This window comes from Apium graveolens, chromosome 1 (genome assembly GCF_009905375.1).
Source record: "Apium graveolens cultivar Ventura chromosome 1, ASM990537v1, whole genome shotgun sequence".
Lineage (NCBI taxonomy): Eukaryota > Viridiplantae > Streptophyta > Magnoliopsida > Apiales > Apiaceae > Apium > Apium graveolens.
The window spans coordinates 201,915,490-202,022,320 of record NC_133647.1 but is presented as its reverse complement, the minus strand read 5'-3'; the positions used below and the strand labels follow the sequence as shown (position 1 = coordinate 202,022,320).

The following is a 106,831-nucleotide window of genomic DNA, read 5'->3' as shown; positions in this document are numbered from 1 at the left end:
CTGATTTATGGAAACTTGCAATGGGCATAAACATCAAAGATCTTAAGCCTGGGATCTTCTTGTTTCAGTTCTACCATAAGGATGACATGAATTGGGTGCTGAATAATGGACCATGGACTTTTGATGGAGCGCTCTTGGTGATGAACATCGTAAAGGTGGGAGAAGATCCTGTTAAGGTCTCATTGAATGAGGTGGATTTTTGGATTCAGATACATGATCTCCCGGTTGGCAATATGACGGAGATGGTGGGTAAACAACTGGGAAACTTTTTTGGAACGTTCTTACAATATGATGCAAAGAACAACTCGAGTAAATGGCGTGAATTCATGCGACTAAGAATCCGAGTAGATGTTCGTAAGCCTCTAAAAAGAAAGAAGAAGATAGTCAAAAAAGATAAAACAGAGATTGTGGTTAACTGCAAGTACGAGAAGCTGGGGGATTTTTGTTTTATCTGCGGTCTACTGTCACATACAGAACGCTTCTGTAGAAAGAAACTAGAGACCAATGATGGAGAGATTACCAAGGAATGGGGACATTGGCTAAGGGCTCCACCACGTAGAATGGCTGGCGGCAGTAAAAGCAAATGGCTCCGGGAGGAAGGTGACGGCGACTGGGGGCGGCGGAAAGGGATGGATAATTACAGTGCTGAAAATCAGGGATTTCAAAAAACTGATTGGACGCGCTCACCAACTGATTTGCGTGATCAAAGGGATAAGGGGGATAATTCGGATAAAAATCAGGGATATAGCGAGATGTACGAAAGTAATGTATCAGCTAAGGCGGGGAATTCAAATTTAAGTAACGATAATGGGCTGGACGCAGATGAGTTATATGGGCTAAATCTGGAGGAAAGAAAAAGGCAGAGAATTGAAGCCCAATTCACTACAGTGCAGACACAACAAAAAGATACAACAACTAAGGACCCTACTCTTTCTAATGTTGATTGTGCAGGGACTTCTTCAATCTTATTGGCTCAGCTTGCTATGCAAGCTAGCCAGCAGCAATGAGTCACATTAGTTGGAATTATCGAGGCCTTGGGAAGCCTTGTACAGTTCGAGCACTTGGTGATCTGATAAGAGATCACAAATCCATCTTTGTATTTTTAAGTAAGACGATTTCTTTTGCTAATAAAATAGAGGACCTTAGAGTTAAGTTTGGTTTCGATCACTGTTTTGCAGTAGATAGAGTTGGACGTAGTGGAGGTTTGGCTGTTCTATGGAAGCAGATTGCAAACTGTCAAGTGGCTGGTTACTCTAATCACCATATTAATATGCTGTTCATGGAAAATAGCACTGTGTCATGGCGTCTCTCATGCTATTATGGGTATCCGGAACGTACAAGGCGTAGAGAGTCATGGAGTTTAATTCGTAGACTGGCGGATATATCAAATGTACCTTGGTGTATCTGGGGAGATTTTAATGATCTCCTTTTTGCTTCTGATAAAAAAGGCACGATTGCACACCCTCAATATCTTCTTGATGACTTTCGTAAAGTGATTGAGGAGTGTCAACTGGATGAAATAAATCTAAGAGGTGGTAAATTCACGTGGGAAAGAGGTCGAGGTACTAATGCTTGGGTAAGAGAAAACTGGATCGTGGTTTTGCTAATGCAGGCTGGTTGGCTAAATTCCCAGCAAATAATCTGAAAGTGGTTCATGCGCCAGTTTCCGATCATGAACCGATTGTGTTGGATCTTTTAAGCACGGAGATATCAAAGAAGGAGTGGCGTTTCCGATTTGAGAATATTTGGTTAAAAGAACCAGACTTTGTTAAGGAAGTTTCTGAAATTTGGGTTTCGACTCCAATATTACACCTTCTCCCAAAAATTGTTGAAATCACCTCGTTCATGGCCAGGTGGGGAAGATCGTTCTTTCATAAATTCAGAGAAAAAATAAGAAAGCATAAGGCAAACTTAGAAGAGCTCGTAGACTGTGAGGATGCTGAGAATGTTAAGAAGTATCTAAGTGAGAAAGAATAGTTGAATACACTTTTACTTCAGGAAGAAATTTATTGGAAACAGCGTGCTAAACTATTTTGGCTACGAGAAGGAGATGATAATACGAGGTTCTTTCATGCCTCTGCCTCTGCAAAGAAAAAGGCAAATAAAATTGCTTTTCTGACAAATGATGCTGGAGAAAGAGTTGAGGACCACGATGGAATGTCTGAAATTGTTCGGGAGTATTTTGCCAAGTTGTTTACTGAAGAGAAAGGGATAAATAATATGACAATGCCTGATAGTCATAGGATGTTATCTGCAGAGCAAAATCGAAAGCTGACAGAGGAGTTCACATTTGATGAGTTTACTACAGCATTAAAGCAAATGCACCCTGATAAAGCTGGGGGCCCTGACGGACTCAATCCAGCGTTTTTTCAAAATTTTTGGAAAGTGATGGGACATGAGGTGTTTAAGCAATGTACGCAGTGGATTAAAAGAAAGGAATTTCCAGGGGACCTCAACAGTACAAATGTGGTCTTGATCCCAAAGAAGGAGCATGCTTCTAATATGAGAGACTTAAGACCCATTGCTCTGTGCAATGTACTCTATCAGATTATGGCAAAGGTGTTGGCTAATAGATTGCAAGAGGTGCTTCCGTCTCTGATTTCGGAAAACCAATCTGCGTTTATAAAAAACAGAGGTATTACAGATAATGTACTCATAGCTTTTGAGGTGATTCACCATATATCTCGCAAAAAGAAGGGAAGGGTAGGAGAAGTTGCTCTGAAGTTGGACATCAGCAAGGCATATGACAAGGTAAATTGGTCCTTTCTGCAAAGACGAATGAAAGCTATGGGATTCTGTGATAAATGGATTGAGTGGACAATGCTATGTGTCAAAACAGTCACGTATAATTTCACTCTAAATGGCTCTCTTATTGGACCAGTTCTCCCTAAGAAAGGATTGAGACAGGGCGACCCGCTCTCCCCTTACCTATTCTTGTTGTGTGTTGAAGGCTTGTCAAATGCAATTGATGATGCTTCTGCCAATGATATGATTCATGGTTGTCGAATTAGCCCAGCAGCACCAACGATCTCCCACCTCTTGTTTGCTGACGACAGCTTTCTATTCTTTAGAGCTACTACTGAGGAAGCAAGAAACATAAAAAACCTCCTTGTCAGTTATGAGAAATATTCAGGCCAATCTATAAACTTCCAGAAGTCGGGAGTTTATTTTAGTGCGAATGTTAATCAAGCTAAGCAAACTGAAATATCACAGATTCTGCAGGTGCATAATGGGATCACAAATACAATGTATCTTGGGTTGCCATCTTTGGTAGGACGATCGAAGAGAAGGGTGTTTAGTTACATAAAGGAGAAGGCCAGTAAGAAGATTCAGCAGTGGCAAACTAAACCAATGTCTCAAGGTGGGAAAACGGTGCTAATAAGGAATGTAGCCCAGGCAATTCCGTCATACAGTATGTCATGCTTTCTGCTCCCTACGACCCTTTGTCATGAACTTGAACAGATGTATAACAATTACTGGTGGAGATCGGGAAGAGGCGACAGTCAAAAAGGAATGAATTGGCTTTCTTGGAATAATATGAGTTATGCAAAGAGTAAGGGAGGCTTGGGTTTTCATAATTTACACGGTTTTAATATTGCTCTACTGGGTAAGCACATATGGAATTTTATGCAGAATCTGAATTCTCTTGTTGCAAGATTATTTAAAGGTCGATATTTTCCGAATACTCATGTGCTAAAAGCAGTTAAAGGACAAGGAGCAAGCTTTATATGGGCAGGGATATGGACGGCAAATGAGGAACTAGCTAAAGGGTTTAGGTGGGTATTGGGAGATGGCGAAGAGATTGTAGCAGCTCGAGACCCATGACTGAGAAACAAAATTAATTTCCAAGTGGAGCAGAACCAGTTTTATACAGGAAGAGAGGAGAAGGTCTGTAGCTTATTTCTGCCAGGAGAGAAGAAGTGGAACATGGCCTTGATCCAGCGAAATTTTCTTAAAGATGATGCAGAGGCAATCTTATCAATACCCATTCCTCAACGTGCAGTAACTGACAGAGTAGTATGGACTCACTCGACTGATGGTGCCTACACAGCTAAGCATGCGTATCGATTCTGGTATGATGCTCACTTTGGTGATAATGGTGTTCCGCAAAGCACAGGATGGAAAAGTATCTGGCATCTGCAGTTACCTCATAAAATCAAGGTGTTTGTGTGGCGTTTTTGTCGAAATGTCGTTCCAGTACGATGGAGACTGAGCTCCAAGGGAGTCAGAATTCCCATTACATGTCCCATGTGTACAGGGGATGTCGAGCATATGTTACATCTGTTCTTTGATTGTAGTTTTGCTACTGGATGCTGGAACCGTGTTGGATTGGTTTATGACTGGAGCCAAACGGAATCTGCCCCGGAATGGTTACTACACAAGCTTAGCTCTGCAACAAGTGAGGAGAAGGTGAAAATTTGTGTGACTTTATGGGGTATTTGGTACTGGCGAAACAAGAAGGTATGGGAAGGGAAGATAGTCACACCAGATTTTGCCATGGACAGCAGCCTTCGAATACAGTCAGACTGGTTTCAAGCACGGAAAAAACATGAAGATAATGCTCCAGGAAGAGCAGATGGTCGAGAAACAATGCCACGGGTCAGTGCAAAATGGAAACTCCCTGCAACTGGAACTTTTAAACTTAATGTTGATGCATCTGTCTACCTAGGTACAAATGCCTTCGCAGTAGGAATGGTGCTGAGGAATGATACAGGCAACTTCATGGCAGCCAGAACCTACAAATGCAGTGGTGAAGTATCAGTAGTAGAGGCCGAGACTATTGGTGTCCGCGAAGCTTTGTCGTGGATTAAAGAACTAAGGATGCAAGATTAAGAGATAACAGTGGAATCAGATTCACAGATCACTGTTAATGCAATTCAAAAGGTTTGTACGAACTACTTGGAGGTTGGCGAAATAGTGGAAGAGTGCAAGCAGATCCTCATTAGCTTAAATAGAGTTTCGGTTGTTTTTATCAGGAAAAATGCTAACAGGGTAGCGCATGAGGTAGCTAGAATCCCGTGTTTAGTAAATTCCTATAAGGTATTCACTTCTCCTCCTACGTGTTTGTTGGAGGCCCTTGCATATGACGTGTTGATTTGAATGAATTGAGCTAGCAAGTTTCAAAAAAAAAGAAAATTTGATAATAATTCATGAATTTTACAAGATTTTCGTTGAATTTAAAAGTTTGCGGATTTTTACGTAGTTGATAAAAAAATCTTGCACAGACTTTATAATTTTGTGAATTTTTTTAAAATACCTTTAAAATCTCAAGTATTTTCGTGAGATTTTAAAATATTAAAAAATGTACCGCTAAATCCATCAAAATCCACATATTTTTCAAATAAAACAAAATTCATGGACTTTTGAATACGATCATATTTCATTGGAATTTTTAAAATCTAAATTAAACAACCTAAGATTTTAATAGATTTTTTTTTAAATCTAAATTGAGTACACTGAGATCTTAATGGATTTTTTACAATCCAAATTGAATAACTGCAGATTTTGAAAGATTTTTCAAAATCTAAATTGAATATCCATGTATTTTGAAAATTCTTAAAAATCTTGATTGAATACACCCTTATTAATAAGGATTTAGAAAAATTCATTAATTTTGAATGATTGTTGTTATTTTAGCTGATTTTAATTATAAGCGGATTTTAGCGAAATTGTTGATAAATCTAGTAGAATCTTGCTGATTTGAGTATTAATTTTTACAAATCCATTAAAATTTCTTAGATTTTGCTAAGATTTCTAAAAATATAAAAAACACTAGTAAATCCATCAAAATCTACAATTTTATAAATACAAAAAATTCCATGAGCTTTTGAATACTAACAGATTTTAATGGATTTTTAAAAATCCAAGTTGAATACCACCATATTTTAATGAACTTTTTAAAATTTAAATTGAATACCCCAGATTTTAAAATACTTTTTTCAATCCATATTGAATACCATCAGATTTTAAATAATTTTTTAGAATTCAAATTAAATACCCTGGGATTTTCAAAATCCAAAAAAAAACCCTTTAAAATCTTAATTGAACCTCAAAATCTAGACGATAAATATAATTTTGATGCAATTTATTATCGAAAATGATTGGATTTATGAAAAAATATTATATTTTCTTTTGTCAAGATAAAGAACATCTTTAATTTATATATTTTGGATTTTTTTTGTTGGTTTGATTAAATTAATTACTTAATGCTAAATCTTAATGAAATGATTATCATTTAATTATTAATAAATTATATAAATAATTTAAAATTTAAAATTATATATCATTTATTATAAATATTATAGATGTTAACAAGTGCTACAGAACAAACATCTTTACATTTTATGAAGATGTTTTAAAAAATCAATATTTATAATAAGCGCAATATTTATATATATTCAAATGATATAAAATAATGTGGCTTGTAATAGAAAAATATGCGATTAGAACATACTCACAAGCATACACATTTAAGTAAAAGAAATATAGTATTTGAAAAGTAATAAAATAATATCTAATCCTTTTTTATGAATCTATAGATGCACAAAACTACAAATTTATAAATATTTTTCAATTCATTTTTACCCTAATATCAAACCAAAACATACAACAATTTGGGTTTGGGGGCTGGGGCCCAAAATTTGAGACATGAACTGGAGTCTGGAGTTCAACTGTAGTTACAATTTTACAAACACAACCTAACCCTCAATCTCTCTCTCTCTCTCTCTCCCTCTCTCGTGTATTCACTATCCAGATACTCGTATCACACACACACACACACAAAATACTCTCTCTCTCTCTCTCTCTCTCTCTCTCGGGTATTCACTATCCATATACTCGTATCACACACAAACACATAAATAAAAATTCATTTATACACACACATATATATCTGTTTTGTGGTAGATCGATTTTGCAAGGCCAGATCTAGAGCCAAGAATGCAAAACACCATGTTGGGTGTTACACAAACTGAACAAACTCCTCAGATTACACCTCAAGATGAAGCTCTTAAACGCAACACTGATTGTGTCTACTTTCTTGCTTCTCCCTTGACTTGTAAAAAGGTATAATCTTGATTACCCATTTGTCAAATTCACTTTTAAATGTGTTTTTATTAGAATTGTATGTGTTTTTTATGTTTGGTGAATTGGGTTCTTGAAATCAGATCTTTGCATTGGTTAGGGATCTGGTAGTCTATAAATCTGTGTTTGTAATTTCTGTGTGTATATTTTGTATATCTGTTTGCTCAGTGTGATGTGCTGTATGTATAAGGTGTTTTTGTGATGTTTGTTTTGTGATGACATATTGGTTTCTGTGCTTTAGTTGGGATTGGAATCATAGAATGTGGTGATTGTTTTTTCATGAAAAAATGGAATTATGGGTGGTTAGTAGTTAGAGAATGTTTTTTGATTCGGGAAATCTTCGTTGTGTTGGATGGTTCCTGTCGGAGGAAATTGTCTTGGATGGTTCTAGTTGGAGAATGTTGTACGGTTATCGAATTAATGCTAATCATCAGAATATTTTGTCGCATTCGGTTTTAATATATGAAAGTGGTAACAGTAATTATATATGTTTTTGAATGCATTTGGTTTTGACTAGATTCCTAGAATTTGAAAGTAACGTAATGACAAATTTTGTTACTGCTTTGTCGTTGAATTTGCATATTTAATGAATTTTTTGTGTTTTCGTGATTTAATAAAAGTCACCGTCCGGGTTATTGTTGCTTGTGTTATCATCCTTATGAGTTATGACCATACGTGTAACGCTAGTTTGTTATGTGTATCCAATATGGGCAGCTTTATGTGTTGTAAAATTCAGCTTTCTGCATTACCTTTCACCTTTTTTGGCTAAAGTAAGTGCCATTGACTTTATTGTCAACTTCTCTTTCTTGCTTATAAGGTATACAACTTGGTTTTGATCTCTGCGCCCTTGAAGTTTATTTCTTGTGCAACTAACTTTAAGTGTTCAATTGTATCTAATCTTCTTTATGTTTTCCTTGCCATCAGGGAATTGAATGTGAGTATCGTCACAGTGACATTGCTCGGCTGAACCCCCAGGATTGCTGGTTCTGGTTGAATGGTAACTGCTTGAATCCAAAGTGTGCTTTCCGGCATCCGGTAAGTCTTCTTTAAATGTTTATTTCTACCCTGTCATTTTTAAATACTGAATATTGTGTGATTGGAACATAGAAGTAGATTGTATTTTTATCTTTTAAGATTTGTACGTAATACCAGTAAGTCTAAGTATACCTATATTGTTCACTTTTCAGCCTCTAGATGGATTACTTGGAACTCAGGCGACTACTGCTGTAAATTCTTTACCTCCATCCCAGACTATGGTACCAGTTTCATCTCAGGGGCCCAATGTCCCTGATAAACAAGCAGTCCCCTGCATTTTTTTCCAGAAAGGCTACTGTTTAAAAGGTGTTATGTGCCCCTTTATGCATGCCCCTTACTCTCTGAACAATAAAGCAACTCAGTCTGCAGGAGCTACACCTGTTTCTGAATCTCAACCTACTAAAAAGACATTTGGAGGTCTTGGAAAGCATACTCAGGTTCAGAAGTTTTCACAGGGTAGTGCCCTGAAATCTGCTATTTTACCACCACAAGAAAAATCAGCTGATGCTGCGGAAAAGGCTCCATTTAGAAATGAAGTTTCAATCAGCAGAAATGCGTCCATTGCTGCAGGCTTGGATGATGAGATTCCTCAGTACAGGCCAGTAAATGTTCATTCATATAGCAATGGGAATTCAGTCATCAGGTCAAACCGCAACCATCAGGTGGATCAGAGTGTTTCAAATGTTAAAGATGCTGATGAAGTCTCGAGGGAGCTTTCACCTGGTTTCGATGTTCTTGTGGACGATGAGCTTATGGATTCCGAATATTATCTTGACGGAGATGCTGTATATGCAGGGCATGATGGAATGACTTTGGGCTCAGCTAATGAATATGGTATTAGACGACGTTCTTCTGATTATGGTCCTGTTGCTGATGTTGATGGGGACATGTACCCTGACAAGCGTAATTATGATGAGCGCCTGCAAGGGAATTATAGGAGGGAGGTGCAAAGATCTTCATCTGAGAGGGTTTCAGGTGGATCTGCTTATTTAGAAAGGAGGCGGTACCCCAGAGCTGATAGCCCAGGTCAGATTAATGGGTCAGACTTGAGGCATCATCTTTCAAAGCAGAAGAGGAATAGTGGTTTGAGATCAATCATTAGCCGAGATCGTGCTCATGAAGGCTATGCTGATGATCGTAGTTACCGAGCTCCTGGAAGGGACCATTTACCCACACATGATAATTTGGTTAGCAGTCGACTTCGTGGGAGAATAAAAATTCCAGGAAGATTAGTGTCTCCTATTCCTCCTCTTTCAGAGAAAGAAACTGACAGGGCGAGGCATCGAAGTAGATTATCCTCAGAAAGGCCCCTGGGAAGGTTCAGGGACAGAATTAAGGGAAGAGTTCAAGAAGATTTTATTAATGAGAGAAACATTAGGGGGTCTCGCATAAGAAGAGATATCGTAGATGACAATAATGCTGATTTTAGTGGTCCTAAAAGCCTATCAGAGCTGAAGGTTACCAAGACTTCTGAGATTTATGAACAGCCCATGGACGATCTAATGACACATGGAAAAAGGAAATATCAAAAGCTGGAGGAAAGCCAACAAGGTGAAGAAGATATCTCATTTGAAGGGCCGAAGCCTTTAAGTGAAATTTTGAAGCGAAAAAGAGGTAATGTTGCTATCCATGAGAGTGGCTCTACATATGGTGAAGAACATGCTCAAAAGGAAGGAAAGGAACACTTGACGAAACCTACTGAGGCGAAAGAATCAGATAATGCCTTTCCCTCAGCAGTCAAGAATGAGGGATCAATATCTTTACAACGTAATACTAGTGAGCTACAGCTTGAAGAAGGTATGATTGGTGATGAAGCCTATGATCAAAAGGGAGATGGCTTTGACTATGGTGAGCAGGCTGACGGCAAAGACTATAACTTAGACGAAGGTGAGAATGCTGATCCCGAAGATGACTACTTCGAGGAAGATGATGACGCAGATGACTTTGCAAAGAAAATGGGTGTCCTGTTTTAATGAAGTAGTGACATTTGTCTTACTCGGCTGCTTGAAGCAGAACCTGCAGATTGTTGTTTTGATGGTGTGGTGCTGGTTAGCAAGGGTTCTTTGTAGTTCATAGATTAATTAAATCTGGTTTTAGACTTTTAATGTAATTTTAGAATCAATTACCTTTGTATTTAAGTTATGAATGTGTCAGAAAATTTTCCTGATTGTGGCTATAGCCATTTTATTTAGTCAAATATACCTGAAAAGACTGTAGCTGGTCTGTTTAGAAAATTTTAATAAGAGACAATTTAGTATATGGTATGCTTCTTCCTTGCTACATTTTTTCCTTTATGATATTGTTACTTTGTATTCACTAGTAATTTACTTAATAGATTAAGATGCAATGCTTCTTACCACTATTGGCAAGGCAGTGTACAATATGTCAAACTCTATTGTATCGACTTAAATTTGGTCTCTGTATCTTTTTGTTAATGGCTGATACCCTATGGGGAGCTGAATTCACAGGAAACAGTAAACTTCCCACATATATACTGTTTGACAACGCAGGAGAGGTTGCACGCTTTCCTGATTTAACTCGGAAGCAAAAGCCTCCATTCCTGTTATTACTAATATATATATATATATATATATATATAGTTTATGAAATGTAAAAAAATTAAACAAAAAAAGTAAGAGTTACATTTCAAATGAGTATATTGATGATTGTCGAGTAAAGTACAAATTTTATTTAAGTAACTGAAATTGTTACTATGTATTTGCTACTTCTCGAAACTTAACTTGTAACTAGAACGGACTTAATGCCTTGCTCCAGATATTTTCTAGGAAAGAAGAGAAGAGAGAGACGGGAGGATAAAAGAAAAGAAGAGAAATAGTAGAAGAAAATAAATTAGTCGTGTGCTCTAGAGTTTTTATAAAAAGGAGAGAAAATGACCATGAAAAATAAGATAATGTGAGAGGATCTTTCCAAATCTTCCCATTTTTGGGAAGAAAGTTAGGGGGGAAATTATTGAAAATTTTCTCTTCTTATCACTTCTTTTCTCTCGCCAAAAAAGTTGGGAGCACGCCTAGGAAGGAAAATTTTAAAATTATCTTTTCTCTTCTCTTCTCTCCATTTTCAAATTCTGGAGCACAGCGTAAAAGTTAGGTTCCAACTTAAAAGTGAGTAATAAGTTGCTTACCTTGTGATGTATGGAATACAGTTGGGTTTTAAAGGAGTGTGTTCACTGTCACCTCATCATTGCATCAGCTGTGACACAATTAAGTTATTTTTCCTTTTTCAGTATTATTGAATAAATAGCTATTTGAGGAGATTGTATTGCTGTCACAAATGATTAGTCTACTGGTCTCAAGTTGGTTAGATAAGAATATTCCCTTTGTAGCTAGCTATTAAATGGAATATGTATGCCCATTACCAATAACTTTGTATTGAGATATTTTCCATTTTCCTCCTGATAAGCATTACTGCATTATCATTCTCTCTGCATTCATCTAGTATGTGTGAGTGTTGTTTCTTATAAGTCAATATGGTATCAGAGCTTGACATACAACATTAGTTGAATCGTTTTTTCTTGAGAGTTATTTGTGGAATATACAAGTTCATATTTAATGCCACTGGAGGAAGGTATACGTTTGCTGATATGCAGAATCCCTTGTTCCTTCATCCCTCAGATGGTCCTCTGTCCGTAAGCATTCCGAAGCTCCAAGGATCTGGTGATTATCGTTCTTGGAAGAGATTGTTCGAGATCCAACTCTCTTCTAAGCGTAAACTTGGCTTTGTCAACGGAACAGTTACTCGAAGCACAACGAGTGAAGTTGAAGCTATACAATGGGATACGTGTAATAATCGGGTAATTTCCTGGCTTCGTAACAATCTATCTGAAAATATTAAGCAGTGTGTGTTATTTGTCAACTCTGCTCATGATATTTGGTGTCAGTTATAAAGGCGTTTTTCTATAACTAACAGATCTAGAAAATACAAGTTAATTAAGGATTTGTTTTCCCTGAAACAAAGTAACTTGTCTATTTTTGAGTATTATACAGCCTTGAGTAGCCTATGGGAGGAAATTGTATCCATGAATAGATTGCCTACATTTACTACTATCACCCCTGAGGTTGCTAATTTTTTAGCTGTTATTAATACCATGAAAGAGGAAGCAAAATTGTTTCAATTTCTAAATGGTCTTGACGATAAGTACGGGGCTCAACGTAGTCAGTTGTTGATGATGACTCCCCTTCCAACTGTTGAAATGGCATGTTCATCTATTCAACAAGAGGATGTCCAAAGGGATGTTTTGCGTAACACTGATAATTATGTTGTTGAAGCTTCTGCTATGTATAGCAGTAGATCTGGGGATAGATTTGTTATTAATGAGTGTGCACGGTGTGTGGAGCAAAGGGTCAATCTGGAGAAAAGTGTTGGACTATTGTGGGTTACCCCAAGTGGCACCACAAGCACAAAAAATTAGCTGCTAAAGGGACATCAAAACCCAATGCTTATAGAACCAACTATGCACGAATGAGTAACAATGCTCAGAGCTCATTTGGGAGAGATGATGTTCACATCACTTCACAGCAATTAGAGCAGCTATTAATATTGCTACCTGGCAAACATGGTAAATCTGAAAGAGGGTCGGAAACTGATGAAGAATTGGAGTGTGAATTTTCTGGCATGGTGTCAAGTTGTATGCTGGCGAAAGGGCGTGGAGATTGGATCATGGATTCTGGAGCAAGTGACCATATGACAACTGATCTGAGTCAACTGAATAATGTCAAGCCAGCACCACCTCATTACACAATCAACTTGCCTACAGGAGCAGCCACAGTCATTTCACATGTTGGTGATTTGCAGTTGTCAAATGGCTTGAAGTTGTTGAATGTCCTGTATGTTCCTCAGTTTCTACACAATCTTATGTCTATACACAAGCTGGCTAGGGATAACAACTGTGAAGTACTATTTCATCCTTCCACATATACTATCCAAACTGCTATCACAAAGAAGCTCGAGCCCTTGGACAGTTCATAGATGGTTTGTATTATCTGGTGACCGTGCCAACATCCCAAAAAAGTTGCAACTCCAGCCCTGTAACTTCTTATTGCCTTGTTGTTGATTCAACTAAAACCAAAGGTTACAATCTTTGGCATCAGAGATTGGGGCATGCTTCAGTGTCTACTCTGCAAAGGATAAATCACGTTAAACCCCTCACTGTTGGTGCTACTGAGGTATGTGTAACTTGTCCTCTGTCAAAATTCACAAAATTGCCCTATCTTGTTAGTAGTTCTCATACTAGCAATGTGTTTGATCTGATAGACATAGACATTGGGGTCCCTATAAAGTCTGTACTAGGTCCAAATATAAGTATTTTTTGACTATAGTAGATGATCATAACAGAAAGTCTTGGTTGTTTCTTATGATACTTAAGTCTGACTTTCTGCAAACATTTGAGAAGTTCTGTATTCATGTCTGTAACCACTTCAGCATGGCTGTTAAGATTTTAAGAACAGATAATGCACCAGAATTTGCTGACAGCAAGTGCAGGCAATTCTATGGCACAAAGGGCATTGTCCATCAAACCTCATGTGTACACATGCCTCAACAGAATGCCCGAGTGGAGAGAAGACACAGGAAAATATGGGAAATTGCAAGAGCCTTAAGATTTCAAGCAGGGCTTGAGCTCTCTTATTGGGGAGATTGTGTCATGACAACAACTCATATCATGAATAGACTGCCTTGCTCTGTAATTAATTTCAAAACACCATATGAAATGATGTTTGACAAAGAAACGCCATATGAACATCTCAAAGTGTTTGGATGTTTGGCCTTTGTTGCAATTGAGTCAGCTGCTTCTGATAAATTTGCTGCAAAAGGCGTGCCATGTGTGTTTATGGGTTATCCCCCATCACAGAAAGGCTATAAGTTTTTAAACTTGCTGAATAAACAAGAATTTACTTCAAGAGATGCGGTCTTCCATGAAGAAATATTTCCTCTGAACAGCAGCTCCTCTAAACCTTATATGCATCATTTGCCAGTGTCTCTACCACACACATCAGTCTCGGCTGTTGACTTAGATGAGTTTATTGATCATGATATGGACTCTCGTGATAATATCTCTGATTCTACACAGACTGATGCTGATGAAACCTCACAATTACTCAGACGAAGCTCCAGGACTAAGAAATCACCCGTATGGTTGGCCAGCTATGCTCATCTTGCGTCTACTTCTTTGATTGACTCTGTGACTTCACATGCAGTCTCTCCTACCTTCAACTATTTTCAAGCTTCTCTAGCTAACACTAAAGATCCACTCAACTTCAGTCAAGCCGTCCTGCATAAGCACCGGATTGCTGCTATGAATATCGAATTAGATGCACTTGAAAGGAACAATACTTGGGAGATAATTGAACTTCCTCCAGGCAAAAAGGCAATTGGTTCAAAATGGTTGTACAAAAGTATATACAAACCAGATGGTTCGGTTGACAAGTATAAGTCCAGACTTGTTATTCTTGGTTGCATACAAATCTATGGTGAGGATTTTACTGAAACATTTGCACCTGTGTGTAAAATGACATTAGTTAGGGCCATTTGGCCATTGCTGCTATGCATAATTGGATGACGGTACAGATGGATGTTACCAATGCATTCCTGCATAGTGACCTCCAGACTTGTTATTCTTGGTTGCATACAAATCTATGGTGAGGATTTTACTGAAACATTTGCACCTGTATGTAAAATGACATTAGTTAGGGCCATGTTGGCCATTGCTGCTATGCATAATTGGATGACGGTACAGATGGATGTCACCAATGCATTCCTGCATGGTGACCTCCATGAAGAAATATACATGAAATTCCCACTGGGTTACACAGGACTTGGTAGCAGAATCATACTTGCGTCTGTAGCCTGTGCTTCTGGTAATTTGGTTTGCAAACTCAAGAAGTCGCTATACAGTCTCGGAAAAGCACCTCGGTTATGGTTGCACAAGTTGTCTGTCACTCTAAAATCGCTTGATTATGTCCAGTCCAAAGCTGATTACAGCTTGTTTACTCTTCAGGATACATCGAACATCACACTGATATTGGTGTATGTAGATGATCTTCTTATATGTGGTAACAATCAGACAATCATAGCAGGGCCAACTCAACAGTAAAGCCAACTAAGCAGTCACTTAGGGCCCCCACATATACAAGCGCCCCTAATATTTTTTGTCATTTATATATATATATATATATATATATACACATAAATATTAATTATTTTTATAAGAAAATTATTTTAGGTAAAAAATGTAAAATAGAAAAATTCTCCAAAAAAATATCAAATTGGTATTAGAAAATATAACCTAGATTTCCTTTTACCAACTTGAAAAAATAAATGACATTAATACTATTGTGATACGCGTGTAATTTAGTTTTTCAAAACTATTACTTAACTGTTGTTACATTTGTTCGGGCTTATCAGTTTATCAAAAAAGTGCTCTTTAATACTAATAGCAAACATGTTATTTTTTAAGAAATCTAAGGATAAATAATTTAAACCTACATAAATTTTAATTTTTTTTGCAATGTATTCACTTTTTCAAAATAATTATTTAAAGTAAAGAAAATTGAGTTATCATTTTATTTTTAAATAATAAGAATAGCCAAGTAATTTATCATTTTATTGAAAGATTTATGAAATATAAAATATTGTTATTATGTTATCATAAATATTATATATCATATTTGTAAAATATGTGTTCAAAATTCTAAAAATATACATTATGATCATAATTGTAATAAAAATATATATTAAGAGAGTTTACTATGATATGTACCATGTATTATGGAATCAAAAATAAAAATATGTAAATGCCTAAAGAAGTTTGAAAGACAAATACGTGTTGCATGTGATATTGATGGTTATGATTTTTTCTCTGAGTTAAAAGTTTTAAGAGTTGTTTTAGAAATAGATGTCAAGTCTCCTTTAAAGATATTATCATTTATTAGTAAAATTGACTCATTTCCAAATTGTTTTATTATTTATCGAATTTCGCTAACAATCCATGTAACAGCTGCATCTGCAGAGAGAAATTTTTTAAAATTGAAATTGATAAAAAATTATTTACGTTCCACCATGTCTCAAGAAAGATTAAATGGGTTAGCTATTTTATCCATTGAAAATGATTTGTTAAAAGATATTAAATACAAAAAAATCATTAGTGATTTTGCTTCTAAAAAAGCATGAGAAATATTTAAATAATATAATTTGTGTTTTATTAATTTTTAAATGTGCCATTGATGTATGTGTTATTGCAGATTGCAGTGAACTCTATTTCAGGATTTATGAGGCAGTGCTAGTTGGCAGTGGACTACTCTTCATTCTGGATTTTTTAATATATCAAGTTGAAAATAGAACATAGATCTTTTGTTAATATACTATTTTTGTAAAAGTTTTCTTTATTATGTAAGGATGTTTTTATTAATTAATTTGATATATATTAAAAAATAATGGCCTCATTTCTCAGATTCGTTTAGGGCTTCAGACTTGGTTGATACGACCCTGAATCATAGATCAACTAAAGGTGATGTTGTCTTAGTCTTTCCACATGAAGGATCTTGGTCCGGTAAGCTAATTTCTGGGTCTTGAAATATAAAGATCTCCTGCTGGCTTCTTTGTATCTCAGAAAAAGTATGTCTTGGATCTTCTCGCTGAGTTTCACATGATGAAATCGTTTCCTTTGAAGTTACCCCTTGATTCTCATGTCAAGTTACTATCAGATTCTGGTGATGTATTGCCAAACCCACAGAGTTATCAAAGGTTGCTAGGGAAATTAATTTACCTTACCGTGACAAGGCCAGACATCAACTTTGTTGTTCATACACTCACTCAATTCATGCAAAAACCAACTACAACTCTAATGCAAACAACAAAGAGAGTGTTGAGGTATCTTGTTGGAACAACTAGTCAATGCATACTTCTTGCTTCGAATTCTGCAGCCCAAATCACAGCATTCTGTGATAGTGATTGGGGGAGTTGTCCTAACTCCAGAAGATCTACAACTGGATATTGCTTGATGCTTGGAACATCGCATGTTTCTTGGAAATCAAAGAAGTAGTCTATGGTCACTCGTTCAACTGCAGAGGCCGAATATCGTTCAATGGCTATTACCTGTTATGAAATCACTTGGATGACAAGTCTACTAGCTGATATGGGTCTGACTAACCTCCCCCTACAGTTCTCAATTGTGACAACAAGGTTGCCTTATCCATTGCTGCGAATCTCGTCTTGCCCGAGAGGACAAAACATATCGAGGTGGACTGTCATTATATTCGTGATAAAATCAATGATGGCTCTGTCACCACTCAATACGTCCCTTCATATGCTCAGCTCGCAGACATATTCACCAAGTCCCTTCCGGTCCAGCAGCATCGCAAACTCCTTTCAAAACTGGGATCTACTTTATATGCAGTACAACTTGAGGGGGAGTATATGAGTGTGTTCACTGTGTCACCTCATCATTGCATCAGCTGTGACATAATTAAGTTATTTTTTCTTTTTCAGTATTATTGAATAAATAGCTATTTGAGGAGATTGTATTGTTGTCACCAATGATTGGTCTACTGGTCCCAAGTTGGTTAGATAGGAATATTTCCTTTGTAGCTAGCTGTTAAAATGGGATGTGTATGCCCCATTACCAACAACTTTGTATTGAGATATTTTTCATTTTCCTCCTGATAAGCATTACTGCATTATCATTCTCTCTGCATTCATCTGGTGTGTGTGAGTGTTGTTTCTTATAAGTCAATAGGTTTCTTTTGTTAACACCTTGTGTGGTCTTTGTATGCAGAAACTTTTTTGTCGGCACTTTGAGCTTGACAAACGACTGCTTAATTACGTGAATGGTAAATAGGTAATACAATATTTTGAATAATTTGCTCAAATATTAGAAAAAAAATAAAATCAGCATGGTAAAATAGGTGCAGACAGATAGTTCAACCTGATTATATTATGCATTGATCAGACATTTTAAATCAAAAATTATCAGAACACATTCTTAGAACTGAAATTGTTATCTATTTATGTTTTTTCGTGTTCGTGTACCAAATTTTCGAACCCAAACACAAACTGTTCGTGTCGTTTCGTACCGTATTCATGTGTCGTATACAAGTATTGTTAGGTCTGATGTCACGTACTACTCTCAACGGATTTATAAATTTTGCTAAGGATTGTTATCTTTTTTTTGGAGAGACAAGTGCTTAGTTAAGAGAAAAGTGTTATGATAATTCCTCCTAGAAGTAGATACCGAACATGCTTATAAAGAAATTTAAATATATTGTTAGATTTATGATTCCATCATCGATTACTATTGACTTTATATTTTTACTTGGACCAACTTATTTATCTAGGGATTTTGAAATAATTATCTTCGAAGATAGGATAATAAAAAATTTCAAACGAACAACAAAACTATTGTCATAGTTCACCTATAATGCCCATGACAGTAAAAATTGGGAATCATCAAGAATCAAAACTAAATGGTTAGATATCGATTATGATTTAATTGATAAATTGGAACATATATTTTAACAATTTAAAAATATTAGATTTATTTATTAATAATATATATTTTAAAACTAATTTACGAAGATTAATCACATTTTAAAAGTCAAATGGTTAAATATTTTGAAAACAATTAAGAACTTTTTAAAAAATCGGGAATTTTTAGAATAAGCATGATTAAACATTCCCAAAAAGAGTTTCATCCTTCATTCTTTTTTTTTGCACTACTAATTGTTCATTCTGTTGTTATCAATAATCATTATACTCTACATGAGAAAATTCTATGAAGACTACATTTTATCGGAGATCTTGGTGAACATCTAAGTTTTGCATTCAAAACATTATGAAATATAGTGTTTTTGAAATATTTTCTACGAATATCACAAATTCATTAGAATTGTTGAAGATCATTTAAGTTTAATAAGTATAATGTATATATTCTATAATTTGAACAAATGTTATGCAAACTAAACATGTTTTTGTAGAATAACCATTTTGTAATTTTCTACATGCAGTACATGTATGATGTTCAAGATTCTGAAAAAAATAATGATCCTTGTAGAACATAATTTATAAATTAATATATTTTGCAATATTTTTATGCAAGATTTTAGTTGCAGAATATAAGTGATCTCCAAGATTGCCAACAAAAACGTGATATCCATAGAATTTGACTCGAATACTCTATATTTAAATTATGGGGCGTTTGGAAACTTACATTTCATTTCAAATAAGGGATTTCAAATGACAGAATTTGAGTTGTCATTTCAAATTCTCATGTTTATACTAATATTTGAATGTCCTGAATTTCAAATGAAATCCAAATTCAAATTTCCAAACAACTTATTTGATCAAATCCAGAATTTTAAATGAAATCCAGTTTCCAAATGTCCCGTTATATAATTTGAAAGCAGTTGCAGAATAATTTATCAACTAGCATAATAACCCGTGCGAGGCATGGGTCATTTTCTAGAGTTTTTTTATGCATGCAATTATAATATTTTTAGTTATAAATGTTGTATAATGTCTAATGTATTTATCTGTGTATCATTTTCATACAAGACATTGCTAAATTACACAACGTTTTCAATATAGCTTATTAAGAAAAATATATGTATTCTTGTTTGTGTTGTATAATTGTATTTAATGAATGAATATAAACATGGTAGTCAGTGTACGTTTAAAATGAAACAAATAAACTTAATACGTAGAATGTCGTTGGTATGTTTACAAAGAAAAAGTTAAAAAATAACATATATGTTGAATACAGAGTTGACCAAAAATTTTGAATTTCATTTAAATAAACTATATAACTGGTCTATATTATTACTGAGTTCTCTACTAACTTACAATTAACTTACTCAATTTAAAAAGATAAAAAAATGAATAACTGAATTCAGAATTACTTGCAATCATAATATAAAATAATATAAAATTTACACTACTGTTAATATAAAAGTCGATTTTAATGAAAAATGTTAGTTTTTGAAATTTAACGTATGTATGTTTGGAAAATGTTAGTTTTTTTACACTACTCTTAATAAAATAAGATTAAGTTATATGTGTCTATGTTAGCATGTGAATTATCGTATGTTACATTTCTTAGAAAATTACGATGGTTTCAATTATTTATATGCTAAATAGCTGATTTATGTACATGTATAATCATTATTAATATCTAGTGAGACAGTTGATTAATTAAATAACATGTATTTATAATTATTCAAAAATAAAAATTATGTAATAAATAAATTGCAATAATTTATATATGGTATTCACATTATCACTGACAAACAATCCATATCTGTTTTTTACGCGACCGAGTATCAATCATTTAACATAAAAATAAATTATATATTGTAAACTTATTATTGATGTTCGTGATTTTTTTCAATAATTTGAAGGAAAAATTGTAATTATATTATTATTTAAACTATTTTTAAGTTTCTTTCATTACAACTCTAATATTTCATCATATAATAATTTGATAATATTGTATACTATTTTCCTACAATTCGATAAAGTTTTATAAATATTAGTTGAACTGGTTAATTCCTTCAAATTATTGAACAATATATATTTTTTAAATAATATAAAATGTATTGAATCAAATGCTACAAAATTGTATAGATATAACTTTTATTTGAATAATTCAAAATATTAAAATAATTCAAAATATTTGTACAATATTATCTTGATTAATAAATATTGTTTATCTAAAATAATTCTTTTTAAAATGCTAGTTTTTTTAAAGTGAAAAATGAAAAATAAATAGATTTAATATATCATCGTAGTTTTAACAAATCTCGTGAGATCTCATATCAAATTTCAAATATTTTTAAAAACGGGACAAGTCCCAAAACACTATTGCGCTATCAGTGAAGTTAGTAATTTTAATATAAATAATCAATTGACTTGATCCTATAAATACCTCAAACACATTAATTTATATTAATATAAGATATCAAAAAATTTCACATTATTGGTAAGATATTCTCGTCGAACTTGTAATTTAAATTTACTAAACGTAGAATGTGACAATGTTTTTCGGCTAATCATGTAGTCAAATTTCGAGTATTTTTTGAACAATTAGCCAAATTCTGATTTCAAATTTAAAATAAACTAAAATTCATTGACTCATTATAATTCGAACTTATCTAAATATTTAATATCAATCTAGATTATTTATATATAGGCGATTCTATTTTCAATATTTTCTTTAAAAGTTATATATATACATGTTAATTACTTTTTATAATAAAAAATTGTTAAAAATATATGAAATATATTTTCAAACTAAAAAATAATAATAAATAAAATAATAATTCATTTATGTATTATGCCTAACTTTATATCTGGAATTCAATTCTTTAAAATTAATTGTACAAATATTCAAGTAACTATCATTTTTTTTGCGGAATTCAAGTAGCTATCTTTAAAGTTAAATATAATATTATTTTAGCACACTTACATATTATGTGTATGATAAAAAACCCATGTGACAATATGGTGTGGTGGTACGAGGTTGTATAGAAAAATGAAGCAACCGAGTTCGATTCCCACAAAACACAACTTTTATATAAATATTAAAAATAGAGGTAATTTAGTCTTTTCAATGAGACTTTTTAATCTCAAAATATTATCCCTTTATTGTATTATATATAGAAGAGATTTCTTTAATTTAAACCGGGTTCAAGAAACCCGCCAAAAAAACCCGGTTCAAATATCAATTGGGAAAAGAATCTAGAACAGACCCTTGATTCTTCGCATGACACACACTGACACAACTGTTCTTGAATTTAACCCATGAAACAACTAAACCCAACTCTCTCCCTCAGACAACTCAAACAACTCCGAGCTCATCTCATTACAACCACAAAACCCAACACTTTAAACATCTTACTGTCTTTTTTCACACACTCACACACTCCCCAAAATACCCTTTTTCTCTACAACCAAATGCTCAAAAACCCAAATTCACACAACCATTTCACATTCACTCTTGCCCTAAAGGCCTGTTCTTTACTCCATTCATACCCAAAAGGCCAAGAAATTCATGCCCATGTCATCAAAACATCACATTTTTCTGACATTTTTATTCAGAATTCTTTGATTCATTTTTATTTGCAGCAGAATGATATTGTCTCGTCTTGTCGGGTTTTCGATTGTGTTATTAACCCTGATGTTGTTTCTTGGACTTAGATTATTTCAGGGCTTTCAAAATGTGGGATGGAAGAGGAGGCTTTGCTGAAGTTTTCGAATATGAATGTGAGGCCTAATTGTACTACTGTTGTTACTGTTTTATCTGCTTGTATTAGTATTAGAGCTGTTAAGATTGGTAAATCTGTTTGTTGTTATGGTTTAAAGAATTTTGAATATGATAATGGGGTTTTAGGGAATGTGGTTTTGGATTTTTTTGTTAAGTTTGGGGGTTTAGAGTGTGTGTGGTATTTGTTTGGTAGATTGCGTAGGAGAGATGTGGTTTCTTGGACTACGATGGTGGGGGGTTTTGTGCAGAGAGGATTTTTTGAGGGTTCAGTTAGGATGTTTCAGGAAATGGTGAGAGAGGGTGAGGTTGAGCCTAATGAGGCTACGGTTGTTAGTGTGTTGTCAGCTTGCTCTTCAGTTGGGGATTTGAGTTTGGGTCGGTGGGTTCATTCTTATGTGAGTAGTAGGGATGATCTTGTGATCAATAGGAATGTGGGGAATGCTTTGGTGAATTTGTATGTGAAATGTGGGAATATGGATTTGGCTATTAGGGTGTTCCACGGGCTTAAACTCAAGGATATAGTGTCGTGGAGTACTATGATTAGCGGTTTGGCAATGAATGGGTATGGCAAGCATGTGTTGCCGCTCGTCTCCCTTATGCTAATTCATGGGAATACCCCTGATGATGTAACATTTATCGGTTTGTTATCTGCTTGCAGTCATGCGGGTTTGGTGAATCAAGGGTTAATGCTCTTTAAAGCCATGGATGGTGTGTATGGCATTTCACCCCACATGAAGCATTATGCTTGTATTGTTGATATGTATGGTCGAGCAGGCCTCTTAGAAGAAGCCGAGCGCTTTATTGAGGATATGCCTGTGGAAGCTGATGGTTCCATTTGGGGAGCATTACTTAATGCTTGCAATATTTATGGGAGCGAGGAGATGATTCTGCGAACCAGACAGTCTCTTTCTAAGACCAAAGATGTAACAGTAGGAACTTTTGCTTTGTTATCAAACACATATGCTAGTTCCAACAGATGGGATGATGCAAATAAGGTCCGAGACTCAATGAGGCGCATGGGTTTGAAAAAGACTGCTGGATGCAGCTGGATTGAGGTTGACTAGAGTCATGGATAAATAGAAAGTGGTCAGAAAGTGAGTATATAGGCACAAAGATAGGGAGTTGTAAAAAGATAATGGATGCTCTTAGAGATTGGGAGTTGCATTAAGGGTGAGCAACAATCTTTGCTGCTCCTTAAGAAAAGTCTCGTCGACGACTCAAATTACTTGTCATCATGGGTTGGAGATGATTGCTGTGCATGGCATGGAATTGCTTGCAACAACAAAACCGGCCATGTCATTCAACTTGATCTTGGACATGGTAATTTAAGAGGTGATCAGATACTTCCTTCTTTGCTTCATCTGAAATACTTGACTTACTTAGACTTGAGTTTTAACCGTCTCGATGAAAGCCTTTTTCCAGAGTTTTTTGGATCCTTCAAGGATCTAACATATCTTGACCTCTCTTCCGCAAATTTTAGAGGTTTAGTTCCGCAGCATCTAGGAAACCTTTCAAAGTTGCAGTACCTTGATTTAAGTTATAATGATATGTCAAGTATCGAAAGCATGAGGTGGTTATCTAAGCTTCCGTTGTTAGAACACTTGGATCTCTCCTACGTTAATCTTTCAACTGCAACTGATTGGTTTGAAGCTATCAACATGTTTCATAATTCCCTATCAGTGCTTAAATTGTTCCGTTGTTACCTACCTAACGATGTCCCTCTTAATCTCCCCTCTGTTAATTTAACATCACTTGTTTCCCTTGATCTCGGTGACAATAGACTTAAAGGTTCTTTTCCTGAATGGATTTTTAACAATAGTGGTCTTTCACATCTTAATCTTGCGCATAACAATCTTAATGGTTCGATTCCTGAATCTATTGGAAGTTTGACACGTTTAGTTGTACTTGATCTTTCTTCAAATAATTTCCATGGTTCAATTCCAGATGAGATGATCAATCTTACCAATCTTTCATCCCTCTCTATAAGCTCCAACGAATTGAAGGGTCGTGTAGGGGAAACAATTTGTCAACTGTCAAAGTTAGAACTATTGGTTATTGGTCGTAATCAATTCAGTGGAAGCATTCCTACATGCATTGAGGAACTATCAAATCTAAACTTTTTGGGTCTTGATTATAACTCATGGGAGGGTTTTGTATCGGAGCATCACTTTGTTAACCTCGCGAGACTGACAGACTTGTATATTTCTTCAAATTCTAACTTGGGGTTAAATATTAGTTCCAAATGGGTTCCTCCGTTTCAGTTACATGTTATATACATGAATGATATGATAGTGGGACCAAAATTTCCCCAGTGGCTACTAACACAAAGACAGATTTGGCATTTTATGATGTCAAATGTGAGCATATCAGATACCATTCCAGTCGATTGGTTTGTGAGTCTCCTGTCTAAAGCCTCCGAGATTGATCTATCTAACAATGACATCCACGGGGAACAACTGTCCTTAATTTCAGCAGATCCAACTGGTTTGGATGAATTACAGCTTTCAAATAATCGTTTTTCAGGTGAATTTCCTGCAATTTTATGCAATCTAACGTCCTTGCGTTATTTATTTCTCTCCAGTAATAACTTTTCTGGAGTGCTTCCCCTGTGCTTAGGAAACTTGACACAGTTGATGGATTTTGATGTGATGAATAACAGTCTTTCTGGTAATATTCCTGTTTCTTTGGGTTATCTAGAGAATCTCGCATTTTTAAACTTGCATGACAACAAATTTCAAGGGAAACTACCTTTGTCCTTCCAAAATCTGACAAAGTTGGTCGTACTTGATGTGGGTTAGAACAGATTGAGTGACAATCTTCCCCGTTGGAGACTTGGAGTGGAGGGAAATTACCTTTTCTCAAGTATTTAATACTCCGGTCTAACAATTTTTATGGGAAAATCCCAATACAGCTTTGCCACCGTGCATCAATTCAAGTTTTAAACTTGGCACAAAATCAAATCATGGGAAACATTCCTCCTTGTTTCGGCAACTTCACTGCCATGATTACTAGTCGCAGCAGTGATCCTTATACAGGCTTCTCCACTCGAACTGGGGAAACAGTAAAATATGATGCAAAAGGATATGAGCAAACATATACCTCGACACTCAAGTTTATGTTTTCGGTTGATTTATCAAACAACCAAATCAGTGGAAAGATTCCAGAAGAGTTAATGGATCTCCATGGTTTATCAAATCTGAACTTAGCAGGTAACCATCTAGATGGAAGAATCCCTGACAGGATAGGGAATTTGGATAGACCGGAATCTCTTGATTTCTCTAGAAATGAACTTTATGGTCCTATTCCACAGAGTCTATCGGATTTAAACTTTTTAAGCCACTTGAACCTCTCCTTCAATGATTTATCAGGAAGATTACCCACCGGAAACCAACTTCAGACCCTCAACGAACCTTCGATCTATGTGGGCAACGATCAGCTCTGTGGCCGACCTATCCTGAAGCCTTGCGTTGGTGACACAGATTCACATAATGTTCCTGACTATGTTGGAACACATTCCGATTCTGATTCAGATGATGACCGCAGGTGGTTTTATGCAGGGATAGGACCTGGCCTTTTGGTTGGATTTTTTGGATTTTGCTCTTCTTCGTACTTTATCAAGTCTTGGAGGGATTTCCTAAAGCGGTAACCTTGTGTAAAGTTGTGCATCTCATAACAGAGCTTTGGTTCCAGCTGAATTTTATATGTTACAAGTCAAGAAGGTACATATAATAATGTTCCTCTGTTATGTATTTGCTCGTTAATTGGTATCTTAATGTCTTATCTTTCATACTTTGTCATTGCTTATCAATTCAGAAATAGTATCTTTAATCATCATTACAGGTAAAGGAAAAATCATATCTACTTTTAGTATCTTTAATCATCTAAAAATACAGATAGAAAAAGGAAGTAAAATTCACTGAGTTGCAGAGCAAGTACTGTTGCCTCGCAGACTAGTCATTTAAAAGTCTAAATATGCATCTCTATAAGACCAATCGATATAAGTTAATTACCACCCTCTTTAAACAGCTCTCCAAGCATTTTCTCAGTAAGTGCTCGCAACAGTTCTCTACGTACTTCCATTATTCGTTATTTGTTGCCACATTATAACTCATAATTTGATGTTAATATTTATTCTGTTTAAAATTACAACACTGTATCAATGAATTTTCGAACAGAACATGTACAGTACTACACACATAGTTATCTCATTGTATTGTGTCAATACCTGCAATTGCAGAACCAATGTCATATCCGATGCTAAAGTTCCATCTCAACTTAAAAATTGAAGGAAAATTTTAGTTTGTTGGAAGTGATGACAACAATGATCTAGATACTATGCTCACAGTCACAAACCACATTAGGACCACCAAGACTCACTGATCGCGAACCACCAGGCAAAGTAATCCGTGAGTTCACTATTAGGTAAGCACACAAAGGGGCACACACCCTTCCACTAACATTTTGCTACTGGGAGGGGAGTTCAACCCTCAAAACATGCAGCAAATTGAGGAGAAACCTTGAGCTTTCCAATAATTTTTTCTGGGATTATCTACCATTGGAACTTTTCAGCTTGGTGTTTCTTGAGGTTCTTGACTTGTGCTCCAACGATTTTAAGGGAAATTTAACTATGGAAATTAGCCTACGTTCTCTTAAGTTCCTGGATTTGTCCCACAACTTGCTACAGGGTTTATTTGATGACGACATATGTAAAGTTGCAAGTAGGTTGAAAGTTTTGGATTTGTCGATGAACTATTTCACATACAAAATTTCTTCGACCATTGGAAAGTGTAGCTTTCTAGAGGTTCTCTCCCTTGCTTCAAACCTCTTTGATGGAAACTTGCCCGAAGAACTCTTTCAGTTGCCAAAGTTGAGACAATTGACTGTTCAGAGTAACAGGTTTACTGGACTTTTGAGTCCGATCATTGGTAAACTCTCCAACATTGTCGAATTTGACATCTCTGCGAATGGCTTTTTTGGAACTTTTCCTGATGCTTTCTACAACCTTCGAAAGCTCAAGAGATGCTCGGCCAATTCAAATAGATTTTAGCGGTTCTTTACCACCTTTATCCGGCTCTCCTAGCATCTTCTCACTCAATGTTCGTAACAATCCTCTGAATGGTTCCATTGCACTCAACTGTTCTTCCATGCTTAGTTTAACCTCCCTTGCCCTCAGTTCCAATTCATTCAGTGGCCCCTTTCCCGAAAATCTCTCTTCCTGCAACCAGTTAACTTCTATGGATCTTTCGAGGAACAATTTTAGCGGTCAGTTAGCTGAAAGCTTTACTAATCTTACATCCCTCTCTTATCTAATCATTATCCAACTGTAGCCTGCAGAACTTCAGCAACTCTGGAAATTCTGCAGCACTGTAGGAACTTTAAAGTTTTATTTCTTACCCTCAATTTCCACAATGAAGTAATGCCGGCTGATAATTTTCTGCAATTCAACAGCCTCACAACTCTTGTAATAGCAAATTGCCAACTTTCTGGTTCTTTACCTAACTGGTTGCAAAGTTGTTCCAACTTGCAACTCTTGGATCTCTCATGGAACCAGCTGACCGGACCTATTCCAAACTTTTTGAGCAAGATGAAACTTCTTTTTACTTGGATTTATCAAGGAACATGCTTTCTGAAGAGATTCCTAGAGGCTTGACTAAGCTTGAAAGCCTAGTTAATAAGAATGTCAAATTAGAAGATCTTTCGAAAGACTTTTATTTTTTCAAGAGGAGCAACACTGCAAGAGGGCTACGATACAATCAGATTCAAAGATTTCCCCCGACTATAGACCTGAGCTCCAATTTTCTAATAGGAACAATCATGGAGGAATTTGGAAATCTCAAACAGCGTCATGTTTTGAATCTAAAAAGTAACCATTAATCATGTCATATTCCTGAATCTTTGTCCAACATTATCAGCTTGGAGACATTGGACTTGTCAAATAACAGTCTGTTCGAAACAATACCCCCCATCACTGGAAAGTCTCAGCTTTCTATCAAAATTTAGTGTTGCTTTCAATAAGTTGTCAGGACACATCCCCACAGGAGGTCAGTTTTCTACATTCCCAGAGTCCAGTTTTACAGGGAATGAAGGTCTTTCTGTGTACAAATCAAATCTTTGTTCGTTCACCCCTGAAGGAAAACCAGAAAATGCACCAATCAAATCAGAAGATGGAAAGATCTCGTTTATATGCATAAATGTTTTGCAACTTGATTATCAGTTGCGCTACCAGCCATCGTGGCCTGAGATCGCATTTTTATCCACTTCTGGCAAGTTCGGACTTGGTAAGATTCCCAAAAGAATTTTATTTTACAAGATGTGGATTGAGTTTTTAAAGAGATATCAGGACACTTGGATACTAGTAGATGTACCACATATAAGTTGCATTTAGAATTAATATACTGGTAGTCCAGATGATTAGAAGCACAACTCCTGTGGACAAGTTATTGAAGAATGTAGGGAGTTAATAAGAGAGACAAACAACTATAAGTTGTATTTTATAAAACGGTCTGCAAATTTGCTAGCACACGAACTTGCTCATGTGTCGCATATGTACCCTGATCGTACTTTTGACCGGAGTTCTGTTCCAGTTAATGTTAGAAATTGTATTCAGCATGATTTTTGGAGTATGAAATTGCATTTGGAGTAAGGTCTAGTTATCTAAGCCTATTTGAAGAGATTACATTCGATATCTAACTACTATAAAGAATCATCTTATCAAACAGCAAAGATTAAAATGAACCTATTATAATTCACAAAAAAGCCCAAAAACCCTTCTAATTGCTGCATCATTATCCTGATACATTAGTTTCATGGCCAAATCTATTTAGAAAGATCTTCTTCAATATCTAACTATGACAAAGAATTTCATAATAATGAAATATAGCTCTCCATCCCATTTATTTTGTTCCACATTTTATCCAAGTAAAATAAATAAACCAATATTTCCAAAATGTGTATTTCTTTTCATAACATTAACAAAATTAACATTATACTTACCATAATAAAATTAATATGTTTTGAATAAAGATAAGCATATTTATTCTTATTCAAAAATAAAGACTCAAAAAATATGCATTTTAGCTCTTGGTTGGAAATGCATTCAGAAGTCAAACCATTTGTATAATAATGGAGGGGAGTATTCCACACCTCATTTTTGGTCAACTATTTGCACATCTAAGATCATAACCTCTGAAATTTGAAATATTTCAGCACTCGGCCTAATGTTGCTCAAGAATAGAAGCAGCTGGCACCAGTTGGAGATATCCTTTTTTCTATGTCTATGTTTTCTAGCAGAAACTACATCTTCTAACAATCTAACCTGCCATGCACAGGACTTCACAGCACTCCTTGGATTCTTAGATGACTTGGAGTCCGGGATAGAAGGCTGGGGAAGCAATTCAGATGCTGATTGTTGTGCATGGGATGGTGTCACTTGTGAATTTGTCTCACAAGTTTCAAATTTCACGAGGGTAGTCGGTCTGGTACTCCCAGGTAAAAAACTGAAAGGTACGCTTAACAAATCCCTGGCTGCTCTGAATTACTTGAGAGTCCTTAATCTTTCCAATAATTTTTTCTCGGATTATCTACCACGTGAACTTTTCAGACTTGAGTTTCTAGAGGTTCTCGACCTGAGTTCCAATAATTTAGAGGGAAACCTAACTATGGAAATAAGCTCGCCTTCCCTCAAGTTCCTAGATTTATCCCACAACTTGCTACAAGGTTTATTTAAGATGGACATATGTGGAGTTGCAAATAGGTTGCAAGTTTTGGATTTGTCAATGAATTCATTCACAGACAAGATTCCTCCGATCATTGCAAACTGTAGCTTTCTAGAGGTTCTTTCCCTTGGTTCAAACCTTTTTGAAGGAAACTTGCCAAATGATCTGTTCCAGTTGTCAAATTTGAGACAACTGACTCTTCAGGACAACCTGTTTGCTGGATTGTTAAGTCCTTCTGTTGGTAACCTCTCTAGTATAGTCGAATTTGACATCTCCTCAAATGGCTTTTTTGGGACGTTGCCAGATGCTTTCTACAACCTTCGGAAGCTCAAACGATTTTCAGCAAGTTCCAATAGATTTAGCGGTTCTTTACCACCATCATTATCCAACTCCCCAAGTATCTCTTCACTTAGTATTCGCAACAATTCTCTCAGCGGTTCTATTGTACTTAACTGTTCTGCCATGGTTAGTTTAACCTCCCTCGCACTTGCTTCCAATTCATTCAATAGCCCGATTCCTGGGAATCTCTCTTCCTGCAAACGTCTAACTTTTTTAAACCTTTCAAGAAACAAATTTAGTGGTGAGATACCTGAAAGCTTTAAGGATTTTGCCTCCCTCTCTCATCTATCACTATCCAATTGCAGCCTAGTAAACTTAAGAGCAAGTCTAGATATCCTGCAGCATTGTAAGAACTTGAGCTTTGTAGTTCTTACACTCAATTTCCATGGTGAAAAAATTCCCACTAATATTGATCGGAATTTTAACAGCCTCAGCACTCTTGTACTAGCAAACTGCGAACTCAGTGGTTTGATACCGAACTGGCTGCAAAGTTGCACCAACTTGCAACTCTTAGATCTTTCGTGGAACCGGTTAACTGGACCTATTCCAAATATATTCAGCGAGATGAAACTTCTTTTTTACTTGGATTTGTCAAGAAACATGCTTTCCGAAGGGATTCCGAAAGGCTTGACAACACTAGAAAGCCTTATTCATCAGAATAACATCCTAGAACTAGGTGAAAACTCAGAAGACCTATCCCTTTTTCGTCATGACAGAAGGTCAAGAGCACTTCAATACAATCAGATTCATAGATTTCCTTCATGTTTAGACCTGAGCTCCAATTATCTCACTGGACCAATTCTAGCAGAATTTGGAAGTCTCAAACAGCTACAGATGTTGATTCTAAATAATAACAGTCTGTCAGGGCAAATTCCAGAAACTTTGTCCAACATAACCAGCCTTGAGAAATTAGACTTGTCTTATAATTTACTCATTGGAGAAATCCCACCATCATTAGCAAAGCTAAGCTTTCTTTCGGTTTTCAGTGTTGCTTTCAACAAGTTGTCAGGCCATATCCCTAATGGAGGTCAGTTTCAAACATTCCTCAACTCGAGCTTTGCAGGAAATGAAAATCTTTTCGGCTACGAACCATCATCACATTCATCTGTACCCGAAGAAAAACCGAGAGAGAATCAAGCTAAGTTAGGTGATGGAGAGGACAGCGTTATTGGCCTTCCATTTGCAATAGGAAGTGTTACAGCATTTGTGATAGTTGTCTATATCAGCTATCTCTCTGGATGGCTATTTCCTAAAGAAAGGTCAAAAAAATACGTAGAGATTGCATGGAGGAGGATAAGGTAGCTCGCACTTTGGTATTTTGACTACACAGCAAATAGATTATCAAAAAGTTAATGATGTTGTAATCTCAATTTGTTCCTTCATATTGTAATCATTATAGTATTGTCTGACAATAATTAAACGCTATTGGTAATTCCTTAATAATACAAACATTGGTGAACGAGTGACCAATGAGTTGCTTAAAACCCTCCACTTTTTATGGATTCTTGCACGCTGATATTGACCTAGATTTCAATAGCCTAAAGGAGATCTATTTTGGCATGCAATGTAGATGATTCTATTCATGCAATAAATTAGGGCTAGTAGTGCCATTTACTTGCTAGAATTCAGATCATGTCAAAGCCAAAAGATATGTGCATTCATCACAATTCTGTGCATCACATCTTTTATTCAATTGCTCTACTGGCAACATAGCAACCAAGAAGGGGTGGACTCGATAAGATGCCAAAAAAAAATTATTTTTTATTTTAAGATGTGGGTTGAGTTTCTACAGAAATATTACGACACTTGGATACGAGTACATTGACAATAAATAAATACATGCATACAGAGTTATTACTGGCTAGCCTGAAGGTGATAATAAAAAAATTATGAGCGCCACCAACCACAGCAAGAAAACGAGGAAGGTATGCGACCTGTTCTGCGAATATAATCTGCTTGTTTTTCAGTTTTTGCAGCTTGGCGGTTTCTCTTGGATTCTGCTGCTGCCCGCTTCTCTTCAGCTTTAAGCCTTGCAGCAGCTAGCTTGTTCATAAGCTTATCATGTGCTTGACTACTCATTCTTTCCACCTCTACCTGAAAGAAATGAAGGAATTTTATCACCCGGAAGCATCCGGTTAGTGTAGTTTTTCTTGAATAGAAAGAGCTGACGGTAGACGTAGCATTTCAATCACACTAGAACTACTAAAACAAGAAAAGTAACTGAGCAAAAAACACGTAAGTGATTTGAGAGCAGATCTACGTAAGTAAAATATCTTTCATGTTGCCGCGCAATAAAATACTTGTAAACATGGATAGCACAACCGTTGCATGGAAATAGTAATCTCTTCCAAATTTTTTCTTATTATTGTGCATAAAAAAATCAGCGGCCAACTTCTCCAACTTCTCATTATACGAGGAAAGTGGCAGTTATGAAATCTACACAAAATGTAGACAATTCAGACAGATCAGTATTCAAACTCCACATGCAAGTTCTTCCGCAATTCAACATTTAAGACTAATAGTCTTAATTAGAACATTAAAGTTTGACCACAATCATACAGAGTTTAGTATCGAAGAATGCACCTCACCTCGATTTTTCTCATCTCAGCTTCAGTCTTTGCCTTTTCATGGTTTTCCCATGCATGTATCTTGATCTCCTCCTGCTTGAACCTGAAAGTGAAAGTAATATGAACATCAGCAACTTCCCAACACTGAAATGTCAAGCAGGTATAACTATGCATGTATATGTCTGTTTCCAAGGGATAGGAATATAGTATTAAGAGTTTTGCAAAAGTAATTTGGTGATAAGGTCAATAGTATTTGGCTGAAACGAATAGAACCCTTGAATGATTTTTACGGTAATCCAAGACCAGAAGTTGGAAGAATTTGCGATATCAAGGAATGCCGTAGGCTGAGGTATGAAAAAGTAATCCCTGCTTTGTAATAAAGAATTATGGACCGGTAGTCTGAAATTATGTCACGAAAGAGATCTCATATGTACAAAAGCCAATAAAGGATTACAATAAACAACCTGGCCATACACTTGGCTTTCTCCGCCTCCTCCCAAGCAGCTGCACGCGTCTCAATCAAACTTTTAGCTTGCTCCTGTCCAAGAGTTTCTAGTGAAGTAGAAGCAGCATTATCTTCCTCTTCTTTGCTAGCCCAGGCCGCAATATTCATCTTACCCAGCTGAGTTCCAAGAAGCATAATCTCCCTCCTCGTTTTCATCTGCATCTCCTTCACGGACAATTCCCTTCTATTGCAATCTGACACACTATTGGGATGATGGGGACTTAATGAAGCTCTACTTGGACTTGAAGGTTGTGAAGAGGTTGGACTACGTATAGGTGTTGTTGCCCTTAATGGAGTTCCGGTCCTTGAAGGCTCTTGGCTTGCAATAGGAGTCATTTCTGTACCCATATCTCTCATTGATACTGACCTAGCACTTGAAGGGGGTGGAATAATTGCTGTTGCGCTATTAATAGACATAGATGGAGCATGCTGGCTCAGATTAACTGCATAAATTACAAGTTAAACTTCAATTTTATGAACGTCAGCAAGTATTTTCATATATCTAAAGCCACAACGAAAATTACTCCTCTGACACAAAAGTGAACACAGCCATTCACAAGTGAAAATGCAAGAATTGAGATATCTTATACTCTATTACATAGCATCTATCACACCACTAATATAGCCTATAAAAGTCAAGTTTTAAGTCGATGCATATGGGAGATTGTTACCCAACTATCTATGTTACTTTATAAGCCTTTTTAATTATATACTTCCTCTAGATATTGTAGGCTCAAAGTTTATACAATAAGGATGAAGTCTAGTAGTAATCCACTGAACTGATATAACAGAATACTCATGTAAAGAAGAAGAATAAATTTATACAGAACAGTCTGCATATTAAAAAATTTAACATTTTTTCCTACAATAATCAAGTTTGTTTGACCAGGCATGTTTAGTGATGACTGCATGAAATGTGCCCTGCTGTGTCAAACTAACTATATTTGTGTTTCAGTTCTCCGTGCCATACATTACACAACTTTACAATGACCGTAGATTTTGTTATAAGTAGTTTTGAAAAACAGTTACCAAGACTAAGAATCACCGTTCAAAGTAATTTAATCTCCTTCTTGCCTAAAAAAATAAAATACCAAGACAACAGTTTAATATTGCCATCGTAAAACACTAACTATAGTCTTACTTGCTGATTCTTTGACACAATTTTCAATTGTGTTCTTATAGGAGTTGGTACTTGAATATGGATCACCCTCCCACGGGACAAGCTTTGGCCCTCCAGTTTCCCTGCTTCCCTGGCTCAGTTCCATCTTCTTGGTATCTGCTTCTTCGCAAGAAATCAATGTCTGGTCCGGAACTTCAACAACAACTTTCATCGATGTTTGTCTGCTTCCATAGCCGAACTGATTATTTTTCCTCAATCCTACTCCACCCTGCAGCCCATGAGGCTGCCCATTCTTAGTCCGGTTGGATGTTGGGCTTGCTATCCATTTCTGGGCATCATCCCATTTTGAAGGTGCTGGTTTGGAAAAAGGTGCAAGACCCGCTCTTTGTAGTCCTCGCTCTGCCTTCTGAAACTCAAAAACTGACGATGGTGTAGTTACACTGTCAATGCCACTGTCATAATCTAAGGAGATGTCGTCTTGAGACTTAATTCTTGAATTAGAAAAAGGTCGATTCTTCAATGTATGTTCGCTGACCATTTCCATAGCCAATGGGTCAGCTGTACTAGAAGTTGAACATTGAGGAAGAACACACACAACATCTACATCTTTGAAATTCTCCGAACAGCAATCACCTGGTCATATAAACACGACAATCACTACTAGTATGCAAAACATATAACAAATAAAACCAACCAGTTCATGTCTTTGAATGCTTTATTCTGGCATCTCAAGACTTTCAGAATTTTAGATAACTTCTCAACATCCTTCATAGCTAGCCTAGTCATTCTTTTTAAAAGTTGGGGTCTTTACAGGAACAGCTCGGGTACAGTATGCATAATCTGAGGCCCTACTTTCGAGAATATATTGGGTCTGTTCGGTATGATTTCTAAACAACAAACTAACCTTTTAAAGGTTACAAAAAAATATCTCTCTGATTTTTTTTATCAAGGCACATTTTTGTTCTGAGAAAATATCAGATATGAACTACTATCTTCAAATCAAACAAACACCATTATCAAATAAATTTCTAATTTTAACTAACCTAACTAATCAAGCAAGAAAATTCAACTTAAGGTACCTAGCTCCCTAAACACAAAAAAGTAACTCTATTTTGTTTATTAATCCCAAACTCGAAAATAACTTTACTTCATTCTTCTCAATTTCATTCGCATTTTCTAGCTCTCCTTAGTCAAACAACTAACATTATCTCAACTTACTTTCACCTTTCTCCCAACAGCCAACCAAAGAAACAAAAATCTCATTGACACCAACACACTTTCCACTTATATCAAGCCATATACATCAAACAAAAACACTTAATTACCATTATTTCACAAAGTTAACAATCCAGAAATCACAAAAACATAATATTTATGTGTGTGTACTTGTGTGTGTAAATACCATTGTCATGGATCTCAAAATCTTGAGATCTCAAGTCAAAAGTAGAATCCATTTCTTCATCTTCTTGAGGCCTTCCTTGTTTTCTCATCTTCTCAACTCCCATCAACATACTCCTCAACTTCCCAGGAGACAATCCCCCTCCACTTCCCTGAAAATTACTTATCAAATCTTTTTCAAGAAAATTTAAAACCCCAACAAAATAAAATGAGATATAACCTAAAAGATAGCTCAAAACAGCATTTCAGTGAAAAAGGTCATTCTAAAAAACATCAAGTTTTGATATTTTGCAGAAAAGAACAATAAAAATCTAGTCTTGAAGCAATATCTTAAATAAAAAATGAAAAAACAAATGTTATTATAAGTTTCTTGATAATGGCATTGGGAAAAGTGAAGGGTCAAGACAAAACCTACTTGCTGATGATGATGCAGAGGTTTCTTGTAGATTCTTTCATAATCCATGTATATTTGCCCTATATCAGCAATAATCTTGTTCTGTATTTTTTTGGCTCTGACAGTAAAGAAAGGTGATAGTACATTACAATGCTTTGATAAATTCAGACATGTCTCTCTCTCACACAGAAGTGCACATAGTACTGGTGGGTTGAACTGAATTATTGAAAGTGATGAGTGTAACTGTACTAGGCTAGTTTACAGGCATCCGGTGTGTAACAGAGTGTTAAAAAAATTAATTTGCAAATTGCAATACACCATTGGCAATTTACTTTTGTTTTAGTACTACAATTACATTTAAATATTTATTGTTTGAGAGCTGGTAGAGCATATGCACCGCGGGTTTTTTTAGTTGATTCAGCTGCATTATTAATGGGCAGGAAAAAAAAAAGCATGCACCGGTCCATTTTTAAGGCCATTAATTATTAAAGTTTCAGCAGTTCAGCGACTTAAAGTTTGATTTTCAAATGAGTTGATAACGGGCATCAATTTGATAGGGCCCACAATTTTATTATTTTCCATGCATTGCAACAGCTTATGTACTGTATAACAGTCTAATTTATATGTACTGTATAAGAGCTATAATATATAAAACGGTCATATTTCTATTTATAAATATCAGTTTTTTGTGTTCATTTCTTACATAAAATTTTACAATACCTACATTCTTACCTTCTCAATCTCATTTTTTTTCTTTCATATATATATATATATAATGAGTACTAATTGGCTCCCTTCCGAAGAATTACAATTATGTGTTTCGTGGGCTCGACAATCTGTTGATCCGATCACCGGTCGATATTCGAACAAAAATAATTTATGGGGACGAATTCACGACGATTATGCAAAAAATTGGTGTGGCACTCCAGAGAATCCTCATGCCGAACCTCGTTCAAAAGTTGTTCTTGACTCGCATTGGACACCATTGAAGAGAGTACTAAAAAAATGGCAATGTGCAAAAAATCAAGCTAGTAGATATAGTGCAAGCGGAACCAATTTGGTAGATGAGGTAAATTATAATTATATATATATTAAATACGCTTTTATATTATTTATGTGATAACTTAGTATCCAAAATTTGTTATTTTTTTAGATAACTCGGGCTCAAGGACTATATTTTAAGGAAATGAATAAGACATTTGACAAATGGGAATGTTATGAAGCAGTTGCGGCACATCCTCAATTTATAGACGTTCCCACTACTTCTCCTCCATTTCAACGAAATTTTCCAACACAAATGGATTCACCACCAATCAATTTGAATAGTGATGATTGCGTTGATGAAGAAGGTTTCACGACTCCAGAGTTTAATCGAGAAACAGAAAGTCCTTCTAGTCCAGTTAGACCGATGGGAGTAAAGGCGTCCAAACATGCAAAAAAGAAAGGAAAGCAACGTATGACCGAAAAAGAAGAGATGTCTATAGCTATTTTCAATAATATGCAATGTCACCAAAAACAACTAGTGGAGGCCAGCATCAAAAAAGACGAGGAAACCCTTCAAATGTCGAGAGAGATGTTAGAACTTGAGAAACGAAAAGAAGCAAGGCAGGCAAGACTTGATGCACTTGAGGAACGGAAAGAAGCAAGATTGGCAAAACACGAGGCTATTGAAGAATTAAGGGAGCAAACAAAGATCATGACAATGGATACTAGCCAAATGACCCCTAATACGAAAAAATGGTTTAAAAGAAAGAAGGCTGAGATCATGGAACAAGTGAATGAGACTACTAATGGCAGTGCTTATGTTCCTCGCTTTGATGATGATTTTTATGATTAGATTTAGCTATTATGTTTTTAATTCATTTATGTTCTATGTTTTTTAATTTTAATTTTGTTTGCTACTTTTGAATTCAATAAAATAAATTTATTTAAATTATCAAGTCGTACATTTTAAGAGATAATAAATTGAAAACTATTAATTAGCTTCTATTGCCCAGTTGTGCTCCACCAAATCATTTTGAAGCATTGTATGGATATAAGCTGATTCCAAGTTCTCAATACGATCCCAAAATGCTTGTTGATTTCTTCCATTTCTTTGTACTGGTGCAAAAGGAATTCGAACTCCATTACTATCTACTGGCCCATCATAAACTTGTGATGCTACTGGATTCATTAAATCTTCTTCTACCGGCTCTACAAAATCTTCTTCCACGAATTCATCCTCGACTATCATGTTATGCAATATGATGCAAGTCATCATGATGCTTCTAAGTGTGGAACGCTTATGCATCCGAGCACCATGACGAAGAATAGCCCATCGAGATTGCAAGATACCAAAACACCTCTCCACATCTTTGCGATATGCCTCCTGTTTCTTAGCAAATAATTTTTGTGATTGAGTGGCAGGATTTGATATAGTTTTTACAAATGTTGAATACCTCGGATAAATTCCATCAGCAAGATAATACGCATTGTTGTATCTTTTTCCATTGACGTGAAACACCACCGTTGGACTATTTCCTGCGATGACTTTATCAAATACATGAGACTGACCTAGAACATTAATATCATTTTGAGCTCCAGGCACACCAAAAAAAGCGTGCCAGATCCAAGTGTCATAAGAAGCGACTGCCTCTATAATAATAGTAGGTCGTCCTTTTCGACCACTATAAGCCCCTCCCCACCCGCTTGGACAATTCTTCCACTCCCAGTGCATACAATCGATACTTCCAATCATACCTGGAAATCCTCTTTGTTCGCCCCTTGTTAGAAGCCTTCGTAAATCTGTTGGTGTCGGAGCACGAAGGTACTCTTGACCAAAGAGCCCTTCCACTTGTTGACAGAATTTTTTCATACACTCAAGTGTGGTTGATCCTCCCATTCGACATATTTCGGCACACTGATCAGCTGCTGCACCGTAAGCTAGCATTCGTAGTGCAGCAGTCATTTTTTGTTGTGGTAGCAACCTCAATAATCCAATTGCATCTGTTTTTTGATGTCAATAGGAATCTTGAGTGCAAAGAGCTGTCATGATGCGATTAAAAACATGAGGGCGCATTCTATACCTTCGACGAAAATCATCTTCATTGAATATTGGACGATCAACGAAATAATCTTCCATGAGATTTTTTCCTCTCGATAGCCTTTCTCTGGGATGATTAGAAGATTTTCCAGGTCGTGAGCTCCGTCCTTGTTGTTCATCTGGAGTATTGATGAACTCCATCATCATCGCCGATTCAGTCACCATGGTATTCATAATTTCAGTCTCTTCTTGACTGTGTTGTTGTCTTTGACTCAATAATCTTTTTAATGAATTCATTATTGCAAAGATTTGTAGTGATTTTGAGATGACTATAATATGAAGATCATGATATTATTTATAGACAATTTTCAATCTATAAATCTAGATCAAGACACGTGTCATAATGTGATTCAACGAAAATCTTATCAAAAATTTAAATTTATCCACAATCTTATCAAAAATCTAAAATTATCCAACAATATATTATTGGATATTATTTGTGGGACCATTAAATAATAGAGATGAAATTAAATTTATGATATATAGTATAATTATTTATTTAATGAATAGTAATTGATGAATTGATGGAGTTATGTGGGTGTATAAAAACTAAGGAAAAAAGTGAATTTAGTATGAATAGTAACCAACTCCATCGATTCAATTGATGAATTGATGCCCCCGATGGGTGCATATGCTCTTATATTCGATATGACTTGTGAGTAGCACCAATTATCTCCCGTCTATTCTTAATTTTTTTTTTACAAGACATGATATATGTTACGTTTTAATTTATAAACAACATGTATATATACACGAATTATCAAAAAATTACCAATATTATTAGAAAATTACCAAATACAATTTATACATTGACGTTTGAAAACAATAGTGAGAACCATTTTGGTAGCTTATACAAGTAGCTCGATCTCGAAGGTGCATACATTTCCGGTACCTAATTTTTTTGGTTGTAAATACATAACCATTAATTACTACCATACTTAGAGGTAAAATCACAAAAAAAAATCATTTATCTCCATATAATAATGCATGAAGCATTTATAAAAATATGTATGTTTGTATGTGAGTTAATAATGTGAAATCGAAAGGGACAAAAGTGAGACCAGAAAGTAGTTCGGTTGTCTAGTTCAAGCCCCACCCCTCTCTTTAAACCCAGCCGGACTCATGGGTCTCCATAATCTATTTATAATTTCCCAAGTAGGGAACTGATTCCAGCCATCGTTGTATAGGATACAGCAGCCGCATTATTTTATTGCGGGTGCACTCATCCGTCGCAATAAAATATTGCGGCCGGTGTATCTCGTCTATATATATCTCAAACATGGTTTGCTTCCTCATATTATTCAGCCACATGTATGTTTGTCTAGTAAGTTTGACTGTTTGATTACGATACTCTCCTCCTCCAGATAACGGAGTGTTTAGATTGAGACTCCACTCAAGTGCTGCACGTAAGAGAAGGGGCCATTTTTATAGTACCAACAAATTGTTTACAACGGTCATCCAGCATATTTAAATCATCATTTTTAATTGATGTTTACAGATGCGGCCGAAAGTCATTGTCTCATCGATAAATTGGTCAAAAATATTTAATTAATTTAATAAATTGTTAGGACAAATTCAACAGTGATTCAAAGATTTAAATTTGGGATAAATTACCCCAAATTTCATTCTAACAGTTATCCAAATAGTTATCCAAATTTGATCACTACTGTTTACTGATCCAAATTTGGATCACTTGATTTAATATAAAATAATGGTTTGTTATTTGTAGTTTACAAAATTTTAAATTGATTTTTGATTATTTAATTATATAATTAATAATAGAATATAATTAATAGTTAACAAAATTTATTTTTAAAATAAAACTTAAAATAATGAGAAAACATAATTTCATTAAAATTTAAAAATAAAAAATAAAGAGACATATATTGTACTTAGAGATGCATTATTTGAGCATTTGTGAGAAGAATATACTAATTTGGAAAATTAGTTTGTTACAATGATATTTTGTATGTTAATTATTGCAATAAATGTGTTTTTCGTGAATTAAGTGCATAATTTTAATATTTTTATGTGTATTAATTTTTTTGATTTAATTAATTTATGAAATGTTAAATAAATTGTTAATAATGATTAAATGATAAATTTAAGATAAAATTGCTTAATATGATATTTATATATTATTATATGTAAAAAGTAATTTAGATCAAATATTTGAATCACACTGTTAGAGCTGGTCAGAAATTTGGATCAGTTGGTCATCCAAATTTACATTTTTGGATCACTATTGATAAATTATTAGTTCAATTTTTCAAAAATTGCCAACAAATTACTTATCTATAACTCAACCCATTTATTCCGATTTTTACGAAATTTGTAATCATAATTTAGATACACTATAATCTTTGTCCTTCCTTATTACACTTTTTATAGGCAGTTTACCCTTTTGCATGGAAAAACATTTGTAAATTAAAATTTTAACGAATTTTAACAAAAAATTCAAAATAATCTATTATTGTCAAATATCGTGTTTTAATTGGTGGTATATACGAATACCCCCGCCATTTGTAAAACGCAAATCGGTCTTATGTCAATTATAAAGTAGAATCAAAATTCAAATGAAGCACAGTTTCAAGAATGTAGCATATGCTCAAAATTTGCTACTAAACATTGTACATGGTGCGGGTTCTGGTGGTGCTTGTTTCTACTTCAACCACATGTTTCGAAAACATTTTTAAAGGAACTAGTTAAGATACTGATGGACTCGCTCTAAGCCAGAAGTTAGCTTCATCCTCCACTTACTAAGAAAACTCGAAAAGAATAGTTCAAGTCTCTTGAGAGCTGGGATGTGGTGTGTGTGCCTCTAATGCCTCTATTTATATTCTCTATGCGAACACTCGATTTAAATCATGATTACGATTTATGCTAATCATGATTATGCTAAAAGCAACAACAAAAGAAGGAAAAGCAAACTACAATACTATTGAGAGGAGATTTCATCATAAACAAAAACTTTATAAATGCTCCACAACTGCAAAACTACTAATGAAAATTAGAATAAGATCACTTTTTACATGTATGAGAGAGTCACAGGCATAATTTGAATGTAATGAGATACCTGTTTGCTGTTTACACTTCAGTCTTTCTGCTGTAGATATATACATCACTATGGCCAAGATTTTCTAGTAATTTACAACTTGTGCAAGATAATGCAGCATAAAGTAGATTACTAAACATACTGGATGTAGTGATTTAGGTGATCTCGCGTTATTCACAGAGTTAAGCTCAAGCTAGACGTTGACATCAAAGTTGTCGAGCCAGGAAACTAATTGCTGAGTAGAAGGCCTTGATTTAGGGTTTTCGCTTAAGCATAAGCAAGCTATCTCAAGGACTACCAATAACTCATCTGCATGTTCTTTATCATAAATTAATGGATCAAAAACCTCACTTTCCCTTCTATCCCTTTTCATTTGAAAAACCCAGGAAATCAGGTCCCGTCTTCCTCTCGGTTTACACATATCCATGGGTCGCCTACCAGTAAGGAGCTCTAGAAGAACTACCCCAAAACTGTACACATCCCCTTTGTATGTTGCAACTGAAGCTTGGCCATATTCTGGAGGAATATAGCCTAGAGTCCCGACAAGATCCGTGGACACATGACTGTCATAATTAAGTACAAGCCTTGCAAGGCCAAAATCAGCCAAGTGAGCTACAAACTTCTCATCTAGAAGAATGTTACTGGACTTAATATCACGATGGAGGATGTGAGGCTCGCAAGATTGGTGCAAGTAAGCAAGCCCTTTTGCTGCTCCCTGAGCAATTTGAAGCCTGGCATCCCATTCTAGTAAAGAAGGTCCATCCACTTTCTCATGCAACCAGTAATCCAAGCTACTGTTCTCCATGTAAGTGTATATTAAGAGTCTATCATTATGATAATTGCAATAACCCTCAAGCTGGACAAGGTTTGGATGCCGAGCTCTTGAAAGTGTTTCAACTTCAGCCTGAAATTCTCTATCCATCTGACCAGTATCACCAGATAGCCGTTTTATTGCAATCTTTTTACCATTGGGAAAGGTGCCCTTGTATACCAGACCAAAACCTCCACAACCTATGATGTTCGATTGATCAAAACTGTTGGTTGATTTCAGAATGTCATTTAGTGATATCTCTTTATTATTATCCTGAATTTGGAAAAGTACAAGTAATCTCGACTCAACTTCTTTCGAGCGATCTCTGTTCTCAGTAACCTCAGCATCGATATCTTCTGAAATGGTTTTCCTCAGAACAATCAAGTAAATGAAATAAACAAGAAAAATTGTTCCAAAACCAACACCAACAGCCATTGCAATAATAGTTCCGTTCCTTCTCTTTGATTTCATACCTGATCTACTAGGAACATTAACAGCAATTTGACAGGGGGAAACATGTTCCCCGCATAACCATTGGTTTCCCTCAAAACTCGAGTTCGGAAAGGTTGGGAACTGGCCTTCAGTTGGTATTCTGCCACTCAGATTATTGTTTGCGACGTTAAAATTTGACAGAAAACAGAGACGCACCAAAGAAGATGGTATTTCACCCGACAGACTGTTGTATGACAGATCCAAGGTCTCCAAGCTAGTCATACCTGACAAAGTAACAGGAATGCCTCCTGACAAGTTGTTATATTTTAAGTCCAATACATGTAGCTTCTTCAGATTCCCAAACTCCGGCCATATGTGTCCCTGGAGAAAATTATTACTAAGGTCCAGCTTTGGTGGAAAGCTCCAAATTTTATTATACTGCAATACCCTGGCACTTAAATTTCTTTTCATGAAGAAGGGAAAATCTGGCGAAGGCTCTTCCAATGAGATATTCCGGAAACTAAGACTTTCTAACGAAGTAAGGTTTTGAGGAAGCTCCCCAGATAAAGAATTATTTGATAAGTCCAAGTAAAAGAGAAACTGGAAGCTACCAAACCAAGATGGAATCGTTCCTTCTAATTGATTCCAGGACAGATCCAACAATTGCAATTGTGTGGAACGAATCAACCACTGCGGGATGGTTCCAGTAAGTTTACAATTGGCAATAACCAGAGCATTAAGCGATTTAAAGTGTAGACTAGGAACAGATGGCAATTTCTCTTTATGAAAATTCAAGGTAAGGACCAAAATTTTCAAGTTCCTGCAATTCTGTAGAATTCGGAGAGCAGCTGATATGTTATGGATGCTAGAATTTGAAAGTGAAAGATAGGATAGGCTAGTAAAGTTCTTAAAACTTTCTGGGACTTGGCTTCTGAAATTTATTTTAGACAAGTTTATAGTTGTCAACTTTGGACAGGAGGGTAAGTTATCAGGAATGGATCCGTGAAACTGGTTAGAACCCAAATCAAGTGATACAAGCTTAAGCATTGCAGAACAATTAATCTCAATCCGACCATTCAATGAATTATTTCTTAAACTGAGAGAAACAACACTATGAGAATTCGTCAAAGAGTAAGGTATTTTACCAGTAAAATTGTTTGATCTAGCCAAAAGATTTTCTAGCTTGTTTAATGTATGGAAAACATCTGGTATACTTCCTGATAACTGATTGTAAGAAACATCTAACCGAACAAGATTAGAAAGATTGCCAATGTTGTTGCTCAGCTGGCCGGAGAGCCTATTTTCTTGAAGATTCAAGAGAGACAAATTCTGTAACCTAAATAAATCTTCGAGTATTGTCCCTGAGAGAGTGTTTGAAGCCAGGCTAAGATGCTCCAGTGAACTACAGTTCCCAAGTTCTAGTGGAATACTACCATTAAAATAGTTCACTGCTAGATTAATTCTCCGAACTAAAGGTGAGTTGTTACAAATACCAGCTGGAACCAAACCTCGAAAGCCATTTTCAGAAACGTCAAAAACATTAATTTTAGGTAGGTTTACACTAACTGAAAACACCCCAGAAAATCCATTCTTGCTCAAGTCCAAAATTTCCAAATTTGACAAAAGTAATAATGACACTGGTATCGAGTCCCGGAAGAAATTATGAGACAGATTAAGGGTTTTTAGCTGGTCTAAACTCCCTACTGATTCAGACAGATTACCTCTCAATCTTCTATTACTTAAATCCAACTTAACAACTCTACCAGACTCAAACTCATCACTTAATCCAAGAGACAATGAAGACATACAAGTAATACCTACCCAATCACAACAATTTGAGTAAACAGATGAATTTTTACCCAATTTCCACTCATCAATTCTAGAATCTAAATGATCAAGAAAACTTGCCAATGCCTTGAAATCATTAGAATCACAAGTAAGCTTTTGAGCATTCAAAACCTGAGCTTCTAAAGAAATCCCACCAAGAATCAAGATTACCAAAATTTCAAGCCTCCCCATCTCATCAAACAAACTAAAATGTATAGAAAACTACAAAAACTGATCAAATAGTACCAAGATCAAACAAAAATTACACACAAAAGTGGCCTAATATAATCAAATGAACAAAAAGATTGCAACTTTAGAGTAAATAAACATAAAGATTGCACCTTTAGAGTAAATGATCAAATGTGGCTTGTAAAAATATGAAAGCAAAACTGACCTGAAAAAAGGAGAGAAAGATGGGTAAAATTAGCTGAAAAGTTGGTTATGTAGGCTCGGAAGTTTAGGGGTGACAATGACTTGTATGACTCTTGATCACATAATGTGCTACAGCATTTGTTTATCTATGTGTGTGTATAAAAAGGGTAATGGTGATGACATAAGACATCAAGTATTTATTCCTTATAGTCAAAACAAGGCTTTAGTTAAGTTGAGTTTAATGAGGAGAGATGTAAGAACAGGAAATCTAGGATTGGTCTTTCCAAAGAAAGTACAGTATACGACATTTATGGAAAATTTAGGCTAGTCTTTTTAAAGAAAGTACATGTATGAAATTTATGGAAAATTTAGGCAAGTGCAAGCAACTATAGTCAAAGGAGTGGGTATTAACGTGTACGTGAGAGTCTTTGACTAGGAAAGTTATTTTTTACTACCGCCACATTTTTTTTTTGTTTTTTTATTATTTTTTTATAAATTTGAACGTAAATTAAATATCAATTTTTATTAATTAAAAATTTAAATATTCGATTTTATAATTAATCACACGCGCATTTTTTAGGAGTCAAACTCATAACTTTTCATAAGGGGGCAACGAACTCAACTACTGCACCAAATATTTTGTTGATTAAAAAAAATTAAAAAGTTGATATTAAATTAAAATACATGTCTTTTTCGTGATATAATTTTATAATTATTTTTGAATATTTTTTTATATAATTTTTCAATTATAATTGGGTCAAGTTGACGAAAAAACGATGAAAAATTGGGACAAAATAAATACTATATATTTATTTTGCTTAATACTTTGACTAAAGGGTTAAAACCAAGTTTCAAACCTGAAAATGCTGAAACTTTCTGACAATTTATTATTTTTTAAGATGAGATGTTCGTAGAGACGTAGAGTACGTTACTCACGGATACGGATATGATAATACTTTCCTTGTTCACGGATTCATGATACCATCATTAACCGGAACTAATTTTTATTTATTTTAAATATAAATATTAATATATGTAATTTTTTTATTTTATTATATATAATTATTATATATATATAAACAAATAAATTTAAAATATATAATATTGTTAAAGTAAATATAAATTTTAAGATCTAACTTATGAATTGAGGTCAATTTGATATAAAAAATTAAGAAAGTTTATTATTTAACCATTTAAAATAGTTATTATACATACACGAATAATTTTTTTTAAAATTTTTTTTAACAAATATATACTTTTCAAATTTATTTTTATATATTTTTAATTTTTTTATCAATGAGGCTGATTTTTGATAGATTAGCCCAATTTGATTAGTCTGATTATTGACCAATTTTTATTAAAATGATTTTTATCCGATTTTTGTTTAATAAATTTACTTTTTCACCGAACAACGATTAATTAATTAATCTTCGACTTTTACAATACTGTTTTCGGAAAATAACTAAAATAATTAAGAGAGTTATGATTGATGAACCATTTTATTTGGTAAAAATTGTTTGGCAGACAGATAAGAAGATAATTTCTTACGTGTCACCTCTTAAGTACTAACAGCAGAATTGATTTAGATGTTAACCTTAGATTTAATTGATTGTTATTTTAATTGATTGTTATTGCATTGTCCATTCTTTTTCGATATGGCATTAATAAAAGAATATATTGATTACTAGCATGTGGTTGCAATTGCAACTTTTATCTGTGGTTTCAATTGTATCTCATTGATGCCTTCCACCATGTTTAATTTTATTAAATAAAAGGGTCATTATATAGAAAAAGTAAATTAAGAAATGCATCTTAAAAATAAAATAATCCCTTATTTTATTCACTTGCTATACTTCTGTTTTTGGATATCCAGTTTGATGATGAATATTCTCTGACTTAAGTTTACTTTCCCTTTTTTCTCGTACGTATCCAAGCACAAACAATAAATATAGTGTCCATTTGGGAAATCTTAAAATATATAATTTATGATTTTAAATAAATACGTAATTTATAAGTGATAAGTTAATAAATATTTATAAGTTATATAAGTGTTTAGATAATTTCACTTATATGTCAATTTTTTTTTTTAATTTATTAAATCAAAATAAATAATTTTTAAATATAATCATATTATTTCATGAATTTTAGATTAGATTAACATTTAAAAATATATTTTTTAAAATTGAAGTTAATAAAAACGCAAAAAATCAAAATAAATTGAAAAAAGTACGTCATTACTAATATTTAACTTTATCAGTTAATAAGTTGAAAATCCGACTTATAAGTTAGGCACACAAACCGTACTCAATAAGTCCAAACAGACCCATAAATTCTTGTAAATTTGAGTCATTTTTGAATATTTTTATGTAAATGAAATGATGCATACACAGGTACACTACGTTAACAACAATTTCAACAATAAAATGATCGAAACTAATGGACCTTTAAAGAAATTTCAGTCTCTTGACCCAAATAAAGAAACGAGCCTGGTCATTTTGTACTATCAAATAGCACAGATCTTTGTAGTGGGCTTTTATTTGGGCTTGTCAGACTACAAGTAGTCAGAGATTGTCATGTTTAAAAATGTTAATCAATATGGGCCTAAGTTTCTCCTGTGTACAAAACATTGCCCATCCAGTTCTTAATATGTGTCAGTGTAATTTTTCATATTTATATTAAATCCTATATAAAATGAATCACAATCAAATAATTTTTCTTTTAAAATTTATATCTCTAAGTTAGAGATATTAAAGTAATAAGTTTAATATGTTTAAAAAAGAACAGAATAAGATTAATTAAAAATTGAAAGGCTTCACCAACTACCAACTAAAAAAATAGTATTCGGAGGCATGCAGTTCCTGTAATTTTCTAACAAAAATGCATGAACCTTGTCAAATTAACTAATGTACAATGACGAAACCAGACCTATAATTGTTCATTTTTTGACCAATAAACGTCAAAACGAGTTAGTAACAATGTGATCACGCTTAGAAATAGAATAATTCCAACAAGTATAAGACCCTCAGAAATTGTGTTAACTTAATTATTACTGCATTCAAAATACAAAATTTGACCCGAGGCGTCAAATATTATCAATTTATCATTGACCCTGGTGCTATGTTTGGCATGGAGCATGACTCAATCGTATCAAGTTGATATTCTTGTTTCTTGTAATTATCTCTATCTTTTTTAATTTTCAATAAAATTTATGGTGTGTAGCTGTTCTTGGCAAGGAAGACGTAGTGACGTGGAATCAAAGCCGGCAACTATGAATTTTTGTCATTTGCTGCTGCTGACTGAGCTTCCTGTCCGTCTTCGCACCCATCACACGTGACATATCTTATATTGTCCCGTCGTAACGAGCTTCGTAGTAACTCAAATGGTTAATGACTTAGGCCTAATTTCGATTGTTTAATTCATATAATTTCTTAGAGCATGTACTCGATTATAAGGTTATAAATTATATTAGTCATATAAAATTTTAGAAAATAATAATAATTTAATTATTGAAATTTATAATATATTTGAGGTGATGTTATTAAGGATAGACGTTAGTTACTAAACAAGATAAGATATGTTTACTAGTTCTGGTACTATAAATAAATAAATTAATTAATAGTAACTATAACTGCCTTTCCGATTATTTCTGTTACATTTCTCGATCTTAACTTTCCTTCGCTCTCTGACTCTTTCATGCCTTCTACCTTAACATCCTCCACAAATTTCACAAATATTTTATCATGACACAAATGAAATTTTCTAATAGAGGAGCTGCCAGCTCTGTTTCTGCTGCACACACCTCTAGTGATGCTAAAATCGTACCTCTTGACGACGATTTTTCGGTTCGTTCTATAAATCAAAAATCGGACAGTAAATTTAGTGGTAGCGATAAGACGGAGAAAGTTTACAGGAGATTTTACGAGGAAGATAATTTTTCGGAAAATATATATGATCAAGTTGATAGTTGTTCTGATGATGATTCAGCTGAGGATTATCGCGACAAAAATGATGAGAAGTTGAGTTTCTCGTCTTCTGAAGATTCGGATGAACGTTTTTCGACGAATGAGAACAAGGGAAATGAAGATGGAAAGAAATTCAAGAGTTGTTATGGTGAGGTTCAGGTATTGATTCCACCTAATTCGCAGCTTCCGAGGCCTGAGGCACCACCAGGAGTTACGATGAATGAGTCTGGAAATGTTTGTGACGAGAATGAGACATCATGGAAGTATTTTTTGGAGAAGAGTAGCAGCTTGTCATCCGCGATCACCAAGCGATTTTATTCGTTTACGGATAATAATTTTAATAGTAATGATGGTGATGATAATAGTGATGGTGATCCGGACAAGAATTCGAGTTTAAACAAGGTTTCTGAGTTTTTATCGGGTGTGAAATTGGTTGTGAATTCGAAGAGTAACGATGAAGATGATGATCATGGTAAAACTACGGGGTTGAGAGGAAGAATCACCTTCTTTTCTAAATCAAATTGCCGTGATTGCACTGCAGTTAGATCTTTCTTTAGGGAAAAGAATTTAAGGTAATGTTTGTTAGAATAATATAAGATCCTGAAAATAGTCATTCTCTAACACCTCGAGGTCCTCGAGGTTTCAGAGTAACTGGTACTACGTTCCTACCATGTATGGTGATTTTGCAGAGAAAATATTGATGTTTATATACAAAAGGGATATTTGAAATGTTATTTTGTTTTTCAGGTATGTGGAAATTAATATCGACGTTTTTCCACTGAGAAAAGAGGAGCTGATAGAGAGGACAGGGAGTTCATCAGTGCCACATATATTTTTCAATGAGAAATCTATTGGTGGATTAGTGGCCTTGAATTCTCTAAGAAATAGTGGGATGTTGGAGGAGAAGTTAAAGGAGTTGTTATCTGAAATATGTCCGGATACTGCACCAGTGGTGCCCCTGTATGGATTGGATGATCCCGAGGAGGATCGTTTGGACGAGATGGCGGGGATTGTTAGGGTTTTAAGGCAAAAGATGTTCATTCAAGACCGTGTGATGAAGATGAAAATGATAAGGAACTGCTTCTGTGGAGCTGAAATGGTGAATGAGATCTTGAAACATTTTGCAGGTCTTGATAGGCTTGAGGTACACTATTTCGACCCTTCAATTCAGTTGTAGTATATTGCTTTGCTTGATTATTGCTTACATGGTTTTAGTCATTATGATACAGAAAATGTTAGTATGTTCAGAAAATTTTTGAACTTGATTTATAATAAAACTATATATAGTATTAGTAGGATGTTCTCGGAAGTAGGGTACGGGGAGGATTTGATGTACGCATGCCTTATATCTACTCTCTAATCTCGAAAGATATGGATTGATAGCAGTATAGGTTTAATTCTAAAAGGATTCTACTTGGTTAGTTCAAAACCAAATCTATATTCAGGGTGTTATGTTAATCAATTTGTGTACTTAATCTGGGGGGACTTCAAAGTACTGAGATTAAATAATGAGAAGCATGCAGGCTCCATGATGACTTTCGGAATTAAGTTAAAATTATGTTTCTTCATGATCTGATTTTGGGATAGGGGCTGAGATGAGTGCTTCAACTATCTTCAAAAGTGTTCTTTTTTGAAAAAGCTAAGAAAGTTTTTTTTTCCTTTTGTAAAGTCTGTGTACTGTAGGTCACAATTTTCTTTAGATTCAGTTCTAATGCTAACAAGTTTGTAATTCATATTGCTTAGCAGTAACAAAGCAATCCTTCTTCTATCTTTATAGCATACTTGATTATGTCGCATTGTCGAGAAAAGAGATTGGTCAATGTGTAGAGTGCTTTGCTCTTTCCAGATTAGCTTAGAAACAGTTTGGATGGTGTTAGTTTCAGTGTGCAACTACTCTAGACATTCTTGCAGAAGATGTCGATTTTTACATAATTGATCTCTCCTTCCCCACCAGCAATCCTTTGAATTGCTTTTACCTCTACTGATGGCACATGGTACTTGATCCATTCATTTTCAGCAGCTGGAACCTCAGTGGGTTTCATCATGTATCAGTAACAAGCACCTGGCCCTATGTGTTAGTTTATTCAATAGCGATTTCAAAAGCAAAACACTGCTTCCCACACTGTAGTTATTATAATATCGATTTTGTAACACTTAGTCTGTACTTAATCAAACTAAGTAAGCTGATTAGTTGATGCGGATGAAATGCAGAAAGAATTAAGACCTGTTAAAGTAACTTCAACCGAAATAATAACTTGGTAGATTGACACTGTGCTGTATTGTCAGGTAATCGGGTAGATAAATGATAACAGAGTACCTAAATGCTGTCATTATGGTGAATCTTCAGTACCGGCGAGCTTGTTCAATTTACTAGAGTAATTTGTCTGCAGATTGTTCAGGGACGCAGCACACATCTAGTGTGCTATCGTCCTGCTGCAGTTTTTATGCCTTGTAATTAGTTTAAATTAGGAAATGTGACAATTCATAACACTTTGGCAATAGGAAGTTCATCCAATTTTTTTGCAGTTGCATCCACATATACAAGTTCATGTGTTAAGCTTTACTACACAAGTTCATAACGACATTTATTCTTCAATTTGATTAGGCAATTGAGATTGGAAAGCAGCTGGCTCGAAAGCATTTCATATGTCACGTCTTTGGGTAAGAAGAGGATGGTGTCTTGGTGTCCATAGGCCACATAAACTCTTGTTATTCAGATTGAGTTTATTTTTACGCGTTTATGTTAATTAGTTATTGTGTGCTTTTGTCTATCCACAGAGAAAACGAATTTGAGGATGGAAGTCACTATTATCGATTTCTTGAGCACGATCCATCTATTATTAGATGCTTCAATTATCAAGGATCTCTTAACTACAGTGAACCTAAAGCCGCTGTTTTGATTAGCCAAAGGCTTACCAAGTTAATGTTTGCAATACTTGAATCTTACGCTTCTGATGACCGACAACATCTGAATTATACTGCAATCAGCACCAGTGAGGAGTTCCGGAGGTAATATACTTGATAATACATTTTGTTGCTTCATGAACTTGTCGTTCTTCCAGTTCATGTATAGGACCACTACCCTTGATCAGACTAACGATATCTTCTGAAATGCTGGTTTGCGCTTGCTGTTGCAGATAATTTTTTAAAGTTTCTCCTTGTTCACAATTGCAGATATGTGAATTTAGTAAAAGACCTTCACAGGGTGGACCTCTTTTGCCTGTCAACAGAAGAGAGGCTCGCGTTCTTCCTGAACCTGTACAATGCGATGGTCATCCATGCTGTGATTAAGGTCGGACATCCGGTGGGGATAGTGGATAGAAGATCCTTTAATAATGACTTCCAGTACGTAATTGGAGGTCAGACCTATTCTCTAGGCGAAATTAAACATGGGATCCTTAGAAGTAACCGAAGAGCGCCTTACTCTTTGGTAAAATCCTTTGGTGCTGGAGACAAACGTTTAGCAGTAAGCCTAAATATCTGAATAGACTCAACATTTTCTTACCTTTGGGACTAGATTCGTGCCTCGCCTTTTTTAGCTCCTGTAACAAAAATCATTTCCTCTTTACAGCTGGCTCTTCCGAAGGTTAATCCATCAATTCATTTTGGACTCTGCGACGCCACAAGGTCAAGCCCAGTAGTGAGATTTTTTACTCCTCAAGGAGTAGATTCTGAACTAAGATATGCTACTAGAGAGTGCTTTAAAAGAGACGGAATTGAGGTAGATCTGGAAAAGAGGACTGTCTATCTCACTAGAATCATCACCTGGTATACAATCTGTAATTTTATTAATAACGCCTTACATTTGCAGATACTTTGTGCTAATTTAGCAAATTATGTTCTACACACAAGCACAGATATGATGCGGTGTTTCAAATATTTATCTTGATCTTTTTGCTTGTCAGGTTCAACGTTGATTTTGGACAAGAAAAGGAGATATTACAGTGGCTGATGAAATATTTGGATGCAACAAAGGCAGGTCTTTTGACACATCTTTTAGAAGATGGTGGTCCTGTTAACATTGTTTACCAGGACTATGATTGGTCTCTCAACAGCTAAGTAAGCCCAGAGACAAGAACCATTGAGTTCCGACGCCTAAACAAGTGACCTAAGATTTTGGGTACAAAACCAGCAAAAGCATAGAGATCCAGTGTTGATTTTTATTTCTCCCCTGGTTTTCATCACTCGGGTGATGCTGAAAGACATCGAATAATATTACGTGGTTATGGCTTAGGATTGTACGACTACTGTTAGATATAGATAAGTAGCTGATGTTCAGTTCATTGCTGGAAGTTTAAGAGAAAGTGTAGCACTGTTATATTTAAGAGAAAGTCTAGCTTGATGGTTCCTCCAATAATTAGACTGTATTGTTGATCTGTGGATTGCTTTTTCTGTCGATTTATATGCCTCAAAAAGATCAGGCTTCCTCTTTCAAGCATATATATGGAATATGATGTTCCTTAGATGTAAATCAAATTATGTTGGATATGATGTTTACTATTGGTTTCTTAGAAATTTCAATGAAGAAGTTTACTAGAATGAAATTCGATGGCTCGATAGATATAATAATATTCTAACTGTCAAGGCAAATGAGACAGTCTCTTATGCAAATGGGACAGTCCCTTTACAAATGAGACAGAATATGGGACAGTCTCTTTTAACTATAGAAAGTAAATTACTGAAATATAAATGCAGTAATAAAGAAATTAAACAATGCAGAACACCAAGAGTTTTCACTTGGTTCGGCCCCTACACCTAGTCTATGACATACATCCAAGTCCCCATGTCAACTAGCATAGAGAATGTATTATACCCACTTAAAAACAAAGTACTTACAAACTTTCCTTAATTACAAACTTGGCCCACTTGATAGAAACCTTTCCCTAGCACACAGCTACCTAGCACAAAGTTACTTGGGCTTCCTGTTGTAATCAAACTCCCACAATCCGGGACAAGTGATATAATACACGATTCATATACAATAATATAATGTGAAAGTTTACAACTCAAACTAGGTTTCTTGTTTTTCTGGATATATATAAATCGGGTAGGGAACAAGAAAATGATTTTAGATGATGGAAGATTCTCGTGAAAGCGTTAGCCACAAATCTGAAATGAAGAGTTGTATTTATAGGCAATGTTCTAACAAATTTATTTTCAAACACAAGATAAGGTTGGAAGATAAGTTTGTTTGAAAATATTTTGAATGAATCTTTGAAACTAATCTGTTAGTACGTTTGAAAGAGATAAAACAAGTAAAGATAAGGTTTGAGAGATTTAAACTTGATTTAAAAGATAGAGTTTGTTTGAGATAAGATTTATCCAGATAAACAAGATTTACACAAAACCCTAACAAACCTAATCCTGAGAAATAGTCTCCTGGAAAATCTGAATCAACTGCAATGCTTGAATCTCGGTTACTTGCATTCTGTTTATCTGCATTCTGGAAATCATCATAAACCTGAACGTCTAACATTCTCCCCCTTTTATGATGATGACAAAGAAAGCATAAATGCTCCCCCTATCAAAAACACTAAAGGCCTGTAACACAGAGTTAGAACCAACAGAATATATTGCAGTTTATAATATATGCAATTATTATGAGAATGAGACAACTAAAGAATGAATGAGACACTAGATCAATATGCATAAAAGAGACAATCTCAATTATTAAATACTTAAAACATAACAACCCATCCATAAACCAGGATGTCCAGTTGTTATCTAATCAGAATCCAAAATAACGATTAAACACATAAAGCACATCCAGAATCAAAGTTCAAAAACCAACACAACCAACAATCAAAGTTCAAAAAAAAAAAACACAACCAACACACCAACAATGAACATAGTCTTAAAAGCCCAAAAGAACCATCGTCTTAAAACACATAAAATCATAAAAAATTTCTCCCCCTTCATCATAAAAGGGTCTCTAATCAGAATCATCATCAACATTAACTGGAGCTTTGCCTTTGCCTGAACCAGAAGCCTTGTTCTGGGATGAAGGAAATACTGGAGCCGAGCCATACTCTGAAATAGCTTGTCAAAAGCTTCCTGAGCTGGTGCCTTTCCATCCCTTTCACGAAGCTAGTCAAAAACCTTTGCCTTGTATTCTTCTCTGGACATGCCAAAAACTGAAGGTGGAGGAATGGCAGGGAGTGGCAGAGGAGCAGTGATTTCTTCTAAAGTACAATCTCCAATCCAGTCTCGTTTCTTGTGCCAATACATCTTGCTCTTGTCTTGCATGGCTGACAACTGCTGAGATAAAAACTTAGTCTCTGACCCAAGCTTGAAAAACAACTTAACAAACTCCTTTTCCCATGCCTTAGCAGAGGAAACCATCCCTTCTTGCAGAGTCCCAAACTCAAAATTTATGGTCTTAGACAACTTGACATCAGAAGTATGCAATACAAAAAGTTTGGCATTGATATCATCCAAAGATGAACATACATACTTCCTAAACAACTCAAAAGAAGCATTTAAAATACTAACTTCTGAAGTTAGTGACCCGAGAGTTTTAATGGAAGCAAAATGCGGAATTAATTGAAGCTAAAGCAGCAGAATTCTCTTCTAACTTAGCAAACAACGAATTGAGGACATTATTGGTGTTTTGATCATTTGGGTCTGACGCTTAATGGGGGGATTTGGGCAAACCACCAACAGAACGGTGGGCATCATCAAAGAACAAATCATTTGATTCAGAAACTGCGAGACCATTCGCAGTTAAAACAGACAAGTCAAAAACAACATTTAATCTTTCTGATTTAGCAGACTCAAAAGGAACACGAAAATACTGAAAAATCTTTGTTAACAAAGTAGGGTATGGAAGATGCATGGATTCATGTTTAGCACAATGATTCATGTTGGAAATAATCAATGAAGCCAAATTACAAGGGGTTTTCTTAACAAACATAGACAAAAGAATAGAATCCTGAAATATGACTCTTGTTGGGTATATCCAGCATCTTGCCTATTCGAAACGTGGCGCTGGCTGTTCCCTTTAAGGGAATAAAGTAGCACCTCACTAACACTCCGGAGTTTTGGTGCAAGTGGTAAGCGCTGAGGTCCTAAGAAGTGGTATCAGAGCAGGTCACGTGTTCGAGTCCCAACGTAAGGCATTTGCTTGGTGGCAATATGCTGGGGGGGGGGGATTGTTGGGTATATCCAGCATCTTGCCTATTCGAAACGTGGCGCTGGCTGTTCCCTTTAAGGGAATAAAGTAGCACCTCACTAACACTCCGGAGTTTTGGTGCAAGTGGTAAGCGCTGAGGTCCTAAGAAGAATTGTTATTCCTAGAGGACTAACAATGAGATTTACAGAAGGGGGGTTGAATGTAAATCTCAAAACTTTTTCAGGTTTTGAGAAGTTTATTAAAGCAGTGTGTTCTAGATGAACAAGTGTATGAATTGCTTTGAGCTAATGCAGACAGATATATATTCAAACACAAAATGTAAAGAACACAACAAACTTTAAAAACTTTTCTGGTGGATTTGTTGTTCCACCAGAGATGGTATATTAGAAAATCTGTGTTCAACAATGTTGATCACAGCTGCATCCTAGTACAAACTAGATGAATTTTCTCTCAAGATATTTCTTAACAGCTCTGGAAAATCTCTCTCTAATTACTAGCTTCTTCTTGGTTTATATATTACCAAGTGTACAAGTGAAAAACAATATAAAATTACAATAGTAAAATAAGTTCTTCACTTGCTTCTTTTCCTGTTCACTCCAGTACTTTGTTGACTATTGCATCTTTGTACTAAAGAAGAACGGCTGCTTTTTCTGTTGATCCTGAAATTCGGCTGCCACATCTCAGTTTTCTCTGTCAACCCATGTGCCTCTGTCTGTAGGTACAACTACCACTTATCAACGGCTAATTAGCAGAACATCCGTTGAAGCTTTCATCCGTTAATGACTTCATCCGTTGAAGGATGTTATCCGTTGAAGCTTTCATCCGTTGATGCATTTATCCGTTGATGCTCTCATCCGTTGAAGGATGTTATCCGTTGAAGCTTTAGAGACATCCGTTGAAGCTTAGCTTCTCATCCGTTGAAGGTCTTTAAGTCATCCGTTGATACCACTTCATTTATACAAAATTACAAGGCATGAAATATTTACAATTGGCCTTCCTATCTGCATATCATCTAGTAGTCAACATGACTTATAGTTTCTCTCAACTTCTAAGAATTACATTTTAAATACAGAGACTGAAATATGCTACAATACTAGACTTATTTCTAAGTAAAGCTACACCATCAACGGATAGCCAAAGTGGTCTTATCCGTTGAGGCTACTGACACTAAATTTCTACTTAAGTATTTTGTTAAACATATCATCAAACTAATGCACATATATTCCTAACAATCTCCCCCTATTTATGTCTATAAGAATTGTAGGCATAAATTCAGGGTTAACTTGATGATAACAAAACACTTAACAAATATTTGAATTGAAACTAAGTAGAAATATAAAAGTGCTGCAAAAGTGTATGTACTAGGAGGTAATTGAAGATTTACAGTATTTCCAAGGGTGCTCCTCTAGCCTGAGCAAATCATTATTTTCTTCTTTGTTCCCTGGTTTTCTTTCCTAGCCCTTTGTCATTTTCCTCAAATTGGAGTTGGAGTTGTCTGAAGAATTCAGCTTCATCTTCATCACTGATATCCAACTTAGATTGCATTTCTTTGAGAGTTTCATTGCTGGCAATCTTGAGTTGGTCTTCAAGTCTGAAAAATCTTCTGACTCCTTTGTCATCTCTAAATTCCATCAACCAATGAGGTGATTTGTGAATTTTAGTTCCCCTTTCTTGTATGAGTAAGGTTCTGGGCAAAGCATTTGGTTCCCTCCAAGTCTTCCTTATGTTGGCAATCTTGTTGAGAATTTCAGTCTTGGCTGTTCTGGTAAAGCCAGAATCCTTTTTGATGGCTGAAAAGACTCTGATCAAGGTAGAGTAGCCTTCATTTAGAATCCTGTAGAGAGGCCATGTTCTTTCCCCAGCTCCCTTATATCTGAAAACCAATCTCTCTGGTAGCTGTCTGTAGGCAGCTATTCCCCTTACTTCCTCCAGCTCATCCAGACAGAGATTAATGTCTGAAGCTTCTTTTATGTCACAGATGTGAACATAATCATCTTTAGAAATGGGTGGCTTAGGGTTAGGTTTTTGTTTTTGAGTGAATTTCTTAGAGGTTAGGGGAGGTGTAGATTTAGATTTTCTTTTCTGTTTCTTTGGTAGTGGTAGAGTGGTTAAAAAGGTAGGCAATGTGATGTTGTCCCAATCAATAGGTTCCTCTTTTGGAATGATTGGTTCACCATGGATATTTATAGAGGGATCAGCAACAAAAGGTTTAGGTATGGAAGGTAGTGGTTTAGATATAGATTTGGTATCTTCAGGGTTATCTTCACTCCTTCTGTGTGCCTTGGCCTTTCTTCTGTTTCCCTTCTGCCATTCCTCTCTTTCTTCCATATTTTCACCAAATATGCTCCCAAGAACCTCATCTAAGTTAGCAATCTTTTCTTCACCCCTGACTTCAATTCCTTTCATTTCTTCAACTTGGCTTGACTTTAGCTGTTTTTCAAGCTTTGCTTGTGCTCTTTTGTCAGCCTTGAGTTTTACAGCTTCTTTCTTCAACCTTCTGGTTTCTTCCCTTTTGGCCTTTAGAAATTTGGGATGTCCTTGCATCACACAGATACTCTTTCCCTCTCTATAGATAAAGGCCATGTCCATTCTCTCACCCTTGTCCTTGGTCTCCTTCTTCTTTATGATGCTTGCACTTAGAACTTTGTCTCCATCAGGTTTTGGAAGAGGAAAGTCTACTTCCTGCATCTGAGCAAAGTCTAGGGGATTCTTTGTGGAGTCCATACTGGATCTAGTGTTAGGCTTTAGAACCATAGGTTTTAAATTCTTGAAAGAAGTCTCTCCAACCTTATTTCTCCCTACTGGCTTGAGCTCCATGTTGATTGGTTCAATCTTTGTGCTAAATTTCACAGATGTTGATTTATTTTGTGTAGAACCAAACACCAATTGCAACCTTTCATCAATTCTCCTCCATTGTTCTTTCATTTGTATTTCAGCTGCTGCTAGCTGAATCAAATCAATTCCATCAGGTTTTCCCTTGATTTGAATGATTGGAGAGGTAGTGATGGCAGGAACTAGCACTTTAGATATCTGAATCTTTGTAGAGGGCTCTCCTTCCCCTTCCCTTTTATTCTCCCCCTTTTTGTTATCATCAAGGAGAGGGGTCAAGCCTTGTGCTTTTGCCAGCTGCATTAGGAGATTGGTTTGAGATTGTTGGTTGAGAAGAAGGGTGGCCACAGAATCTTCAATTCCTTGAACTCTGTCTTCCAACTTGGCCAGCCTTTGTTCAGTAACTGATTCCTTTTTCAATCTCGAAACCAAGTCCTGCAAAGTACCATAGGGCATGACTGAATCCAATTTTTCTGAAGTGAAGGATTTCAAGTCAGCAATATCTTTCCTGAGATCATCTAGACTCATATCTTGCTTTACTTTCTGCAACTTCATGAGATGCAGTGAGTCCAGGTGAGCTTGGAGGATAGCCTTGATATTTGCATTTGAAGTGTTCTGAATGGCCTGTTGAATAGTGATGATTTGTTTGACCAAGTGGACATTGAATTCACCTGTTCTATGCTCCTTAGTCAAGGCCCATTCAGGTAGATTAGGAATGGAATTAGGGTCTTCATCTCCCCCTATGTTCATGCTTCCATCAGAAGAAATAGAGTCATCATCATCAGAATTTACTCCAAATTCCTCAGATGGCTCACCAGCTGTAGAAGGCATCCTGTTAATAGCAGCTTTATCCCTTTGAAGAGATTCTGTTGAGTGCACTAGATGTAGTGTCCTCTCTGCCTCCTCATTGCCCTGAGCAGCCAACAGTTGATAGGCTGTCACAGGATGAGTAAAAGTGTCAGCATCCAAGGAAATGTTATCAATTACAGCTTTGTAATGTTGCTGAAATTGTCTTTCCTTTTCAGCATCATCCACAATCATTGACTCATGAGCAATGGCTGGTTTCACCCTTGTATCAACTGTACCTGCTTTTCTCTCTTTTTCTCTATGTTCTTGCATCAGGGGCTCCCCCTGGCTCACACATCTCACTCCCTCACCTTCACCTTCTAAGGTGGTACTCCACTCACTGACTTTTGCCATGCTGGAAGAAATAGCATGCATTTTTGTGCTCTCAATCTCTCCTTTTGCCTGGGAGCAACCCAGCCTCTCACTCAAATTTTCACTCCCTGCCCTCAATCCTAAAAGTGATTGCACAGTATTCATGTCTTCTACACTTGGAATCATTTCAGTTATTTGTGTAGAGACTATCAACGGATGTGGAATATCCGTTGAAGTTGAAACTGTTGTTATCAACGGATAACTGCTGTTAAGCTTATCCGTTGAAGAGCAACCACTTGTCAACGGATGAGTGATATCCGTTGAAGAAGGAAAAGAAGATGAAATTGAAAGTGATATAATTGTTGAATCTGTATAGATTGATTTGATATGTGTTGATACAGATCCTTCAATTATATCTGAAAGAATTTGCGGGTGATCCAACAAATCATCTAAAAGATGATGATCACCTGTATTTGAGTGGGGCTCCTCCCTGAGTTGTAAAGAGGGAGAATCAGGAATTGATGGGAATAACATATCCACATCCAGAGATGGTGAAGAAGTATTTGGTGATTGATGTGTAGTTATTGTGAGAGAATGGGGCTGTGACTCCACATTTATTGGAGTCACATCAAACTGAGTTTGAGAAGGCACAGAGACAGATGGATGTATCTGTGCAGTGTGTGCACCCTGTGTAGAAGATTGGGTTCTAGCCTTCTTCCTTCTAATAAAAGCTTTTGTAGGTGAGTGTTTGGCTTTAGTGTCCCTCCCTCTTTTGTTCTGTGTTCCTGGTTGGGAACTCTTTTCAATAGTAACATCCTTTTGGGAGGATGCTACTAGGGATGTGCTAGAAACCTTTTCAACCACCACAGCTTTTTGAGAAACTGGGGCTTGGCTAGCTTGGGAAGCACTCAACTCTCCTTCCTTATCCTGGGGGTTTCTTTGATGTTCACCCCTCCCCTCACCACTCACACCCTGTTCACTTCCCTCAGGGTTAATGGTTGTTGTTACAACTGTTGTCTTTTGAGAAACAACAGAGGTGGTTTTCTTTGTCTTGGATTTTGAAAGTTTAGATTTGGTGACCTTGGTAGAAATCTGTTGGGGCATTGACACAGATTTCATGGCCACACTAGAAGATAAAGAAATAGAGGGGTTGGAAGAAGTAGGAGTTGTAGAAGCAATTACCTCACCTACCTGGGGTGCATTCATGATTGGTAAATATACCAATTGCACACTGCTGTTTAGATCCATTCTCTTCAAGTCTGCAAGAACTCTTTTCTCTTGTGCCCAACACTTGAGTTTATTATTCTCATTGATTATGACTAAACCTTCAGCAACATGGTTAGCCAATAACATAAAGAATCTAGCATAATAGATGTTATTAGGTCTATTAGCTTTGTTACCTAATCTAGTACCTAATTCTAGCATCACATAGTTGCTAAAGTTAAAGTACCTATCAGAAACAAGCATATAGAACATATTAACAAGAGATGAAGTTATGGCATCAAAATTACTAATTTTCCCAGAGAAAACCTTTATGAAGGCATCCCCAAGAAAACTCCATTCTTTCCTAAGGCCTTTTCGTCTAATACCCCCTAAATTAGCAGAGTTAAGAGAGTAACCTATGGAATCTAACATGCTGGATACATCACTATCAGTGTGTGGTGTCATGGCATTGTTCTCAGGTAATTTAAAACATGCTTGTAAGTCATCACAGTTAATACAGTGATTTTTACCTTTGAGAGTGAAGGAGATAGTCATATCCATGGAGTTGAACTCAGCAGTTGTCCAAATCTCCTCAACTACTTCACAGAAAATCGTTGGGGCTTCCAGCATTACATAGCTAAGTTTACAGTTTTTGATGAAGTCCATCATTTTGTGATAATCTGAGTGGGCTTCATTCTTTTCTACCAGAGCTATGAAATTGTTCTTCTCGTAGATGAACCCAGATTGAGACATAATCTTCACGACTGGTGCCATTGTTGTGAGTAGAAATTGCAGAGAATAACTTGAAGGTTTTGCAGAGAGAAAATGGTAAATGCTTGAAATTCTAAGAAAGCGTAAAGTAATAATGAACAATCAGAAGGGCTTATATGCTTTCAAAGAAAAAGAAATAAATAAAGGATTAATCAATAAGTAGGTGTTAGTGAATTTCAGCCGTTTAAGAATAAACTGTAAGTATTCTAATAACTACCTTTAAAACCAATACATACAGATGTATGTATGGTATCAACGGTTAAGAAAATAGAATCAACGGCTGTGAAACACCTCAAACGTCTGATGTGACATTTCAACGGATAATGTAAATTGTCATCCGTTGAAAGGTACTTCAGCTTTATCCGTTGACGGATAAAAGTTCCAGAGATATACTTGTCTTTCAACGGATAATGAATATCCGTTGATAGAGCAATTTTGACTTTCAACGGATAGGGAACATCCGTTGATGGAATAAACTTTGTTAAAAGTCAAATTTGTTCTAGCAACTAATATATTTCAGGCTTCTCATCAAATTGCAAAGAAGACATGAATTTTAAGAGTAATTAAGCATACCTAGCTCACTTACCAATCTTGTGAATGTTGATTCATCAAGTGGCTTGGTAAATATGTCAGCAATTTGTTGTTCACTTGGAACAAAATGTAGTTCCACTGTACCATTCATGACATGCTCCCTAATGAAGTGGTACTTGATATCAATGTGCTTGGTCCTTGAGTGCTGTACAGGATTCTCTGTTATGGCTATGGCACTTGTGTTGTCACAAAAGATAGGTATTCTATCAACATGAAGTCCATAATCAAGGAGTTGATTCCTCATCCATAACATTTGAGAACAGCAACTTCCAGCAGCAATGTATTCAGCCTCAGCTGTAGAAGTAGAGACTGAATTTTGCTTTTTGCTAAACCATGATACAAGCTTGTTTCCCAGGAATTGGCAGGAGCCTGTTGTACTTTTCCTGTCTATTTTGCAACCTGCATAGTCTGCATCTGAATAACCAATTAGATCAAAGCCAGATTCTCTAGGATACCAAATTCCTAAATTTGGTGTACCCTTGAGATATCTGAAAATTCTCTTGATAGCAATTAAGTGAGACTCCCTAGGATCAGCTTGAAATCTAGCACACAGACATGTAGCAAACATTATATCTGGTCTGCTAGCAGTTAAATATAAAAGTGAACCAACCATGCCTCTATAACTTGTAATGTCCACAGACCTTTCAGTCTTATTTAATTCAAGTTTGGTGGCAGTGGCCATGGGAGTTTTTGCAGATGAGCATTCCATTAAGTCAAACTTCTTTAAAAGATCATAAATATATTTAGTTTGACTAATGAAAATTCCATCACTAACTTGTTTAACTTGTAAACCAAGAAAATAGGTTAGTTCTCCCATTAGGCTCATTTCATATTTACTTTGCATTAGCTTAGCAAACTTTTTGCAAAGTTTATCATCTATAGAGCCAAATATTATGTCATCTACATAAATTTGAACAAGTATACTAGAGCCATTAACATCCCTAAAGAAGAGAGTTTTATCAACAGTACCTCTAGTGAAGTGATTCTCCAAAAGAAATTTTGATAAGGTTTCATACCAGGCTCTAGGTGCTTGCTTCAGTCCATAGAGTGCTTTCAACAGATAATACACATAGTCTGGAAAATTTGGATCTTCAAATCCTGGAGGTTGACTTACATAGACTTCTTCCTCTAATTTCCCATTTAGAAATGCACTCTTGACATCCATTTGATAGACTTTGAAATTGGCATGGGCTGCATGGGCTAGAAATATTCTGATGGCTTCAAGTCTTGCAACAGGAGCATATGTTTCATCAAAATCTATTCCCTCTTGCTGAGAATAGCCTTTAGCAACCAGTCTGGCTTTATTCTTTATGATAATGCCATTTTCATCCATCTTGTTTCTGAATACCCACTTTGTGTCAATAGGACTCTTGTTCTTTGGTTTGGGTACCAGCTTCCAAACTTGGTTTCTCTCAAATTGGTTTAGCTCTTCCTGCATAGCTAATATCCAATCTGGATCCAATAGAGCTTCTTCCACTTTCTTAGGTTCCTCCTGAGATAGAAAACTACTGTACAGACATTCATCTTGAGTAGCTCTTCTTGTTTGCACTTTAGATGATGCATCACCAATGATCAGTTCAAAGGGATGATTCTTGGTCCATTTCCTTTGTGGTGGAAGATGTGCTCTAGATGAGGTGGCCTCAGTATTGTCATGATGTGAGACAGAGTGTTGACTAGTTGAAACTCCCCCTGAGTTGTTGGTCCTTTGCAGGGAACTTGGAGTTCTATCAACTGATGATGTAAATCGATTATCCGTTGATGAACTATGATCAACGGATGCTTCATTTTGTACTTCAACGGATGGTGCACTATGTCTTTCAACGGATACTGCATTGCTTCTATCAATGGATGCAGTATTTTATGCATTATCCAGGGGCATGTTTTGAATCCCTTTTGAAGTGTCATCTCCATCAGTCTCCTCTTCACTATCATCACAATATATCTCAATATTGTCAAATTTGAGTCTCTCATTATGTCCCTCATCTGTTAGTCCATCAATCTTTTTATCATCAAACACAACATGCACAGATTCCATAACAATGTTGGTTCTTAGATTGTAGACCCTATAAGATTTTCCAGCTGAATAACCAACAAATATTCCTTCATCAGCCTTTGCATCAAACTTCCCTTTATGGTCAGATTGATTCCTCAGTATAAAGCATTTACATCCAAAGACATGAAGAAAGTTTAGAGTTGGTTTTCTTCTCTTGAACAACTGATAAGGAGTCATGCCTTTAGCTTGATTGATCAAAGAAATATTCTGAGTGAAGCAGGCACAATTAACAGCTTCAGCCCAGAAATATGTTGGTAACTTTGATTCTTCAAGCATTGTTCTGGCAGCTTCAATTAAAGATCTGTTCTTTCTTTCAACAACCCCATTTTGCTGAGGTGTTCTTGGAGCTGAGAACTCATGCATGATTCCATTTTCTTCACAGAACAGCCTTAATGTCAAATTCTTGAACTCAGTTCCATTGTCACTCCTGATATTTCTAACCTTCAAGTCAGGATGATTGTTGACTTGCCTGATGTGATTGATAATGATTTCACTTGCTTCATCCTTTGATCCAAGAAAACAGACCCATGAGAACTTAGAGAAATCATCTACAATCACTAAGCAATATCTTTTTCTTGCTATTGACAATACATTGACTGGTCCAAACAAATCCATATGTAGCAGCTGTAATGGTTCATCAATTGTTGTTTCAAGCTTCTTCTGAAATGATGCTTTCCTTTGTTTGCCTTTCTGACAAGCATCACACAGACCATCCCTTGAGAATTCAACAAGAGGAATTCCTCTTACTAAGTCCTTTTTGACTAGATCATTCATTGTTTTGAAATTCAAATGGGATAGCTTCTTGTGCCATAGCCAACTCTCAACTGAACTTGCTTTGCTGAAGAGACAAGTAATAGATTCTGCATCTGTAGAGTTGAAGTCAGCTAAGTACACATTTCCTTTTCTAACTCCAGTTAGAACCACTTTGTTGTCTTCCTTACTAGTGACAACACAGGCTTCAGAATTGAAGGAAACTGTATTCCCTCTATCACATAGTTGACTGATACTCAGTAAGTTGTGCTTGAGACCATCAACTAATGCAACTTCTTCAATGATGACATTCCTTGTTGAAATCAAGCCATATCCCATAGTAAACCCTTTGCTGTCATCTCCAAAGGTTATGCTGGGGCCAGCTCTCTCTTTAAACTCTGTGAGCAGGGAGAAATCTCCAGTCATGTGTCTTGAACAGCCACTGTCCAAGTACCATAGATTTCTTCTATTTTCCTGCACACCACAAAATCAATCAATTTGATTTTGGTACCCAAGTTTCCTTGGGTCCATTCTTGTTAGCCTTTCTCCTAGACTTCATTCCTCCTGCATCTTTAGACTTAGGTGAGTTTGAGTCAACCTTGGTCTTAGATGTGGTTGGTTGAGGTGTAGGGTTAGTCACAACATTATCCATCACATTTATAGAATTATTAGGCATGGATTGTGCATACATGTTATTCCACATTGGCATATTGTATGGCATTTGAGGCATACTGAATGCAGCAAGATAAGGATTGTTAAAATATGGCATGTTTGCAAAATGTGCATAAGGATTTTGTTGAGACATAACAGGCATAGCATGTAGAGGTGATACAGACATGTTAGGCATGGAAGAGGGTACAGTTATGGGAGATTTCTTAATAGATTTACAGTTAGCAGATAGATGATTAACACTACTACAATGCACACAGCTTTTTCTAGGAGCATACTTGTCAGGTGTGTAATTGTTATGTTTGTTAACTCCTACCTTCCCATTTCTGTTGGATTTCCTTTTGGATTCCTTTTTATCCTCAACCATCTTGAGCCTATTGTTTAACTGTTCTAAGGTCATGTGCCCTACATTCACCTTTCTGACATCTTTGGATGTGCTTGCTCCTTCTTTGACAAAGTTCTTTGAAGTTGAACCAAACTTTTTGTTGAGTTTCTTTAGATTTTCTCTTTTAGAAACATCTGCCTGTTTTAATTGAGGAACCTTCAACGGATGTTCCTTTTCTTCCTTCAACGGATAACTTTCATCATCCGTTGATTCCACATCCGTTGACAGTCCATCAATTAATTCCAGTTTCTTTTTATTTTTATCCCAGGCAGTTTCACAGAATGATTCAATTCCTTGGACTTTGGCAATTTGAGCACTTACATCCCTAGATGTTTTCCAGGCTTTAATCACCTCTTGCTCTTTCTCTAATTGATTGGAAAGTATTTCTACTTTCTTAACAGATTCAGCTAGTTCATTTTCAACAGATATACAATGCAATTTGGTTTTCTCTAGGTCAATCAACTTATTTTCTAACACAGTATTTCTATTACTTAAAAACAGATTGTTCTCTTTGATCCTACTATTTTCTTTAGCAAGAGATTTAAGAGACACACGCAAATGATACAATTCAGTAGACATGTCATTGAAAGCATCATTGCACTCTTCTTTAGTAAGCTGTGTTAAATCAGTAGTGATTACCTGATTGCTTGATGAACTAACTTCGTTTTCTTCAGAATCAGCCATGAGAGCAAGGTTGACATAATCCACATCTTCATCCTCTTCATCTCCATCAGCTGCCCAGTCCTTTTCTTGAGTGATGAAAGCCCTTTCCTTCTGTTTGAGTAGATCAAAATATTTCTTTTTGTAATCTACTTGTTCAAATTTCTTCTTTTCAGAGGTTGGCTTTCTGCACTCACTTGCAAAGTGTCCACTTATACCACAATTAAAACACTTGAACTTGGATTTGTCCACCATGTTCTTATAGGGTTTAGTGGCTCTAGTGTTTTTCCTGAACTTCATCTTTGCAAATCTCCTGGACAGAAATGCAAGATGCTCATCAATACCATCAGAGTCATCTTGACTGGAGTTGTCTTCATTTTCAGCAACTTGCTCTTTACCCTTGTCTGATTCTGGATTTCTTACACCATCTTTGGAGCTTGATGTAGATCTCACAGTTTCTTTTCTGCATTCTTTCTCATTTTCAGCTACCAATGCAACTGAACCTCCTTTCTTTCTCCCCCTCTCCAATACCTCATCCTGTTCCAACTCTAGTTCATAAGTCTTCAAGATTCCATATAATCTTTCAAGAGTAAAGTCCTTATAATCCTGAGAGTTTCTTAAGGAAACAGTCATGGGTTTCCATTCCTTTGGTAAGGATCTCAAAAATTTAAGATTTGAATCCTTCACCTGGTACACTCTACCATACAGCTTCAGTCCATTCAACAGCTTTTGGAATCTATTAAATGTGTCATTTAAAGATTCATTCTCTTCAAAATGAAAGTACTCATACTGTTGAATGAGAAGCTGCATTTTGTTCTCTTTTACTTGTTCTGTACCTTCACACAGCAACTGAACTGTGTCCCAAACCTCTTTGGCAGTTGAACAATTTATCACATTATCAAACATATCCTTGTCAAGACCATTAAACAAAATGTTCATAGCCTTCTTATCCTTGTGGACTTCTTCTGTGTCTTCCATTGTCCATTCTGCTCTAGGTTTTGGAATGGATTGACCAACAGCAATTGTGGCCGTAGCAACTGTGGCTACTTTGTGGGGAATGTGAGGACCATTCTCAATGCAGTTTACATAACCTTCATCTTGGGAGAGTAGATGAAGGTGCATTTTCACCTTCCAGTGGTGATAACTGTCTTTGTCAAGAACTGGGATCTTTACTCCAATATCCTTCTTACTCATCTTTGTTAGATTCCAAGATCTTTAAACTCTTTGTGTGTCAAGAGCTTGCTCTGATACCAATTGTTATTCCTAGAGGACTAACAATGAGATTTACAGAAGGGGGGTTGAATGTAAATCTCAAAACTTTTTCAGGTTTTGAGAAGTTTATTAAAGCAGTGTGTTCTAGATGAACAAGTGTATGAATTGCTTTGAGCTAATGCAGACAGATATATATTCAAACACAAAATGTAAAGAACACAACAAACTTTAAAAACTTTTCTGGTGGATTTGTTGTTCCACCAGAGATGGTATATTAGAAAATCTGTGTTCAACAATGTTGATCACAGCTGCATCCTAGTACAAACTAGATGAATTTTCTCTCAAGATATTTCTTAACAGCTCTGGAAAATCTCTCTCTAATTACTAGCTTCTTCTTGGTTTATATATTACCAAGTGTACAAGTGAAAAACAATATAAAATTACAATAGTAAAATAAGTTCTTCACTTGCTTCTTTTCCTGTTCACTCCAGTACTTTGTTGACTATTGCATCTTTGTACTAAAGAAGAACGGCTGCTTTTTCTGTTGATCCTGAAATTCGGCTGCCACATCTCAGTTTTCTCTGTCAACCCATGTGCCTCTGTCTGTAGGTACAACTACCACTTATCAACGGCTAATTAGCAGAACATCCGTTGAAGCTTTCATCCGTTAATGACTTCATCCGTTGAAGGATGTTATCCGTTGAAGCTTTCATCCGTTGATGCATTTATCCGTTGATGCTCTCATCCGTTGAAGGATGTTATCCGTTGAAGCTTTAGAGACATCCGTTGAAGCTTAGCTTCTCATCCGTTGAAGGTCTTTAAGTCATCCGTTGATACCACTTCATTTATACAAAATTACAAGGCATGAAATATTTACAATTGGCCTTCCTATCTGCATATCATCTAGTAGTCAACATGACTTATAGTTTCTCTCAACTTCTAAGAATTACATTTTAAATACAGAGACTGAAATATGCTACAATACTAGACTTATTTCTAAGTAAAGCTACACCATCAACGGATAGCCAAAGTGGTCTTATCCGTTGAGGCTACTGACACTAAATTTCTACTTAAGTATTTTGTTAAACATATCATCAAACTAATGCACATATATTCCTAACAACTCTATCACGACCAGATTTACGAGGCAAAACATTCGAGTGAAACAATTTAAATAATAATAAGCACATAGGAGTTAAATCAGTTACCAACGGTTTGACAGACACAGAAACAAAGTTGTCACCGAGAATAGCTTTGAGTTGTTCCTCATATTGCAATCCAGGAATCTCGTCAAAGGCCTGATGAGTGGTAAACGGGCAGGGGCCTTGATCAGATACTCCTGTGAGCCTGGCTAGCAAATCCGCCTTAAAGCAAACTGGACTTCCTTTCACCGAAGAGAACACAATATTGTCGGCCAAAATCAAAAAGTTCGCATAGAACTCCTTCACCAAATCTGGATAGATCACATCTGAGGGCGACAACAACCCAGCACACCCAACAGCTTCAAACAACGATGATACGCCAATCCTAGAGAGAAGATCAGTATCACACAACCTTTCTTTCAAAATGGACTTGTGCCACGCCTTAGTAGTGCTTTCCTTTGCATGACGTTCGGAAGAATTAGGAGATGCTTCGCTAGATGCTTCGGAAACAACTGCGGCCATACGACGAAGCTTCGAACCAGACGGACCAGGGGTCGGGGTTTGGTTAGCGGTGGATCTCGAACGGCGAGCCATGGAAGAAAGAAGATTTTAGGGTTAAGAGAGAAATGATAGGATTTTGAAAGAATGAGAGAGTAGAATGAGAAAAGAAAATGAAAAGATTAAGAAAGAGAGCTTAAAAAGAAGTAGAAACTGAAGAGTTAGAGATGGAAGAGGAGGTGAAGAGGTGCAAAAACAAAAGTGATGTATTGAATGAATGATACATGCACAAGATTCAAGGATATGATAAGTCTAATCAAAAGATTTACAAAATCTAATGCTATATACACGCATAAACACACGGACAAATAAAAAAAACACAAATTCATAAACAGGAACCTAATTACTCAAATAATAAATACACAACATATATTTAAGTATTATGACATAATTCACATTTAATCACATAAATTACATAAAATCACTTAATAAATTACAGAGAACACATACCTAATTCACGACGCATTTTACAAAATCTATCTTCAGCTAAGGGCTTAGTGAAGATATCTACACGCTGTTTCTCAGTAGAAATATAAATAAGCTCAATATTACCTTTAGAAACATTATCTCTTAGAAAATGGTGATGAACATCAATATGCTTAGTACGAGAATGCATGACAGGATTTTTAGAGATATTAATTGCAGAGGTATTATCACAATAAATAGGAATATTTGAGTAAGAAATACCAAAATCTTGCAATGTTTGTTGCATCCACAAAATTTGAGCACAGCAACTTCCAGCTGCAATGTACTCTCCTTCAGCTGTAGAGAGAGCTACTGAAGTTTGCTTTTTACTATGCCATGCAACTAAACAATCTCCTAAAAATTCACAAGCATCACTTGTGCTTTTTCTATCAACCTGTGACCCTGCATAGTCAGCATCTGAAAAACTTATTAAGTCAAAGGAAGAGGAGCTTGGATAAAATAATCCCAAGTCACTCGTACCTTTCAAATATTTAAAAATACGTTTAACGGCATTCAAATGAGATTCTTTAGGTTGAGATTGAAAACGAGCACACAAGCATACACTATACATAATGTCAGGTCGTGAGGCGGTTAAATATAACAATGAACCAATCATACCTCGAAATTTAGTGACATCTACTGGTGTAACTTGTTCATCCTTTTTAAGCTTAACTGAAGTACTCATCGAAGTTGATTTAGGTGTGACATGATCAAGTGCAAATCTTTTGAGTAAATCCTTTATGTACTTGCCTTGGTGAATAAATATTCCTGCATTAGACTGATTAATTTGCAAACCTAGGAGGAACTGCAATTCACCCATCAAACTCATATAAAATTCCTTATGCATACAATCAGAAAACCACTTACACAAAGATTCGTTAGAAGATCCAAATACTATATCATCAACATAAACTTGAACTAAAAGAAAGTTATCACGTTTATGAAAAATAAAGAGAGTTGGATCGAGTGTACCACGAATGAAACCATTGTTCACAAGAAACTGACTGAGACGCTCGTACCAACAGCGAGGGGACTGTCTCAATCCATAGACAGATTTCTTGAGCTTGTAAATATAGTTAGGGTACTTCTCGTGAATAAAACCTGGAGGCTGCTTCACGTAGACTTCTTCCTTGAGATAGCCATTTAGAAATGCGCTTTTGACGTCCATCTGATAAAGCTTGAATTTCTTGTGAGCTGCAAAAGCCATTAAGATTCGAATAGCTTCTAAACGAGCTACTAGAGCATATGTCTCGTCGTAATCGATTCCTTCCTGTTGGTTGTATCCCTGAGCAACCAAACGAGCTTTATTTCGAATGATATTTCCATCTTTATCTTTCTTATTCTTGAAAACCCAACGAGTTCCAATGATCTTGGCATCCTGAGGAGGTGGGACGAGTTCCCAAACTTCACCACGCTCGAACTGGTTCAATTCCTACTGCATTGCCACAGACCAGTGTTTATCTGCAACTGCTTCTTGAGCATTATTTGGTTCGAATTCAGCAACAAAAGCACATAATGCACATAGATTATGAAATCTGCTTCGAGTAGAAATCCCTTGATCTAGATCAGTAAGAAAATTATCTGGTGGATGATTCTTCACAGTCCTAGAAGATTTAGGAAGTTGAATATTACTCATCTCTTCTTCATTATAATTATCTGCCTGGAAATGAATGGGAGTTGTCTCATTCAAAAGAGACTGCCTCATTTCCGCTTGTGAAGATTTATCCGGAGGAGTAACAGAATTCACATTTGAAACACTATCGGGAGTCTTTGGAGAGCCAGAATATTCATCTGAAGCTTGAGTAGATCCTGAAGAATTATCAGAAGACTGAGATAGACCTGGAGAGTCTTGACTGTTTGATTTGTCAGAATGAGACTGACTCTTTTCAGAATGAGACTGTCTCATTTGGGAATGAGACGATAGATCCGCAGTGTCTTCATCAATTTGAGATATATTTCTTGAGGATTCATTTAACGCAATATTGATGAATTCTTCTACTTTATTCTTGACAGAATTATAAACACGATAAGCTTTGCTTGTAGTAGAATATCCCAAGAAGATTCCTTCCGTAGATTTCGCATCGAACTTGCCTCGATTATTTTGAGTATCTAAAATAAAACACTTGGAACCAAATACTCGAAAATAACTAATGTTAGGAGTCCTTTTCTTAAGCAATTCATACGGAGTTTTAAGCAAAATAGGACGAATAAGTACTCTATTTAAAACATAACAGGAAGTGTGTACCGCTTCAGCCCAAAATTTTCTTGAAAGCTTACTCTCATGTAGTAGAGTTCTGGCAGTTTCCTGTAAAGTCCTGTTCTTGCGTTCTACTACTCCGTTCTGCTGAGGAGTTCGAGGAGCTGAGAATTCATGAGTGATTCCTCTTGATTTGCAGAAAGTTATTAAATCCTTCTCGAATTCTCCTCCATGATCACTACAAATAGTCTTGAGCTTAAATGAATACTTAGTCTCAAGGTTATTAATAAGATCCTTAAACTCAACAAAAGCTTCATCCTTAGTTCGTAAAAATAATACCCAAGTAAAACAAGAATAATCATCAACTATAACAAAAGCATAATTCTTACCTCCCAAACTTACATACCTTTCTGGACCGAAAAGATCTAAATGAAGAAGCTGCAAAGGAACAGAAGTTGATACTTTATTCTTAGCAGTAAAGGAAGTTTTCACCTGTTTTCCAAGTTGGCATGCTGAACAAGGTTCTATTTTCTTGTACTTCAGCTTTGGTAGACCTCGAACCAGATCATGAGAAGATATCTTCCGAAGAAGATCCATGTGAACATGGCCTAGACGTCGATGCCAAAGATTCTGCTGATCTTGAATAGTAGCAAGACAAATTTCCTCCTGCTGTTCATCAAAATCTAACATGAAAATATTTCTTTTTCTTTTGGCAACTAAAGCAAACTCGTTAGTATGAGTACCAATATAGCATACATCTTTATCGAACTTAACCTTATGACCAGCATCAGTAAGTTGACTTACACTAATGAGATTATATTTCAAACCATCAACTAAACGAACTTTAGAAATGGCAAACCTGTCATTACCAATGGTGCCTTTTCCAATAATTCTGACGGTGTTTGAATCTCCAAGAGTAACTAAGCCACCTTCCTTGGCAACTAGAGATAGAAACTTGGATTTATCACCTGTCATGTGACGTGAACAGCCACTGTCGATGATCCATTTATTTCGCGGAACATGGACCTTCAAACAAACCTGCAAGAATTGCTTTATCTCTTAGGTACCCACTTAACCTTGGGTCCTGGTTGGTTAGTATCACAAATCTTATATAAATGTCTATCTGATTTCTTAATCCACATTTGAACGATATTAACAGAAGTATTAGCAGATTTATATCTAGCAGACGATTTATAAGATGAGTTAGAGGAGTGACCCTTGATACCACATAATCTAGATTCAGATGTAGGGTGGCCAGCTTTACCACAATCTCGACATTTCTCATAAGGCATCTTATATTTCATAGGAGCTCGCTTATACCCTCCTTGAAATGCACGTTTCTTGATTGATTCACATCCTAAACCTCCTTTATCAAGAGAAGATTTTTGTTCTCCAAGAAGAGCATTCAAAGTTCCTTCTCCATGGAAACATTTAGCTAGATCCTTTTCAAGCTGTTCGACTTTCTGCTTTAATTCAGGAACAAGGGGATCAGGAGCACTGTCTTCTTTAACAGTTTCTGGATCAACAGATATTGACTTTTTCTTCAAGGCTTCAAGGCATACATCCTTCATCTCAATCTCATTTTTGAGATATTGATTTTCTTCAGTAAGTTTTGAAACCCTTTCAAGCAATGATTTGTTCTCAGCAACTAGGGCTTCTTCCTTCATGGGGTCATTCATTTCACTAAGAACTTCACTTAAAGCTTGCTTTAAATAAGCATTCTTTTCTTTCAACTTCTTAACCTGGACCTGCAAATTTAAATAGATGAAGATATATTTGAATTATACTTAATATTCTGTACCTCATCATTATCACTGGAGTTGTCCTCTAGTCCTGCAAAACAAAGTTGAGCAACTTCATCGTCTGAATCGATCTCCAAGTCAGATTCATCATCACTCCAAGTAATTAATGTCTTCTTTTTGTTCTTCAGCTTGTAGCAGTCCTTTTTGAAGTGCCCTTTCTTTCCACACTCAAAACAGGTATCCTTGCTTTGATTTGTTTTACTCTCCTTGCTCGGATTAGATTTGAAGTCCTTCTTTGGAAACTGTGACTTCATAGGTCGTTTGGAAGCATTCCGTTTGGCAAGAAATTTATGAAACTTCTTTGTTAGAAGAGCAATCTCTTCATCAGAATCATCAGGAGACTCGTCTGCATCTGCATTAAGTGCAAGAGTTTTCTTACGAGGAGCTTCATCTTCTTCATCATATCTGCGTAGCTGATTTTCAAATTCTTCTAATTCACTGAACAGTGTTAGAGTATCCATAGTCGAAAGCAGTGTTGAATCCTGCAGAATGGTAACCTTTGGAGCAAACTTCTTTGACATTGCTCTGAGGATTTTCCTATTGATCTCGGATTGAGGAATGGTCCTTTCCAGAAGTGAGATAGAGTTCATCAATGTCAGAAACCTCCATTGAGCATCTCGCACGCTTTCATCCCTTTCCAACCTGTAATCTTCATAGTCACTCATTAGCATACTTAATTTTACTTCACGTACCTTAGACGTGCCTTCGTGGCTGACTTTGATCGTATCCCAAATCTGCTTGGCAGTAGTACATGCTGAAACTTTTCTTAATTCTGTAGCTACCATGCCATTGAGAAGTGAGTTCATAGCTTTAGCATTGGAATTCATTGCGTTCACTTCTTCGGGAGAAAGATCCTTGAGAGATTTTGGCTTCCCTTCTTTCATAGGAATTGTGAAACCATTTTCTACAGCATCCCATTCGAATGCATCACGCTGGAGAAAGATCTTCATCCGAAACTTCCAGTCATTGTAGTTTTCAGCACCATGAATCAGTGGTGAATAATTGTTTGAATACCTATCTGGTTGAGCCATAGATCGCTAGCAAAATAAACACTAAAAAGAGAATTAAATGACCCTGCTCTGATACCAAATGAAATTCGATGGCTCGATAGATATAATAATATTCTAACTGTGAAGGCAAATGGGACAGTCTCTTATGCAAATGGGATAGTCCCTTTACAAATGAGACAGGGTATGGGACAGTCTCTTTTAACTGCAGAAAGTAAATTACTGAAATATAAATGCAGTAATAAAGAAATTAAACAATGCAGAACACCAAGAGTTTTCACTTGATTCGGCCCCTACACCTAGTCTATGGCCTATATCCAAGTCCCCATGCCAACTAGCATAGAGAATGTATTATATCCACTTAAAAACAAAGTATTTACAAACTTTCCTTGATTACAAACTTGGCCCACTTGAAAGAAACCTTTCCTTAGCACACAACTACCTAGCACAAAGCTACTTGGCCTTCCTGTTGTAATCAAACTCCCACAACCCGGGACAAGTGATATAATACACGATTCAGATACAATAATATAATGTGAAAGTTTACAACTCAAACTATGTTTCTTGTTTTTCTGGATATATATAAATCGGGTATGGAACAAGAAAATGATTTCAGATGATGGAAGATTCTCGTGAAAGCGTTAGCCACAAATCTGAAATGAAGAGTTGTATTTATAGGCAATGTTCTAACAAATTTATTTTCAAACACAAGATAAGGTTGGAAGATAAGTTTGTTTGAAAATATTTTGAATGAATCTTTGAAACTAATCTGTTAGTACGTTTGAAAGAGATAAAACAAGTAAAGATAAGGCTTGGGAGATTTAAACTTGATTTAAAAGATAGGGTTTGTTTGAGATAAGATTTATCCTGATAAACAAGATTTACACAAAACCCTAACAAACCTAATCCTGAGAAATAGTCTCCTGGAAAATCTGAATCAACTGCAATGCTTGAATCTCGGTTACTTGCATTCTGTTTATCTGCATTCTGGAAATCATCATAAAACTGAACGTCTAACATAGAAAAGTACCATTAAAAATAAACATATCAATCAAATATCATACAAGTTTAAATAATTTAGCAAACAACCAAATAGCACACAAGTTTAATACTTAAACAAACAAGCTACCCTTTGAACCTATCAAATACGAGGATAGGTTGCTGCACATTCACAGTGAATACTGAATAAACTAGCTCCTTCAGTTTTCCTTTTCTTTGCATATTAGATCCACTCCTCTTTATCCTAAAAAACATGAAATGAAATATAAGGAAAATATTTTTAGATAGTTTTAAACTACAATTTACTCTTTTAATTATCTATTGCAAAATTACTTACACTATCACTCATGTTCGACCACTCTAACCTCCCACCACGGATTGCCTCTTCCGGCATCTTTGATGACAAAAAAAACAAAAAAACAAATCAACATTAATTTAAAAAATATTAATGACAAATAGTTTAGAAAAAAATGATCTTACTAGTCCGCCGTTTGGCCGTGGATGTGTCTCAAACTATCTTTTATAATAATCCTTTATCCTGTATTTAAACAAAAATATATGAAAACCTACAAATAGAAGAATAAAGACCGAAAAAAATATTGAAGTTAGATTTACATGAAGATAGTAGGAGCGTCATCCTCAATTTTGTGGTATCTCCACTTAGATTTTACTTTCTTGTTTTTTATCCTAGAAACTCCACGACTCAGAGCAATTCTTGATAAAAAAGAAAAATCAGTCTAAAATCTAAAATTGGATCAATTTGATAATACTAAACAAAATTAAATAAAACTTACTCGGTATCACTTTTTTTGATTGTTTTAGACATTGACCTGGTTGTTACCATGGTAAATTCCTACAATAGAAAAAATATATTTTCAACTACTTAAATGATACTCAGTGTTGCTAAGTTTTTGAACCGTAAATACAACCATTAAACAACATATATACATATAGACTGCCATAAACATAAACTAATAATTATAGTCCAGGAGAACTTATTAACGTAGGTCTTCTAATGTTGGTATCAGATTTCAATGTTAGCATTGGAGTCACTACTCGAAGAACTCCATTAATTCGAATCTTTATAAAAAAAAGTTCCCCAACCACAATTAAAGGCATCAAATCTAAACCATATAACAAGATATTTATGTAGACATCTCAATAATTTTCATCAATACATGCATTTTCATCTAGCTAACTGTCTTCGGATAAGGCACGAATATATCTAACTCTATATCAAGCAAAATAACATATATATATATATATATAAATTTAACACCAATATAAAAGTTACAAGGGCAGCCTATCCGATCATGAATACAGTCGTTAAATCATTAATTTTAAGAGTCATCAAACTGTGATTTAATCATTAATATATTCTCTAAGAATAATAAGAACAAACAATTTGAATATAAACCCTAGATGTCCAGCCTAAATTAACTTATAGAGTAACAATATTATTTTTCAGCCTCACATCTTCTTCACATAAAATTACAATACATACAAGCACACAGCATAACAGATCATTAGATTCAACATTCTAATTTCCAATGACCTAATATCATACATGCATATACATGGCAAATATAAATTATGTATTTATAATCCAGATCCAAAAAATAGTAAATAAATAACAAACTTATATTAAGTACATAAGGGCTGAAAAAGAGAGAACGGGAGCGAGACGGTAGCGAGACGGTGGGAGAGAGAGAGAGCGGGAGAAAGAGATTACCTGAGGTTGCAGTCGGGTCTTTGCCAAATTTGAGACCTTAAAAAGCAAATATGTTAAAGAATGAACGAATTTTAAAAGAAATTAATTTTTTTTAATTGTTCAAAAATTTTGTTGGAGTTAGAGAAAATAATCTTACTCATTGTTGATGATTTTTTTAAAATTTTCAAAAATTATTTAGAATTTCATCGATTTTAGAATGATTTCAAAATATTAAAAATATACTAGCAAATTTATTAAAATCCACTATAGAATCTCATGGACCAAAAATATAAATATATATTTATTTAGAGAGATTATTTATTTATCGATTAATGAATATTTTATATATTTATCAATAAATGAATATTTATTCATTTATATATTATTTTCAGGTTTTTTGTATAATTTCTGTGCTATATTTTATTTTAAAATGTGCCTAAAATTTATTATTGTTGTAATATTTGTGTAATATTTAATTAGATTCATTTTTTAACATTATAAATTATTTTAACATGCATGTATGCAAATGCAACCATGTGTATTCTGTAGGTGTAGTATGTAGTACCGTAGAATATTAAAAGTTAAAATATTTTTAAAAATATTCATAATTAGTTATATATTCCAAATCTTAGTTTAACATCACAATCATGCACTAATAATGATCAATTAAATGAAAAAATATTCATTGAATTAAATGTATTCATATATTTATATAAATATATTATTCGAACTATTGTAATTATTTATTTATATTTGAATTGGGCCAGTGTAAACTTAATTTTTTTATTCATTAATACATCTAGCAAGATTATTCTTTAAACCCATTTGCCCAAGTCAGGACCGGAAAACATTATTCATTTGTTTAGATTATTCATTTATCGATGTTCTACTGTATCATTTTTTTCAAATAAAAAAATTCATAAACTTTTGAATACTTCAGATTTTATAATGGACTTTTTTAAAATTTAAATTGAATATCACCAAATTTTGAAAGACTTTTTATAATTTAAATTAAATACACAAGATTTTAAAAGGCTTTTTGCAATCCTTATTGAATACCGTAGCATTTTAAATAATTTTTTATAATTCAAATTGAATACCCATGAATTTCAAAATAAAAAAAACCTTTAAAATCACAATTGAATACACCATTACAAAAGACCCTTAGCTAATGAAAATCCAAAATTTATAACTCCTTTAAAATTAAAATCTTATTTTTGAATTAAAATGTAACAAATATATCTTTATCTAAAAAAGAAAAAAAAATGAAAATAGATATTTTAAGTTCTAGCTATACGTGTGTGCGAAAAGTCAAATTTCCACTATTTTATGGACTAGGGGGAGTATTCAATTTGTATTTTCCATTACATTTTCATAAACATAAATAAATTAACATATTCATTTTTTAAGGAAATTAGGAGAGTTAAACATTCATTTCTTAAAAAGCTCCGAATATTGTATTTTTAATTTCGAGAAGCAAAATACTAGAGGTATCAAATTTGTTTCCAAAATAGTTTCAAAATGTACGTATCAATCTTTTATTTATTAAATGAAGTTAAATGAAAATGAACCCCTACATTCATGTCAATATTACCGATTAAATTAACTCAAAATATCATATCAACAATGTCACGTCATTTTATAATTAACTTTTTCTAACTTTTTTTGCATGTAACTCTTTTTAGAATCCATCAATTCATTTCTACGCCTTGACAAAATGACTTTATCAAAAATACTTAATCCGTCAATTCATTTTAGATTATGGGTTGCCGCAACGTCAAGCCTAATAATGTGATTTTTTATTCCTCAAGGAGAGTTCTACACACATGCACACATATCCACCAAAGGTTAATCCAAATATCACTCCATTTTGGACTCTGCGATGCCACAAAGTCAAGCCCAGTAGTAAGATTTTTTACACCTCAAGGAATAGATTTCTAACTAAGATGTGCTACTATACAACCCAATTCTAAAAATACATTTATACATTATTTTGGTGTAAAAAATTTCTTCAACCCAATTTCAAATATCTCACCAAAATGGTGTGAAATTTGGTGTAATACCAAAAATCATATAATTTTTCAAAATTTCAATACTAGCGTTCTATTCATTCACAAAAACAAATCATTCATATTGTATTTAAATATTTCTATATTCTTTTGTTATCTTTCTTTTATTTAATTTTTTTTGCTTTATAACTTATTAGCTTAATAAAATTTGAACTTTGTTTGATATTTAAAATTTTATTATATTTATTAAAATGATAAAAATTATATAATTTAGATACATACATACATGCTTTTAAATAACAAATTCCTGAATATTTCGAAATGGGATAAAATATAATAAAATTTAAAGTGTATGCATTAATTGAAATATAGTTTCATTTATGCATGTGTCAGTAAGTACATGCTGAATAAATATTAAAAATCAAACATTCTAGTACTCTAGCAAGTCACTTGATCCTGCAACATTAATATCAAAATATTGTTCAGGCTCAAACAATAGAGGATCCGTTATTGAGCTCAAACTTTTAGCCATAATTTTATTTCCTTCTCAAAATTCCTTCATATCTAATTTCATAGACTCCTTCTGGGCTCTTAGCATCTGGATCAGTTCATATATCCTTAATTTGTCTATAGCAGAACCTTGCTTGAGATTTCAACAAGTTCACGATTTTCTTCTCTAATGCTTTGAATGAATTTTAAATTTTCATCGTCAGTTTTCCTTTTTAATTTTGCTTTCTTTACGCCAATAGGACATTGAGAAGAAGCTCCGCCTAAGCTGATTACTTATTTTGCTAGTAAGTAATTAGTATAAATATATTACAAAAAAAAATATGCTTACAGAGTGATAATTACTCCTTTCGGTGTAGATGGGTTGGAGATGGTATTAGTTTTACGCCAATTTTTACCCAAATTTTGCGTAAAAATTATACCAATTTGATATAATGGGTTGGAGATGCTCTAATTAAAATGTTGGAATCGATGTAGATCGGGAAACATTACAACAAATCTGACCATTTACGACGGTTTTTTTGAACTGAAATCGTCGTAATTGAGCCATTTACGACGGAAAAAAATCGTCGTTTTTGGTCGAGTAGTAAGTTCATTTTTTCGTCACACGATAAAATTGCGTCGCAAGTTAAGAAGTAGGGGCCCACATACTGAATAAAATAATAAATCTACTTACGACGGAATTTATCGTCGTAAGATACCAGAATATGACGAATTTTAAAAGAGAACGGTCAAATTTAAACGGTTGTAATTTTCCGGTCGTAATTCGATGGTCGAATTTAGTTAAATACGACCGAACTTCTAAATTCGACTCCCGACCCTTCGACTAATTTTTTTCGGTCAAATTTAGCCTTGTTTCTTGTAGTGCTCACAAGAATTATCACCTGGTACACAATCTTTAACAATTTTATCACCATTTGGTTTTATCAATAACGCCTTACATTTGCAGGTGCTAATTTAGAAAGTTATGTTTTACACACACACCAACAGATATAAGGGGTATTTCAATTATTTATATGGATCTTTTATCTTGTCAGGTTCAACGTTGATTTTGGACAAGAAAAGGTGATATTACAGTGGCTGATGATTGGTCTCTCAACAGCTAAGTAAGCCCTCAACATCAAAAGGCTGAGAGACAAACGAACCAACAAAAGCATAAAGATTCAGTTTTGATTTTATTTTTCTTCCCTGCTTTTCATCACCCGGGTGATGCTGAAAGACATTGAATAATCTTAACGTGGTTGTGGCTTAGAATTGTACGACTACTGTAGGATATGGATAAGTAGCTGATGTGCAGTTCATTGCACTGTTATATTTAAGAGAGAGTCTAACAAGGAAACAGAAACACAAGTGCTTGGACTAGTTTTAACAGAATATCTTTAAAGAAAAAATAATCTTCTGGTGTAACAGATAATCTAACATTTATCGCAAGGGATAGAATCCAGGTATGGCCAATTTCTAACAGAATTTAAGACCAAAACCGAAACATTGAATTATTGATCATCCCGTTTTGGGCAACCATTGTTGCAATTGGGGCTGTTACTTTCAAATGGTTAACAGATTTTTGTTCCGACCATCCTTACTTGGCTAATTATGTCCTTGTGGAAATGGCAGCTTAAATATACAATATTCTTAATGCTTCTTCCAAATCAAATATTGATCTGTGGATTAGACTGTCTGATTTCAAGCTTGATGGTTCCTCTAATAATTAAACTGTATTGTTGATATGTGGATTTTGCTTTTTCTGTCGATTTATATGCCTCAAAAAGATCAGGCTTCCTCTTTCAAGCATATAAATGGGCAGTGCAGCTACCTAGTGCACTAACACTGTATGCAATTAAGGAACCATAAAGTATATGAGGGTTTCTTTAATTTGCTTCAAACTTTTTGCTTAGAACATTATTAAGCAACTGAGTTACATTTTAATTGCTGTCATACTGTTTCTAAAATAGTCTAAAGGAACATTTAGTAAACATTATCAAGAAACTAAGTTACTACATTTTAACCTGACTCTTGCTCTCTTCTGAATTTCCTGCAGGTTCAGTAGCCATGCTGATTTGGGGACTTTGCACTGCTCGAAGCTTGTGAACTACTAGTCAGTTTCTGTCTGGTACAGTTTTACTGAAACATGTAAAACTATTGTTGTAATATGTTGGATATGATGTTTACTATTATTTTCTTAGAAATTTAATGAAGATGTTTACTAGAAAGTACCTCTGAAAATAAACCTATCAATCAAATCTCATACAAGTTTAGGTAATTTAGCATAACAACCAAATAGCAGGCAAGTCTTATGCTTAATTAAACAAGCACTCTATCCTTTCTCTGAGCCTATCAAATACGAGGTTAGGTAGCTTGGCATTCAACATGAATATCATATACACTAGCTCCTTCGCTCTTCCTTTTCTTTGCATATTGAATCCACTCCTCTTTCTCCTTATAAACATGAAATGAAATATGAGGAAAATGTCTTTAGAGACTATTAAACTACAATTTACTCTTTTAATTATCAAATGCAAAAGTACTTACACTATCACTCATGTTCAACCACTCTACCCTTCCACCATGGATTGTCTCATCCGGCATCTTAGATGACAAAAAAAACAAATCAATACTAATTTAGAAAGCATTTGATAATAAATAGTTGTGTAGGAAAAATTAAGATCTTACTCGTCCACAGTTTGACCAGGGATGTGTCTCAAGATACCGTCCATCATAGTCATTTATCCTGTAATTAAACAAAAATATATCAAAACCTATAAAGAGAAGAAAAAATACCGATAAAGATATTGAAGTAAGAAGTTACACAAAGATATTAAGAGCGTCATCCTCAATTGTGGGGTATCTTCCCGCAGATGTTCCTTTCTTCCTTACTCTCTTTGCAACTCTAATACCCGGAACAATCCTTGATAAAAAATATCAGTCAGAATCCAAAGTGAGATCAATTTGACAATACTAAACAAATTAAATAAAACTTACTCGGTATCACTATTCTTGATTTTTTTAGACATTGATCTAGTTGTTACCATGGTCAATTCCTACAATAGCAAAAATTAATTTCCAAATACTGAAATGATAGTTAGTATTGCTAGGTTTTAGAATCATGAATAGAGCCATTAAACAATACATACATATATATAAATTGCCATAAACATTAACGCATATATATATATAGTCCAGAACATATTTACGTAGGTCTTCTATACATTACATATATGGACATGTTTGCATATCAGACTTGAAGAATGTTAGCATTGGAGACTTGGAGTCACCAACTAAAGAACTCCTTTAATTTGAATCTATATAAAGTTAAAGTTCCCCAACCACAATCAAACGCATCAAATCTAAAGCATACAAGACGATATTTGTGTAGACATCTCAATAATTTTCACCAATATCTAGCTAACAGGTTCTTTGAATATGGCACGGATGTATCTAACTCTATATCAATCTCAACAACAAATATATAAATTTAACACCAATATAAAAGTCACAAGGGCAGCCTATCCGATCATGAATATACAACCATTAAACCATTAATTTTAAGAGTCATCAAACTGTAGTTTACTCACTAATATATTCTCTAAGAATAATAAGACAATAAAACCCTAGATGTTCAACCTAAAATAACACATAACAACATATTCTTCAACCTCGCATGTTCGGTAGGAAATGGTCCACAATCGATAGGAAATGACCTAATATCATACACACATATACATAGAAAATATAAATTGATTATGCATGCCGATCCAAACAAAAACAATAAATTAATAACAAACTTGTTTCATAACGGCTGAAACAAACGTGAAACAAATGAGAGAGAGAAAGCGGTGGAGAGAGATTACTTGAGGTTGCTGTCGGCCTAATTCGAGTTCCTAAGCCAAGTTTTAATAAAAGGCGCGCAGCAGCAATAACTCATTCCCCAATTGCTAATTTGTTTACTTGCTCCCCCCGCCCCCCGTTTTCTAAATTACTTGCTCCCTTTTAAGTTTTAACCCAAAGAAATTAAAAGGAAAACATAAAAGCAAAGAAAAAATCACGTTAGGGCATGTTTGGCAAAATCCATATAATAATGGTTGTGGATCTCACTTACAAGTCAAATTTATAATATCTTATAAGCTAGCTGAATGTCAGCAATCACGTATTTTTTCTTAATTGGTTCTGATTTTTGGTTTTTTTATTAACTTTAGTTTTAAAATATGTTAGTATATAACATGTGTGATGCAAGGTTGTTTTTATTATTATTATTATATATTTTCATTAATTTTAGTTTTAAAATATACTAGTATATAATATGTATGATGCACGATTATTTTTATTATTATATACTAGCTTATAACCCGTGCAGATGCATAGTTTTTTAGAAATTACTTTTTTTATATAAAAATTTAACGTTTATTTTTAAAACATTTTAACGTAATTACAATTTTTTTTAAATATTTTGTTGTAATATTGTTGCAACAAATATGCGAGAACTATACTAATGAGAACTCGAATTACAGCCATATATAGTACAATATGTAATCATATTCTATCTAGTGTTACATAATTGTATCATATTCTGGTGCTTGAATAGTAGTAGAACGCCGTAATCTTTATATATATATAATTGATTAAATATCTAATGATATTCTATTTATGATTGTATAAAAATATTGTATGGCAATTGGTGTTTGAGTAATATTAGAATAATGTAATTAATTTTTATTTATAATTGTATTAAAAATATACTTATTTTAATAATATATAATCTTAACCGTCTACGTTTAATTATATTAGATCAACGGTTGATTTTGTTTTGACGATACATGACCAAAATTTTGGATAGGATGTACCTTACGCTCAGTGTTATAAAAATCGGGAATCGGGAAAGATAGGTTGAACTACCGATTTAGGATTAATTAAAAAATGGGGATTAATCGGAAGTATTAATTAGAGTAAAACTCGGATGTATTATAATACTAAATTATATTAATATATTATTATGACAATATTATTTATTTATTAACAAATATATATTGCTTATATCATAATTTTTATAATTATTCATATTTAAATTAATATAGTATTTAAATTTTATAAATAATTATATATATACTCCATTAAAGAAAAATTCATAGGGATTAATCGGATTTCAAAAATCGCATTGGTCGAATATTTGCAGGGGATTAATCCGTTGAATCGGAGATTTTCAGAACAATGCTTACGCTTATTATATATAAAGGATACAAAAGGTATAATAAGGATATGATTTGATTTTTTTTATTTAGAGGTATTTAAATTTGAAAAAAAGTAATATTACTAATTAAAACATATAGTATCATTGTTATTTTTATGTGTGTTTACGAATCATAATTATTTTTAATTTAAATGATAAGTTTTATCCTGGTTTAACAGTATTCAAATTATATTTAGTTTTATTTTTAAAATTTTTGTATCCAAAGAGTATAATAATGATATGATATGATTTTTTTTATTTAGAGGTATTAAAATTTGAAAAAGTAACATTATTATTTTTTAAAAATTTAAACGATACATTTTTATGTCGGTTTAATAGTATTCGAATCACATTTAGTTTTATTTTAAAAAAATTTATCACGAGACTCATTATACTAATAAAATCCAACTAATTATATTTAGTTAATTTTAATTTTGTTTAAATTCGAATAAAAATATACTTTTGTTCAACTTAAATGAATAGTATATATAATTTATTTTAAATATTCGAATTTTATTTTAATTTTAACTCTGTTTTAGTATATTGGTTCTATAAATTTTTAGCCATGCTAATTTTCATATTTTTCTAACTTTGTTTCTTCTTTGTAAACCAGTCCTCTTCCAGCATACATTATTTGACATGCCAAAATACCAAAAGTTTTAAATTTATTTGTTTCTGGAATAGAGGACAAGTGTTGTTTTAATTATTTCTGCCCTAACATCTATCATATTTACATTAACCCAAGATGCAAATCAAATTATGTTGGATATGATGTTTACTATTGGTTTCTTAGAAATTTAATGAACTTACTAGAAAAAGTACCATTAAAAATAAACCTATCAATCAAGTATCATACAAGTTTACGTAATTTAGCAAACCAAATAACACACAAGTTTAAACAAATAAGCTATACTTTCTTTGAACCTATCAAATATGAGGATAGGTAGTTGCGTAGAGGGCTGCTGTTCGTGCACAAGTTCGAACTCGGCTCGTTAAGAGCTCGTTCGGCTCGGCTCGTTAACGAACTCGAGCTCGAACTCGAACATAAAAATATGTTCGTTAAGCAAATCGAGCTCGAGCCGAGCTTTGGGTTGTTCGGCTCGAGCTCGGCTCGAGCTCGGCTCGGCTCGGCTCGAGCTCGGCTCGGCTCGAGCTCGGCTCGGCTCGGCTCGAGCTCGGCTCGGCTCGAACTCGCTCGTTAAAATTAAAAAAAAATCTAATATATCCTAAATATTTTTATATAGGTATGATTTTTTTAAAAAAAATCCGACTTCACTGTTTTTTTTATCTTCCAACAATCATTTTGCATACCATATGTGATATATTTTGACGTGATTTAGAAATTTTATATTTTAATTTCTAATTTTAAAATGTGGCTTCATAATTATATTTTAGTTAAGATTTTTTTTTAAATATTTTTCATCGATCCAACCGTATGGATGTCATAAAATATATATATTAATGATATAACCAAAATTTCACATCAAAAACAATTTTATTTGATTTTCTATTTTATGGTCAATCAGTAATTTGACTATTAACGCTAACTAGTGTTTAGTCTGGATTTGTTGTTTCGATTATTTTAAAAATACTTTATATTGATCCAGTCGTATGGATGTCATAAAATATATATTTTATTGATATAATCAAAGTTTTAGATCAAAATAATTTTATTTGGTTTGATATTTTAATAGTCAAACATTAGTTTGACTAGTACTGGTAACTAATGTTCAGTCTTGTATTGGCGTCTCAATTTATTTAAAATTATTTCTAATTGATCCAACCGTATGAATGTCAAAATAAATATATTTTAATTATATAACCAAAGTTTCAAATCAAAATAATTTTATTTGGTTTGTTATTTTAAGAGTCAAGTATTAGTTTGACTATTACCGCTAACTAGTGTTTAGTCCTGATTTGTTGTTTTGATTATTTTAAAAATACTTTATATTGATCCAACCGTATGAATGTCATAATATATACATTTTATTGATATAATCAAAGTTATATATCAAAATAATTTTATTTGGTTTGTTATTTTAACATTCAAACATTAGTTTGACTAGTACTAGTAACGGGTGTTTAGTCCTGTATTAGTATCTCGACTTGTTTAAAATTATTTCTAATTGATCCAACCGTATGGATGTCAAAATAAATATATTTGAATGATATAACCAAATTTTCAGATCAAAATAATTTTATTTAGTTTGTTATTTTAATAGTCAAGCATTAGTTTGACTATTACCGCTAACTAGTGTTTAGTCCTGATTTGTTGTTTTGATTATTTTAAAAATACTTAGATTGATCCAACCGAATGGATGTCATAATATATATAATTTATTGATATAACCAAAGTTACAGATCAAAATAATTTTATTTGGTTTGCTATTTTAACAGTCAAACATTAGTTTGACTAGTACCAGTAACTGGTGTTTAGTCCTGTATTAGTATCTCGACTTGTTTAAAATTATTTCTAATTGATCCAACCGTATGGATGTCAAAGTAAATATATTTTTATGATATGATCAAATTTTCAGATCAAATAATTTTATTTGATTTATTATTTTAACAGTCAAGTATTAGTTTGACTATTACCACTAACTAGTGTTTAGTCATTAATTGGTGTTTCGATTTTTTTAAAAATATTTTCCCTCCATCCAACCGTATGGATATCAAGATATTTATATTTTAGTGATATAACCAAATTTTCAAAAAAAAATAAATTTATTTGATAAGTTATTTTCACAGTCAAACATCAGTTGACCAGAATTTTTTCTGGCTCGGCTCGTTTATGTTCGCGAACAAACTCGTGTTCGGCTCGTTAGTTAACGAGTTCAAGTTCGAACATGATTTTTGTTCGATAAGAAAGCTCGGCTCGGCTCGGTTCATCAGAAAAAAAATTAAAATTCGGCTATGTTCGATCAAAACTCGGCTCGGCTCGGTTCGTGAACAACCCTAGTTACGCATTCACATTGAATACCGAATAAAGTAGCTCTTTCACTCTTCCTTTTCTTTGCATATTGAATCCACTCGTCTCTGTCCTGAAAAACATGAATGAAATACGACGAAAATATTTTAGAGACTATTAAACTACAACTCTTTTAATTATCTAATACAAAATTACTTACACTATCACTCATGTTCAACCACTCTAACCTCCCACCACGGATTGACTCTTCCGGTATCTTTAATGACAAAAATATGAAGAAACAAATCAACACTATATTAGAAAGCAATTGATGATAAATAGTTTAGAAAAAAAAAATCTTACTAGTCCGCGATTTGACCGTGAATGTGTCTCAAATATCGTTTGTAATAGTTCTTCAGGGGAACCCACATGCCACGTTAGCATGCCACGCCAGCAACTGTGGGACCCATAAATGCCACGTCAGCAAAAATTGACCCCCTCCAGGGGATCCACATGCCACGTCAGCATGCCACGTCAGCAACCGTGGGTCCCCAACATGCCACCTCAGATTTATTTTCCATGTCAGCATTTATTAAATAAAAAAATATCTAATGCAACGCTATGACCTCTACTGTTGCATGCTGCGCAACCTAACAGTTATTAGCAACGGTAGTTTCAATGTACTGCAACGCTTTCTCCACTGTGTTGCAATAAACTAAAAATTTTGTAGATAATGCAACGCTTTTCGTGCAACGCTGGATAAAAACCGTTGCCTATGTGCACTTATGGCGTAGTGTTCATCCCGTAATTAAACAAAAACGTATCAAAACCTATAAAGAGAACAATAAAGATCAAAAAAATATTAATATTAGATGTTATATAAAGATAGTAAGAGCGTCATCCTCAATCGTGGGTGATAGCCCATAATAATATAGGCCCATAAATAAGAGCCCAGGGCCCAACAAGGAGAGCCCAGGGTTCGTTAAGCAATGAACCTGTAAGACCCCAAGACACGTGACAGCATCTACACCGCTCAGGTGGCCCGGTTCCGGAACCTTCCTACAGTCTGGATCCATTTGTACACCAGCTCATCATGGACGTCCACGCGTCCTACAGTTCAAAACACACCTACGGTCTAGATCAAAGGAACAAACCCCTAAACCCTAATGGGAAGCTTATAACAGGCTGAACAAAAGAAGTATTGGGGGTTACTTCATCTCTCATATACACACATATACACACACCACGATATATTTGCATAATTCCCGTTTTATCCCTTTCTCTTTCAAAACTCTTTCTCATTTTCACACCAGAGGTGCCGCGTGGACGCCACCCCCATCTGTTTCTATTTTGCAGGTGCCCACCTCACAGTTACACCCCAAACTGCCGTCATTCCTGTCCAAATGAAGCTTGAGTCCGGGTAGAATAAGGAGAGGACCCCATGGTGATCTGGGATTATCAGTGGGGTATCTCCGCTTAGATTTTACGTTCTTTCTTTTTTTTCTAGCAACTCTACGACTAGGAGCAATTCTTGAGAAAAAAGAAGAATTAGTCTAAAATCTAAAGTTGGATCAATTTAATAATATTGAACAAAATTTTATTAAACTTACTCAGAATCACTTTTTTTATTATTTTAGACATTGATCTGGTTGTTATAATGATGAATTCTTACAATAGGAAAAATTAATTTCCAACCACTTCAATGATAGTCGGTATTGTTAATATTAGAACCATGAATACAACCGTAAAATAACATAAAGCAACATATATATATGGACTGCCATAAACATAAATGAATATATAGTCTAGAAGAACTTATTAACGTAGTTCTTCTAATGTTTACACGTCTATATACACAAATGGACATGTTTGCATATCAGATTTGAATGTTAGCATTGAAGTCGCTACTTATAAAAACTCCATTAATTCGAATTTTTATATATAAAAAATTCCCCAACCACAATCAAACACATCAAATCTAAACCATATATAACAAGATATTTGTGTAGACATCTCAATAATTTTCATCGATGCATGCATTTTCATCTAGCTAATTGGTTTTTCGGATAAGGTACGAATGTGTATATCTCTATATCAAGCTCAACAACATATATATACATTTAACACCAATATAAAAGTCACAAGGGCAGTCTTTTAGACCATGTATACAACCATTAAACCGAAAATAAATAATTTTAGGAGTCATAAAGCTGTGATTTACGCACTAATATATTCTCTAAGAATAGTAAGGCTAAACGATTTTGATACAGAACCCCATGGTCATGTTTGTTTGATGTCATTAAATAGGGGATAAAATTGTAATTCTTTAAATTTTTCAATCAAATATTTGTTTTGTGAAAAATTAGCCAAGAATTATCGGAGGATCATAATCCTTTAAAATATTTGTGTTTGTTGGACTAGAGGATATAACTATAATTCCCTCTAATACTTGGTGAGCGGAGATATTATTTTATTACCTCTTACAAATCATTTTTTGTTATAATCCCCCCATTATTATTCATGTGAAATAAATATAAGGGCACATTTGTTAACGGGTGAACCAACCTAACTGAACTGGACGAGTGCTTCCTTATTGAGATTATTTGATAATATATTTATTTTGCTGGACGACTCCTATTTATCTGGATAAGTTCTGGACGAGTCATTGTAAAATTTCTCACTAAACCATTCTAATAACACTTTCAGGACTTGCCTTGTTTATTTTATACTAATACATAGAAATCAATTTTACCACAGAATTTACTTTTTAAATTTTTATATTTCATAATCACTTCTCAAAGTCAAATTCTATTATAAGATCATCTGATTAGCTTAAAATAATTTCTGGATTCTATAGTATTGTTATGAATTACTTAAAATATTTTAAGATAAAAAGTGGATTAAAAATGCATGCAACACTAGATAGTATAATAAAACTATGAAGTAAAATTTAATTTTAAAATTTAATAATTTATCATTCAGAAATTTCTATAGTAATTTAATAAAATTTTATCATTCAGAAATTTTTATACTAATTTAACAAACATCATTACTTATTATCAATCATTCAAAATTTTAATCATTCAAAAATTATTATTCAGATGTAACAAATGACCCCTAAGATTGAAAATTTTAAAGTACTATATTTCAATCCCCGGGAATATTTCTCGAAACAAATATAAGATAAAATTTTAAATAATTATAGTCCAATCATACACTTAATTCTTCCAAATAAATATATAATAGGATTATTTAATTCATAAGACTAATTTTGATGAAATTAATTATCCCCGAATTATAATCCCATGAAACAAATATTGCTGGATGTTCAACCTAAATTAATATATGGAGTAATAATATTATTCTTCTGCCTCACATCTTCTAGATGTCCGTCACATTAAATTACAATACCTGAAGGCACACAGAGCATGAAAGATCGTTAGATTCAACATTCTCATCGTTAATGAACTAATATCATGCATGTAGTGTTGTTCACGAACCGAGTTGTTCGCGAACAAGCTCGAGCTCGGCTCCTTAAGAGCGAGCTCGGCTCGGCTCGGCTCATTAACGAACTCGAGCTTGAATAGACAAATGTGTTCATTAAGAAAAACGAGCTCGAGCCGAGTTTTGGGTTATTCGGCTCGAGCTCGGCTCGAGCTCGGCTCGAACTCGCTCGTTAAAAATCCTCGTTAAAAATCGAAAAAAATCTAATATATCCTGAATAGTTTTATGTAGGTATGATTTTTTTTTTAAAATCCGACTTCATTGTATTTTTTTCATCTTCCAACGATCATTTTGCATACTATATGTGATATATTTTGACGTGATTTAGAATTTTTTTTTATTTTAGTTTCTAATTTTAAAATATGGCTTCATAATTATATTTTAGTTAAGATTTTTTTAAAATATTTTTCATCGATCCAACCGTATGTATATCATAAAATATATATTTTAACGATATAACCGAAATTTTACATCAAAACAATTTTATTTGATTTTCTATTTTAACGGTCAAGCATTAGTTTGACTAGTAACGCTAACTAGTGTTTAGTCCGGATTTGTTGTTTCAATTATTTAAAAAATATTTTATATCGATCCAACCGTATGGATGTCATAAAATATATATTTTATTGGTATAACCAAAGTTTCAAATCAAAATAATTTTATTTGGTTTGCTATTTTAACGGTCAAACATTAGTTTGACTAATACTAGTAACTAGTGTTTAGTCCTGTATTGGTGTCTCGACTTATTTTTAAAAATATCTAATTGATCCAACCGTATGGATGTCAAAATAAATATATTTTAATGATATAACAAAAGTTTCAAATCTAAATAATTTTATTTGGTTTGTTATTTTAAGAGTCAATCATTAGTTTTACTATTAACGCTAACTAGTGTTTAGTCATGATTTGTTGTTTTGATTATTTTCAAAATACTTTATATCGATCCAACCGTATGGATATCATAAAATATATGTTTTATTAATATAACCAAAATTTCAAATCAAAATAATTTTATTTGGTTTTCTATTGTAACAGTCAAACATTAGTTTGACTAGTACTGGTAACTAGTGTTTAGTCCTGTATTGGTGTCCCGATTTATTTAAATTATTTCTAATTGATCCAACCGTATAGATGTCAAAATAAATATATTTTAATGATATAACAAAAATTTCAAATCAAGATAATTTTATTTGGTTTTCTATTTTAACTGTCAAGCAAAAGTTTGACTATTAACGCTAACTAATGTTTAGTCCTGATTTATTGTTTTGATTATTTTAAAAATATTTTATATCGATCCAACTTTATGGATGTTATATTTATATATATTATTGATATAACCAAAGTTACAGATTAAAATAATTTTATTTAGTTTGCTATTTTAACAGTCAAATATTAGTTTGACTAGTACTGGTACTAGTGTTTAGTCATGTATCGGTGTCTCGACTTATTTAAAATTATTTCTAATTGATCCAACCGTATGGATGTCAAAATATATATATATTTTAATGATATAACCAAAGTTTCAAATCAAGATAATTTTTTTTGGTTTGTTATTTTAACAGTCAAGTATTAGTTTGACTACTACCCACTAACTAGTGTTTAGTTATTTATTGGCGTTTCGATTTTTTTAAAAATATTTTCTATCGATCCAACCGTATGGATGTCAAGATATATATATATATATATTAGTGATATAACCGAAATTTCAAAAAAAAAATTATTTGATCAGTTATTTTTACAGTCAAACAGCGGTTAACCTGAATATTTTCTGGCTCGGCTCGGCTCGGCTCGTTTATGTTCGTGAACAAGCTCGTGTTCAGCTCATTAGTTAACGAGTTCGAGCTCAGACACGATTTTTGTTCGATAAGAAATCTCGGCTCGGTTCGTGAACTCCCCTATATGCATGCATATACATAGCAAATATAAATTGAGTATGTATTCTAGATCCAAAAAATAGTAAATAAATAACAAACTTATATTACATAAGGGCTGAAAAAGAGAGAGCGGGAGACAGAGAGTGGGGAAAGAGAAATTATTTGAGGTTACAGTCAGGGTCTTTGCCAAATTTGAGACCTTAAATCAAAATTTCGGGGGCTTTAAATTTCAGATTTTTAAAGGATTATAATTTAGAAAGAATGTCCAAAATATTTTGGGTATCAACTGTTCAAAATATTCGTAAGTAAAATATATCGTCCAAAATATCCACGAAATACGCATTCAGAGGATGCGTATTCAGACTTTTTTATTTAACATGTGTATTCAATTTATTTTTTTATAGGAATACGCATTGTTGAAATGCGTCTATAGATATAAACAAAAACCTATATGCATTTGTCATGTGCGTATTCTTTATTAAAATACGCATCCCAGATACTCCCGTCAATCAGAATTTTGGGCATTTGCATCCCAGATGGTGGGTGATAGTACATATAGCTCCTGGAAGGACTAGCCCTGGACCCATAACTCCATATAGCTCCTGAAAGAACTAGTCCTAGACTCTTAACTCTATATAGCTCCTGAAAGGGCTTGTCCGGGACTCCTAACTCCACACAGCTCCTGGAAGGACTAGTCCTGAACACTACCAGTCCTGATCGGCGTAGTCTCGCAAGCCCAACCTTGATAAATCCCAGCACGTGAGACACTGCCCCAAGCACATGATGGGGACAACTGTCACACATCAATCATGGGAATAATCAGGGCACGTGTCAGAGGATCCTCAGAATATTCCTCAGTCAGTCCCGCACTGACACATGTAAAGCATCCACTTCAGCCAGATGTCCTCCGCTCCCAGAACCAAGGGCTACGATTTAAAGGTACCAATCCCAAAACCCTATCCTTGGGCTATTTATAGCCCAAGAAGGTAAGGTTTTGGGGTTAATCACTCTCACATACTCATATACACACACAACCACCTTGCATTCATATCTATCTTCATCTTCCCCAAAAGCGAGTTTTACTCTCACACCGGAGGCACCGCGGGACCCAAACCCCCCTTCCGGTGTTGTTTTGTAGGAACCTCGCCACAGCTACACTATCACATCGGTGAAGGATCCAGGCACGTCGTCGAAGGAGAGGCCCCGCCACCAGGAGTTATCATTTGGCGCTAGAAGGAGGGGCTCTCCATCCTTGGGTCTCGGTGCCCCTGGATTCACCTTCATCAGCAAGATCTTGAAAGAGTCCTTTTATTCAACTTGTAAGAACCCAAGCAACCAACCTCTTTCATAAGCATGCATGTTATTTATTTAAGCCCCCACGTTTGTGTGTACTCGTTATTTTAGGCCACGTTTGTGTGAGCCCATTTCGTTTATTTAAGCCACATTTGTGTGTGTTATTGTTGGTTTTGATCGCTTTAGAACCCCGATTTTGCTTTAGTTTCAATATTACCTTTGTGTTTACAACCCCGCTATACTCATTCTACCGCCTTGTTGAGTAGTCCCAGGAGATTGTTCAAACTAGTCCCAAGAAGCTATTTGTTGGTGTTTGTTGTTATTCTGGGTAGTTTTTGCAATTTTCAAAAAAGCAACCTTAGATCGATACTTTGTGTAGCATATTATTGTTAGTTGTTGTTGGTATTGTTGAGAAATGGCAAGAGCAGGGAAGCATACTTCTGGGAGACCATCTGCTAGTACTCAGGTCCAAGAGTCGGTCCACTCCCGGGCCCTTGATCCAGGAGCCGAGAGAGAAACGTTCTAGGAGCAACCATTACACACTCCCGTAGTGGAGAGAATCGTAAACACCAGGGACGCCGGAAGCCTTTTTGAGCTTAACCAATACAAGTACACCAATGTCCCGGTGGCCGAAGAGCACATGGCCAACCTTACAAGTGATGAACTAGCAGAAGCAATCAGACTTTACAGGCAGGAGCAAACCGGCTCCAGGAAGAAGCCGAACTTAAGGAGGAACCGGAGGAGTCCGGAGACTCCCAGCAATCTAAAAGATCTGTGTTTGACTGAATTGGAGCCAACGGGAAGAAAAGCAAAAAAGATCAAGACAATAAAAAAGAAACAGAAGCTGCTAAGCAGAGAAAGTTGGAAGAGGTGCGGGAGCAAATCAGGAAATAGGAAGAAGCAAAGCTTGAGCTAAAGATCCAAAAGAGAATGTAGCTAGAAGAAGAGAAGCTACTGGCCAAATCCAGGAGCAAGAGAATCCAGGAGCAAGAGAATGTGTGTGGACTACATTGATCTGAATGATGCATGCCCGAAGAACCCATACCCTCTCCCAAATATTGATCAGCTGATAGATGCCACCTCCGGACACATCATGCTTAGGTTCATGGACGCCTTCTCCGGATACAACCAGATCAAAATGAACCCGAAGGACATACCTAAGACAACATTCATAACTCACAGATCAGTCTATGCTTATGTGATGCTACCCTTCGGACTGACAAGCGCAGGATCCACTTACCAAAGAGCCATGAACAAGATATTCAAGTCCCAGATTGGGAGAAACTTGGAGTGCTATGTCGACGACATGATTTCCAAATCAACAACTATACAGGACATGTGAAAGATCTGAAGGAATGCTTTGACAACCTAAGGAAGAACCAACTCAGACTGAATCCGGAGAAATGCACCTTCGGAGTAGGAGCAGGCAAGTTCCTAGGATTCATGATCAGCAACAGAGGCATAGAAGCCAATCCGGAAAAAATAAAAGCAATCCAGGAGATGAAGACTCCCAAGACCCAAAAAGATGTGCAGAAGCTAGCAGGATCCCTAGCAACACTCAGGAGATTTGTCTCAAAGCTAGCAGAGAGGTGCCTACCATTCTTTGATTTACTCAAAGGAGCAAGTAACAAGAAAGAGGTGAACTGGAGCCCGGAGTGCCAAAAGGCATTTGAGAAAATCAAGTCCTACCTCTCCCAGCCACCAGTCCTAACTAAAGCCCAACCAGGAGAGCCTCTCTACTTATATTTGTCAACAGGAGCACAAGCCATAGGAGCTGCCCTAATCAGGGAAGAGAATGGAAAATAACAACCAGTTTACTATGTAAGCCAAGTCCTCAAAGATGCATAAACAAGATACCCAAGATTGGAGAAGTTTGCCTTTGCCTTAGTCACAACTTCAAGAAAACTCAGGCACTACTTCCAAGGAAGAGAAATTAGAGTGGTGACAAATCAGCCCCTAAGGAAAATAATTCACAAGCCAGATGTCTCGGGAAGCTTGTCAATTGGGCTGTGGAGTTGAGCCAGTTCAATTTAAGCTTCATTCCCAGGACTGCCATTAAAGCTCAAGCACTTGCAGATTTCATAATCGAATGCAACTTCCCAGAAGAAGAGCCAGAACCAATGAACATGGATCTGGAGCCAGAAAAAGATGTAAGTCCGGGAGCCTGGACCTTGAAAGTAGATGGTTCTTCAACAAGCGAAAGGTCGGGAGCCGGGTTCATACTCAAAAGTCCTGAAGGATTCACAATTCAAACAACTATATCTTTCGGCTTCCCCGTAAAAAACAATCAGGCGGAATATGAGGCGTTGATTACAGGACTAAAGCTCTCCAGGACTCTGAGAGTCAAGGACCTAAAAATCTACAGCGACTCCCAGATAGTGGTCAAGCAAACAAATGGAGAATACATAGCAAAGGACCATACTCTGGCGAAGTACCAAGCACTGGTTCAAAGTTACTTAGCCTCAATACCAAACCATCAAGTACTTCAGGTATGTCAAGAAGAAAATGAAGAAGCAGATATTCTATCCAATTTAGTCCGGAACTCATCAGATCTGGACTGCTTAGTTTACTTCGAAGAACTCCTCAAACCATTTATTGAACCCGGAGAAATCTTGGAGATCGAAAACAACCAGAACTGGATGACTCCCTTCATCAACTACTTGGAGAAAGGAGAACTCCCTGAGGACAAAGGAAAAGCCCAAAGGTTAAAAGCAAAAGCATCCAAGTTCTTCATCGAAGAAGGACTACTCTACCGCAGTACTTTCTCATCTCCTATCCTGAAATGTCTCGGCCCGGAAGAAGCAAAGTACTGTTTGGCCTAAGTATATGAAGGGATATGCGGAGATCATATGTCCGCAAAGGCCCTAGCTCATAAGATCATAAAACAAGGCTACTACTAGCCAACTATTCATCAGGATGCAATAGAGTTCATGAAAAAATGCAAGGAATGCCAACTCTTCTGCAATGTGTCCCGAATCAGCCCAGTCCTACCCTCCTTAGTCATGTCACCTATCCCCTTCGCCTTTTGGGGTATTAACATCATGGGACCCTTTCCTCGGGCCAAAGGAGATCTTAGGTACTTGTTAGTCTCAATTGACTACATGACCAAATGGGTTGAAGTGAAAGCAATGAGAACAATCAATCAGCAAGACTGTATAAAGTTTATGGACAATATTTTGATGAGGTTCGGGATACCACGAGTCCTAGTATCAGACAATGGGCCCCAATTCATCGAATCAGAGTTCGAGTCCTACCTTCAGGAGCGTGGAATCAGGCACAAGAATTCATCAGTAGCATATCCCCAAGGAAACGGCCAAGTAGAAGTTACTAACAGAATCCTGCTCCGGGGTATTGAAAAGAGACTCAAAGAAAGCAAAAGCAAATGGTCAGAAGAACTACCAAGCGTACTATGGTCCTACAGGACAAGTCCCAGGACAAGCACAGGAGAAACTTCATTCAAACTAGCTTATGGCACAGAAGCAATGCTTCCTATTAAAGTGGGATCTCCTTCTCACAGAGCAATAAACTTTGAAAAGGAAGCAAATGCAGAAGGACTCAGAACAAACATGGAGCTAATTGATGAGGTCCGGGACCAAGCCGTAGAAAGGATGGAAAAATACAAGGAGAAAATAAGAGAGCACTTCAGTAGGAAGTCCAAAGTCAAAAACTTCCAAGTTGGAGACTTAGTCCTTCGGGACACAGAAGCATCAGATGCCACAAACACGGGAAAGCTAATGCCCAAATGGGAAAGACCATACAAGGTCAAAGAAGTCCTGAGGCCAGGAACCTACAAACTCCTGAACACGGATGGCTCAGAAATCCCAAATACTTGGCATGGACTAAGGCTAAGAAAATTCTACCAGTAGGAGAACAAACAAAGCAACCAAAATCTTGTTGCCAATATGGCAAGCAACCAATTTATTTCTCCTTATATTATGTATGAATGATTAATGAAAAGCATTTCCTTTGAACATTTATCAAAGCTAACCACTAGTCCGGACAAGCTATTAGTCACGACTAGTGGAACCATTTTTACTTAGAATTAATTTTCTAACTAAAAAGCAACCACTAGTCCGGACAAACTATTAGTCAAGACTAGTGCAACCATTTTTACTTAAAATTAATTTTCTAGATAAAAAGCAACCATTAGTCCGGACAAGCTATTAGTCAGGACTAGAGCAACCATTTGTACTTAGAATTAATTTTCTAGCTAAAAAGCAACCACTAGTTCGGACAAGCTATTAGTCAGGACTAGAGCAACCATTTGTACTTAGAATTAATTTTCTAACTAAAAAGCCACCACTACTCCGGACACGCTATTAGTCAGGACTAATGTAACCATTTTTACTTGAAATTAATTTTCTAACTAAAAATCCACCACTACTCCAGACAAGATATTAGTCAGGACTAGTGCAACCATTTTTACTTAGAATTAATTTTCTAACTAAAAAGCAACCACTAGTCCGGACAAGCTATTAGTAGTGCAACCATTTTTACTTGAAATTAATCTTCAAAGTAAAAAATCTAACCACTAGTCCGGGCAAACTATCTGTGAGGACTAGAGCAAACTACAACTTAGAAAAAAAATTCTAAGACAAAAACAAACTACAATAGCAAAGCAAAATAACGGCAATAAAAGCAAATATTAAAAGAGTATTCGGGCAAGATAAGTCCGGAGATAGGTACGAATATTACAAAGAGAAAAGTTATCAAAAGTCTTAAAGCAATATCAAAATTACAAATCAGAAAAAATTAAGGCTCTGGAGCATTAGGAGGAAGGAAGTTGGGACAAGGGCCATCGAACGGCTCCGGCTCCCCTAGTCCAAGTTCTATATCTTCCTTCGCCTTGATAAACTCGTTAACAAAGTTATCCCAATCGGCTTCCGGATTAGTCTTGATATGTCTCTCCGCAACTAGCCAGCAACGAGCGATCTCTGGAGCACCAACATTGGCCATGGCCTTATCATACTCCTCAGATCTCTTGAACTCTACAATGACTTCAGCTTCCGGCCTCACAACGGACATCTGCCTCCGGAGCTTAGCTAGTTCGGACTTAAGATCAGAAACCTCCTTCTCACCGTTCTCAGCCCGGGTAGTGACATCAGAAAGGTGCTTATTCAGTCCGGACAGGGAAGTATCCTTCACAATGATCTGATCCCGGAGCTGACCAATCTCAGTGTCCTTATCAGCAATAGCAGTTCGGGCATCTTTAAGCTCATGATAGGCCATGTGGCAAAATCTGGACCGTTCCGTCAAAAAGTAATTAATACAGATAATGATGAGGCACGTCTATCCACAATTCTTATAGTTGTTAAAATTCAAATCATTAGGGGGAAATCCCAAAAAACGTTTCAACTTCCAGGTCCGGACCACTGAAGTTAACGAAATCCGAACGGGGGGGAAATGAAAGCTCAAATTCTTTTAAAGACAACCTACTTTAGTCCGGATTAGACGAACTCAACGCAATCCGGACTGAGGGGCAAATAAAGATCAAATTCTTCTAAAGACAACCAACTTTAGTCCGGATTGGACGAACTCAACGCAATCCGGACTGGGGGCAAGGAAAGCTCAAATTCTTCAAAAGACTCCGGACTGGTGGGAAAATAAAGCTCAAATTCTTCTAAAGACAACCAAATTTAGTCCGGATTGGCCGAACTCAATGCAATCCGGACTGGGAGGCAAGGAAAGCTCAAATTCTTCTAAAGACAACCAACTTTAGTCCGGATTGGCCGAACTCAACGCAATCCGAACTGGGAGGCAAGAAAAGCCCAAATTCTTCTAAAGATAACCCACTTTAGTCCGGATTGGCCGAACTCAACGAAATCCGGACTGAGGGGCAAGGAAAGCTCAAATTCTTCTAAAGACAACCTACTTTAGTCCGGATTAGACGAACTCAACGCAATCCGGAATGGGGGGCAAGGAAAGCTCAAATTCTTCTACAAAGACAACAACCAAAAGCTCAAGTCCTTCAAACAAGCCCAAATCTACTTCCCCATCCAGAAAATCTACATAAGGGAGTGGGGGGCACATGATAGTACATATAACTCCCGGAAGGACTAGCCCTGGACCCATAACTCCATGCAGCTCCTGGAAGAACTAGTCCTAGACTCCTAACTCCATACAGCTCCTATAAGGGCTAGTCCGGGATTCCTAACTCCATACAGCTCCTGGAAGGACTAGTCCTGAACACTTACAGTCCTGACCGGCGTAGTCCCGTAAGCCCAACCTTAATAAATCCCAGCACGTGAGACACTGCCCCAAGCACATGATGGGGACAAGTGTTACACATCAATCATGGGAATAATCAGGGCACGTGTCAAAGGATCCTCAGAACATTCCTCAGCCAGTTCCGCACTGACACGTGTAAAGCATCCACTCCAGCCAGGTGTCCTCCGCTCCCAGAACCAAGGGCTACGATTTAAAGGTACTAACCCCAAAACCCTATCCTTGGGCTATTTATAACCCAAGAAGGTAAGGTTTTGGGTTTAATCACTCTCTCACACTCATATACATACATAGCCACCTTACATTCATATCTATCTTCATCTTCCCCAAAAGCGAGTTCTTACTCTCACACCGGGGCGCCGCGGGACCCAAACCCCCCTTCCGGTGTTGTTTTGTAAGAACCCCACCACAGCTACACTATCACAGTGGCGAAGGATCCAGGCACGGCGTAAAAGGAGCGGCCGCGCCACCAAGATTTATCGGTGGTTATTTTGATTTTTCACCAAATAATTTACTGATTCTAAAAAAATTTCATTTATTTTAATTATTCGCGTATTTTGACATATGATTTTATGAAATTTTTAGAAATTCTTCAAAATTTCATGGATTTTATAGAGATTTTAAAATGGAGCTCTAAGATAACGATTTTTATCTCAATATTCAACTGAAGTGGAATATAAAGCTGTTTCTGCCGCTGCTAAGAAATTTATTTAATGAAATGGGTGTGTCAGTCTCTTAAAAACCTGTTATTTACTTGGACAATTTAGGTGCTACTTATCTAAGTGCAAATCCCGTTTTTCATTCCAGGATGAAGCACCTGGCACTTGCTTTTCATTTCATAAGAGAGCAATTTCAAGCCGGGAACTTGTGTGTCACACATGTTCCATCATGTGATCAACTTGCAGATGCTCTGACAAAACCTCTTGCCCGGACCAGGTTTGAATTATTAATGTCCAAGATCGGTCTCTCGTACTAGTCGTCCGTGTTGCGGGGACATGTAAAGGATGAAATAAACAGCTAGATTGGTGCATTTATTTGTTATATAAACATTGTCATACTTGTTTGTTATATAGTTAAATCACCCCATGTATCACTCCTAATATCAGTATTTAGAATCTAATAAATAGCTCCTACAATCACTTCTGATATCCCATTAATATAGCCTCAGATTGATCCATGTTTCGTTAACATTGTTTACCACGACTACGATTGTTTATCACTTAACAGCTGAATATAAATCCTTAACATTAATACAAGGTCGTGACACAAGAACCATTGAGTTCCGATAATAGAAGTGACTGATATTTTTTGTACAAAACCATTGAGACTCAGTTGGTTTGATTTTTATTTTCTCCCCTTCTTTCATAACTCAGGTGATGCTGAAATAAATTGAATAATGTTGTATGACTACTGTTAGATATAAACAAAGTAGCTCATATTCATTGCTGGATTTTTAAGAGAAAGTGTAGTACTGTTATTTATCAATAATATATATCGAATGATTAGTTTGAGATAAAAAGTTGTTATACATATGATTATATTGGGGTCTTCGTCTAACACCTTGACAACTCCATTAATGGAGAACTTAATTAAGCTTATGAAGCAAAAATATTATCTTTGTATTGAAGAAGAAGAAGTGTGTATTACATTGCTTAACTTGTAAGATAAACCACTAATTTCTATTTATACCGAATGGATAAGATGAGTATTGTAACAAACTAATTTCTAGCTCATCTAACTAACATTCCTTCTAGAATATGACATCTCTATTAGGTTGACTTGGTATGCTGACTTTCTATATTAGTTACATCATCCCCCCTCAAGTTTGGAATGGGAAACAAATTAAGCACACCAAGCTTGGACATGAGATGAACCAGAGAGGAAGAAGAGAGAGCTTCTGTGAAGAGATCAGCTGGTTGTTCCTTGGAAGCAATGTAGGCAGTAGAGATGACACCTTTCTGCAATTTCTAACGAACAATATGACAATCAATTTCTATATGTTTTGTACGCTCATGAAATACTGGATTTTCCGCAATGTACATGGCTGATTTGTTATCACAGAAGAGTTGAATTGGTTTAAGATTACTAAAATCAAGCTCATAAAAAAGAGTGAGTAACCAGGTTAACTCACAACAGACATCAGCTAAGGCACGGTATTCAGCCTCTGCGGAAGATCGCGACATATTGTGTTCCTTCTTGGCTTTCCAGGATAACAATGAAGATCCTAACACAACACAATAGCCTATAAGAGATTGACGAGAGAGAGGACAACCCCCCAATCTGCATCAGCATAAGCAGTGAGAGATAAAGTGCTATTAGCATATAACAGTAGTCCCTAACCAATAGTGTATTTAAGATACCGAACAACTCGATAGGCAACATCAAGATGACACTGTAGAGGAGAAGAGAGAAACTGAGACAGAATATGCACAGCATAGGAGATATCAGTACGTGTTATGGTTAAGTAAATAAGACGCCCAACCAAACGATGATAAGAAACATGATTAAACAGAAATGGAAATGTATAATTATTGAGTAGAGTGTGATTTTGCTCCATAGGAACAACTGTAATTCGAGCATTTTCAAATCCAACATCACGTATGATATCACACGTGTATTTGCGTTAATTCAAGTAAATCCCTTTATCAGACCTAGCAGCTCCGATGCCTAAAAAATATTTGATTGGACCCAAATCTTTGATTTTGAAATGCCCAGCAAGATGAGTCTTTAGATGAGCAATTGTTGTCGTATTATTTCCAATGACCAAAATGTCATCAACATAGACGAGCACTGCCATAAAACTGGAAGATATAGCCAGAATAAACAAGATGTGATCAGAACTAGTTTGAGTGAATCCATAGGCTAACACAACAGATCAAAATTTGGTAAACCATTCCCGTGGAGATTGTTTAAGTCCATAAAGTGACTTAATCAGTCTACATACCAGAGGAACTTTAAATGTATAGGAAACAAATTCCGGTGGCAAACAATAGCCTTGAGGAATAGACATATAAACTTCCTCCTGTAACTCACCATATAAGAACGCATTTGTAACATCCATTTGGGTGACAGACCAATTATGAATGGCTGCTAAAGATAATAAAACTCGAACAGTTGACATTTTTGCAACTGGTGCAAACGTTTCAAAATAGTCTAGTCCTTCTGTTTGAGTAAATCCACGAGCTACCAAACGTGCCTTGTAACGCTCTACTGTACCATCTTGATTGAACTTTACTTTGTATAACCATTTGCAGCTAACAACTTTTTTACCAGGAGACAATGGCATGATTGTCCAAGTTTTATTTGTTTCCAGTGCTGCAAGTTCTGTAGCCATAGCTTCACACCACACAATATGTTGACAGGCTGAATTATAAGAATTTGGCTCAGGCACATGAGTAATATTAGCAGCAAAAACCTGATATGCAGGAGAAAATCTTGCTAACTGATGAGACAAGGTAGTAGTATTGACTTTAGAAACTACAGTAGAGGGAAGAACAACATAATCCTGAAATTTACTTTGAATGGACTTCACACGTGTACTTCGTCTAATAGGTATAGTTGTAGTTGGAACTACTGGAGAAACCTCAGTGAACGCCATAGGAGTGGTAACAGATTCAGATTCCCTATTTTGCATCTCACCATTGTTAGCAGAATCATTTGTGACTGAATCAAATGAATTCAGTGTAGAAGATGCATAGAAAGGATCTTTAGGAAATAATATATCATAAGTAAACAAATGAGCATGTGTCGATGAAACAGGAATATAAGCAAACAGGTAGACATTTTACTGAAACATAACATCTCTGGATACACAAACCTTTCTGGAAGCAAGATCCATGACTTTATATGCTTTTTGAGCAAATGGATAACCCAGAAAAATGCATTTATGAGCACGATTACTGAATTTATCCTTGTATGGTACAGTATTAGTAGCATAACACAGAGTACCAAAGACTCTAATGTGATCATACAATGGAGGTTTTGAGAACAAGATTTGATAAAGAGTTAAACCCTTCAGACTAGCCACAGG

General features: G+C 35.2%; 10 protein-coding genes, 1 long non-coding RNA gene and 1 pseudogene across 14 annotated transcripts; 8 read left to right on the top strand and 4 right to left on the bottom strand.

Annotated features, from left to right (window-relative positions):
• Positions 1-6,675: 6,675 nt before the first annotated feature.
• Positions 6,676-10,377, top strand: LOC141678860 (zinc finger CCCH domain-containing protein 17). Its single transcript, XM_074485274.1, has 3 exons — positions 6,676-7,065; positions 8,008-8,118; positions 8,271-10,377. The coding sequence occupies exons 1-3, from the start codon at positions 6,940-6,942 to the stop codon at positions 10,089-10,091; spliced, it is 2,058 nt and encodes a 685-aa protein (XP_074341375.1). The 5' UTR covers positions 6,676-6,939; the 3' UTR covers positions 10,092-10,377.
• A 1,342-nt stretch (positions 10,378-11,719) lies between these two features.
• On the top strand, positions 11,720-12,547 carry LOC141717483 (uncharacterized). Its single transcript, XM_074519579.1, has 2 exons — positions 11,720-12,011; positions 12,123-12,547. The coding sequence occupies exons 1-2, from the start codon at positions 11,720-11,722 to the stop codon at positions 12,545-12,547; spliced, it is 717 nt and encodes a 238-aa protein (XP_074375680.1).
• Positions 12,548-22,347: 9,800 nt separating this feature from the next.
• Positions 22,348-23,451, top strand: LOC141717467 (pentatricopeptide repeat-containing protein At1g08070, chloroplastic-like). Its single transcript, XM_074519559.1, has one exon. The coding sequence runs from the start codon at positions 22,348-22,350 to the stop codon at positions 23,449-23,451; it is 1,104 nt and encodes a 367-aa protein (XP_074375660.1).
• A 72-nt stretch (positions 23,452-23,523) lies between these two features.
• Positions 23,524-26,176, top strand: LOC141678854 (receptor-like protein EIX2; annotated as a pseudogene).
• Positions 26,177-29,768: 3,592 nt separating this feature from the next.
• On the top strand, positions 29,769-31,925 carry LOC141678830 (phytosulfokine receptor 1-like). The gene is made up of 2 exons (XM_074485240.1): positions 29,769-29,890; positions 29,988-31,925. Exon 2 carries the CDS (start codon positions 30,046-30,048, stop codon positions 31,741-31,743), a length of 1,698 nt encoding a protein of 565 aa, XP_074341341.1. The 5' UTR covers positions 29,769-29,890; positions 29,988-30,045; the 3' UTR covers positions 31,744-31,925.
• Positions 31,926-32,122: 197 nt separating this feature from the next.
• Positions 32,123-36,752, bottom strand: LOC141678841 (uncharacterized). 2 transcript variants are annotated; one of them, XM_074485250.1, is made up of 6 exons: positions 36,447-36,743; positions 36,036-36,183; positions 34,655-35,266; positions 33,473-33,956; positions 33,030-33,111; positions 32,123-32,535 (listed from the first exon to the last, which is right to left on the bottom strand). In XM_074485250.1, the coding sequence occupies exons 1-6, from the start codon at positions 36,492-36,494 to the stop codon at positions 32,329-32,331; spliced, it is 1,581 nt and encodes a 526-aa protein (XP_074341351.1). In that variant the 5' UTR covers positions 36,495-36,743; the 3' UTR covers positions 32,123-32,328. The 2 variants fall into 2 exon arrangements, with proteins under 2 accessions (XP_074341351.1, XP_074341356.1); XM_074485255.1 differs by lacking the exon at positions 32,123-32,535 and adding an exon at positions 32,547-32,877 and having other exon boundaries at positions 36,447-36,752.
• Positions 36,753-37,151: 399 nt separating this feature from the next.
• LOC141724370 (uncharacterized) lies at positions 37,152-38,320 on the top strand. Its single transcript, XM_074526495.1, has 2 exons — positions 37,152-37,494; positions 37,579-38,320. Exons 1-2 carry the CDS (start codon positions 37,201-37,203, stop codon positions 38,260-38,262), a joined length of 978 nt encoding a protein of 325 aa, XP_074382596.1. The 5' UTR covers positions 37,152-37,200; the 3' UTR covers positions 38,263-38,320.
• Positions 38,321-42,460: 4,140 nt separating this feature from the next.
• LOC141678821 (phytosulfokine receptor 1-like) lies at positions 42,461-46,225 on the bottom strand. The gene has a single exon (XM_074485229.1). The coding sequence runs from the start codon at positions 45,822-45,824 to the stop codon at positions 42,756-42,758; it is 3,069 nt and encodes a 1,022-aa protein (XP_074341330.1). The 5' UTR covers positions 45,825-46,225; the 3' UTR covers positions 42,461-42,755.
• A 3,400-nt stretch (positions 46,226-49,625) lies between these two features.
• On the top strand, positions 49,626-54,429 carry LOC141678812 (uncharacterized). Its single transcript, XM_074485219.1, has 7 exons — positions 49,626-50,538; positions 50,714-51,110; positions 52,572-52,627; positions 52,745-52,975; positions 53,141-53,432; positions 53,538-53,734; positions 53,872-54,429. The coding sequence occupies exons 1-7, from the start codon at positions 49,745-49,747 to the stop codon at positions 54,023-54,025; spliced, it is 2,121 nt and encodes a 706-aa protein (XP_074341320.1). The 5' UTR covers positions 49,626-49,744; the 3' UTR covers positions 54,026-54,429.
• Positions 54,430-77,713: 23,284 nt separating this feature from the next.
• On the bottom strand, positions 77,714-78,090 carry LOC141659152 (uncharacterized). The gene is made up of 3 exons (XR_012549635.1): positions 78,030-78,090; positions 77,887-77,943; positions 77,714-77,793 (listed from the first exon to the last, which is right to left on the bottom strand). It is a non-coding gene; the product is annotated as an uncharacterized LOC141659152 (long non-coding RNA).
• A 5,618-nt stretch (positions 78,091-83,708) lies between these two features.
• On the bottom strand, positions 83,709-85,726 carry LOC141724349 (uncharacterized). Of its 3 annotated transcripts, none has more exons than XM_074526473.1 (7): positions 85,625-85,726; positions 84,756-84,814; positions 84,583-84,681; positions 84,447-84,504; positions 84,306-84,362; positions 83,991-84,212; positions 83,709-83,912 (listed from the first exon to the last, which is right to left on the bottom strand). In XM_074526473.1, exons 2-6 carry the CDS (start codon positions 84,803-84,805, stop codon positions 84,123-84,125), a joined length of 354 nt encoding a protein of 117 aa, XP_074382574.1. In that variant the 5' UTR covers positions 84,806-84,814; positions 85,625-85,726; the 3' UTR covers positions 83,709-83,912; positions 83,991-84,122. The 3 variants fall into 3 exon arrangements, with proteins under 3 accessions (XP_074382574.1, XP_074382579.1, XP_074382586.1); XM_074526478.1 differs by having other exon boundaries at positions 83,709-83,897; XM_074526485.1 differs by lacking the exon at positions 83,991-84,212 and having other exon boundaries at positions 83,709-83,897.
• A 12,976-nt stretch (positions 85,727-98,702) lies between these two features.
• On the top strand, positions 98,703-99,398 carry LOC141717464 (uncharacterized). The gene has a single exon (XM_074519549.1). It carries the CDS (start codon positions 98,703-98,705, stop codon positions 99,396-99,398), a length of 696 nt encoding a protein of 231 aa, XP_074375650.1.
• Positions 99,399-106,831: the final 7,433 nt, after the last annotated feature.

What these genes read in the sequence shown, in the direction of transcription:
- LOC141678841 (XM_074485250.1), bottom strand. Translation starts at nt 36,494, where the DNA reads ATGGATTATGAAAGAATCTACAAGAAACCTCTGCATCATCATCAGCAA. An exon ending in AAAGCCAAGTGTATGGCCAG is followed by an intron (nt 33,112 to 33,472) that starts GTTGTTTATTGT and finishes TTTCACTTTCAG; the next exon opens with GTTCAAGCAGGAGGAGATCA. An exon ending in CTGAGATGAGAAAAATCGAG is followed by an intron (nt 32,536 to 33,029) that starts GTGAGGTGCATT and finishes CATTTCTTTCAG; the next exon opens with GTAGAGGTGGAAAGAATGAG.
- LOC141678830 (XM_074485240.1), top strand. Translation starts at nt 30,046, where the DNA reads ATGGAAATAAGCTCGCCTTCCCTCAAGTTCCTAGATTTATCCCACAAC.
- LOC141724349 (XM_074526473.1), bottom strand. Translation starts at nt 84,805, where the DNA reads ATGGTAACAACTAGATCAATGTCTAAAAAAATCAAGAATAGTGATACC. An exon ending in ATCAAGAATAGTGATACCGA is followed by an intron (nt 84,682 to 84,755) that starts GTAAGTTTTATT and finishes TTTTTTATCAAG; the next exon opens with GATTGTTCCGGGTATTAGAG. An exon ending in CCTGGTCAAACTGTGGACGA is followed by an intron (nt 84,363 to 84,446) that starts GTAAGATCTTAA and finishes TTGTCATCTAAG; the next exon opens with ATGCCGGATGAGACAATCCA.
- LOC141678860 (XM_074485274.1), top strand. Translation starts at nt 6,940, where the DNA reads ATGCAAAACACCATGTTGGGTGTTACACAAACTGAACAAACTCCTCAG. An exon ending in CTCCCTTGACTTGTAAAAAG is followed by an intron (nt 7,066 to 8,007) that starts GTATAATCTTGA and finishes CCTTGCCATCAG; the next exon opens with GGAATTGAATGTGAGTATCG. An exon ending in AGTGTGCTTTCCGGCATCCG is followed by an intron (nt 8,119 to 8,270) that starts GTAAGTCTTCTT and finishes TTCACTTTTCAG; the next exon opens with CCTCTAGATGGATTACTTGG.
- LOC141717483 (XM_074519579.1), top strand. Translation starts at nt 11,720, where the DNA reads ATGCAGAATCCCTTGTTCCTTCATCCCTCAGATGGTCCTCTGTCCGTA. An exon ending in CTCTGCTCATGATATTTGGT is followed by an intron (nt 12,012 to 12,122) that starts GTCAGTTATAAA and finishes AGTATTATACAG; the next exon opens with CCTTGAGTAGCCTATGGGAG.
- LOC141717467 (XM_074519559.1), top strand. Translation starts at nt 22,348, where the DNA reads ATGGAAGAGGAGGCTTTGCTGAAGTTTTCGAATATGAATGTGAGGCCT.
- LOC141717464 (XM_074519549.1), top strand. Translation starts at nt 98,703, where the DNA reads ATGGATCTGGAGCCAGAAAAAGATGTAAGTCCGGGAGCCTGGACCTTG.
- LOC141724370 (XM_074526495.1), top strand. Translation starts at nt 37,201, where the DNA reads ATGAGTACTAATTGGCTCCCTTCCGAAGAATTACAATTATGTGTTTCG. An exon ending in GAACCAATTTGGTAGATGAG is followed by an intron (nt 37,495 to 37,578) that starts GTAAATTATAAT and finishes TTATTTTTTTAG; the next exon opens with ATAACTCGGGCTCAAGGACT.
- LOC141678821 (XM_074485229.1), bottom strand. Translation starts at nt 45,824, where the DNA reads ATGGGGAGGCTTGAAATTTTGGTAATCTTGATTCTTGGTGGGATTTCT.
- LOC141678812 (XM_074485219.1), top strand. Translation starts at nt 49,745, where the DNA reads ATGACACAAATGAAATTTTCTAATAGAGGAGCTGCCAGCTCTGTTTCT. An exon ending in TTTAGGGAAAAGAATTTAAG is followed by an intron (nt 50,539 to 50,713) that starts GTAATGTTTGTT and finishes TTTGTTTTTCAG; the next exon opens with GTATGTGGAAATTAATATCG. An exon ending in CAGGTCTTGATAGGCTTGAG is followed by an intron (nt 51,111 to 52,571) that starts GTACACTATTTC and finishes CAATTTGATTAG; the next exon opens with GCAATTGAGATTGGAAAGCA.